The sequence below is a fragment of the Sorex araneus genome, chromosome 2 (assembly GCF_027595985.1).
Source record: "Sorex araneus isolate mSorAra2 chromosome 2, mSorAra2.pri, whole genome shotgun sequence".
NCBI lineage: Eukaryota > Metazoa > Chordata > Mammalia > Eulipotyphla > Soricidae > Sorex > Sorex araneus.
Window position 1 is genome coordinate 209,439,211 of NC_073303.1, and position 144,179 is coordinate 209,583,389.

Sequence of the window (144,179 nt, forward strand, 5' to 3'; positions counted from 1 at the left end):
ATTTCCAAAGAGTTGTTTCTGAAAGGCACACTTACTTCAGCTGTTGTCTGCATTTCACAGACCTCATGATCAATTTCCTGTTGACTTGGTTTGCCTCACGCATGTGCCATTAGCTCTGATGACTAACGCACACATGCCCCACCTTGTGAGTAGAACTTAAATAGCCTACCTGCAATTCTCGTTCTTTGGTAATAGACTCACATCTGTTTTCTCTTCCTGCTCTAGTTCAGACAGGTGTTACCGAGAAAATGTTCTCTCTCCTTCCCCATAGCAGAGGGGTGGAGCTAGCTGCCCAGTTCCGCACTGCCAATCTGTGCCAGAATACAAGAAAGACAGTATTCAAAGTGTTGACGGGGAAGAGGATAAAAGAGCATGTACCTAGCACAGCTCTTAGAGTCCAATTCTCCAACGTGTGCAAATCTGCACATTTCTACTTCTAAGGCAAATGAGTCTAAGTGTCGCATCTCCTCTTTCTCGTCCCCAGAGAGTACTGGAACCTTTGTGTAAGTCAACACCGAAGTTAAAAATACCTCTATGTGAACTGGACAGGGGTGAAGAGGGCGTGACCTTAGAGAGCAGTAGGAGAATACGGTAGTGCCTGACTTAAACCTTCTTTGCCGGAGGGCCAGCCCGGTGCATTCAGAGTGCCAAGTAAAAGCCTTACAGTTTCAGAGGAGTTCCAAAGGGGCTTCTCCTGAGTAAAAGAGCTATCCCGCACTGATGGCCAGTCGCCTGAAATTCTCTAACAGGCATATTTAGCTAAAAACATGGGAGAATGAAAACTTCTAAAAATGAAAATGTTATAGAACAATGATGCTGGAGCGATAGCACAGCGGGTAGGGCATTTGCCTTGCACGCGGCCGACCCGGGTTCGATTCCTCTCCCCCCCGGAGAGCCCGGCAAGCTACCAGGAGTATCCCGCCCACACGGCAGAGCCTGGCAAGCTCCCTGTGGCATATTCAATATGCCAAAAACAGTAACAACAAGTCTCAATGGAGACGTTACTGGTGCCCGCTGGAGCAAATCGATGAGCAACGGGATGACAGTGCTACAGTGATACAGTGATAGATCAATGCAGTTGACAATAGTGGTTGCCAGAAAACATTTGCACATGATCTAAAAGGATACAAAAAAACATACACTAAAATTATTTTTCTGACCCCTCCTACACTTTTCTTTCCCCACTGCCCCACTCCCTGAAATTGTAGCCATCCAGCTCTTCTCTGTCCTTCTAGAAATATCTCGTATGTATGCAGACATATTTAAAAGTTTTTTTTTTTTTTTGCAATTTCTACCTTTGATTTTCACCTAGAGCTGGTCATTCTGAGCATGTCTTAAGCGTGTTCAGCTAGCAGCTGCCCGGTGTTCTCTGACTTTCATTTCCTTCCGTCGAAGCCAATCATGAAATGATTGCAGTGATTTCTGGTGAGGAGGTTGGGGCTCAGTGCTGAGACTGAGGAGGTGGTGGCATGGGGGCGTGGTCTCCCTGGGCAACGGTGGGAGCACTGACTGTCCATTCTGGGAGCACAAGAGCTGGTGGGTGATTCCCCCTACCACCTCCAGCTTGCACAGCTCCATCAGGCTGTTGTCCACCCAGTGTGGCGAGTTGGAGATCGGCTCTACCGCCTTGGAGTCGCCTTCTGCAGGGATGACGGCCACCTTCTCCCACTTCGAGGCCTTTTCCGCCATAAGCTGATCAGCTCTCTCTGGGTGATCTGTTCTCTGGCATCAAAGGGAGCCACCACGGGCTTGAGTATCTCTGGGGTGATGGACAGCAGCACATGCTCATCGTGGTCCTTACTGATGCTGGTGAAGATGCTGGCGAAGATGCGCCAGCATGAGGCTGCCCAGCGTGATGCTGACATACTGTAAGTCTTTGTTGCCAGTAATGGACCGCAGGCATATCATGAGGCCAAAAGTAGCAATCAGAGACGATTGCTTTCTGCACCCAAAGGATGAGGAAGCTGAGTTCCTTCCCCCATCACAACGTCCTGCATGCCGTGAAACTGGTCAACAATGACAACTTGGGCCCGGCACCCACATTATGCAAGGCTGAGTTCACCACATCTTCTGTAACAGTTAAAGCCAGGAGGAAGTTGCCCTCAGACTCAAACACGTTGGTAGCCACGTCTCCTCCGACTGAACCCACTCACACCTGCATGTAAATCTCTCAACCACACTCACTGAGGCATGCTTACCTTGGGAGGGCTGAGGCTGCACATTTCCTTGAAGGGGAGAAGGGTCAAGGTCACTTGAAAGTGACGAGTTTGAATGAGGCATAAGCTCATGCAACAAATTATCCCACAAAATATGGTAAAATGATTCAAATGGGAGATTAGATTTTGAAGCTAGAAGGGCTCGCACATTGAGAGAACAAGGTAGAAGTTTTCACTTTTAACCCACTTTTAACTTCCAATCTTACTCTGTTTGGATTTGTTGTCAGTTGTGAGGTTGGCGCCAAGGTCGGGACATGGCAGAGCAAGTGTGACAGATGGGTCTGCTTGGGACCGAGGCCGGAAGTGGGGTCAGGGCAGGGCTGAGCCAAAAAGTAGAAGCACAACCTCACGTCCCAAGAGAGAGCAGGCTGTTTCCTGTACAAGGTTTAAATAAGCTGATCTTCTGCATCCATTTTTACACTTTTGAGATAGTGTAATTATTCGTGATTCTTGAAATCCTATAGTTCCACTACTAGATTCCTTTCCGTAGGATGAGCAAGTTACTAGGTTTTGTTTTTCACAGGCTTGAGATAAGTCGAGCAGAGTGAGTTACTACATGCATGACTATGTGATTTCATTTATGTTTGCATTCATTCATTTATTTTTTTATTCTTCATGGGCCACAATCAGTGGTGCTCAAGGCCTGTTTCTGTGCTCAAGGATCACTCCAGCCACACTGTTCGGAACAGATGTGGAATGAACCTGGGTGGGCCAGGTGCAAGGCAAGGTCGAACCCACTATGTGATCTCTCTGCCCCTCTGTGGTTTGAGGTCACACACAGTGGCATACTGGATCTATTCCCAGGGTACCACATGGTGCCTGGGAATGAAACTGGGACTTACACATACAAAGCATATACTTCAGCCCCCCTGTTCTATCTCCCTGATCCTCGTAATTGTCGGCTCTGAAATTCAATCTTTAATTTGGATGCCGTCTTCATCAATGAAATATACTTAGAATCCTGGCACTTAAAAAATATTGAACGTAATCTCAAGTTTTTCCATCTTCTGGGTGATCAGAACTTCAAAGTCTAGAAAAACAAGTTAAACATGCCCAGAAATCATCAGGTCCATAAAGGTCAACTGTCCTCTCTTCTTCCTTAGATCACAGAAAAGGGGCCGTTCTGAAACTCAGTGAGAGAGTGATTGGTACAGTACTGTTACTACCAAACAATCACTTCAGTATTGTTGTAAACAACAATCCTTCCATTTAATTTTTTAAAAGAATAAATGAAAATGCTATTATCTTTTTGAAAGAGACGATAGGGGAACATACGAAACAAGTAGAATCTATGTTTCTGTTATTGACTCTAGCTTAGGCAACCAAAAAAAGTGTCTAAAGGACCCTTACATAAAACCATTTGGAAAATTTTAACTGGGAGGTAACTAGGAAGGAAAGTAAGGATAAGGATATCATTTTAGCTAGGTTCATTGGAGAAATGTCATTTAGACTAAAGACATGTTTTAATTTTAAAAGATATGCCCTAGGTTTTCAGAGCATACTTCCTACACCTACCGCTGAAACTTGAGGTTTTTCAGAGGAAGGTTGCCAGAGTCGGTGCACGAACCTGTGCTTCACTTTCATTTTCCTCTGCTTAATTAAAAACAAGTGTCGGGGCTGGAGCGATAGCACAGCGGGGAGGGCATTTGCCTTGCATGCGGCCGACCCAGGTTCGATTCTCAGCATCCCATCCCATATGGTCCCCTGAGCACTGCCAGGAGTAATTCCTGGGTGCATAAGCCAGGAGTAACCCCTGTGCATCTCCAAGTGTGAACTCCCCCTCCCCCCGCCAAAACAAAAAAGCAAGTGTCATCATTGACAGCTGGGGGTGAGGATGTGGGAAAGAAACTATAGAAAATCACTATGTCTGTGACCAGGGTTTGCCTTGAATTTCCTCCTTGTGGGTCCTGAATTCTTAGATTAAGTTTTGCGGCATCAGCATAGCGGGCACGTGCTCTGTAAAGCTTGGATTCTTCGACCACAGTGTACCCTTGACCCACATCCTGGAGCTTTTAAGGACAGATACGGCAAGAAATTCCAAAGCCGCACAAAGCCCCCTGCCCTGGGCTTCAGCCTATGTTCCGAAACTCAGCACCCGACCAGGGCTGGGTCCCTCACAGGGGAAGTTGGCTCCCGCCACGGGGCTGGGAAAAGGCTCCCGGAGAGTCCAGGCATGGGACCCCCGTACACGGGGTGTCAAAGAGACTATCCGGACAGTATCAGGTTGAGTGACGTCAGCCAGGAGGAGGAGGACGACACTGATTAAACTGAAAGGTTTCTAAACAGAATATTGATCTTACAGAGAAATTGAAATTCTCAGTCTAATTTTCTTTTTTTTTTTTTAGTTTTCTTTTTTTTTTGGTCACACCTGGCGATTCTCAGGGGTTACTCCTGGCTCATGCACTCAGGAATTACTCCTGGCGGTGCTCAGGGGACCCTATGGGATGCTGGGAATCAAACCTGGGTGGGCCGCATGCAAAGCAAACGCCCTCCCTGTTGTGCTATTGCTCCAGCCCCTGTAGGAGATTTTCTTTACTAAACTCTTAGGTACCAGCACAAGGAAACATTCCATTTTAATTTAAGAAGTTTAAGAAAATATTCTGTTTTAATTTAAGAAATTTAATTTAATAAAAGTCAATTTTATGGAACAGGAGAAAACTTTCTTTGACTTCATTTTGATAGTTCTTGTATTCTAGCTACTTGTGATGCAGCCTAATTTCTCATTAAAATTGGCTATGGCACTTAAAGACCTGCAGTCTCACAGAACTCTTATTTCGCTTTAGTCTCTGGCTCTAGTTCCACCGCCCCTTCTAGACAGGATAGGTTCTGAAGCTCAAGAGAATTTCAGGTATTAGGAACCATTCAATGTTCTCCAATGAGAAAATTAGACTGAGGGGGCTGGAGCAATAGCACAGCGGGGAGGGCATTTGCCTTGCACGCGGCCGACCCAGGTTTGATTCCCAGCATCCCATATGGTCCCCTGAGCACCACCAGGAGTAATTCCTGAGTGCATGAGTCAGGAGTGACCCCTGTGCATCACTGGGTGTGACTCAAAAAGAAAAAAAAAAGAAAAAAAGAAAATTAGACTGAGAATTTCAATTTCTCTGTAAGATCAATATTCTGTTTAGAAACCTTTCAGTTTAATCCTGGTCTAACAAGGTACAAAAGAACCTAAACTTCTAATTTAATTTTTTCATTTTTATTTTATTCATTTATTTATTTTAAACCTTGATTTTATTTTATTGCTTTATGGGTCACACCTGGTGATGCACAAGGGTTCCTCCTGGCTCTGCACTCAGAAATTACTCCTGGCGGTGCTCGGGGGACCGTATGGGATGCTGGGAATCGAACCCGGGTCGGCCGCATGCAAGGCAAACGCCCTCCCCGCTGTGCTATCTATCCCTCTAGCCCCAAGAACCTAAACTTTTTAAATTGTCAGGTTGCCAATCACTCTGACCTGTGATGATGCAACTTGCCCAGGTGTAAGGAGTTCCGCTTCTGATTTCAACCTGGCTCTAACATTTCAGTTCCCCCCGCCCTCCCCTCCCCCCCCCCCCCGCCACACACAGACAAAGTGACCAGATGTAGAGGGTTGGCCACCACACACACACACACACACACACACACACACACACACACACACACACACACACACACACACATACACACACGCACACGTAGCCGAGTGGTCGATTCACCGCTTCTCTCACCCTCTAAGGAAGACGGGAGGGCAGCTGAGGTTAGTCAAGAGAGACCAGCTGTCTCCAGGGGTGCCGGGCTCTGTCCGCCAATTGGGGAGACGGCCCAGGTCTCCTGAGTCTCAGACTGCCCCCAGCCTGTTCCTCAGGGAAGGAGATAAAGGGCTTTTCTGGTACCCAGCCGGCAAATTCAATCACGGTCAAGTCACTGTAAACCTTGAGACAGCGGGCCTTGTTCTGAGGCAGACAATCGACATTTTCTTACCGCCATGGGGAGAGGCTGCTGATGGATTTGAGACGTCGCCCTGGGGGGGGAGGGTGGTGACTGGGATGAAGGTTCCCACCCATCAGGGTGGGTGCCACCTAAAAGGGGGAGCTACGGGTGGGGGCTCACTCCGTCTCCAGGGAAAACAACGCGCAGGGCACAGCAGACTGTGAGCAGGCCCTGAGCGAGGCCTCTGGAGCTATACCCCGTTACCTCAGCACGAGGCGGGGGGTGCTACCGGATCAAGACCCCCGAGGGACCTCAGAGCAAGGGGTGGGGGTGGGTGGGGGTCAGCAACCAAGCAGCTGCCTGGCACCAGGCAGAGACAACGCAGGCTGCTGCACCTCTGTGAGGCTCCACAGTGAGTGCAGTTCCCAAGGCAACTTTCCGTGGGGGATTTCTCACCATTTTCTCAGGTGCGGGCAAAATAGGTAGAAAATTAACACTTCCCTGTTCCTGTCACTTATCACGAGGGGACTAAGGATCCAGAGGAGACGAAGGCCTTGCGGGGGAGGAAAAAAAACTGTCTGTCCTTGAGAGCCTCAGGATCAAATGTTTGTTTTTCACAAACGCACTCTGAAAGAGTGACTCTGAGGAGACTCCCCATCTGTAGCAGTAAGGAGATTCCGGCGGTCCCCAGCATCCCGGTGAGGGAGAGGGAAGCGTCTCGCTCTCGCATCTGGGCATGAGCCTTGCAGCACGGCTGGTCAGACTTCGTTGTCCCTTACCGGCTTTCTCCATCAGCGCCTTGGCACCAGGAAAAATGTCACTGTGTTTCCTGCCGGTGGGGCGCCTCGCCAGGAGAGAAGAACCACTGCACTGAGCTCTGAGGTGTCAAGCCCCGCTTCAGGGCCTGAGGAAAACCAACCCTGGCCGGCCAAAGGAGCTCGGGTGCCAGAAACCCCAGCCCTGGGCTGATGTCAGCAGACACGGGAGGTGGCGGTGGTTTGCGGGTCGGCGCTGGGAGGTTTCAGTCACCTCTTGCTACCGAAAAGCTCAGAACAAAAAACCTGCAGATTGCCCCGGGGAGAAGGAAGGAGATTAGGTAGGCTGAAGGAAAATGATCCAGAGCTGGGGGTGAGACTGAGGTTGCATTTCTATCTCCTGGGCCCCAAAGGCAGCAGGTTGCACACCACCCACAACCTGGCTGGCCTCCGCGGCCTTCACCCTACCCCCCTCACTGCCTGTGACCCGAGGAGCCGCCAGCCAGGGGGAGCGCCGGCTCTGCTGCCACGGGGCTCAGGAGCACTGGCCGCTGAGCCATCTCTCAGGAAAACAAGCTTTCTCAGGGTCGGTTCTAAGGAAAACACCACCGGATCCCACAGAGAGGAGGAGCCGCAGGGATTCGGAGCCCTCGCGTCTGACTGGAAGACGGAGACCAAGAGATCTCTGTCTCTGGGGGCGGGCTGGAGGCCGGGTGAGAGCCTCTAGCCGGGTGAGGCTCTTTGCAGGCTGCTCACGCTGCAGTTAGGGCTCGCGCTGCTCTCAGGCCGCCCAGGCAGAAGGAAGAGCAGAGGACCTTTGGGGTCGCCAGGAAGGAACCCGCCTGCCCAAACGGAGACATTCCCATCTGCAGTGGGGACAGCGGGGACCACACGGAGAAGGGACGCTAGACGGACCTTTCACCCGCCTCGAGAATGGGGACGGAGCGCTTGTCACCTTCTAGCTGGCGGGTGGATGCCTATCCCCCCACACAGACACACAGACACACAGACACACAGACACTCAGACACACAGACACACAGACACACAGACACTCAGACACACAGACACACAGACACACACACACCCCTCCCCTCCCAAGGGCTGCGGGACTCGGCATCCAAAGGCAAAGAAACAGGTAACAGAGACCCCAAGTCTGGCCGTGCTTAGCCCTCTTCCGCGGTGACTGTGATCCCGCGCCAGCCCCCCAAACGGTGCCGGTGACGCTCAGTGGTGGTGGGTCTCTGTCCACTCTCGATCCCCAGGTTCTTTGACATTTTCGCAGTGAAAGCGCTGAGCAATAAAGATGCTCAGAGTTAGAATTGAAAAAGTAGAAAAGATTATTGGAAAGTAGAAGAGAAAGGAAAAGGAACTCCCCATGTTGGGAGGAACTCAGTACAGGACTAATGAACTATGGCTCTATTTGGGGCGGGGCGGGGAGGGGAGTTGTTTTGGGGCTACACAGGGTAGTGCTCAGGTTTCTGGATTTTTTACAGGAAAGCTGGGTCTTTGTGTTACAGAGAATGCAAGGAAGTTAAAGATAAGGGTTTGTTGTGCACTCCCCTTTAGAAGAAAACTGGGCTCCAGGCAAGAGCTACAGTACTGGGGCAGAGTGCTTGCCTTGCACAAGGCCCACAGGAGTTTGACTCCCAGCATCTTATGTTGTCCCCTGAACCCTGCCAGGAGTAATTCCCAAGTGCTGAGTCAGGAGTAACACCTGAGCATTGCCAGGTATGGCCCCAGACCAATAAATTCATCATCATCATCATCATCATCATCATCATCATCATCATCATCACCACCACCACCACCATCATCATCATCATCATCATCATCATCCCCTTGATTGTCGAATTTCTTGAGCGGTCTCAGTAATGTCTCCATTCATCCTAGCCCTGAGATTTCGGAAGCCTCTCCTTACTCGTCCTTCCCAATGATGTAGCATTGGAGGCTCTTTCAGGGTCAGGGGAATGAGACCCAGCATTGTTACTGGTTTTGACATATGAATACACCATGGGGAGTTTGCAAGGCTCTCCCATTTGGGCAGGAAACTCTCAGTAGCTTGCCAGGTTCTCCCAGAGGGAGTAGTAGGCTATAAGATATTGGGAGCTTGGTTTTAAGTCTCTGGGTATTGGCTGTTGGTGGGATTACACAGCGCCGGGGGCAATCTCTGGGTGTGACCGCCTAGCTACTGGGAAATGGGGGATCTGGGCGGAAGAGGCCCAGTTCTGATCCAAGCAGCCTTGGAGATCTCAGCCCCGGGTCCCACACACCTGGGTTCCTCTGCCGGTACCTTCATGCGTGAAGCTCGTCTGAATGTGTGGAGAGGGGCCTTGAGCATGGCTGTGGCTGGGCTCTGGAGGTCTTCAGCCTCAGGAGCTCTACTCGGGGCAGGGAGGGAAGCTGGAGTCCATCCCCTCTGAGGGGCTGAGGGGAAGACAGCCAGGTGCACAGGCAAGAGACTCTCTTCGTCGCTCTCTTCCGGGAGCTTGGTTTTAAGTCTCTGGGTGTTGGCTGTTAAATTAAAAAAAAATGAAAATTGGGCTGTTTGCATTTCTTACCCATTGACAAGAACGTTAGAGAGAACGCAAGGATTATACAGAGTGTTCTGGCCATTTGCCTCAGGTATTGCCATTATTCTAGCCACCAGGTGAGTTTAAGCTCTGGGATGCAATTTTATGATGTCAAAAAATTGTTAAATTCCAGTTTCTCAGAGAGAACCCAGGAATTCGCAGGGAGTAAATAATGTAGGCTGGAGGCAGTCAAAAATGAGACTGTTCACGGCAGCTGGCAAGGGGAACCCGGGCTCCCTCTTTCAAGGAGCTGGATTTCCCCGGCAGTTCTGGGACTTGAGAAAGAAGACAAGAAGAGAAAGTGGAGTGGAATTCCTTTTAAGCACACATTTTAAGCACACATTTTCTAAGAAAAAATAGTGAAGATTTAGAAAGAATCTTCTACAAAAACATGAAATCTTGCTATGAATAGAGACTGAGAGGTTCTTTGTAAATCTTTCTAGGAAAATCTTTAGTGTTGCAATTCGCTCCCTGTAATTCTTTCCTGCACTGGAGCGATTGCACAGCGGGTAGGGTGTTTGTCTTGCATGGGGCCCACCCAGTTCGATTCCTCCGCCGCCCCTCTTGGAGAGCCCGGCAAGCTACCGAGAGTATCCCGCCCACACGAAAACAGGAACAAGTCTCACAATGGAGACGTTACTGGTGCCCGCTTGAGCAAATTGATGACCACTGGACGACAGTGCTACAGTGGGGTGCAGTTCTTTCCTGCATGGGGAGCTGCCTCAAGAGGCCCTGGCTGGTAGAAGTGGGACAGATAATTTCATCCAAGCCTTACATCACATTTACACGTCTTTCCCCTCCTGAGATGCCCATAAAAGTGGCATCTCCCTTTAGAGACCGGACACTGTATAATGACACTGGCACCCTCCGCTTCTGGGTCCTTGAGCTTTTCTTGTTTTATTTTCCTCTCTAGACTTGTCTTTCCTCCAGGTTGGTGGATGAAAATTGATGAAAATTGATCGAGTGCTGCCATCTACTGGCTGTAACAATACGTATGCGCTGAGCCATCAAAAATTGCTTCCCTTTGGTTTCCAAAACACGGTGCTACAGTTAGAAGTCACTAGGGGGCTGCTTCTCACGTTATTCTCTTGGTAATCTTATTCCTAAACACAAAGGAAGGGACCACAACTGTTCTTTCGGGAGGAAATCACTGGCATGGTTTTTAAAAAAGTTTTCTCAATTGTTTTTTTTTTTGGGGGGGGAAAGGAGTTGAACTGGTGATTCTGGGGGTGTCCCTACATTACTCAGGGGGATTCTGGGTGTCAGGATAGAACCCAAAGCAAGAGCTCTGGCCTCCTGAGCTAGTTTTTTTCAGCCCTGGCAAAGCTGCTTAAATCAGTTTTGAAAATTTCCACGTTGAAATAACTTTGCACTTAAAAGTTGTACAAGTAAGACAAGGAGTTTCATTGTCCTTTATACAACGTTTCCTGATAGCAACATCCGTGATAGCCATCTTTAATGATTGAAACCATAAATTATCTGTACAAAACTTTTGTCTACTCTACAGGCAACCTGGATCTTCTTTTATTTTATTGCATCACCGTGAGATACAGTTACAAGCTTTCATGTTTGAGTTTCAGTCATACAATGATCGAACACCCATCCCTCCACCAGTGCTCATTCCCCACCACCAATATCCCCAGTATACCCCCCCCCTTTCCAGCCCTCCCCTGTCTCCAGGGCAGACAGTTTCCCCCATACTCTCTCTCTCTACTTTTGGGAATTATGATTTGTGATACAGATATGAAAGATTATCGTGTTTGGTCCTTTATCTACTTTTAGCACACATCTCCCATCCAAAATAATACCTCCAACCATCAATGACTTAGTGATCCCTTCTCTACTCCAGCTGCCTTCTCTCCCAGCTCATGAGGCAGGCTTCCAGCTATGGAGCAATCTTCCTGGCCCTTGTGTCTACTGTCCTTGGGTGTCCGTCTCTTGTTAGGTTATTTTAAATTCCACAAATGAGTGCAGTCTTCTATGTCTGTCCCTCTCTTTCTGATTCATTTCACTTAGCATGATACTCTCCATGACCATCCAGTTGTAAGCAAATTTCATGACTTCATCTCTCCTAACAGCTGCATAGTATTCCATTGTGTAGATGTACCAAAGTTTCTTTAACCAGTCATCTGTTCTTGGGCACTTGGGTTGTTTCCAGATTCTGGCTATTGTGAACAGTGCTGCAATGAACACAGGTGCAGATGTCATTTCTACTGTGCTTTTTTGCACCCTTGGGATATATTCCCAGAAGTGGTATTGCTGGGTCATATGGAAGCTCAATTTCTAGTTTTTGGAGGAATGTCCATATTGTTTACCATATTGCTTTGTGGGATCGGTGCTGGAACATTATATACCTAAAGCTCAACTATGTGGAGGTAGGTGCCTCCAGCAGGTCAACCTGTACCTGTGAGGTGAGTGCCTCAGCAGCCTCATGGTGCCTTCAGGCCTCCTGATACCCGATACCCCAAAATTGGCACTGTGCCTTTGACAGGACCTCAACAACTTGGGACCAAATTTCCTGAGAAATTGAACGGCCAAAAGTTAGGTATGTTCCTGGGTCCCCTTCCATATCATCTCTCCCCTCGCCCCCAACCCCCAGCCAGCCCTCTTGGCAAGCACCTTTTTAAGCTCAGTTGTTAAAGTTTGGGCCTTGTGATTTCAGTGTTGTTGACTTGTCATTTGGGTATTTGCCTTTATCATTCCTTAACATCACTGATGTACCTGAATCCCCTTGACCTGTCCCCTGTTGCTTATCTGTGTCTTCTCCCCCTCCCTTCCACTCTTCCTGCTTTCCTTCTCCCCCTTTTACTCTGGGGCCAAGGCTATACCCTCCCCATTCAAATACGCTGTATTCTTTCATCCAGTTATTCTAAATGCCACATGCAAGTGATACTACTCTATGTTTATCTTTGTTCTTCTGGTTTACTTCATTTAACATAATATCTTCCAGTTCCATTCATGTTGCCCACACATTGCATAATTCAACCATTCCTGAAAGCTGTGCAGTAATAATGGAATACTATGCAGCTGTTAGAAAAGATGAAATTATGAAATTTGCGTATACGTGGATGAACATGGAGAGTATCATGCTAAGTGGAATGAGTCAGAGAGAGAGGGACAGACAGAGGATGACTGCACTCATTTGTGGAATATAAAGTAACATTATAGGAGACTAATACATACAGACAGTAGAGATAAGGGTCAGGAGGATGGCTCCACGACTTGGAAGCCGGCCTCACATGCTGGGGGAAAAGGCAGCTGGGATATAGAAGGGAACACTAAGTAAATGATGATTGGAAGGATCACTTGGGATGGAAGATGTGTGCTGAAAGTAGACTGTGGACCAAACATGATGGCCATTTAGTGCCTGTATTGCAAACCATAACACCCAAAAGGAGAGAGAGAGAAAGAGGAAATGTGCCTGCCACAGAGGCAGGAAGTGGGAAGGGGTAGGGTGGAGGGAGGGATACTGGGAACATTGGTGGTGGAGAAGGGGCCCTGGTGGAGGGATGGTTGCTCGATCATTGTGTGACTGAAATGTAATCATGGAAGTTTGTAAGTCTGTAACTGTATCTCATGGTGATTCAATAAAAAAAAAAGCTCTGTAGTATTCCATTGTGTATATGTATCACATCTTCATAGTGCACTCCTCTGCCATTGACCATTTAGGCTTATTCTAGATTTTTGCAATTATACTGAGTGTGGCAATGAATAAGGGTGTGTATATGTCCTTTTGAATGAAGGTTTTTCTGTCTTGGGAATAAATACCCCAAAGTGGAATTTCTGGGTTACATGACAGTTCAATTCTGAATTTACTGAGAACTCTTCATACTGTTTTCCATAGAGGTTGGACCAAATGACATTCAGTGGCTCTTTTATATTATATTCTTGTTAAAATTCTAATCTCGCTCATAGTTTGTGTTCCTGCTTTTATTAAATTTATTTCTGTGCTTTTTTTATAGTTCACTGAGTTTCTTCAAAATACTTATTTTGGGGGCTGGAGCGATAGCACAGTGGGTAGGGCGTTTGCCTTGCATGCAGCCAACCTGGGTTCGATTCCCAGCATCCCATGTGGTCCCCTGAGCACCGCCAGGAGTTAATTCCTGAGTGCAGAGCCAGGAGTAACCCCTGTGCATCGCCAGGTGTGACCCAAAAAGCCAAAAATATATATATGCTTATTTTGACTTTTTTTGCATATAGAGTGCAGCAATCAATGTCTTTGGGATTGGTTATAGTCAATCATGGTGATTCTTTGATGGTGTCAAGTTTTCTGATTCTTTTTTGTGTATGTTCCTTTAACTTTTATTTCTGTCTTCACATTTAAAGTTACAAGCCACAGTAATAGAACAGGGGTTAAGGCACATGACTTGAATGAGGCTGATCCCAGTTCAATCTCCAGCACTTGCACATACCTTACCCCGACGTGATCAAAATGGATATCTAACCCCTCTGAGAAAAGTGGGTCCTCTTCAAATCTGTTTCCACACAAATGGCTGAAGTGTTTGTGGAGTGTGTGGCGGAGGTGGCTGGGAAATCTGCCTGTGGTGTGTCCTGTCTGGAGGGACAGAATGGCCCTGCTCTGAGTCCTGTAGCCAGCATGCTGTTTGCTGTGTAGGTGCCTCCGTTCCCCCAAGTCACAGGGTGTGCACATATGCGGTTGCCGTGACTGATCATCGATGCTGTAATTTGTCTGACAAAAATCTCTAAAAAATTATTTTTTTTTAGGGCCACACCTAAAAATGCTCAGGAGTCACTCCTGGTGATGCTCAAGGAACCGTATGGGACGCCAGGGATCGAACCCGGGGTACCCACGTGCAAGGCAAGCACCCTATTCACCATACCTGCTCTGACCTGCAAAGTCTACCTGCTCTGGCCCCAAAAATCTACCTGCTCGCCCCCAAAATCTATTTTTTAAGCTATAAAAAACCTGACATGGCAACTGAACAGACATGGAGGTGGTGCTGCACTATAGCCCCTCCAATAGTCCCAAATCACCCCTAAACCCCATTCCCTGCAGTCTTTATGTCTCACCTTCACCTGCAAGATACAAGGTCAAACTTCGAGAGATCTCTGTTGTTTTCCCAAGAGTGTTAGGAAAACTTAAATCTGTGGTCTCTCCTGGGACGGTGGTTTTTCCAGGATGGATTTCACAGGTGTTTTCCAAAGCTTCCTCACTGCTCTCGGGGGCACACACAGGTGAGGCTGGAGGGGATTTTGAGTCCGTACAGCTTGGGGGGATGCAGAAGGGAGGTGTTCCCTGCGGATTATGAGCTTTGTTTTTAGTAGCGGGGAGTTGGGCCAAGCCCAGTGGTGCTCAGGGTTTACTTCTGACTCTGAGCTCAGAGATCACTTCTGACGGTGCCTGGGCCACTCAGTGTGGTTTGAGATCAAAGCAGGGTCAGTCACACGCAAGGCGAATGTCTTAACCCCTGTACTACCTCCCTGGCTTGACCCTGAACCGCTGAATCGAGTCCCTGGCTCAGCTAGTCTGACCTGCAGGCATGTCTTTGATGCCTTTTGAGAATCCTGTTTCCATCCTAGCCCCTACGTGCTCCCACTCTCCAACCTACTGATCACTCAGGACTCTGGAAACGGTCAGAAAGAAACGGGACTCTTCAGCAGCGACTCTCACGAGAAGGCGGGGGTGGGGGGGAGCTGAGAGTTCCCTCACATGGGGGAGAAACCACGGGCTAGGGAGATCTTTCATGGCTCTGAGCTGTGCCTCCTTGGCAGAGCGGCAATGTGGGCAAGTTCCTCCTACCTTCGCCAGTGAATCCAATGTGTGTGTGTGTGTGTGTGTGTGTGTGTTTGTATTCTTCAGTGGTGCGCTAGAACTTCTCTCTCTCTCTCTCTCTCTCTCTCTCTCTCTCTCTGTTGCTCGCTCGCTCGCTCCTGAGCTTCCATCAAGGCTCTCTTGCTCAAAAATATTTGTCCAAGAGGATGTTTGACAGAGGCCTGTGGCCAAGGCCAATGGACCGGAGTCACTCATAGTCCGTTGCAGGGCCACACGGAGCCCACAGCCGACAATCTGCACACTCCTTGCCCGTGCAGGGGTGAATGAGACCACTCCTAGGTCCCACTGGGAAAGGTACTGGCCCCTGAACACCTAAGTAGTAGCACTCTGAATGGATTCCACATTGTTGCTACTGAAATGGAAATATGCATGAGGGACTGGCTCTCTCTGAACCTGCGGATGTGACCCCCGGGGGGTGAGGGGCAGGGGGGGTCGGTCAGTATCCACAGCCGTGTTCTGAGGCTGCTGGTAAAGATGACGTGTTTGATGACTGAAATTCTTCATGCTCTAGAGAGATAACTTTTGAGATCTTTCAAGTTCTTTCTTTGTAAAACCAAAAACCTTCGAGATGAAGCCAGAGGTGGCAGCCCCCTGCTTGGTATCCCCCTCATCAACGCTAGATTGTTCGCACCCTGGCAATGCAACCAACTCCAGTGTGGAGGCAATCCAGTCACCTGGTTGTGGACACTTTTCGTGGGCTGTAGCCGAGAGCCACACCTGAGAGGGGGAACTCTCCCATCTCCAGGCTATAAATGCAGCTGCTGCAAGCCCGAGAGTAGAAATCGGAAAAAAAAAAAAAGTTGAAAGGACAGAGAGATAATTCAGTGAGTAGAGCACTTGCCTTGCACACGTTGATCTGAGTTTGATCCTCCTGTACCACGTGTGGTCCCCTGAGCCCACCAGGACTGATTCCTGAGCATTGGGCCAGGACTAAGTCCTGGGCACCGCCAGTGTGGCCCCCAAACCAAAAAATCAAAACAAACAACAACAAAACCACCAGTTTTGGAACCAAAATATTTTACATTTATGTAAACTCTACCATTATTATTATTATGGACAGCATTTTCAATACTTGAATGAAAGAGAAGAACAGCTGGTCGGGGAAGGTATCTCTGCGCCTAACCTCCTCGGGTACTCCTTTTAAGTGCCCCTCGGTTTCCCTTGCGAAGTTTCCCAAGTCAACCGAAATTTGCACTAGCACTGACCTCTTCGAAAGACCCCAGGAACGGAAGCCGTCAGGGAATAGTCTGACACACAGCCTCTTTCCCTTGTCAGGTTCAAAGCTCACCTGCCAATCAAAAACTTCTTGCAGGGCTGGGGCTGGAGTGATAGCATAGCAGGGAGGGCGCTTGCCTTGCACGCGGCCAACCCAGGTTTCGAATCCCAGCATCCCATATGGTCCCCCGAGCACCGCCAGGGGTGATTCCTGAGTGCAGAGCTATGAGTAATCCCTGAGCATCGCCGGATGTGACCCCCCCAAAAAGCAAAAAACAAACAAACAACCAAAAAAACCAGCTTCTTCCAGCGCTGCAGCGAACAGTACAGTGTGGAGGACACTTGCCTTGCACGAGGCTGACCCGGCATCCCATACGGTTCCTGAGCACTGCCAGGAGTGATTCCTGAGCGCCAAGCCAGGAGTAACCCACCAGCATCACCGGGTGTGGCTCCCCCAACAAGAGCCAATCAAACCCAAAGAAACAAACGAACAAAAACCTTCTTCCAGGCAGACCCATGCTTGTGCTTCTGGCATCCTGCTACTTCATCACGGAGCTGTCGATTTTGGCAAGGTCAGTTCAGGGCCCACGTGTGGGGTACCCACTCCGGTGTTGTTCCACAAATTCTCCCTCCATCTTCTAGAGAATATGATGTCCCTACTGGGATCGTTTCAAGAGGGCAGTGCTGCTCTGACCATGACAAAGAGGACATTTCTGATTTAAAAATTAGTGATTGCACTTAGAGATAAACAGAAAAGGTCCACATTTTAACATATTTGGGGGTCTTACAAGATAGCTTGAAGGTGGGAGTCATACTTTGCATCCTGGAGGCCTTGAATTTGACCCCGGCACCCCTGGGTTCGGGGAATGGCCCCCCCCCCAACTCCGTAAGCACTGCCTGAGTCTCTCCAGAGGTTAATGTTTTATCAAGGATTTGTCCTATGCTAGACACTGTGCTAAACTTTACTGAGGTCTCATTTCTATTCCTTACAACACTTCTGTGATACAGATAGTCCCATTTTACAGGAATGAAACAGGTCTGGGAGAGTTAAGTAATGAAAGGCATTTGCCTAAAGTCGCACAGTCAGTGGACACAGAAGCAACTCAAGACAGTTTCCTCCTCTGGATTGGTCACTGCACAATCAACAAGGAAGAGAAAGAAATGGCTTTCCTGGCTCTCCCCCAGCTCCACAGACAGAGGGCAGACAGACACTCCTACTACTATACCAGTACTTGCTACTCTACTGGACAGGACTTTTCATGCCGTCCCTGTGGGCCAGAGCACAAGGGGTAAGGCACTTGTCTTGCACTTGCTGACCAGGGTTCAATACCCAGAGCTCCCCATGGTCCCCCTCACCTCAGGAATGATCCCTGAGCACAGGGCCAGGAGTAAGCCCTAAGCACCACCAGGTGTGGCCCCAAAACCAAAAAAATAAAGGCTTATTTTTTTCTTTTTGGGTCACACCCAACGATGCACAGGGGTTACTCCTGGCTCTTCACTCAGGAATTACTCCTGGCGGTGCTCAGGGGACCATATGGGATGCTGGGCATCGAACCCGGGTCGGCCATGTGCAAGGCAAATGCTCTACCCACTGTGTTATCGCTCCAGCACCCGATAAAGGCTTTCTTATTAATATTTTAAAAAATTTCTTCTATGAGTTAGTAAAATTAGTATCAAATGGCTGAAATCTACAAGTAGAATATCCCAAACACCTCCTTCTTTCTTTTTTTTCTTAATCCTTCTTTAAAAATAATTTTTTTTCTTTTGTGGTTCCAGGGAGTAAATCCAGCTCTCACACATGCAAGGCATGTGCTTTCCCACCGAACCACACTCTCAGTCTTAGTTCATCTCTCTTGAAAGCATGATTTTGATTTCAATGTTCAGCTCCTAGCTTGCTTCAAAGAAAATCCATTAGCTATTGTTTGTTTGTTTATTTGTTTGTTTGCTTTTTGGGTTACACCCAGCATTGCACAGGGGTTACTACTGGCTCATGCACTCAGGAATTACTCCTGGCGGTGCTCAGGGGACCATATGGGATGCTGGGATTCGAACCCGGGTTGGCTGTGTGCAAGGCAAACGCCCTACCCGCTGTGCTATCACTCCAGTTCCCCCACCCCCCCTTAGCTATTCTTAGTATTGTAGAGAATAAAAACAAAACAAGGCAAGAGTGGTCTAAATGTAAAGTGCTGGAAAATCCAACATTTTATTTACTACATTTTGGTGACTACATAAATGCTGAAAACATTTTAACACTGGAAAGCATGATGGCGTCATCACTTGATTTTTTTTTCTTCTTTTTTGCTTAGCAAACAGCAGATGATATTGCACGGCATAAAATGAGAACAGTAGTAAAGCTTAAAAAAAATGGAAAGAAATCTTAATGTAGTACAGTGTAGTACAGGGGATACTCATAAACAAACCAGAATAATGCCTAATGCATTACACTTTTTGTTCTACACACAGGAATACAAAAAAAGCATTGGACAGAGAGAGAGAGAGAAAGAGAGAGAGAGAGAGAGAGAGAGAGAGAGAAAATATTAGCAACCAACCATAACTGGGTACAATAATTATTTAGTCTGAAATGTAGATGCAACATATAAACTACCACTGCTTTCTAACTCACAAGAAAAATGACAGCAACATTGTCTTTTTATCAAAAATCTTCTAAGCCCCCATGGTTAGGTTTTTAAAATTAATTATGTATTTACCTTCCCTCCCTCCCATCCCCAACGCTAAAGAAGAAACTCCCTCTGCTCTTGGAAGATTTTCTACTCTATGAACTTTTTTTTTAATTTAATTTTTATTTATTTACCTGATGATTGTCTTAGGCACCCTCCTTACATAATAAACCATCAAGCTAAGTGGATCAGAGAGTTGAGTCGCACTGAAACAAAAGCTCAGGTCAGAGGTACACTGACCTTAGCAGGGCAGGGCAAGGGACAGTCTACGTGAGTGGCAGATGGGCTGACTCGGAAGGGACAAGAAACACAGGGAGATATGAAGCGAGTGGAAGACAATGTTTCAAAGTTTATTTAACAAAAAATAGTTGTCACTTGATTCAGACGGCAAATCTAAAATGACCCCACAGTGATTATGTAATTAATGCAGAACATACTGTCCCTCCAAATCAAGACCAACACAGAAACAGAAGTTAGGAATGACCTCATGATACAACCTTGTTCAGCTTTTCATTGTTGATGGTAAAAGTCTACTCCCTCAGCCATTTTTTTTCTGGGCGTTCCAAAACTCTGCATAACATTTATATGCAAAACAAATAGTCGACAGTCTCCCAACAGAGCACTGGATGGTTCTGCAACTCAGAGCAGATTTATTGCCCTTAATACTTAATTGCCCTTAATACTTAACGAGTATAAAAATGTTTCTAAGAAAACTGTAACATTTGACTCAAAGTCTAAGCTCCCCTTTCCTTCCCCACCCAAACACCCCTGTAAAAGAAAATACGGTAAAATTCTTGTCTTGAAAAGGAAAAGTATTTACATCTATGGGTTGATGCTGTATAGTTCAGTAAAAACAAAACAGAGGTCACCAGTTCTTCAGAGCAGGCCACAAATCAGAGTGAGTGAGTGAGTGAGTGTGTGTGTGTGTGTGTGTGTGTGTGTGTGTGTGTGTGTATGTGTGTGCACGCGCGCACCTGTTCTGAGCAGCCTCCACAAGAGGGTACAAGGAAAGATAAGGAGTGGGAAGGGGTAGGATTAGAAGAATCCAATCCAAAAAGATCTGGAGCACATACACTACGGAGACTTCTTGATACTTACAGATAATCTAATCTGGGCAGGGAAGAGTGTGGCATGGAGTGGGAGTCATTGTGAGCAGGATATCTGAGGAACATCCTACTCTCCCGAGATCGAGAAGGATATGTAACTTGGAGGCATTTCCCTTAAACTGGGGGCCGAGCAATCAGATCTTGGGTTGCTTAGACAAACAGGGACCAGGCCAGCTCCTCTCTGTCTCCAAGTCTGTAAAACGCACATGACACCCCTTGACTGCCTTGTCAGTTCTGCAAAAGGACCTGCCTTCATGCTCTGCCCTCGCTTGGAGCAGTTCAGAAACTTGGGAAAGGATTTTCCAACCTAAGCCAGCTCGTTTCTTTTGAGATTCTGAACACACTTTACTTCTCAGACCTGCGTGAATGCTTAAACGAACAAACGAACAAAAAGCAGTGAAGTAGTTCACAAATGCCCATGCCTTCACACACATTAAACAAGTCTCCAACTCTTTGGAATTTCAGGTCTAACCTGCAACACAATCTTTTCTAAGAAAATTAATAAGTTAAAGGAAGAACAAAAGCAATGCCTTTTCTCCTAAATAACAAAAAGGACTACCTCGAGACACTCAGTTTGGCATGTACAAATTTTTGGATGGGGACCTGGCAGTGTTTACAACACACATTGAAGTGCTTTTAAGAAAAATCGAAAAGATACACCCTGCAGTTAGAGAGAAGCTCTTGTTTTCCGCTTGTCTCAGCATCAAAGAACAGATTGCGACAGAAAACTTGGGCCACTTAAGTTCTACTATATACATTAAAAAGAAGAAACCCACACAGTCATAAATTAAAGTGGTGATTAAATAAGTTCATATAAAATAGAATTAAATTAAAAAGAATCACAGCACATGATAGAGAAAAACAGGAACCAGTTTTCACAGAACCAAAAACAAAAGAGATTACACAGATATTTATATTTATATTTATATTTACCCTGTGGAAACAAATTTACTAGGAAACTCAAAAACTTTATAAGGAATCATCAAAACAAAACTCATTTCTTATTCAATTCTTTCATTTTTACACAACCTTTAAACCCACGTGGGGGAGGGGGAATACTTCCAGAAATTAAGTCTTCCTTGAGCAACAGAGCAGTTCTGTTAAGAAAATAAAGCCCAAACAAAGTGGAGGAGAGGGGGCACGTTGGGTGGGGGGGGGGAAGACGGGACACCTCAAACATACAATCTACAAAATAAATAATAAGAATTATAAAGTTTCTTTTCAAAGTAACCTTAACAGTTATCAAACTAGTAAGTTCTGCCTTATCACATAGACTCTCTATACAACATAAGCCTAAAACTTTATTACTATGAGGTATTTGGAGGAATTGGTACAAGTGGTGCACGGCCTGCCTGCGGGTGGGGGTCGGTGAAGTTGGGGACACCTCGACAGGAGAGAGGAGGAGCTTTGGTTTATCAGCAAGAAATTAGGGGAGGGGGGGACACGTCATCCTTTGGTATCAAAGAAAGTTTCATTGCATGGTTGCACGGAAAAAGCACCACGGTGAATAATTATTCCTTTTTTTTTTTTTCATTAGTGGCCTTTCGAAGAGGCTGAGGTATTCAGAGTATAAGGAGAGAGAGGTCAACAGCGGTTTAACACTTTGGTTCAAGCAAGGCACTCATCCTAGGAGTTTATAAAGTTTGCGACATGTTTGCCTAGAGATTGACAAGAACTAGCGGAGCGTCGTTCCTAACGTTGTCGTTATTGTACCATTATTATTAAGAATGAAGACAAGTTTACACACGGAGTGAACAGTGAGAGGGGACAGGAGGAGGGGAGGGGAGAGGAAGGGGGGCTCCCTCCGAGACAGGCCGTGCACGAGAATATCTTTGGTATTCTTTGGTATCATCAATGTGATTAAAATCACCAATGGAATCGAGTGAGGTAGCGTCTTTGGTTCACACTATAAATAGTAGATCTTTACACTTTTTTTTTCCTTTTTTCTTTTTTTTTTCCTTTTTTTTCTTCTTTTTCTTTTTTTTTTTTTTAAACACATGGAAGTTGCTATTTCTTTACCTTTGCTTCTCTGTCTTAACTATTTAGGAAAGAGTTACAAATTGTACTGTAAAGCTAACCACACCACAGGAATATTCCAGAAGGCCAATCTGTTTCAAAATGGCCCCCCACCCCCACCCCAGCCCCCTGGGGTCTGAATGCACCCTAATCTACTAGATAGGAAATGGAGTAGTGCTTTCTCTTTGTTTGCTAAATGCATAGTTTTCATCCTTTATGTACAAGGAAGGGAGGCCCTTTCTCAGGGAAAATGCCTTTATAGCTCCTGTGAAAATGTCCTAGGACTCTTTGGTATAGCAAAGTTTACATTTAACCTGCAGAGACAGGTGGTTTACCTGGGTAGCACAGGGAGTGACGCGAGCCCAAAAGTAGCAGAGTGCTTTTATTAATTTCTTCCTAGAAACTTAATTATGATTTGGGGGGGTCCAGGGAAATAAGTGACATATTCGGTTAGAGCTTCCAAATCTACCCACACATTAGTTTTGAGTGTGGGATTTGTTCGAGGTACATCCAGGGACTGGGGCCCACAGTTCCTTACATCCAGAATTCTTTTACCTGAACATCAAATAGCATCTGGACTTTTGAAAGCTCTCCAGACACTGTCTCTCCCACTGTCTCCTTTGGCCACTTTTCAGGGAAGCTTCTGGACATGAGAGAACCTGATTGAGTTAGGGCCAAAACAATCTTAACTTCCATTCCAAAAAAAAAAAAAAAAAAGCTCATTTGAAGTGCAGTTTTGGCATAAAAAATAAAAGACATGAGTAAAAGAGTATGATACACGTTTAGGTGAATTTTCCTCAAGATTTGAGAACTGAGAGGTGAACAAAGGTATATGATACGCCCCATTTAATGTGCCAAGTGAAGAAAACTGAGGTGTAAATGAATGGGATACTAAATGGGATTGGAAGTATTTTTCTCCTTAGGTGCCAACTCAGAAGCAAAAAGGAATGTTTTTAGATGACGTAATAAACATATTGCTTGTTGAGAAGTGGAGCTTGTCTATAAGAATTTTAAAAAAGCAAAGGTTGTAAGTATGTTGAAAACAGGCAAGTAAAAAAATTCCTTTTCAGGCTCTATTTTGTGCATCTGTCTGTGAGAAAATATATCTCTAGGCCCTGAAGTTGCACAATGGTACAAATTCAATGCTGGTATAAAAATTATCTTTGGTGTTAGCTAATAGGGTCACTGGTTATTTTCCCAAAAGCCGCTATGGTTGGGGATATTTAGAATGGGTAACGTTCTTTGCGATGATGTCAACCCAGTACCAAAACAACTAGCTGAAAATATAAAATACAGCTGGATAAATTTGAGGGATAACATAGAGAATAAAAACAAAAGCGAATAGAAACAAACCATGGTTGTCTGAATTCAACTTTTGCTTTTCTTCGGGTATAGAATCTGGTACAACTGTGTGTAGACACAACTTGAATTTCCCTGCATTTAAAATTATCACGCTTTAAATAAATAAGGTTCACATGCCCCTGAACTAGAAATACATTATGTAGCTGTAGGCATAACCCTCTCCAGTCCTGGAGAGAAGAGTTAATAATTTTAAACTTCTTTTTGTTTGTATCAAGATCATATTTTTATAAAATCTCCCAGGACAGCCATTTAAATGGTCTTCTTTTAACAGCTCAACGATAATTGTGCTGTATTTAGAAGGGAAAATTTTAAGCTAGAATCTGGGGTGAAATAAAAAATATTAATATCAAATATGCCAAGACTATTTCATCAAAGGAGAAGTAGGGATTTGGCTTCCTTTTATTATTTACAGCAGCTATGAAGGAGATGCAAGTGGTTGGTTTGCTCTTTAGTTTTCTCTTTAAGTGTTCAGTTTCTTATTGTTTAGCTTCCTTTTTCATGTTTTGTCTTTTCTAGACTGATATAAGATGCTGAGATTTGGTCCTAAAAAACTTGTTTTTTATATCAAACAGGTTTAATTGTTTTCTTTAATGTGTTAGTGAATCTCAGCAGACAACTTACTGTTGTGATGGCATTTAATGTTACGTTTCTAGTTACATGTGGTATTTAACCAAGGGAGCCCAATTCTTTACTCAATTAGTACAAAAGGCATGAGTTCAGTTTAACTGTATTCTGAGAGAAATTTTCTGGGAATCAAGTGATTCACTTGGGTATCACTAGTACAACTGTGTGTTCTGAATTTCATCTCTAAAGCTGTGATTGAATGAGTAGAGAAACAGAAATGCAAATTTTTGTTTGGAAGCGCTAGTCTAGTTTTTCATCTGTTCTGGTTGGGAAGTAGACTCCATCATAAAACTTCCAGCTTAATGCTGCAGCAAGAAAGAATGCAGTATGCTAAGGAGGCTCCATAGAGTGATACAAAGAGCTTAATCCTCGTAGTACCTCTGTCTTCCATTAGAACTCTGACTTCCTATTCTCTTCCACCAATCCTGTCATTTCTGAATTGCACTTGCTATTTTGATTGATGTCCAAATTGTACAAATGTCTGGGATCGGCAACAAAGTAAATTTGATGGCTTTTTCAGGATGATGACAAATTTTGGATAGTTAACTTAATAATAATAATGTTGATCTGCTCAACTTTGTGTGTTTGTAACGAATTTTAAAGATGTAATTGGTGCCAAATGCATACAGCAAACTTTACATCCAATTAACCTAGTGGCATTTTAATTCTAAAACAGTACTTCCAGCAAATTTTCTAATTGAGTCAACTTCCCAGATGAATTCATTTCTCTGGTTTACAAACAGGATCCAATTTTGGAAGAATACCCGGGTCTTCTCAGCTATGAACAGGTTATGGAACCGTGTCTCATCTGTCTTCTTAAGTGACATTTATGCATCCTGAAAGAGAGTATGCCGTCTGGATGTACAAGCATACTGCATCGACCTCTCTGTTTCGATATTAATTGCTTCCCTGAAGCTACATTCTTTCTTGCCAGCTCTGAAAACTAATATTTCAAAATGCTTCAAGAGTCATAAATACGAGTCAGGATTCTACGTGGCATGTGTATTATTAGCGAGATAAGTTCATATGTATAACTTTATATAGTATCTTGTGTAAAAATAGCTTTGGTTATTAAAATCATTGCAATAAAATACCTGCACTATAACACTGTGTTCTTTGGTACCTAGGTAACTTATTATTATTTTTTTTCTGAACGGATGGACTCTTGTTTAATTTCTTAAAAAATATCTGAACATTTCTTAACAAACAAAGAGAATGCACTGGTTTGGGTGTCATTCAAATTTTCTTTGCTGGGTTTGAATCTGCGTTTAGGTTGTGGTTCCGGCAGGTTCAAACACTAGGCTACACTGCGCAAAACCGCACTCCTAATCCAAGAAACTCAGACAACCCCATACTATGTTGGTTGCACTCTTACAGCACAACTCTTCCTGAAGACCAGCCCTGCCCGAGTCCCTAACCACTGGTGGTGGTGATGGTGGTGGTGGGGTAATCTGTGTGGGGTGTGCAGACCTGCGTCTACACACAGGTGCACACACACATCCACACACAGTACTGAGACTACACCTTCACGGTGCAGCAGAACTTTGTGATTCAAGAATCACTGTGCTCCACGCCGGCCAACAGCCGAGCACAGAGAGAATGATCACGGATGGGAGGTGGGAGATCCAGTGGTGTCTTCCTGCTCCTAAGTTTTCTTGCTCGGTCCTCACACTGCTGAGGTGTGTGTCTCCAAACAAAGTCAGAATGCAGGTTAGCTAAGTCTTTGGTTTCTTTGAACTATAAATAACACTTTTTCTTCTTCTTCTTCTTCAAATATTTCTAAGAATAAACCTGCTATCTTGAGGTCCTGGTCATTAAAAAAAACATTTTTTTTTTTTAAATTTAAAGCTTTTCCACCGAGGTTTGAGTTTGTGGTGATTCCTTCATGCTTTGGTACAAGTGCTCGATGAGGAAGATGAGTTGCCTGAATTGGAGTTGCCCTCGTCCTGCCACTTGTCTAGACTCCGCCTCCGCGCGTTCATGAAGAAGTTGCTGACGGTGCTCAGCTCCAGCCCCAGCTGCTGAGAGATGGTGATCTGCAATTCTTTGGACGGGCGCTTGTTCTCCTTGAATATTGCATGTAGAGTTCGACGCTGCACATCGGTGAACACCAGCCGGGGCTTCTTGGGGGTGTTGCCTCTGTCCTTCCCGTGTTCTTGCTCTTTTCTTTTGCAAGCTACAAAGAAACAGAGAGGGTATTAGAGCGGGTGGTCAAGGAGAGGCGACGCGTGTCAGGAGACGGAGAAGAGAGCCAGGAACACAGAGAGGGAACAGTCAAGAGCTGTCGGTGCGAACTTCTCTGGGAGTGGGGAAGTCAAGCTACCTCAGGGTTCCCGGGGAATGGCAGGAGTCGGGGTTCTAGGGAACAAAGATGGGGGATGTCTCTATGAGTGCAGTCGTCTCGTCTCTGCATTTGAGCTGCTGGGTACGTCTGGAATTCAGCAGGATATATATGGCCTGGAGCTCAGGAGACAAAGGTCTGGAAGGTTAGGGAGGCTTTAGGGACCAAGACAGTAGATTGCACAGAATATACTGTTGTCCCACTGTTCATTGATTTGCTCGAGCGGGCACCAGTAATGTCTCCATTGTGAGACTTGTTACTGTTTTTGGCATATCCAATACGCCACGGGGAGCTTGCCAGGCTCTGCTATGCGGGCAGGATACTCTTGGTAGCTTGCTGGGCTCTCTGAGAGGAATGGAGGAATCGAACCCGGGTTGGCCGTGTGCAAGGCAAACACCCTACCCGCTGTGCTATTGTTCCAGCCCAATTCAACATTAGCAATAGTAAATAATTGCTTCCAATTGTGTCTGGAAGGTTAGGAAGGCTGTAGGGCCCTAGACAGCAAATTGCACAGAATATACACCTATCAGAAAGCCCTTACAGCATTGGGTACAAACACAGCTGATTTCTTCTTCAAAAGGCTAAGGGAAATCAAAGAGATTTTCCATTTCCCACATAAACAGGATGAATAACGTCACTGTGTCCTTTGGTTTTTGGAAAGAGGGTGGATTCAGTTATCCTGGAACCAGCATTTCCCATATTGTGTAAAAAGAATGACACTATCTCTAACAGGGATTCCTTGAAAAGCTTGCGGGTCATTTAGAAAACACACACACACACACACACACACACATACACACCCCATTCAAAATTGATGTAGGGCAGGAGCCATACAGTACAGTGGGTATGGATTGCCTTGCATCAGCCAGGTTAGATCCCTGGCCCCCATACGATCCCCTGAGGATCGTCAGGAGTGATTCCTGCATGCAGACCCACGAGTAACTCCTAAGCACCTCCGGTTATGACCCCCAAAACAAAAGCAAAATTAATACATTAGTTTTATCATCATCATCATCATCATCATCATCATCATCATCATCATCATCATCCCATTGATCATTGATTTTCTTGAGCGGTCTCAGTAACGTCTCCATTCGTCCTAGCCCTGAGATTTCAGAAGCCTCTCTTTACTCGTCCTTCCCGACGGTGCCGCATTAAGTTTATTAAACCATAAGCTTCAGATGGGGACAGGCTATTAATGTATCATACAGTATTAATATGGGGGAAGCAGTTTGAGAGTTCTTGCCCCAATCACTCAAGTATTATAGACGCTAAAGACCAGAACCTGTGATGTGAGATTCTCCTAGAGTGAGCAACCTAGCCGAGGCTGTGTGTTGCCGGGGCACTCTGTCAGCGTGTGTGAATATAGGCTGAGGCTGCCCCGTACACCGTTTCTCAGCATCTGAACACTGGGTTGGGGTTGTGTAACTAGATGTATGTTGCCACATCTGGAGAGAAGTTGGCAGAAGTTTTAGTTGCTGAGTGATATATAGCAGAGAAGCCAGGAGAATGGAGAATGCACTAAGTCGTGGGAGGTGAGGGAGGGGGGATTATGGGTGAGCTCAGTAAGGAGAATGGGAGCAGCAGCCTCCAGAAATAAAATCAGAGTTGTGGAACTTTGGACAGAACCACACTTACGAGCATTGTTAAAGACTGAATGAGTGGCGGGAGCTATAGCACAGCGGGTAGGGCATTTGCCTTGCACATGGCCAACTCAGATGCAATCCCTGGCATCCCATATGGTCCCCTGGGCCATCACCACGAGTAATTCCTGAGTATACAGGCAAGAGTGGGCTGGAGCGATAGCACAGCAGGCAGGGCGTTTGCCTTGCACTCAGCCGACCCAGGTTCGATTCCTCTGTCCCTCTCGGAGAGCCCGGCAAGCTACCAAGAGGATCCTGCCCGCACGGCAGAGCCTGGCAAGCTCCCCGTGGCGTATTCAATATGCCAAGAACAGTCACAACAAGTCTCACCATGGAGATGTTACTGGTGCCCGCTCAAGCAAATGGATGAACACCGGGAGGACAGGGCTACAGTGCTACAGACTAGGGGTGAGAGACAGATTGATTGGAAATAACACAGGAACTTGAGTGAGAGTATCCAGCATAAGGTGATGCCAAGGGAGGTAAGAGTGGACCCAAACCCATAAGAGCCAATCAACAAATAACGGGGCTGAGGGGGAGGGGAGGAAAGGAAGGTTGGATTGGAGGTGATGAAGGGGCAGGTGTGGGAAAGCTGTAGGCCATGTAGTGGCAGGGATATTCAGTAACTTTGCATATCATACCATAAACAAACACAATAGCAACCCTATTACCTCAACCTATGGCGAAAAAAGAAAATAGGTTTCACCTAGGTCCAGTGGTCAGGGGCCTTGGGCACACCAGCGATGTCAGGCAGGTGTTTGTGAATCTCTAAATGACTAGAGCGGACAAAACTGTTACGCATGGGAGCAAACTACAGCAATTAAACCAAAAAAATGTCTCTGTGAAGAGGTAAGCTGGGGACTGGGGAAGGGAAGAGGGAATGTGGGGATTGAAATTAGAATAGTTTAAGCCTAAAGCTCTATTACTGACAGCTATATCAAGCACAGTGCCTAAATAATTTTTTTTAATAATCAGAGAAGCTACTAAGGAAGTCAAGAAAGTCCCTATAGGTTTGTGAAAGTAAAGAAAGAGGCAGGGGGCAGGGTTGGAGCAATAGTTCAGTGGGTAGAGCACTGGCTTTGCACACATTCACCCCAGATTCTATCCCCAGCACCCCACAGGCCCCTGAGGCCCCCAGGAGAGATTCCTCAGCACAGAACCAGGAGTAAGTTCTGAGCACAGCCAGCTGTGGTCCAATGCCCCTGCCCCATGATGCCCCTTCAAAAAGAGGCAAAGAACAGGAGTGGAGAATGCCAAGAGGTACCACTACACAGAGAGCAACAATACAGATCTGTTCTCCTTCTCATCTTCTCTCTGATTGTTTCACTGTTTTGCAATATTACATAATTTCATGAGTATAGTTTAGTATTTCTCTATAGGTTGTAGAACTCACCATTCCTACCACCAACACGGCCTCTTTCTTTACTCATTCGCCCACCTTCTCCCTCTGGGAATTATCGTAGTTTTCATGGATTTCAGGAGTTAGTCTTGTTGTTTCTTGCTAATTTGTTAGATTTGTTTATATTTCCCATCTGAGTGAGATCACCTGGTGAACTGTATTTCACTTCCTTATTTCACTTAGCCTCATCACCTCCCCTTCCATCCATTTAGAGTGGGAGTTGGGAGAGAGGGTTCAAATAAGTGTTCAGGGATCCCAGGGATGATTTTTAGCCAACTGGGCAAGTGGATCAGTGTCAGGGCATAAGGATGAGGGGATACGTGGGACCTTTGGTACTGGGGGTGTCAGGGGCCACTCCAGTGACCAGAGGTTTCCAGAGCTGCACCTGGAAACATGCAGGGACCCCAGGAAATGAAGAGGGGTCAGCTGCAAGCCAGAAATGCCAGACATTCACCTAACCTCATCTCAGGGAATGTCACTGTCACTGTCATCCCGTTGCTCATCGATTTGTTTGAGCGGGCACCAGTAATGTCTCTCATTGTGAGACTTATTATTACTGTTTTTGGTATATCCAATATGCCACAGGTAGCTGGCCAGGCTCTGCCGTGCGGGCTCGATACTCTTGGTAGCTTGTCGGGCTCTCTGAGAGGGGTGGAGGAATCGAACACGGGTCGGCCTCGTGAAAGGCGAACACCCTACCGCTGTGGAGCAATAGCACAGAGGGTAGGGCGTTTGCCTTACATGCGGCCGACCCAGTTTCAATTCCCAGCGTCCCTTATGGTCCCCTGAGCACCACCAGGAGTAATTCCTGAGTGCAGAGCCAGGAGTAACCCCTGTGCATCGCCGGGTGTGACCCAAAAAGCCATAAAAAAAAAAAAGATTGGCTGCTTCAGGAAATGTGAAGCAGAGAAAGAGAGCGTGCTGACTGTTCAGGGCTTCAGATGCTTCCGGGCACACAGCCAGCCCAGAGTCCATCTCTAGGACCACAGGAGGGCCCCTAAGCCGTGTGCAGAGTGATTCCTGAGCAAAGAGCCAGGAGGCAGCCCTCTGCTCCACTGGGTGTGGCCCCCACATCCCAAACAAACAAACAAACAAACAAAAAACCCATTGAATTAAATTTGAAAAGTGAGAAAACACCGTGCCTTCGAGCGCACCGTGAAACTGCGTTGCCATGGAGAGAGAGAGAGACTATGAAAGTATGAAAGGGAGGCCCCGTATCTTTATCTGAAGGCCAATGCTGGTACTTGTAGCTGCAATCCACAGACCAGCTAAGCCTGTAATGTCCCCAGTGAGTCGGCGGGGGTCTGGCCAGGCCCTGAGAGATGAAGGTCTAGGTAATGGCTAAGTCCCTTAGCTTCCTGCTGCTCTGGTGCCCCAGGGACAGATTGGGTACCCTGGCAAGGCACACCCTGAACCTAGGTGCCTGGTGACTGGGCAGGCTTGTCCCTGCGCACTCTTATAAGGAAAGCTTAAAGCTCTGAGCCAAAGAAACAGGACAGCAGGTAGGACACTTGCCTTGCATGCTGCTGCTCTGGGTTCGAGTCTGGGTACCCCATAGGGCCCGCTGAGCCCTCCCAAGAGTGATCCCTCAGTGCAGAGCCAGGAGAAAGCCCTAAGCACGGTAGAGTGTGCTCCAAAACACATTTCACTGGGGATGGGAGAGACTGCGGGCAGCATGAAGTTCTTGGGAGTGGGATGGGGAGAGGGTGATGAAAGTGCTATAAAAGTGATTTCAGCTCTTTGTTTATACTAAAAGCCACTGAACTTCATACTTCAAATGAATAACTAGCAAAGTATGTAAATTCTGCCTCAATAAAACTGTAGAGAAAGAAGTGGCGGGATGAGCTACTGTGTGAGCTCATCTGAGAGGGACCAGCAGGGAACAGTGCCATCTCCCAAGTGTCTTCTGATCTGGGGGAATTTCTTTTTCCCCATTCCTGCTTGTGACTCAAAATCTCAAAGGCTCAGAGCTCCTGAATAAAAGATCTTGATTGCCCTTTTTTTAATAGATTTTTTAAAAATTGAATCTCTGTGAGATAGGCCCTTAGAAAGCTGTTCATGATTAGGTTTCAATTATACAGTGCTCCAACACCCATCTCTCCACCGATATACATTTCCCAGCACCAGTACCAACATATATATTTTATAAAAGCTGTAAATTTCACTTCTCATTAAGTCAGTTTCTACAATTAATGGCAGAGAGTCTCTTGCCCGTACACCTGGCAGTCTTCCCCTGGGCCCCTCGGAGGGGATGGGCTCCAGCTTCCCTCCCCAGCTTCCCTCCCCACCCCGAGCAGAGCCCCCGGTGGCTGAAGATCACCGGAACTTAGCCACAGCCATGCTCAAGGCCCCTCTCCACACATTCGGACGGGCCTCATGCATGAAGGTACCGGCAGAGGAACCCAGGTGTGTGTAATTCAATCAACGGCCAACATCCAGAGAGAGACTTAAAAGCAAGCTCTCAGAAGCGCGCAGACGCAAAGCGATGTCTTAGAACCTACTTCTCCCTCTGGGAGAAACTGGCAATCTTCTGAGAGTTTCCTGCCCACATGGGACAGCCTCGCAAGCTTCCCATGGTGTATACATACGCTAAAGCCAGTAACAAGCTAGTTCTCATTCCCCTGACCCTGAAAGAACCTCCAATGCAGCACTGTTAGGAAGGCCGAATGGAGAGAGCTTCTAAAATCTCAGGGATAGGAAGAATGGAGAAGTTACTGAGCCCGCTCGAGAAATCGACGAACAACAGGATTTCGTGATCGTGATCGTGATCGTGATCTACAATTAATTTCAAATTAGTGGTTCCCTTGGAATTCCTCAAATTACTCTGCAGAATGGACTTACAAATTTCACTGTTCTCCCAACAAGACCTCAAATGAACTTCAAAGGGACAATGAACCTCGAAAGGAATCCTGAAATCTGGTGAGAAGGCTTCTGATGGCAAATCGGACTGTTACTATTAGGACCCTGGCCATCTGACCCCAAGCACATTTCCCATGTTTCCCACCACCCTTCCCACTCCTTCTCACGGCAATCTTTTCCAGAAGCACGCTTGCCATGCTTTTTAGAAGTCACTCCTCTATGCATGACAAACTTTCCTGCTTACTCCTCCTTGGCTCTGCTGTCCGTTGCTCAGAACGCCCTTCTTTTCATAAAAATAGCATTTTTATATAATCAAGGCTCAGCTCAAACATCTCATTTCTTGCTGGGCCTTCCTCATCCCTGAGCCTCTTCAAGGCTAACAGTTCTCTCCTAGGTCCATATCACCCGTGGATAATTATTTACCTACTCATCTCTTTCACTGACGTATTCTATAAGACAATGTATTCTATAAGAGTACACAATTGGGGGCTGGAGCGATAGCACAGCGGGTAGGGCGTTTGCCTTGTACATGGCCGACCTGAGTTCAATTCCCAGCATCCCCTATGGTCCCCCGAGCACCACCGGGGGTAATTCCTGAGTGCATGAGCCAGGATTAATTCCTGAGTGCAGAGCCAGGAGATACCTCTGTGTGACCCAAAAAGCCAAAAAAAAAAAAGAAAAAAGAGTACACAATGGATTATTTCTTTGTCATACTAAGTATTTTATTTTTGGGGATGTGGGGGTCACACCCAGCTGTGCTCAGGGATCACTCCTGGCAGAGCTCCAAGGATCATTCAGGGTGCTGGTGATCGAAGCTGGGTGGGCCACGTGCAAGGCATCACCCTACCCTCCGTACTATCTCTCCAGCCCCACACTTAGCATGCTAGTTAGACAGATAGTTTGTGGCCCCAGAGAAAATGGAGACAGCCAAGACAGGAATCCTTCTCTTTTGAAAATGTACACAGGGAGAAGTTGATGAGACCTCTTTCATCTTGTTGGGCAATTATTTTGAAGTTATTTATGGTACTGTGGGAATATATCTGAGAAATGAGGTAAGGGACTGAGTCTCTGGTGACAGATGCTGGGTTGGACTGGGGGGTTTTGAAATGATCCTTGAACAGGGCCCCCAGTCCCATCCACATTAGGCGTCCAGGTGAGTGGGGACACTGGGGATCAGATGGAAGAGGGGTACTAGGTCCATCCTTGCTAAACATGGATGGACACAGTATCCGTCTATTGGATCATCAGTGCTTTAGTCAAATACTGAGTCAACAGGATTCCAGTTATAGGAAACACCAGCAAAAAAACCCCACAGAGCGGGGTGGGGGGAATGTGGAAACCCTAGCAATCACGGAATGAGATTACCTCCACAATGAGATTACCTCCAAAATCTGGGGATGTTCCCAGCTGCAGCCCTTCTCCCCAGTGTGGGGTTTCAGAGCTCCAGTCAGTAGATTTACTGCAACCAGTAATGGCAGGGGGTACCGCCTTGGACATTCCCTGCCTGACACAGTTACCATCTCTCCTCCACAGAGTCCCTATAGATTATTCACTCAGTCATTTCAAAAAGGCCTGTGCCTCCTGTTTACAATAGCCAAAATCTGGAAAAAAAAACAACAGAGTTTTTGGAGTGCCCAAGAACAGATGACTAGTTAAAGAAACTTGGGTATATCTACACAATGGAATACTACACAGCTGTTAGGAGAGATGAACACTGTGCACAATCTTTCCAGTCCAAAGAATAATTATGGACTATTCTTATTGTTTATTTTTTTTAGTGTATCATATTTTTATGCCCCCCATGCCTGGCTGTCTTCACTGGGGCCCCTCAGAGAGGATGGGTTGCCTTTCCCTCGCTGCCCTAAGCAGAGCCTTGACAGTTGAAGACCTCCAGAACCCAGCCACAGCCATGCTCAAGGCCCCTCTCCACATATTCAGACAAGCCTCACACATGAAGGGGCCAGTAGAGGAACCCAGGTGTGCGGGACCCGGGGCTGAGATCTCCAAGCCTGCTCGAATTGGGACTGGGCCTCCTCCACCCTGACCCCCCATTTTCCAGTAGCTTGGCAGCCACACCCACAAGCTTCCCCTGGCGCCATGTAATCCCACCAACGGCCAACATCCAGAGACTGTAAGATCAAGCTCCCGGAAGACATCTAATAGCCTTGTTCTCCCTCTTGGAGAACCTGACAAGCTACCAAGAGTCTATTGCCCACACGGGAGAGCCCTGCAAGCTCCCCATGGTGTATTCATATCCCAAATACAGTAAAAGATATATACATACCTCTCAGAGAGCCCGGCAAGCTACTGAGAATATCCCCCCACACGGCAGAGCCTGGCAAGCTACCTGTGGCGTATTCGATATGCCAAAAACAGTAACAATCGGTCTCATTCCCCTGACCCTGAAAGAGCCTCCAATTGTTTGGAAAGACGAGTAAGGAGAGGCTGCTAAAATCTCAGGGCTGGGTGTAATAGAGACGTTAGTGGTGCCCGCTTGAGTAAACTGACGAACAATGGCATGACAGTGATACAGTGATACATATTTTTATAAGAAGTGGTACTTTTTAAGGCATCAAATTAAAAATACAAAGGGAAAAAATAGGGTATAAGGTGTTTGGACGTGGTTATGCAACAAAAGTAAAAAGTGTTTACAAGGGGAAGTGCCATACCATGTGGTCCACAGGTTGGTTCGCTGAAACAAAAGTGCCCTCTGCTGCCAACCACACAGAAAGACAGACCCAGATCTGAAGCATCAGCCCTGTGCTCATGTGGTGTGTGCCCACATGATGGAGACAATCCACTGCTTTTAGGTTTCAAGTAGCGTCAGGGGCTACAGATCCTACCTTCCTTCCTCATAGCCCTCAGTGGGCCTGTCAAGGACCAGGCAGGGGGCCGGGGAGAACCTGGGGATAGTGGTGGAGGAAGCTGACCATGGCTGGTGTTAGAACTTTGTCTTCCTGAAATGATACTAGGAATAATTTGATAAATCATGGTAGCACTGTAGCACTGTCGTCCCGTTGTTCATTGATTTGCTCGAGCGGGCACCAGTAATGTCTCCATTGTGAGACTTGTTGTTACTGTTTTTGGCATATCGAATATGCCACAGGGAGCTTGCCAGGCTCTGTCGTGCGGGCGGGATACTCTCGGTAGCTTGCTGGGCTCTCCGAGAAGGACAGAGGAATCGAACCTGTGTCGGTCACATGCAAGGCAAATGCCTTATCCGTGGTGCTATCGCTCTACTCTGTAGCTCTAGAAATTTTAGTTACCAAAAGTCTCAGAGATCAAATAAAACACCCGTAGGATATGTTTTGCAACTAATTTTATAACTACAGAAACTCATGTTTTAAACTAAGCCATTACTCTTTGAACCTGTTTTCATGTACCACAATCATTTCAACTCACAAGATTCATTAGGTCAGATATTCTCACAATCCAATGCAGACACAAACAAATATCCACATTTAGACAATAGCTCTTGTGCCTTAGTTATTTCAAAGAATGAGCGTTTACACCAGATACTTTTAACAATTCCACAAGAATACAAACATGCTTTCAGGCACAGGAACAGGCACTTACCAAACTTTGGCATTAGCGTAAGAAAATACTTGAACTGCACTGTTTATGAAAACACGAGGGAACTTAATTTTAATGGCTCCTGTACCTCCACTGTTTGTAAACATGGCCTAATGTTTCATTAAAATGGACTCGGGCTTGTGAGAGAGAGCCTTGCATTCTCTGAACTCTGATTTCACTTTAGTCAGGCTCAAGTTTCGCAGCCCTTCCTAGATAGTACAGGTCCTGAAGTTCAAAAGAATTACAACTATATGGTATCTTAATTAAAAATAAAATGAAAAATAAACCTGCCTGGACCTGAGAGAGGGTACAGGGGTTAAGGCACCTGATTTGATCCTGGAGCACAGAGCTAAGAGTCAGCCCTAAGCACCACTGGGTGTGGCCATCACCCCTCCCCACCCCACCACCACCAAAAAAAAAAAAACACCAAACTTTCTTTTCGACATTGTACAGTAGGACAAATGGTTCAAAAGGCATGTCACTTTCTAAAAAAGAAAAATAAATCAAAACGGAATAGTGTGCTGGGGGCCAGGCATGTGGCTTGGCAGTACAACCCATGCCTCGTGATTGGGAGGCCCTGGGTGCAAGTCTTGACACTGTAAAGAAAGGAAAAGAGACGCACAGCACCGAAATGTTTCAGCATTCCTTTCCTAAGTTACGGTTACTTTCGTACGGAACCACCATAAATTCCACCCAAATAAATAGCACTCATTTAGTAATGGCTGACCCGGGTTCGATTACTCCATCCCTCCCAGAGAGCCCGGCAAGCGACCGAGAGTCTCCTGCCCGCATGGCAGAGCCTGGCAAACTACCCATGGTATATTGAATATGCCCAAAACGGTCACAACAAGTCTCACCATGGAGACGTTACTGGTGCCCGCTCGAGCAAATCGATGAGCAACGGGAGGACAGTGCGACAGTGCGGGATACTCAGGTTTGAGTCCAGCACTTCATTATTCCCCAGACCCTCAGAGCAATGCAGGAGAGCACCCCTGCTGGTGTGCTGACCCAGGAGTAGCACCCAAGCCATCGCCACGTGTGACTCCGCCCCCAGTTGTCAAAATGTTTGAGATTCATCGATACTGAGGCTTACAGCTGTGTGACTCACTCATCTTCATAAGGTACACGATTGTATCAAAGTAGAGAGAGAGAAAGAAGAAAGTGCCTGCCGTCGAGACAGATGGGTGTTGGGGTCTCAGCAGCCGGCCTGAGACCCTGGCCAAATCCCCTGCCCTTAGGAGCAGGAGCAGACTCTCTTCAAACAGGGCCCTAAGGCCCTGGGCCAGCCCTCCACCCAGAAAGGCGCCCTGGTGGAGGAGAAAATGGGATGAAACTTGAAAGTCACCACTTGTCTGAGCCAGCATGCCCGGCCTTGAGAGGAGGGGAACATAAATCATTAGTTAACATCTGTAAAGGGCCCAGCAAAATGTTTACTCAAGAGTTGATAACCAGGTGTCCATAATGTCCACTCCTCCCTAAAAATTCACAATCACACAAAATATCCCGTTAATCACCGATTTCTCAGGCAGGCTCAGTAACATCTCATTTCGTCCTTTCCCTGAGATCTCAGAAATCTGTCTCAACTTGGCCCTCCTAATGATGTTGCACTGGGGGCTCTTCAGGGTCAGGGGAATGAGATCCAGTTTATTACTGGATTTAGCACATGAATACACTATGGGAAGCTTGCAAGGCTGTCCCATGTGGGCAGGAAACTCTCAGAAGCTTGCCAGTTTCTCCCAGAGGGAGAAGTAGGCTACAAGATATCTTTTGGGATCTTGCTTTTAAGTCTCTGGATGTTGGCCGTTGATGGGATTACACACACCTGGGTTCCTCTGCCGGTACCTTCATGCGTGAGGCCTCTCCCAACGTGTGGAGAGGGGCCTCCAGGATGACAGTAGCTAAGTTCCGGTGGTCTTCGGCCGCCGGGAGCTCTGCTCGGGGTGGGGAGGGAAGCTGGAGCCCATCCCCTCCGAGGGGCCCCGGGGAAGACAGCCAGATGTGCAGGCAAGAGACTCTCTCCCCTAAAAATTTGCCTTTAAATATGTAAGTGCTATTAAAATGAGAGTTGCTTGACTTCCAACTCTACCCCCTCTGTGTGGTTCTTTCTTGGTGGTGGCGGTGGGGTGGCCGCGGTGCCCTGAGGGGCAGGGCAGAGGCTTCTCCCCCTCCCCCTCCCTCTCCTATAGGGAGTCAGTCCGGTGGCTGGGGGGTCATACTCCAGTTTGCCGGGGTCTACTGGCCAGAACCTGACAGATGGGGTGTGGTGCAGGAGGCACCCGGGGTACACTGGTGATGGGAAACGTACACTGGGGGAAGGATGAATGATGGAATCTTGTAAGATCATGAAAGCTGATCACGAAAGCTTTGCAACTGCCTAACTCATGGTGCTTCAACTTTTTTTTTTTTTAAAAGTACATTACTGTATCCTATGACTACATCACCATTCATTTATGTGCACTTTTCTGCTATTTCTGTTTTTCTCCCCCCTCCTATTTCTGGTTTTGCAAGAATGAAACATTTTGCCAATGTGTCCAGGCACGTCTGTGAGCTCATGTCCGGTGTGGATCCAAGATTAGAGCTGCCCTACAAGGTGCTGGTTCAAGTTCACAGGATGACGCCAGATCACCAAATAACCTGTTTGAAGTTCAACGATGCTGATTTCTCAGGACTGTGTGAGTTCCTGCTGCTGCAGGCCCTCACCCACAGCTCGCCTGTGAGGATGGCTACCAGATGTGTGATCTCTCTATTTTGTTTGCTTGTTTGTTTTGCAGGCCACATCCAGGGATGCTCAGGGCTGACTCCTGGCTCTGTGCTCAGGAATCATTCCTGGCAGTGCTGAGGGGACTATATGTGATGCCCGGGATTGAACCTGGTTTAGCATGTGCTACGCAAACCCCTTACCCGCTGTATTATCGCTCTGGCCTCAGGATGTGGCATATTAACGGTGGTATTTTTTTTCACATCATTAAATTTTTTAACTAATTAACTATTTTTTGGTTTTTAATTATTTAATGATTTTCGATCAAGCTGGTCATGATTAGGTTTCAGTCCTACAGTGTTCCAACACCATCTTTCCACCAGTGTTTATTTCACAGAACTAGCGTTCCCAGGTTCCCTCTCACCATGCCAGCCCTGCCTCTATGGCAGGCACTTTTCTCTCTCTCTCTCTCTCTCTCTCTCTCTCTCTCTCTCTCTCTCTCTCTCCCTCTCTCTTTCTTTCTCTCTGTCCCCCTCTCTCTCTGTCCCCCCTCTCCCTCTCTCTGTCCTTCTCTCTTTCTATGTCCCTCTCTCTCTCCTTCCTCTCTGTCCCTCTCTCCTTCTCTGTCCCTCTCTCTCCCTCTCTCTGTCCCTCTCTCTTTCTCTGTCCCTCTCTCTCTCTCCCTCTCCTTCTCTCTGTCCCTCTCTCTCTCTGTCCCCCCTCTCCCTCTCTCTGTCCCTCTCTCTCTGTCCCTCTCTCTCTCTGTCCCCCCTTCCTCTCTCTGTCCCCCCTCTCTCTGTCCCTCTCTCTCTCTCTCCTTCCTCTCTGTCCCTCTCTCTTTCTCTGTCCCTCTCTCTCTCTCCCTGTGGTATTTTTCTGTGTCAGAAGGCTGTGGCACTGACTACCTAGACCATTTCCTCCTGGCCCCCCGACAGGACGCCCCCGCTGAGGCTCTGTTTAAGGGAGCCCAGGCCTGGCACTCTGGTGACTCCTGACTCTGGGCTAAATCACTGAGGGGAGAGGAGAGAGTTTGTTTCGGTGGTGCTGGGAATCGAACACGGGGCCTCCCGCATGCAAAGCAATGCTCCACGCTTGGGCCCCAGCCCCAGCCGTACATTGAGGCAAGAAAGGCTTTTCTGCTGTGGAGACAGATCGTTGACAGATGGCAGTAAGCTGAAGTGTGGGACCCGGCAGGCCCTGAAGGTCAAATCTTTCACTCTACATTTAAGGCAATTGAGGCACAGAAAGGTTAAATGACTAGACAAGTTCTCAGAGTTAATTACTACACCCTGCCTCGAGGCCTCTTGATTCTTAGTCCAGTTTCATTTTCTCCAGTAAATTAAGATGGTGTAATATGATCTAGTGGGGCTGGAGCAATAGCACAGCGGGTAGGGCGTTTGCCTTGCACACGGCCGACCAGGGTTCGACTTCTCCATCCCTCTCAGAGAGCCCAGCAAGCTACCGAGAGTATCCCGCCCACAAACCAGAGCCTGGCAAGCTCCCCGTGGCGTATTCGATATGCCAAAAACAGTCACAACAAGTCTCACAATGGAGACGTTACTGGTGCCCGCTCGAGCAAACCGATGAACAATGGGATGACAGTGCAGTACTATAATACGATCTAGTAAGTTAATAATTTATCCGAAAGTATTCAAATAATTGTAAATTTATTTTTTAAAATACGGTTAAGTGACTAATTGCCTAACTTTAGCTTCCTTGTTTGTAAATTTGACAGGTATAATATTGGATTTCAGAGGGACAAAGAAATTATTACAGCCTTCAGTATGCAAATAGAGTAGTATTAAAACACACCAACTTTCTGGAGAAAATAAGCCTCAGTTTTCTTGGGACCATCCTGGTCTTGATCATACCCGTCAGTCCCCTGGCCTCCGGCCCGGCAAACACTAAACACTGCTTTGAAATCTGTGCTTCCAGCCGCAGGGATGGAACCTGGGAGGCTGTTTGTCACCTCCTCAATACAGTGTTTGTGTGAAGCAAAGTGGCCCCTGTGTTGGTCACGGAGACTTTCGACTGTTTCAAACGCTTTATTTCCCACCACTGGACACCTGTCTCTTTCCCTGAAACCCACGACTCAAGTTTAAAATATCGCCGAGGGACCAGAGAGAAAGGACAGGGGTTAAGGCACATGCCTTGCGCATGGCCGACCCTGGTTTGATCCCCCGTATCACATCTGGTCACCCAAGAATCACCAGGAGTATTTGCGGAGCACAGGGCCAGGAGTAAGCCTTGAGCACCACAGGGTCTGAACCCAAACAAACAAACGTCATCAAGGGGCTGGAGTGGTAGTACAGGGGTTAAGGCACTTGCATGGGGCTGACCCCTGTTGGCTCCTTCGCACCATGTGTTTGCTAGACCATCGTCAGGAACAGGAGTGACGACCCTGAACCCAGAGCCAGGAACAGTGCCTGAGGGCCTTTGGGTGCGGCCTAACCATCCTACCACCAAATATATATATGTATGTATACATATATATTTGTTTTAATAATGTCCTTGGACTGGAGCGATAGCATAGTGGGTAGGGCATCTGTCTTGCATGTGGCCGACCCAGGTTTGATTCCTCTGTCCCTCTCGGAGAGCCCGGCAAGCTACCGAGAGTATCTCACTGCATGGCAGAGCCTGGCAAGCTCCCCGTGGTGTATTCGATATGCCAAAAACAGTAACAACAAGTCTCACAATGGAGATGTTACTGGTGCCCGCTCGAGCAAATTGATGAGCAACGGGAGGACAGTGCTACAGTGCTAATAATGTCCTTAAATTGGCAATGGAAGTTTCCTAGAATTAAGTGGAGGAAGAAAAAGCTCTTCAACAAAAGATGATGGGAAAATAAGTTAGGCACAACAAAGAAATTAAATGGAGCCTTTATCTCATATAATAGACAAGAGTTAATTCTTTAAATGGATAAAGAGATCCTCCCTATTACATAGAATTTATAAAGTAAATTAAGGAAAACATAGGCAGAACTCTCCATGATATCAACTTCTAGAGGATCTTCTATGATTAGACTCTATGGGCAAAGAAAACAAAAGCAAAATTAAACACGTAAGATTTTTTTTTTGCTTTTTGGGTCACACCCAGCGGTGCACAAGGGTCACTCCTGGCTCTCTGCACTCAGGAATTACCCCTGGCGGTGCTCAGGGGACCATAAGGGATGCTGGGAATCTAACCCTGGTCGGCTGCATGCAAGGCAAATGCCCTACCCGCTGTGCTATCGCTCCAGCCTCACACACATGATTCTATGAGGCAAAAAAGTTTCTGCACTGTGAAAAACAATGACTGAAAACAATGACTTTGTAACTTTGTACACAAAAAGTACAAACATCATTACTACTGTAACCATGTTTCTCCAATAACAGTATTTGAAAAGAAAACAACCTTTGAGGGCCAGAGAAATTGCACAGCCGGTAGAGGAACTAACTTACACGTGATCCAGGTTTGATCTCTGTTAGCACTTGGTCCCCCGATCCCCACCAGGACTGATCCCTGAGCACAGAGCCAGGAGTAAGCCCTGAGCTCCTCTGGGAGTGGCCAATGCCTCCTCCCCCAACTTCCTTTTTATTTCCTGCTTTTTGTGTCACACCCAGTGATGCACGGGTGTTACTGTACTCAGGAGTGACTCCTAGCGGTGCTGGGGTGGCCATATGGGATGCTGGGGATTGAATCCGGGTCGGCCGTGTGCAAGGCAAATGCCCTACCTGCTGTGCTATTGCTCTGGCCTCTTCCCCCAACTTTTTAGAGCCATCCCTCTTTTAATTCCAAGTGAACACTAAGGGTCCATTTACTGCTTTGGGTTGGAGGGCCTGGAGGGAAGGGACACCCAGAGCTTCTGCTGACGTCTAGCAAATGCTACAGATAATCTTGGTGAAGGACTTCCTCCCAGGAACCATTGTAATCAGCACTTCCTCTATTTAATGAGCTTGTCGTGCCATTACATGATCACCCAGCTCACCGGATTAATGATGAAAAGAGGAACTGATTTTTCTAGTTGCATTATTTGAAGTAAATGTTAACTTTCTTCTTCTGAGTCCTTAGTTAACCACATTAGTGTGACAAATATGTCTTTGTCTAGCATTAGTAATTAGAATTTAATCACTTTAACTGCATCTTAATTACCCCAAATGAATTAAAAGGACATCTAATAGCAAAGATTAAATTGCCTTAATGAACGATTTTTGTGACTCCATCAATACGGAAATTGTTTTAGCCACTTTACCTGCGATGAGCGTAAGGGCCACTAGGTGGCAGGCTTCACACATTTATTTATTTAATTTGCTTCCAGTACTCTTTCAGAAGACAAGGAAAAAAAGTGAAAAGCGCATAGTTGATTGCATTCCTTTGATAACCTCTCTTCGGGACTCTGAGGTCATCACCGGCATGACAAATAAAGCAGTAATTTCAGAAACTTGATTCTGAGCACCCTCCGACATATGCAAAGGAAGATATAGAGGCACACGGGTAACGGGAAACCAGTGTTAGACAGAAATTAGAAGTTGCCCTCTGGAAAATTGTCAACGTATATCTTAAAGATGCTCCTTTAGAGGCAATTTCTTTCTTTGATCTTGCTGCTTTCAGGATAAACATGGAGAGTATCATGCTAAGTGAAATGAGTCAGAAAGAGAGGGACAGACTTAGAGGGACTACAGTCATTTGTGGAGTATAGGATAACATAACATAGGCTGACACCCAAGGACAGTAGATACAAGGGCCAGGGGGACTGCCCCATAGCTGGAAGCCTGCTTCATGAGCGGAGGGGAGAAGGCAGATGGAATAGAGAAGGGATCACTAGGAAAATGACGGCTGGAGGAACCAGTTGGGACGGGAGATGCATGCCGAAAGTAGATAACGGACCAAACATGATGACCTCTCAGTGTCTGTGTTGCAAGCCATAATGCTCAAAAGTAGAGAGAGAGAGTATGGGGAATATTGTCTGCCATGGAGGCAGGGGGAGGGTGGGAAAGGGGGGTATACCCGGGATATTGGTGGTGGGGAATGTGCACTGGTGGAGGGATGGGTGTTTGATCATTGTGAGGTTGTAACCCAAACATGAAAGCTTATAACTATCTCATGGTGATTCAATAAAATTTAAAAAATTTAAAAAAATAATAAATGGTCAATGTATAAACAGATTTTTAGTAAATTTATTATTTTTGTAGTGCAGAGTCCTAAGATATAAGTAACAGGCGAGCTCTGGAATGATAAGATAGGCAGTGATGTGAAGCCAAGAGCTCTAATTAGAGGGTGCAGCTCAGAGCACCAACGCCTGGAAGTATCGCAGGTTTGGGCTTCTGCATTATTTGACGTTGTCGCAGGCACAGCTCCCAGAGGGCCATGCAGCCCGCAGAGCACAACTGACGAGATGGGTCTCGCTCACCGATAATTGTTTGAGTGAACCAATGGACAAGACCCCGGCTCGATTCCTAGACCTGCTACTGCATGATATTCCCTCTGGTTGGTTCTTTCAAAGAGAGCAATGAAAACATTTCTCTTTGGGCCTGGAACTCAGTGGCCTCAGAGTCTGGCTTGCAAGCGACGGGTCACAGGTTCCAGTCCTGGTGCTATCGCGAGAACCAGGCGTGCTCTGGACGCCTGGCGCTCTGTGGCCCTGGGAACCACATCAGGTCGGGCGTGGGCGAGCACCGTGGCGGAGACGGGAAGCCTCAGGCGAGCACTGCCTCTCAGGAGGGCATGCAGAGCCCCGGGTCGGAGGGCTGAGCCGGGACAAGTGGACGAGTCGCCACCCGCTGCGGGAGCAACCGGGACACGTGTGCCCTGGCCCGAGTGCGAGCCCAGGCGAGCATGTGTGCCGGCACCACACTAAGGAGCGTAAGCCTCCGCGAGCTGGGCGGGCGTTCCTCTGGGACACTGGGAAAGCCATTCCCTGTGGCTGCAGCTAGGGGAGGGGAGTTTCCAAAGTCAATAGCACAGTGGTAGGGCGTTTGCCTTGCACGCAGCTAACCCAGGTTCGATTCCTCTGTCCCTCTCAGAGAGCCTGGCAAGCTACCGAGAGTATCCCGCCTGCACGGCAGAGCCTGGCAAGCTCCCAGTGGCGTATTCGATATGCCAAAAACAGTAACAACAAGTCTCACAAGGGAGACGTTACTGGTGCCCGCTCGAGCACATCGATGACCAACGGGATGACAGTGATATAGTGATACAGTGAAGCACCTCCAGGAGTAATTCTCGAGTGAAGAGTCAGGATAAACCCCCCCCCCAGCACCACTGGGTGTGGCCCCCCAATCAAGAAACGAAAACAAACGAAGAGTCTCCCGTACATAAGTCTTGAGGGAAAAGAACTCTCTTCCTAAGTAACTCTCTGACGGTCCCTCCCAGGAATACCCGCCAGTTCCTGCCCAAACACTTTCTATACACGCAGTTTCTGACCATTTACCCCAACAATTCCCTCTCTGGGTCCGTGGCCAGGTGGATTAGTACTGGCAGCAATGGAACGGGTGGACGCAGGCTCTGCGCTTTGATCTGGTATAACCGAACTCAGTGCCCCCATCAGCTTCCAGCCTTGTGACCACCACTGAGTTAACTTAACCTCTTTAAACAGGGAAATGGGGAATAACGACAACTCCCAAGTAACTCTGCCAGGAAATCCCAAATTTTGTGACACATTAAAATTGATTCTGAGTCTAAAACACATAAAAATTGGGAGCTGGAGCAATAGCACATCGGGGAGGGCGTTTGCCTTGCACGCGGCCAACCCAGGTTTGATTCCCAGCATCCCATATGGTCCCGAGAGCACGGCCAGGGGTAATTCCTGAGTGCAGAGCCAGGAGTAACCCCTGATCATCGCCGGGTGTGACCCAAAAAGAAAAAAAATAAAATATAAAGAGACTAGTCAAACTGCTTATTTAAAAAAATAAATAAAATGAAAATAAAACAAATAAAAATCACCCGAGGCCTAGGTCATTCCCTATACCAATCAGAGCAGAAGATCTGGCATATTTTGAGGGGGAGACGGGGCTTGGGCCACACCCACCGGTGCTCAGGGATTGCTCCTGGTAGGGTCTTGGCTACCATTATGTGGCACCAGGCACTGAGCCTAGGCTAGCCACATACAAGGCATGCCCCCTTCCTACTACACTGTCTCTCCAGTGCAAGGCAGAATGTTTTTAAGGACATGAAGTGATCCCAATACACAGCAAAATTTCGGAGTCTCTGACATGACCGTGAAGATAAAACAATGAAAGTCGGGGCTGAATAGATGGCACCGTGGGTGGGGGCCCTGTCTTCCATGAACCCACCCCAGGCTCAATCCCTGGCATCACATACGGCCCCCTGAGCACTGTCGCCAGGAGTGATTCCAGAGCAAAGAGTGATGAGTTGAGGGAAACATACTACAGAGGGGTCTTAGCAAAAGTGTCATAAAACATAAATTCTTCTGTTTGTATTAAAGTATTCGGACTGGACTGGAGACAGTCCAGTGGGTTGGGGCTTGCCTGGCATGCAGCCAGGTCGATTTCGATCCCTGGCACCACATATGCTCTGTCAAGGGATCCCTGCCAGGAGAGATCCCTTAGCACAGACCCCGGAATAAGCCCTGAGTCCCACCGGGTATGATCTCCAAACAAATAATCTAGATATTCAGGTTATCTTGTGGTTGGTCTAGTTCTCTAACCAAGTCCTACAACTTCAGAAGGAATTTAAGCTTTATTAGTATGTAAAACTTACGTTAAGATAAAAGACCATAAAACTTATTGATAGGGAATGGGAATTTGATTTGCAATAAACTCATTCACATTAGAGATTTTTTTTCCTTTTACCAAATTCTACAAAATTGACACTTTTTTTTTCTTTCTGGGTCATACCTGGCAATGCACAGGGGTTACTCCTGGCTCTGCACTCAGGAATTAACTCCTGGCGGTGCTCAGGGGACCATATGGGATGCTGGGAATCGAACCCAGGTTGGCCGAGTGCAAGACAAACACCCTACCCGCTGTGCTATCGCTCCAGCCCCAAAATTGACACTTTTTGCATGGAAATAATATGGCCTTCTTCTCCTGAAAGAACTTATTCATTTTATTTAGAAACACGAAGAAAATAGTATTTATGGTGAGTGCTTTTGGTGAGTGCTTTTATCCAGAATTATAAATTATAAGTTATAAGAACACTAGCCTCTAGCTATAGAACTTCAACAAGACTTTTCTACTGTTGCTGCTTTATCCTGGGGCCCACTGAATCTTACCCAAGTGTAGGAATTCTGCTCTTTGGGGGCCACTGATGGGGGTTTTCATGAAACCAGTCATGTTTAATCCAGCCCATAAAATCCCCCGAGTTGACTGAAGACACGAAGCTGATGTTCACTCTAATGCGTGAGGCAACTACAGGTAAACCCTGAGCACAGTGGTTGACAGCTGAGACCTTTAGCTATGGGTTCTGAGGAACAAAACACCCAGGGACCAGCTTCTGAATTATCCACCTCTGTCAGACCACAAGATCTTTTTTTTTTTTCTTGCAGGGAAATCTAGAGCTCCCTTTGCCAAAGACACACTGGAGATGGGTCTCTCCTGGGAACTCAAGCGAGCACTGTCTTTGGGAGGAGCTGGGTTTGCTCTGACTGTGGGGATGATGACATAAAAACAGCCCTTTTTTTGTTTTTTTTTTTTTTTGCTTTTTTCCCTTTTGGGTCACACTGGCAATGCATAGGGGTTACTCCTGGCTCTGCACTCAGGAATTACTCCTGGCGGTGCTCAGGGGACCATATGGGATGCTGGGAATCCAACCAGGTTGGCCGCGTGCAAGGCAAATGCCCTACCCGCTGTGCTATCGCTCCAGCCCCAAAACAGCCTTCTTAAAAGCTGGAGATCAGAGATGACTATAGGTTTCCCCCAGCATGGATCAAAGGGACCCAACTGAACTGAACGTTTCAGCTTAATGATGCGACCCCTGTCACTCCCAGAGAGATGGGAGTTTGGACTCGGAAGCAGGTATAAATGGGTATGGAGCAAGCACCTGGGTAAGTGTCGGGGCAGGAGGGACAGCTAATCCTCCCCCTGGCCCAACTGTGCCCGGGGACACTCCAGGTGGGACCTCACAGTGCGGGACGGGTGGGGTGTCACCGACTCGGGAGTATCAGCTCTTCGCCTGTGACTTTTCTCTTCCTGGAACTCTTCAAAAGCAGCCGAACCCCACCGCCCCTTCCCCCCACCCGCGTGGCCGGGGCTGAAGGGAGAGAGACAGGCTCTGGGAGGACTCGGGGGTTCTGTCCAGGGTCCTGACCGGCCTCTCAGGTGGGAACCAAGAACCCAGCCCTCAAAGTTCCAGATCTCCCCTCTGCCTCTTGGGTCCAGGCAGTGGCTGGGAGAGGAAGCCAAGGACTGGACTCAGCACCCTGCCCTGGCCCCTCACCTCCGACCCACTTCACCAGGGTCACTTTCTCGACGCCGAGCCTGCTTTTCTGGAAAATAGAAGAAACTCCAGGATGGGAAATCCAAGCACTGGGTCGGAGCCATAATCCAGCGGGTAGGGCCTTTGCCTTGCACATCGCTCACCCACGATCAATCCCTGACACCCCAGTTGGGCCCCTGAGCACCACCAGGAGTGATCCCTGAGCACAGAGCCAGGAGTAAGTCCTGAGCACAGCTAGGTGCGGCCCGACAACCTGCTCCACCCAATCCAAACACTCATCTCTTTAGGACAGGTTAGACTTGGGGGGGGGTGGCAGCAGTGCAGCAGCCGGGGGATACCCAGACACTGGCAGGATCCTGGATCCAGCCAACACCCTTCCTTGCTCCCCGGGACCCTCTCCCCAATCATGACATTGGTCACTTTGAAGGTCTTCAGGCAAAGCACGGTCTACAAACAAAGTCAAGTACGTTGCCTCTCTGAAGCGGGGTTGAAGCAGGAGGGGTGCTGTGTGCCCTGCCCCCGGTGGCCCCCAGAGGGCGCACGCCATCATGAAACACAGCCTGTCCCCCACTCCGCCCCTCCCCCGCAGACCAGATGAGCGGGCCCAGCTCTCTACTGAGAGGGCCTGCGGCTAAAGACAGCGGAGTTCCAGCTTTGGAGTTGCGTTGCTGCTACTACCCGTTGTTGGGCTTTTGGTCCCAAAGTCCACTTGCCAAACAGCACGGGCGGAGTCGGGACCCAGGTGGCCACAGGCGTGGGGACGGCCGCTTCAGCCTGTCCTATCCTGCGTGCTCACACGGGGTCTGTGTCTGCAACCAGAGTCATCACGGGGCCGTGACCCAGGAGTCACTCCCGGGGCGTGTCCACTGCAGACTTCCCACCAGCCACTTGCTGGCCGCTTCCTGGGCTTTGTGCTCCCGCGTGGGGGTGGTCAGGGGATGTGGTCCTGTGCTCTGCAGAGGTCAGGCTGTGAGAAGGGAGTGCCCAGGTGGCACCTTCTGAGGTTTGTCTCCTCCCCTGAGAACTCTTGGGTTCTCATTCTGCAGGTCTGTGGGGGCTCCTGAGTCTTCCCATAGTATTGCCTGGCAGGTGGCCTTTCTGCACGGGGCAGAGGCCTTCCCAGATGCTCCCTGCACACAGAAACCTGCTGGCCACTTGCTCCTGAGCTGTCGCCGAGCCCTGCAGAGTCAAGCTCGGAAGGAGCCTGGCCCTCGGTGCCTGCCTCCCTACTCCAGGGCCCGGCTCCTCTGTTCACACACCCAACCACCCTCGCAAGCTCCTCCCCACCTCATCTTCAAAAGGGCGACAGGGAAGTTGGGTTCCTGGGGCCTCACACACGGCTGTCCCTCTGCCTGGCTCCCATGCCCCAGGGGGAAGTAAAGGGACCATCAAAATGTCACCCACGGGGGTAAATATTAACAAAAAGCAAATGGACTTGCGCAGGGCCCAGTTATCAATCAACCAGGACACAAGGCCACGGAGGGCAAACACGGCCCAGGTTGGCGCGGAGAGACTTTCTCATGGCCTGGACTTGCCCCCAGAGCAGCGCAGGGCCGAACCCCGGAGGGAGAGGGGTGATGTCTGAGTGCGGGCACTGCCCCCGAGGCGCACGCTGGCCTCTAGGCCCCAGCAGATCAGAACCTCTGGACCTGCCCGGCCTGAAGCCTGGGCCGGGTGCGTGCGGGTGCCCGGGGCTGGGCGGGCACCGTCCGAGCTGCAAACTGTGGGCTGCCCTGCAATATGGCTGAAGTGTTCCAGAACCTAACAGGGAGCTAATCTTGCACTTAGGGGAGGCAGCTTTGAGACACCCCAGTAGTGCTCAGGATTCACTCCCGGCAGCGAGCAACACATGGTGCCACGTATGGACCCGAAACCAGGTCTGACACATAAAAGCCAAGTGCCTTCACCCCCACACGTCCTCTCTGGCTCTTCTTAACGGGCTTGACTCCAGAGGTGGTCACCTGCCTCCCCGAGCAGCCCGGGCACCTACCCCCTGGGGACCAAGAGCAGCTTGAGAATAGTTGTGCTGCACTCCAGTGGGGGGGGGGGGGAGAAAGCATTGCAATGAGGTGACATGTATTGATTTTGTTACGATTCGGTGAGAATCACCTCCTGGGTCCTGCCTTCCACGGGCTGCTGTGACTTGCTAAGGGAAGGCGCGTCCCCAAACAAGCTGTGTCTGGGCAGGGCTTTGCTTTACACAGACGCGGCCAGAGTCTGGAGTCCAGTGGACGGCGCACGGAGAGGCCACTCTCCCAGCCCACCCGACCCTCGGTTCCCGGAAAGTCTCTAATACAACAGCACACGGCCACCAGGCGCCCCTCGCCAGACTGTGAAGTCCACTACAGTCAGGTCTGCGGGCCACGCAGAGAAGATTCGGGACACGAGCTCCCTGCTGAATCCTACTCCCAAGTGAAAACTTACAAAGGGAGAAGTCGATGCTCTCCAGACCTAGAAACAGGTCACAGGTCTTCTGGGTGGAGGAAGACAGAACGGGGGCTTCGCTTTGCCATTTCATCCCCATCACCCACATCCTCCCCCGAACACAGAGCCAGGAGCAGGCTCTGAGCACTGAGCCAGGAGTTCCCCGATCACCACCGTATGCCCCCCCCAACATATATAAAAGCTTGTGGCTTGATAACCTCAGCACTGGCCTCTTGCCTATCTCCTTCTCTCTCTAATTAAGCCGAAGAAAGGAAACAGCGAGGGTCTAAGGAGGCAACGTTTGGAGCCAAACCCTCCACCTGCCAGATGTCAATGTTCCGTCTCCCCCCGCCCCCCAGCTGAGGGGAAGGCCACGTGCCCTTGGCAAGCAGGGCCCCTGAGACTAGGCGCCACGGACCCAGGCGGGCGCCACTAGGATCGCTTCTGGGACGGGCATGCCGGGCCACCCACTGCCACTTCTCCATGGTAGGCAGTGCTCTCTCCTGAAGGTCAGGGGCACCCGGCAAGGCAGGGCGGGTGCCCAGGTGGTGAGGAAGTGGCTTTTGGACAAACTCTGCCTGTCCTCCGAGAGGGCTTGAGGAGAGAGTGGGGGAGGGTGGAAGGGTGGGGACGGGTTATTTAAGTCCGAGCAAGGGCTTGGCCAGTGGGGGTGGGGACGTGCACCCGGGGGGCACCCCTTGGCAGGGTCTGCTGGGGCTGTGCTGGCTGCCTGTGCCAGGCCTTGGTGCGGGTGTGCAGCCCAGGGCACAACTCGAGTACAGGAGCCAAGGGCAGTGACACTCAGGACTAGAGTGCAATCTCAGGGACCTCCAGCACACGGTCACCCTTCCTGGCAGCAAGGGCTCCACTGCATGAGCAAAGGAAGCCGAGGAGGGGGGCAGGGGTGCGTGCGAGCCCCTTGCCGGGCACCTACCTGCCTGCTCGTGGCTCTCTGGCCACAGCGAGCCGGGAGCCAGGAACGGGGCTCCCGCCGGCTTTGATTTTAGCCAGTGAACCGGCTCAGTGCCCCCGGCTCGGTGAGGATTGACTGTCTCTTGTTCTCCCGGGACGAATTAATGGAGAATGACCAGTTAATTAACACCCTCGTTTGGTTTGGCCTCTCCCATGGTTTTCGCTGCCACTGAGCTCGGGGCACCAGCTGAAATTCTGGTGGGGATGGGATGGGCCGGGGGCGGCGGGACCCAGGAGTCCGGGGCCTGGGCCCCTGGCTCCCCTCCCCCTAGCCCAGCGGGCTCCTGCAAGCCCCAGGGCGGACCCTGCTGGTGCCGGGCATGTTGGAGATGCCCGGCTCTGGTTTTGTCTGCTGCCCGCGGGGGCAGAGACCTGCCCGTTCAAACCAGGAGAACCACGTCCCGGGCTTCAGGCCTGAACGCTCAGCTTCATGATTTAAGGCCCATTTCCACACACACACACACACACACACCCCTGCCCGCTGCACCGGGATTCAGACGAAAAATCAGGTCGGAGTTGAATCAAATCAAAGCAAGTGTGATATCCCTGAGCGAGCCGCAGGGCCAGCGGCGGAAGGCGCTGTCCTGGCCCGCCTGCCTGTCCACTGCCCGTTACTCCGCAGCAAAGAGACTCGGGAGCCGCTGGTCCACACCGCAGCGGGCTGTGCGTGCGCCGTGGGCGTGAGCAAATCTCTGCACCGTCCCAGTCCGGCACCGCGGCCCCTGCTCTCCACCCGGTCTGGTCGGGGTCGGATCTGGGTCTGGGTCCGTCCGTCCCAGCCCGCCAGAGCTGGAAGCGAGCGCGGGAGGGAGCGGGCAGGGCGAACAGAGCGCTCCGAGTGCGGGCCAGCCAGAGTAGGTGGCAGCTCCGGGAGCTGGCCGGCGCCAGCTGCGCGCAGTTCCGCGCAGTTCTTGGGAACGTGTCCCTTTGCCTCGCTCGCTGGGCTCCCACGGAGTGTCCCTCTGAGAAGCGAGACCCAGACCTCACCCGGCTTGGTGTGGCTTCTCCCTACCCCTGACCAAGGGAGCGAGCGCCCGCCCGTTTTTCCACACCTGAACGCACCCGGCTAGAGCCCACACAGCACCGTTGCGCGCTGGACGCGGAGCCTGGCGCAGCGGCGGCACGACTCACCGCGTGTGCCAACACCGCGCGCTCGCAGCTCTCCCAGGCCCAGGGCAGCCTGTGGTCCGACAGAACGACAGAACGGGGCAGCCCCGCGCGCGCTCTCCTTCCCCCCAGTCCCGGCTCCCGCGGGCGCCCTGGCTCCGCTCCAGGGGGGCCCTATTACCTGCTAAGCGGAGCGCAGACATGCGCTGGAACTCAGGCTCCTGCAGCCACTTCCACATCCTCCGGAAGGTCTCCCGGCCCGACTTGAGTTTGCTCCAGGGCTTGGGGTTCCGCAGCAGGTCCGAGAGGGTGCCCTGCGAGCGGCAGAGCACCCGCTGCGCGAAAATGGCCTGCGGGATGCTGTAGCGCTTGAGCTCGGTGGTGATCCGCTGAGCTACCTCTTTGGTGTTGATCTCCTCCATCTGCCCCGAGCTGCTCCCGTTGCTGACCGGCGCGCCCGTCACCGAGGCGTTGGGCTCCCGCGCCGTGCCCAGGAGCTGCCCGTGGCCCTGGGCGTTGAGGTGGGCGTGCGGGTGGTGCGGCGGGAGGCCGTTGAGGGGCACCATGCCGGCCGAGGTGGGCGTGAGGTGCTGCTCCCCGGGCCGCCCGAAGTGATGCGCCTCGAAGCCGTTGGGGGTGAGCATCTTTTCGGCGGGCATGGGCGCGCCCGGGTGGGCGTAGTGGGGCAGCCCCTGCTGGGAGTTGTGGATGCCGCCCAGCCCCGAGCCCGACAGCGGGGAGAGGCTCTGGCCCATGCCCGCCACGTCCTTGTGGTAGGGGGTATAGAGGTTGTTCATGGAGGCCAGCCCGCGCTCGTCCCGCATGAGCGTGAAGCTGCCGCTCACGTTGCCCGCCAGGCGCTGGTGGTGGTGCGGGGGGTGGTGGTGGTGGTGGTGGTGGTGGTGGTGGTGGTGCGGGAACTTGTCGGAGACGGTGGAGATGGGCGGCAGCGGCTGCAGCGGGGTGAGGGTGGTGTAGGTGGTGGGCATGCTCATGCCCGGCGGGGTGTCGCAGGCCATGGTCATGGTGGGGTGCAGCGGGCCGGCCAGGCTGTGCTCAGGGGCGCGGTGGTGGTGGTGGTAGTCGCCGCCGCCGCCGTCCAGCAGGGTGGCCATGCCCATGGCGCGCGGGTGCGCGGGCGCCAGGTGGCCGCCGCGGTGCGCCACGGAGCCCCGCGCGTGGGGGCTGCCCGCCAGCAGCTCGGCAGGCGCGGGCACCGGCTCATGGCCCACCGCGTGCAGCTCGCCGATCGCCTCCATGCCCAGCTGCGCGTTCATCGTGCTGCGGCCGCGCGGGCGGCGGACCCCACATCGATGAGGCCGGGCCACGCGGCGAGGGGCGCGCGGGCGGCTCCGCTCGCTGCCCCGCGGGCCGCCGGCCGCGCGCGCCCGCCCTGCCCTGCCCTCCGCCGCCGGCCGCCGCGACAGACGCGAGTGTCCCCAAAGGCGCCTCGCCGCGGGGCGAGCCCGGGGCCGCCAGCCTGCTCCGCCCCGCTGCCCCCCGCGCCCGGCCCGCCGCCGCCGCCGCCGCCGCCGCTCAGACTCGGGAGGCGCCCCGCTCCCCGCACGCAGCCCGCGCGCCCCCCGCGGCGGCCGCCTGCCCGCGCCGCTGGCCAGCTCGAGCCATGGCCCGGCTACTGTTGCAGAGTCGGGGACCGCCGCGCCGCCGCCGCGCCGCCGCCGCCGCCGCCGCCGCCGCCGCCGCCGCCGCCGCGCCCGCCCCGCGCCCGCCCCGCGCCCGCCGCGCGCACTGCGCAGGCGCGCCGCTGGCCCCGCCCCCCGGCCCGGCCCGTGACGTCCGCGCGCGCGGGGGGCAGCCGGGGGTCCTGCGGGGCGGCCGCCGGGTGGGGGGACGCGGAGGCGGGGGGAGGCGCCCCACGTGCGGGAGCTCGGGATCGAGCCGGCCCCGGGGCCGCCGCCAGCCCCCCGCGGACGGTTCGCTCCCTTCGGCTCGGCGCTCGCGGCGATCGCATCCCGGGGGTCGCGCTCCAGCCGCGGCCGCCCGGCGCGCGTCGCCCGGGGTCACCGTCCTCAGCCCCTTCACCCCGGCCCCGACGCTTTATTCCTCCAGCCCCAGCCGGGGCTGCCCTCGGGAGTCCGCGCGGCGCCCACCCTCGGGTGCTGGACCTTATTTGGGCAATGATCTTTAAGGTCCTGGGCTGCCTGGGGTCTGCAGACCCGGCACCCCCGGGCCCCCAGGTCCTCCTCCCTGTTCCTCCTCCGCCCACCGTTACCTCTTCCAGTCCCCGGCGAGGAGCGCCCGGCACCTGGGGCCCCGCCCGGCCGTACCTCGCGGTCCCCTACCGCTGTCCAGCTGAGAACTAAGGCGGCGGCCGCTTGGCCCAGGGCCGGCCGCCGAGTGTGTGCGTATGTCTGTCTGCGAGAGCGTCCCCGCGGGTCCCCGCCAGGGCCGGGCCATTTCTTCAGGGTCTCCCCGGTCCCCTCGCTAGAGCCCCCCCAGGGCCGGCTGCTCGCGGCCAGGCTGCGCCAGGCGCGCGCGCGACGACTCGTCCCGGCGCCCCCCGAGAAGCCTCCAGATCGGAAAAATCAATTCCGCTCCGGGAGTCATTGTCCGCGTCCTGCGCTCGCGCTCCAATCCGGAATCGAACCTGTTCCTTGGGCCTGGCGGGGTAGCGTGAGGCCCTCCAGCGGGCTGCCACGCCGGGCGGGCGACTTTCTCCTTTACAAAGGAAAGGAGGGAGTGGGGGTGGGCGCGGGGCGGGGGGCTGCTGGTGGTGGTTCGGAACAAAAGGCAGAACCCTGGCGTTTAGGTGCTTTCAGCCCTCGGAGAAAGGACAGATGTGCCCATTGTCTGCCCGTGGCAGTTACGACCCGATCAGCGCCGAGCCTCAGCCCTGGGCGCACGGCGGTCTCCATGGGGAACAGCCCCTCGGAGCTTGGACACCCAGACCCCGGAGCCCCCCTCCCCCCCGGCCCGGGACAGAGCGTGCGTGGCCATCTCTGGGCGCTCCAGTGCTGGGATCTGGGCCAGGAGCCCAACCTTGGTGTCTTTGCTAGAAATCCCCCAGGCAAGTTGAGAAGTCAAGGTAGGGTGATGGTGAAAGTGCTGTTGGCTTCCCTAGACAAAAGCTTAGGCTGTTGGGGGGCACTTCGCGCCAGCTGCGGCTGGACACCACCGGCGTGCCAAGATCCAGGGGGGCGGAGCCAGTGCTGACCTGACTTCCTTGAGATTGGCTGGGCAGAGGCGAGCTTCTCTTGCTCGAGCATCGCCCGTGCAGCTCTTAGTAAACCGGTGTCTGTCTCGAGGGATTTAACATCTAGGAGCCCGATGAACATTTCGGCATTTAAAGCTTGCAGAGATGAAAAGCTCTTTGGGGGCAAGTACATGGGCAGAACTAAACTCCAAGGAATCCAGAAAGCAACGTTACTCTCTTGAAACTTAACTCTCCATCTTGCCGCCCGCCCGTCCACCCAGAAATGTAGAGCATCTGTTTTCTACCTGGTAGATCACAATATGCCGGTGGGAAGTCTCATCCTTGGTACCTTATTATGTCTGTTCTCTTTTCTTCCAGCACAGAGCCTGTGTGCTTACGGGACACGGAACAATGGGTGAAGGCAGTAGGGAACCTTTCAGCTAAACTCCTCGCTACCATAGTTCAGTTACCCCCAAATGATTAATTTGCCCTTTATGACAAGTCTCATCCCCGAAGGCAGTTTGTTAGAGAAAGTGTAAATGCCACCAGGAGTGCACACATTGTCCATGGTTTTCTCTTTGTGTGCGTAACTGGGAACTTGATCTGGAAAGCCTTTTCTTTCAAGTGTGGTTTGGGCTGAGTCCCTGGGCGCTCCTTGAAGTTGACTGGGGTCTGGTGAGCTCCAACTGCACCCTCTCCCCTTTTTTCTGAAAAGGGGGCCGCTTTCATTGTTGGTTTCACTACAGAGGGGCTAACGGAAAGATCTGGCTAAATGTGCCAGGGATTTACTATGTGTGCAGCTCTTGCTTTGGTTTACAAATCTCCCTTATCGTCTTCACATCTTTTATTCAACCCTTATGATCAACTGCACTTGGTAAAATTGAAGAGATCCCCTGTTATTCAACTTCTCAGGACATTCTCCCCTTACTCATGCCCCGAGTGGGTGAGAAGGAGGCTAGAGGCCTGGTTCCGCTGAATGCATCATGTGTGTCTGTGTGTGAGCAATAAGATGAATCGCCAGCTGCTAGAGAGCTAGGGTTTTGTTGTCCCTGTCATCATATTTCGTCCCTTTCCTTCTCTCTCCTTCCACCCCAAGACCCAGCACTGTGTTTGGCACCCATCAGGGGTACTGTAAGGAATGAACAAAGTAGATTCCAAGGTCTCTTAAAAATTGGCTGACCTGTGTTATATGATGACATGATGTGGTGCAAACTCTTTACAGCAACCCAAATCTTTGAGGAGTGGGTTTTATTGCCTGAAACCTAGGTTTTGTGCAGCTGTAGGGAACGTGGCAAGGAAAATACAGTCAGGCACCAGCACAGTATTACACCCATGTGCATATTTTGGGAGAAGAGAAATAAGATCATTGATTGGATGTTTATTATTGCTGGCATATTTCCAGTGTGGAGACAGAATTTCAGGCAGCTTATTTGGAAAATTTGGGGGTAGTAGTGATGGTGGTGGTTGGTCGAGTACAATCCTTCCTATGGCAGGTGACCCTTTGAAACCTAGAAAGGAAAGTGAGAATAGGTCATTCCTCCAAATACGGGTCACATGGAACTCTCAGAGAATTTCCATTAGTTTTTGAGTTACTGCTTTATTTCTCATTTTGAGTAATAGAGATATAACATAGGGCCCAATTTTCAGGTCAGAACCATTTCCCAAAAATGTCCGTCACTCTGGTGGGTCATCAGATAAGTTGTTGATGCACAAGCAGCAGACCTGGGTGTCAGGGGCCCAGGCCCACCCTAGGGCCCCAGGCAGAGGGTAACTTCTTGGCATGGGTCTCAAGAAGAATGTAACACACCAGCATTTCTGTTGCCCATAGTTCATCTACTGGTGTGGAAGTAGTTCTTTGGTGTCTGGGTCTGGAACTGGTATAGGGAACTTAGGTATTCCCTGCCAGACTCTCCTGTCTTTCTCTGCAGAAACTTTATCTAAAAAAAAATCACTCTTGGTTTGGAATAGAATACCAAGACACTCTAAAGGGGAGTGATCTGAAAATTCAGTCTGCAAACCACTTTTTTTTTTAAAAAGAAAAGAAGTCAAAGTATTCTTGCCGTTTCTGGGGCTGAGGGATGGTGACCTGTTTGTCAGCTGTCTGCTTAGCGTACAGTTTTCATTAATCCACTTGCTTAATATTTCCTGTCTACCCCCTTTTACTTTTAAACCTCAAACCATGTTTGCCCAGACCATGATTTTTTTTTATGCTATATTTTTGCACTCTCCTTTGTTGAGTCCCCTACCTTCTCCTTCCAGATCCCAAAGAGATACTCTGCTGAAGGCACTTTTCATATTAGCATAAATAAGCCCAGCTGACCTTCCTATATAGGGGATGGAAGGCTGAGGGTGCCAGGGTGACAGGCAGTGGCCCGAGATGGTGAACCACTTTTCAAGCATCTCCAGTGACTTCCTCTCCTGGGCCTGCCAGTAAACTAGAGGCATCTCCACCTGCCTTTCCCTCCCTTTACGTGGTTGCCAGGAGCTTTCCAAAGCTTCAGGTCCCAGCAGCAGAGCGACGCCACCTCGCTCCCATAAAACCTCCCCACTCAGCCCTTTCTGAGTTTTGTTTCTTGGCCTGATCTGAAATAGATGACAAAAGAGACAATTGTGGCCGGGTCTCTCTCTCTGTGTGTCTCTCTCTGTCTCTCTGTCTCTGTCTCTCTCTGTGTCTCTGTCTCTGTCTCTGTCTCTCTCTGTCTCTCTGTCTCTCTGTCTCTCTCTCTCTGTCTCTCTCTCTCTGTCTCTCTCTCTCTGTCTCTCTCTCTCTCTGTCTCTCTCTCTGTCTCTCTCTCTCTCTGTCTCTGTCTCTGTCTCTCTGTCTCTCTCTGTCTCTCTCTCTCTCTCTCTCTCTCTCTCTCTCTCTCTCTCTCGGGCTGGGGAGAAGGTGGGGAACCCACCTTTCAGCTTTGGGCCTGAGTTCCCACCTCAGACGTGGCACAGTTAGCAGTGAGTGGCAGGGACTGAGAGAGGCGGCATTGGTGGCTGGTCAGGACAGGGATAAGGGGCACGGTCCCTCCAACTGTTGAAGTTCAGAGCGACCTAAAATGAGGAAACCTCAAAGGTGCGAGGTTCAGTGCATGGTGCATCCTCTCCTCTCTAGGGCCTGAAGGAAGAAGGGCTCAGCCCTGCAGGGGTGGGTGTGGGTGTGTGTGTGTCTCAGGCCCACGGGATAGGCCAGGACCAGCTGCAAGGACCCCAGGCACAGGCGGGAGAAGCCGGGTAAGCTGCCACAGTCTGAGAGCAGCTGCCGCACTTGGGAAGAAAAACTCCTTAAACAAATCATTTTGGTGTCTAATCAATTAGCGTTTGCGTAGTCAAGTGCCATAGATTTAACAGAATAATCGTTACCGCCCTTGTCTTTATTTGACCCGAAGACACCTAGAAGATTTAAAAATGAAACGGTGCTGTGCAGGGCTCTCCAGGTGGAGTCTCTCAGCCTCCAGCCAGGCCTATTTGGCCTTTGTCTCCCCTGCAGTCTCTTCCCGCACCCCCCCTCCATCCCCTCCACACCTTTCCTTCTTTTCTACCCCTTCCGGTCCAGTTCACCTTTCCAGACTTGTCCTTCTGCCATGGGGAGTTTTCATCATCAATGCAGTAACCCTGGGGGGCTTGGCACAGAGATGGGCTTGAGAAGAAAAGCAGAGTTGAGCCCCCAGGCCAGAGCACTGTGGGGGAGGGAGTCACCCTTGGGAGTCACCCTCCCCAGGATCAAAGTGTTTGTAAAGGCTGCAGGTCCAATGCTGGCTTCTCTGAGCTGGGCCAGCACCCAGGGTCCAGGTGGCCTCTGTGACGAGCAGATCCTGACTCTTGCATCCTTACCTTGTGCCTGTCGAGAAAGACCCAGAAGCGTGAGTGTTTGTGGGGAGAAGTAGGCAAATGTTAGGGTAAGCCCCTGGGCGCTTTCCTGAGCCCTCAGGCTATTACCCTCAAACTGAAGGGGACCCAAGAACATGATAGGGCCAGTCACCATGGCCAAGAAAGGAGTCTAAAGGAATTAATGTGCTGTGGGGACAGGGATGGGGAGGAATTTGGGTCCATTGGTGGCTAAGCAGCTTCCTCTACGGAAGCCTGACCTGAGGTGAGAGTGCTTTCCTGGACAAACAGCACCAGTAGCCGGCATCTAAATCTGAACCCGGACCGGAGCTCCAGCCCTTGAAATGCCTGTGGTTTGAAGTCTCCAGCACTCTCCCCGCCCCAAGGAACTTCGTCCTCAACAATAGAGGATTATAATGTACTTGATTAGTGCCCGTGTTTTCATGTTTCACATACATTACTCCAAGTAACAAAAAAAAAATCAATATTGCTAACAATATTGCAAACAAATCCGGATCTCTCACGCAAAAACCAAGTCTCATAGTCTTGTCTCCAGTGAGCACTATGCGGTTGAACTTTTTATTTTTCCCAGCCCACTGGTAGCTTTTGGCCGGCCTGGAACCCCGTTCTTGTTTGGAACCGCCTTCCTTCCAACCGCCCCCTCACCACCCACCCAAACCCTGACTCCGCCCCGCCCCTCCCGGGTTCAGCATCAGAAAATGTCTAAAGTCACCATCCTAAGACTTTGGTTTTTGTTGTTCTTCCTCCCTAACTAAAGCCTGGGACCCGTCCCCCTCAATTAGCCCCTCCCGGTCATTCCAGGGCCATGTGGCCACCTTCACCTCACTGAATCTCAGTGGCCAGTTCTTGTTGAGAGTTTAATATACTCTTTACTTGAAAAAAATCTGTGTCCTCCCGCCCCAAAAGAAACAAAAAGGAGGGGTTGGCTAATGAAGAAACTTCGGTTTGCAAAAAACGCTGTAAATAATTTAGTATTGTATTTCAAGGGGAAAAAAATAGCTTTCTTAAATCATCCCCACAATATAAATTGCAGACTTACAGTATGGTCCTGGTAAGTCTAAATTTTTAAAGGAGCAATATTCAAAGAGACATAGATGTCTGTATTAATTATTTATTCGCCGGTGCCTTCCTTCGTTTCTAACTTATTATTAATTAGGCGCCTCTAGTCTTTCACAGAGCGCTCCACCGAGCCGGTTGCAGCTTTAAATATGAATTAAAAGCAAATCCAAGCTACTGTAATGCGAAAATTATTCCGTGTCTTGCATGGCAGAGATGAATAGCCCCGCGGATCAATATCGTGAAACTAGGCTCCAAACGACAGGGTTATTGATAGCTTATATTAATGATGTTAATGATGGAAAAAAGGAAAACAACGGCCCCACCCGGCTTAGAAACTTTTTAGCCGCTGAAACACCCCCATGCAATAAAAAAAAAAAGGAGAAAGGGGGCAGGAATTAAGTGTAATAAGAAAATTATTTATGAAACCGGATAAATGACTTCAGAGCCTTTGATTTGAACCTCACGCTCTCTCTCGGCTCCTGGCGGCCCCGGCTCCAGCTGGGGAGACCGCGAAAACCCCAACCTCGGGAAGCTGGGGCGGGGGGCTGGGGCGCTCTGCCGGCCTGGGCCGCCGCCGCCGCCGCGCCTGCAGCCACCCCCGGCCCCGCGGGGACAGCCCCGTGGGCGCCGGTGGCTGGCGCGGATCGAAGGCCGCGGGAAGGGGCAGGCGCGGGGCTGGTCCCTGCTGTCCGGCCGGGCTTGATGCTGCGGCGCGCCTGGACGTGGACCCCAATTCTCTGCTCGTCCCGGGCGGTCCTGCCTCCTGACGCTCCTTGGCAAGGACCCCCCACGCGTCGGGGCCGACCGGTCCCGGCGTCCGGCCGTCCGTCCGGCCGGCCTATCCCGGACCCCTGCCTCGCCGGGTCTCTGGAGCTGCCCATGCAAACCAGAGCTCGGATGGGAAGAGAAACGGTTTAAAACCGAGCCTGGAAGCTGGGAAGACGCTCCCCCTCGCCGGCCGGCCCCCTCGGGCTTTCCCAGGCGCGGGGGTCCGACTGGACCCTCGCGTCCAGGATGCTCCAAGCGAGCTGGGTTTTCTTCGACCCCGGGAAGGGGATTCACGCGCTAAATCCAGACCCGGCCTCGCTCCCTTCCCGCCGCGGGTCCCACCCGGCGGGGAGCAAAAGGTTAAATACCGAGCCCGGAGGACAGAGGGAAAGGTCCAAGCCCGAGGGTCACAGGCGTTACCATCCTCCTTCCCCCTTGCCCTGCCTGCAGGTCACCCAGCGGCTAGGACGCACCCCCCCCCACCCCCCAGCCGGGTCGCGGGCCCTCGGGTGCAGAGAGCACCTCTCGCCAAACACTAGCGGGTCAGGGGCGGCAGCTCGGCCCGGGCTAGGGGGCCCTCGGCATCCTAGCCTATTGCGCGCTGGCATGCCCGAGTTTAGGGTGTTTTGGGTGGGAGGGTGGTGGTAGTTCAATTGCCGCTCCAGGCTATTGTTTCTTCCGTCATCCCAGAGGCAGGTAAAACCCCAATCACCTAGCTGGGCTTCTTTTTCCTTTTTTCCTAATTAGGACTTAAATCTGTTTTCCCTCTTCTCTCTCTCTCTCTCTCTCTCTCTCTCTCTCTCTCTCTCTCTCTCTCTCTCTCTCTTTCGTTCACTTTCTCTTTTATTTCTGTCTTTCTTCATTTCATTCTCTCCTCTTGAGCTATTTTTCTCTTCCTCCCTTTTCTAGTTCCCTCCTCTACCCCCTCCCTTCCCTTCTCTTCCTCCCTTTAGGCAGAGGCCTACCCTCCCTCTTTTAGTTCTAGGCTTCCTCATTAAAGCAGCCAACTCCACTTAGCATGGGCTCAGAATTCTATTTGGGAGAGGGTGAGGGTTAGGGCCACAGTGGTGGTGCTGGGGGCTACTCCTAGCTCCGTGCTCAGGAGTGACTCCTGGTGGTGCTCGGGAGATCATATGCGGTGCCCGGATTCTAATCGGGCTGGTTGGTTGCAGGGAAAGTGCCTTGCAGGCTCTCTCAGCCCTACCCTGGAACATATTCCTGATTTTAGGAAAGGGAAGGAGTTGAGTGAGCATCAGGTTACAGAGGGAACACCAAACCCTGGTGTTAGTTAGTTGCTCTAACCCCTGGCATTCCCAAGGGGCCTTTGCATCAGAGTGTGTGTGTGTGTGTGTGTGTGTGTGTGTGTGTGTGTGTGTGTGTGCATGAGTGAGTGCCCCTACTCAGGGTTGGGCCTTTCTCTGGAGCTGGGCATCAGAGTAGTTTGCTCCCCCGATTAATAACCCCAGTGAGCCCCTGACAACACCAGCAAGTGGTGCTAACAATGGGGGGAAGGAAAATAAGAGGCCGCAGCTCCTTACAGCACAGGCCAATCCTTTAGTTCTAGGACACCAGGCTGCCTTGTTGAAACTCTTCTCTGTCCAAGGGAGTAGGGGACCCTCCCTCTCAGCTACCATGTGAGCGTCCACAAGGAACGACATCTCACACTGCGGCTGTGTGGAGGCGGCCTCCCCGTCCCAGATTCTACCAGCCACAAGGCTCTTTCTCCGTCTGGAAACACAGGTGAACACTGCACAAAATCACTTGACGCTGGGAAAAAAAATCAATATTAAAATTAGGTTTATTGTGTTGCTTATAAGATTAAAAATGACAAAGTGTTGCCTCTGATTTTCACAAAAAGACAGAAGTCCGAGGAAAGTAATTTACAATGGAGCTCTGCTGCTTTCATTTGCTTGGCAAAACGTGGAAGCAGCTAAAAGGGGAAGAGAAGGGAGGAGCCAGGAGGCCCAGCCCGGGCTGGAACTGTGTGTGTGCTGAGGTGGTCGTGGGCCTGTGTTCGTAGTCAATTCCTGAAGTATCGTCTGCAGCAGTGCTGGCCCGGCCCTGCCTTCTTCCCAAGAACTCTTGGGCTACCTGCCTTTTGCCCCTCGCTGCTTCGTTAGCTCAAGATCTTGCTCCCCCAGGTGACTGCCAGGGCGGTGTGCGTTAGCAGGGAGCCACTCAAGCAGCTACAAGCGGAGCGCGGATTCTGAGTCAAAATCTCCTGGATACAGCTCCACAGTTTGGACCCTCACCACCTCAAAGCTCTGCTTTTGTCCCTGTGCACGTGCGGTCGCCTTCGTGTGTGTGTGTGTGTGTGTGTGTGTGTGTGTGTGTGTGTGTCTCCGACAGGCTCTTTAGCAGGGTTCAAGCTCACTTCTCTGGGGGCTCGGGGTCCCAAGTCTAGGGTGCAATCAGGTAATTTTGCAGAACCTCAGTGGGGCCGGTATTCTCCAAGTGAGGTGAGTGCTGGGAGTAATCTGACTGCGTTGGACGTGCGCAGGTTATACCAACCCTGCAGCGGGTTTTATTAAAATCTGCATTAAAAACACAAAGAAGAACCAAAAACATCCATTTTGTGATGCCATTACAAAGTCCTCTCGGTGGAACTCCATACCCTCACAAGCCCAGTTTAGCCCCATCCCACTTCTGCCCAACGGCCACACAGCCCCCTGATACCACCTTCTAGAACACGGTTATTCTCCAGGACTCCAGGGTCGGGGCAGCATGCAGCCCGAGAAGGAGCGAATCTAAGCAGCACTGTGCACATCTAAAATGCACCATGAGGAAACGAGCAAATCAGTCTTCAAATGCACCTGTTTGGCGTTTTTCCTGGGCTGTGCCAGCCTCAGCTTCAACGGTTCAAAGCCAGTCCTGGCTCCTGCTTTTCCTCCAGAACCAAGTGGGTTTATGTCCGGGATGAAGGATGAAGAGCCCGACTGAGCTGTCTCCTCCATGGAGGCCCCTGGGCGCTGCTCCTTGGCTGCTTCCTGGGCTCTTGGCTTAAGGAGAAGCAGACACTGAACTTTGTCATCCCGGACGGTCAGGCTTGATGTCTGTCTCTTGGCCTGGGTCTTGCTGAGCCTCCAGAGAGAACAGGGACCTCACCAGCACAGTGGCCACGGAGCATGCTGACCAGGGTGCAGGTCAGGTGAGGTGAGTATCCTGCTTCTTCCGTGGGAAGGCAGGTTCTTCATTGACTTCTAAGGGAATCATACCGGCTTCTTCTCCTGGTTTCCCACTCCGTCATCTTTCCATATTTGGTCTCTGTCTACAGCTGCCAGAGCCCCAGCTGCTGGCCTGAGGGTCAAAGGTCAAGCTTTCAGTTGGTAGAGCATGTGTGTGTATGTGTATGTGGGTGTGTGTGTGTGGGGGGTTGTCTTCGAGACTAGCAGGAGGTGCATGTGTGTGTGTTTGTGTGTGTGTGTGTGTGTGTGTGTGTGTGTGTATACACGCAGGTGGGTGTTGGCCAGCCTATCATTCTAAGTTACATGCCCACTGCCAGTTAAAGAGAAAGCCACTGATCGGAGTTCCTGCCTTCCCTCTGTAGCCCTCTGATGGCAAAGAAACGGAGGTGGGGGCCCTTTAATAAAAGGAATTATGCCAGTTAATTATGTCCCTCACTATCTGGGTATTTTAGATTTCCATTGGGGGTGGGGTGAAAAGAACTAATGGTTTACTGCAGGTATCCAAAGGTATCCTGTCAGGACAGGATGCACCACTGGACCAGGTATTCAGTTGCGTGTTTTCTGTTGACCCAACCTGGCCTGTGCTGGAAAAGGTTGCCAGAAGGCATCCAGGGAACACCAAGGAGAGCCCAGCCATGTAAGCAGGCAGCTCTGTTCCAAAGGGGCGACCTTTCCCTGAGTGGGGGCAAGGATGACCGAGTAAAAAGCAAATTTCTATGCATGTTCACGTGGCCCCGTATAATGAACACATCTCCATCAATTCCTGGAGGCAGAGGGCTCAATTTTCTCTGGTTTTCGTGGAGGAAACCCCCCCAGCCTTTGCTCCGTCTGACTACTGAGCAGCCGAGTAGTTAGAATTCTCTCTCCAACGAAAAACATGGTCAATAGAATTCTTGGTATCAAATGAGCAATAATTTGCTGTGGCTACATGCTGGATAATGAAAGATGTTAGCAGGATCAATAAAAAATGAAAACACTTTTACTTACATCTTGAGTTACTGTTTTAAGAGAGCAAGAGGGATGCTGCAAACCCAAAGCTAGCATCAGAGCTTTCCCACACACCCCTTAGACCCACAAAGCCATTCCCATGCAGGGACTCACTGGCCGATTAAGGTTCCTTGCCCTGGACCACTTATTCCCCCCCTCACGCCCCCTGCCTTCAATGAGCATAGGTGAGATGGTTATTTGCTATGAGGTTACTCTTGGAAGCCAGGAATAATTTAATTGTTAGGGTTTTTAACATTTTATTTTTTTCTACAGCAAGATATACATTTCAAATTGTTTCCCATCAAAACGAAAGGTCACCTAAATGGTTGGCATTCATTGAAAATGTAAGAGGAAAAAGCAGAACGGTCCATGGACATGCCTGAAATGATGCACTTCGCCATCTGAGGTACCCAGGAGGGCTGCGTTCTTTGTGAACACACGAGCAGTGGAATAAATTTAATTCCTTTTGAATTGTTTTGTGTGGTCACTGCATTTGGAACATTCAGACCTTACAGTCAAATTTCCTAGGTTACTTAGTCCCTTTGTCTTTTCCCCCTAATTATTTTGTCTTTTCAGGTGGTATAAGGTTTATTTGTTCCTTCCGAGCCTGCTTTTTTCACCACTCAATTCCAGTACCCCCCCCCACACACATATCTGGTCCTTTGCAAACCTATTTTGAAAGGATCAGAAATGCATTCTAAATTAAACATACAGACAGACACAAACAAACCAAGACTTTTAAGAATAAGAAATCAAAACCACCGTGAGTGCTTTGCATAAAAAAGGCACAACAAAAAAAACCTCACAGCTTATAGCACCCTGGCCAAAAATCAACGAAGGACGTTAGGACATATGTAAGACTGCATCTGTGGATGTAAGAAATCCATAGTCCCTCATCACTTAGGGAAAAAAAAAGAGAAAACGACGAGAATTTGGTTTCCCCTGTATGCTTTCCAAGCAGGGGAGTTGACTCGGCCACGGAGATAACGGTTTATCATGACTGAGGGCCGTGAGCACTTTCTGTCGGGTTTGGATTAGATTCGGCGGCACAGATCTAAATGTGCGTCTCAACCCAAGCGGCTGGAGAAAAGAGAAGCAGCCAACAGGGAAGGGTGGACAAGCTCCGCTCTGGGGTCTCCTGGCGGGAGGGCGCGGGTTGCACTTGGACCACGCGCTGGCGGACAGATAGATGCACGCGGTTCCACCCTAGCGCGCTCAGAGAACCGCGCGCAGAGCGCACAAGCGCGCTAGCGATCGTGCCATCCAGCCGGCCACGCGGCGTTTCCACGCCGGGCCCGGGGCCTCCTGCACGTCCTCCCTAAGGCCACCGCGAACTCGCCCGCGTTAACCGCTGCAGCCGGGAGGGCAGGCATCGAGGGGACGACCCGCTGGGCTCGGCCGCTGTGACACGGCTGGCGCCCTTCCGTCCTTGTCCTTGGCCACGTTGGCGTGGCCAGAGTGGCCCGGCCCCCGGAGCGCGGCCCGGACTGCCCCCTCCCCTCGCATGCGTCCGCCTTACCCGGGTGGGTGAGTCGTGGCGCTCTACAGATTTCATGGCAAGTTGCCCCCGTGACAAGCCACTAGGTTTTGCCTGTGAAGGTTTGGTCCCCCTAAGAAGGAGGGAAACGAGAGTCAATCTGCATAATTTCAAATGAAACGGGGAAACGGAAACGGGTGGCAGTGAGCCCAATTCCACCCCCTCCCCCCCCCCTCCCCCAGGACATACCACCCCCCCTACGCCCCCACCCCCCCAGACACCGTTAGAAGAAATAATCCGAACGGGTCGCAGGTGATACCTCTTATTGCACTCATTTAACGCCCGGGACTGGACGGAGCCCTCGGTGGAGCCTTTCCTGGCGACCAGGCCTCGGGCAGGTGGGTCAGGCCGGGCCGCTCCCGGGCCCGCGGGGTCCTGCAGGCTCGCCAGGTGCGGGGTGCGGGGTTAGAGAGACCCCGGGCTCCGTGCCCGGCGGTTCCCCTTCGGCTCCCAGCGTCGGGCCGGCCTCGCCAACCCACATTCCCCGCAGCGCTTTCGACTCCATCTCTCCGTCCCGGCAAGGATCAATGTCTCTGGCGAGCGCACACATTCGCAGCCGCAAACAAACAGCTCCCAGCCCCACCAGGAGCGCGGAGGAGAGGAAGGAGGAGAGGAAGGAGAAGGAGAAGGAGAGGACTGACGGCGGGGCGCGGAGCGGCGGTCCCGAGGGTTCCCGCAGCCGCCCGGGGGCTTAGGCGCCCTCGCCTTTGGGGTTGCAACTTGCATGTGAATAGCTTCCCGGGCTGCTTACGGACGGGCTGGGTGGGGGTGGGGGGCGTGGGGGTGGGTGTGGGGGGGACGCTCGGGACGGGAATCACTATGCAAATCGCCCCAGTTACAATCGAAAGGTTCGATCTCCCCGAGCCGCCTGACGGAAGTTGATGTCAGCGCCCGGTGCATTAGGCTTGCATTAGCGCCGTCGCCGGCCTCGCCGCGCCTCACGCCTGCCGGGAGCCCGCTGCTTGCCCCCCTCCCTCCCCCCGCCCCTTCCCTTCTTTTTATGTGTATATTTTCTCTCAGTAATTAAAAACAAGGAGGGGGGAGCGGAGGGCTGAAGGTGGCTGCGTGGCCCGCTGCGGCCGGCGAGGCCCAGCGACAGAGAGGAGGCGGCGGCGCGCCGACATCAGCACCCCGGGAGGGTGCGGGTAGGGGTGAGGCTGGGGGTGTCACTGCAGGCACTGCAGCAGGTGTGGACGGTGCATCTGAAACCAAACATTTAGAATCCTTCCTTTCCTTTCTTTCTTTCTTTCTTTCTTTCTTTCTTTCTTTCTTTCTTTCTTTCTTTCTTTCTTTCTTTCTTTCTTTCTTTCTTTCTTTCCTCCGCCTCCTTCCCTTCCCCTTCCTTCCTTCCTTCCTTCCTTCCTTCCTTCCTTCCTTCCTTCCTTCCTTCCTTCCTTCCTTCCTTCCTTCCTTCCTTCCTTCCTTCCTTCCTCCCTTCCTCCCTCCCTCCCTTTCTCCCTTCCTCCCTCCCTTCCTTCCTTCCTTCCTTCCTTCCTTCCTTCCTTCTTTCCTTCCTTCCTTCCTTCCTTCCTTCCTTCCTTCCTTCCTTCCTTCCTTCCTTCCTTCCTTCCTTCCTTCCTCCCTCCCTCCCTTCCCCTTCCTTCCTTCCTTCCTTCCTTCCTTCCTTCCTTCCTTCCTTCCTTCCCTCCCTCCCTCCCTCCCTCCCTCCCTCCCTCCCTCCCTCCCTCCCTCCCTCCCTCCCTTCCTTCCTTCCTTCCTTCCTTCCTTCCTTCCTTCCTTCCTTCCTTCCTTCCTTCCTTCCTTCCTTCCTTCCTTCCTTCCTTCCTTCCTTCTCTTTCCCTCTTTCTTTCTCTCTCTCTTCCTTTGCAGGCCCGGGCGGCGCGGGCGGGGCGGTGGTGCCCGCCTCCCCCGGCGCTGCGGGTCCCTGGGTGCCGGCTCGGATCAATACCCGTGCGTCGTAATCCCCGTAATTGCAGGGCTCGCGGCTTTTATTTTCAAGCCATAGGCCGCTCCAGGGCGGGCGGGCGCCCCATGCCGCATCCCTGGGCCCGGGACTCCCAGGGCCACCCGGGCCTTCCCGGCGGCTGGGGACCGGGGCGCGTGGCCCGGGGCGCGGCTGCCGCTGTCCCCCCACCCCGAGCCGGGCCGCGCGCGGCGTCGCCGCTGCCGTCAGGCCCGGCGGGCGAGGCGCGGCCGGGGCGCGTGGTCGGGGCCCTCGCCGGCCGCTGTCGGTGGGTGCGGTGGTCTCGCCCCGGCGGGCCGGGGTGGGGGGGGGGGGCCGCGGGCGCCGAGGACCCACCCGAGATGCCCCCCGGGTCGCGGCCGCGCACCCGGCCGAGCCCCGCGGGCCGCCGGGGCAGCCCCCCGAGCGCGGCCCGCAGCCCCGCGGCTTCTGGCGGCCCCGAAGATGACCATCTGTCATTCAATTAAGGTTTCAGGGCAGCTGATGGGAGAGCCAGGGTCAGCGACCCCAGGACAAAACGGCCTGCTGCCTCGGAGAGAAGTTCAAATGTTAAATGCAGGACATTGTGCCCGCGCCCGGCCCGGCCGCACCCGCCGCGGGCCGCGGGCCCCGAGCCCGGGGTGAAGGGCCGCGGTCATTAGCACTTAGATTTCAGCCCGGCCCGGACTCCTTCTGTTGGGTCATTTTGTCCGGAGAACCTTTAACCCTTTCCCGCCGGCCTCTGCGGGATAAAAGCCCCCCCGCCCCACCCCCGTCCAGAGAGTCCAGCTGTTCGAACCCGCCAGCGCGCAGAGCAGAAGGACACCCAGCAGACAGAGTACCAGGTGCTCAGGGTCCAAACAAAGCAAACGCCTGCGTCCAGTGTTCACTTTGACATGTTCGGTGCGGGAGGAGCCTGGTTTCATTAAATCCGGGGCCAGCGAGAAGAGAATGAATGAATGGGTTTGTGGAAAGGGTGGAGGGGAGGAACAATCCCAACTCACCCCCTGGCGACCCCATGACTGTGCTTATGCAGACGCGGGAGAGTGCTAAGGAGCTTCTGACGCTCTTGAACGCCTTGGCGATGAGGGCTCCTTTTGCAGCCAGCCTCAACTCTGGTTGAAAATAGACGGGACAGGGCCAGAGAGATCTTTCTAAGTCGGGAAGCATTCGCCTGGGCATGTGCTGGGTGCGGCCGGGTGTGGCTCAAAAAAAAAAAAAACCAGAAAAAAAGAAAAAAGAAAAAAAAAAAGAAAGATTGGTTGGGCAGTTGGCCTTTCCCTTTTGGAAACTTTGCCAAGATGAGGCAAAAATGAACTCGAACCAGTTGAAGTCATAAATACATTATTCAACTCCTGAAGGTGGTGCAGGTGTTAATATTTTTGGCTTCTTCACACTCAGTGGAGGGAGAAGCAGCCACACACCACCATTTTCAGTGGAAGAGGCAACTTCCTCTCAATTATTAACCGTGAAGCCAGAAACACGTCTCTAAACGGGGTGACTTTTCAAGGTTTGGAGCTCCAGGTCTTCCAGCAAGCTATTTAGCAACAGAGGAAGAACCTAAGGCTTTGGGCTCCCCTGCTGCAGGTCTGAACATTCAACCGATTCCCTATTTTTTAAAAAAACAACTATGAAGCAGTTTGTCAGACGTTCAGCATTAAAGCACCTTAGCAAAATTTTCATGGCTAACAATGAATAATGCACGGCCCTTTAGTATATTGACTGTGGTAAACAGTCTTTAAGGTGAGGTGCTGCAACAAGTGCCTTTAAGTAAAATCAAAAATAAAAAGTACACCACAGTCCTAATAAATTGTTCAGTCATCTTCCTATTGACTCACATAGCATCTTTCTTCAGGGGCATTTGGAGTTATTTTTTCTCCCTTGCAAACAGACCAGAACAAATTGATGAATTGAGCTTTCACTATGCTAATTTAGACATTATAAATATTTAATTAACATCTCTAATAGCCAGTCATAGAGAGCCCCCGCTCTACTTTACACTGTTCTTAATCTAAAGTAAATGCTTTCCCCATTAATAGCCTAATGCCATATTACCAGCTTCCTCTGTAAAAGGGCCCCATTTAGTTCAAAAGGAGGGGGGTTGCTACGGAGTCATCTGCATAAGACAGGGACTTATCTCTGTGAAGAATCCTGGGAACATCATCAAACCCTACTGTCCTGGCTCTTGCTTAAAGGACACTATTAAGAATAGGGATAATAGGGATGGAGTAATCTTTCCATTTCAGTTTCTAGACATCTTTGGAAGTTGCGCCAGAATAAAAGGACATTTGTTTATAGTAAGGTCTCTATTAAAAAAGTGAATCACGGACAATGAACGCAAATTTCTGATCTTAGCATGTACCAACAGAGCTGAACAGTTGGGCAGTAAAAGGAATTCTGAACCAGGAGGGGAAGGACCTAAGGTCAATTCCTCTGGCTCTCATAGTGTGACACTTGGGCAAAGGATTTAACCCTTTCAAGCCTTAGTTTTCTCATTTATTTATTTATTTATTCTTTTATTTTGATTTTTGGGCCACACCTCGAGATGTCCTAGCTCTGCACTTAGGAATCACGCCTGGCAGTGTTCAGGGGTCCATACGAGATGCTGGGCATCGAACCTGGGTCTGCTGCATGCAAGGAAGGTGCCTTACCCATTGTACTATCGCCCCAGCCCCTTATTTTTCTCATTTACTGTGGACACAATATCTGTGCCACAGAATTGCATTAAAGAATAGATATGAAAATTGATGTCCAATTGCTTGACATGTAGTAATTACTCAGCCAACAGTGAATTAATTTCTAAAGAACTGCCAAGAATTTATATAAAATCTCTTTTTGCATTTATTCCTGCATTCTCTAAAATTTGTTGGTAATCTAACAATTTTCTTGCAAGCAGATTTGTCTTACCAAATCTTGATTTAGTTTCTATTTTGTGAAGTCATGAGATACCGGGGTGCCTAAACTCTGAAGAGACAAGTGTGAGATACTAGAATTTAGACCTCATGAGGGAACCCTGGTTCTGTGTGTCCAGACTGGCAGCTGTGAAAGGGCGTACACTGGTCCCAGGATTGTTCTTGCAAGGTTTAGTGGGTAGGAGATATGAACAAACAGTGGAGTCTGGCATTGGATAACTCTTTTTTTCTTTTCTTTTTGGGTTACACCCGATGATGCTCAGGGGTTACTCCTGGCTTTGTACTCAGGAATCATTCCTGGTGGTGCTCGGGAGACCCTATGGGATGTTAGGAATCGAACCCAGGTCAGCCGCGTGCAAGGCAAACGCCCTCCCCGCTGTGCTATAGCTCCACACCCTCTTTTTTTTTTATTGTTGTGTTCTTCTTCTTTCACTTTCTTCTCTGTGATGCTCCTTGACATAGAGTGAATAGTTTTTTTTTTTTCTCCCCAACTCTTTGTTTTGAGATTCCCTTGGGACCATATTTGGCCAGTGGATCCTGAGGGTGTTTCCCAGAGTAATCTCTGAGGGCACTACTTGTTTTACAGGAATGTGCTTAGTATGAACTTAGAAAATCTACTTCTTGGGTCTCCTGAGTGAGGACAAATGGACTTCTGAAAATTTAGCTCTAGGGTATTACTCCCAAGGCTCTTGGAGGTAGGGTAGCAAGAGACTTGCAGTGTGGGCATCTTTGCACAAGCATTAACTAACAGTGATTAGTCTTCCACTGTATGCCAGGTGCATTGTGGGGTTATGATAAACAGGACGTAATCCCTGTTCATAATCTGAGCAAAGTGTGAGCAGTTTAGGTTCTAATAGATTTGAAAAAGGACTGGAGCAATAGCACAATGGGTAGGGCGTTTGCCTTGCATGAGGCCGACCCGGGTTTGATTTCCCCCTCCCTCTTGAAGAGCCCGACAAGCTACCGAGAGGATCCCGCCTGCACACCAGAGCCTGGCAAGCTACCTGTGGCATATTCGATATGCCAAAAACAGCAACAACACATCTCACAATGGAGACATTACTGCTGCTCACTTGAGCAAATCGATGAACAACGGGACGACAGTGTTTACAGTGCTACAGATTTGAAAAAAATATGTAAGAGTAGAGAGAAGGCAAAACTGTCTGAGGTAGGGAGGGTGTGTCTGCAGGCTTTATTCAAGGAAACAGATGGAGTTGGATAGATGGAGTGAGGATAGGGACTGACAGAAAGGCAGAGAAAGTGTATGGTGCACGCAAACGCACTATGTTCTGTGTGTTCAGCCTGGCAGGTGTGTAATGGTGTACTAATCAAGGGGAGAATTAGCTAAGGCCTGTGAAAGTCAGGCTGCCAAGTTGGATTTGGTTTTTTTTTTTTTTTTTTTTTTGGTTTTTGGGTCACACCTGGCGATGCACAGGGGTTACTCCTGGCTCTGCACTCAGGAATTACTCCTGGCGGTGCTCAGGGGACCATATGGGATGCTGGGATTTGAACCCGGGTCGGCCGCGTGCAAGGCAAACGCCCTACCCGCTATGCTATCACTCCAGCCCCTGGATTTGGTTTTTTAACTTTATCATTTCCTTGACAGATGTTTGTAAGCAGGTAAATGGTATGGTCAGATATATCTTTGAAAATGAACTGGTGGCAGAACGAGCGGATTAAGGATAGGAATGCCAGTATGGGAAGAAAAATAAAGAGCAAAGTATTGTGTAAATATCCTTTCCCATTCTGTAGATAGTCTTTGTATTTTGGTCATTGTATCTTTTGCGGTGCAGAAGCTTTTTAGTTTAATGTAGTCCCATTTGTTGATCTCTGTTTCTACTAGATTGCTTAGTTCCGTGTCATCTTTGAAGATACCTTTATCTTCAATATCGTGGAGGGTTTTGCCGACCTTTTCTTCAATGTACCTTATGGTTTGTGGTCTGATGTTGAGGTCCTTAATCCATTTTGATCTGACTTTTGTGCATGGTGTCAGGTCAAGGTCTATGCCCATTCTTTTGCATGAAAGGATATTTACACAATACCCATCAGATAAGGGGTTGATATCAAGGGTATATAAAGCACTGGTTGAACTCTACAAGAAGAAAACATCCAACCCCATCAGAAAATGGGGCGAAGAAATGAACAGAAACTTTCCCAAGGAAGAGATACGAATGGCCAAAAGGCACATGAAAAAGTGCTCTACATCACTAATCATCAGAGAGATGCAGATCAAAACAACCATGAGATACCACCTCACACCACAGAGACTTGCACACATCCAGAAGAACAAAAGCAACCACTGTTGGAGAGGATGTGGGGAGAAAGGGACCCTTCTACACTGCTGGTGGGAATGCCGACTAGTTCAGCCCTTTTGGAAAACAATATGGACGATACTCAAAAAACTAGAGGTTGAGCTTCCATTTGACCCAGCAATACCACTGCTGGGAATATATCCCAGAGGAGCAAAAAAGTATAGTCGAAATGACATCTGCACTTATATGTTCATCGCAGCACTGTTTACAATAGCCAGAATCTGGAAAAAACCTGAGTGCCCTAGAATAGATGACAGGCTGAAGAAACTTTGGTACATCTATACAATGGAATACTATGCAGCTGTTAGAAAAAATGAGGTCATGAAGTTTGCATATAAGTGGATCAGCATGGAAAGTATCATGCTAAGTGAAATGAGTCAGAGAGAGAGACAGACATAGAAAGATTGCACTCATCTGTGGAATATAAAATAATAGAATAGGAGTCTAACACCCAAGAATAGTAGAAATAAGTACGAGGAGGCTGTCTCCATGGCTTGGAGGCTGGTCTCCCATTCTGGGCAACTCAGAGAAGGGAACACCAAGTAAAATGTGGTCGGAGGTCATACAGGGGAAGGGTGACGTGTGCCGAATGTAGATGAGAGACTGAACACAATGGCCACTCAACACCTTTATTGCAAACCACAACACCTAATCAGAGAGAGAGAACAAAAGGGAATACCCTGCCATAGTGGCAGTATGGGGTGGGGGGAGATGGGACTGGGGAGGGGGGGAGGGATGCTGGGTTTGCTGGTGGTGGAGAATGGGCACTGGTGAAGGGATGGGTTCTCGAACTTTGTATGGGGAAAACATGAGCACAAAAATGTATAAATATGTAACTGTACCCTCACAGTGATTCACTAATAAAAAATAAATAAAAAATAAGAAAATAAAAAAAAGAAAGCCATGGCAGAGGTAATAAAATATGTACAATCTCAAAAAAAGAAAAAAAAAGAAAAATAAACAGCAAAGTAAAGTATAATTGGCAATAATACTATTTATTGGTATGTGAAGGCTTAGTTCCTTAGATGATCTTTCAAATCTCCATTTTTATTATTTACCCTATAGATATATTGTAGTAGAAGATCTTTCTGAGGAGAAGAGAATGCTATTTTCTGTTTACTGTTTCGTCTGGTCATACCTGGCTGTGTTCAGGCTTACTCTTGGCTCTGCACTCAGGGGTCACCCCTGGCCCGCCTTGGGGTTCTTAGGGGATGCTGACGATTGAAGCTAGGTAAGCCAATGGCAAGGCAAGTGCCTTACTCTCTCTATGGTCTCTCTGGTTCTCGATTATCCTTTTTGAGGGGGCTGAGGCACACTAGGCTGTGCTCAAGGCTCACTCTTGGTGGGGCTTGGCAGACCATGTTGATGCTGGGGATAGAACCGGGGCTGGCTGTGTGCAAGGCAAGCACCTTACCCAATGCTCTATTTCTTTTTTTTTTTAAATTAATTTATTTTTTAATTAGTGAGTCACTATGAGGGTACAGTTACAGATTTGCACGCTTCCGTGCTTGTGTTTCCCTCATACAATGTTCCAGAGCCCATCCCTCCACCAGTGCCCATTCTCCACCACCAATGAACTCAGTATCCCTCCCACCCCCCAATCCCATCCCCCCACCCCACCCTGCCTCTGTGGCAGGGCATTCCCTTTTGTTCTCTCTCTCCTTTTGGATGTTGTGGTTTCCACTGCTCTATTTCTCCAACTCCTTCCTCTTCCTTTCTTAAACAGTACTCCCTGCATTAAATTTTATAAAGTTCATCTTTCACATATCTCTTATTTCTTCGGAGTCTAGCCCAGGCTTCGTCCTTAACATAACTCTTATATTGTTGAGTGTAGCACTGTGTTTAGATATGCAAGACTCTGTGAACATCTTTTGCAGTAAAAGTCCATGAGAGGTGTTTTTTGGTGAGATTAACTGAAAAGTACTTTGAGGAAAACAAACTAAGATATGATACCTTTAGTCCTTGATCTTTTCTTTTTTCCTGATGCCTGAATCATAGACTTGATGGTTGGACCGGCCGTGATCATTTTGCAACTATGAGGCAATTTTGAGACTAAAGCTACATGTTAAAGATAGAGCAGAAAGACAGAAGAAAATTGATTTCTGATGTCAATGGAGCCATTATTCCAGTCCTTAATTCTGTACTTTATATGTATTTTTTCATGAGAGAAAAATAGTTTTTTAAAAAATCATTTTAAGTAAAGATAATTTCAAATGTATTACTAGCAGTTGAATGTATTTCTAAATGTTACAACCTCCACAGACTCTGAAAGTAGATTTTTTGATGGCTGGAGGAATCAGTCGGGATGGGAGATGCATGCCGAAAGTAGATAATGGACCAAACATGATGATCTCTCAGTGTCTGTGTTGCAAGCCATAATGCCCCAAAGTAGAGAGAGAGTATGGGGAATATTGTCTGCCATGGAGGCAGGGGCAGGGTGGGAAAGGAGGGCATACCTGGGATATCGGTGGTGGGGAATGTGCACTGGTGGAGGGATGGGTGTTTGATCATTGTGAGATTGTAACCCAAACATGAAAGCTTGTAACTATTTCACGGTGATTCAATAAAATTAAAAAAAAAGACAGATTTTTAAAAAATCTGGCAATTCTGGTAGGTTTGTATTGGCATCAAGAGAATGTCAGTTTTCAATTTGGACGACTCTCAAAAAATTAGATATTGAATTCCCTTTTGACCCAGCAATACCACTGCTGGGAATATATCCCAGAGAGGCAAAAAAGTACAATCGAAACAACATCTGCACATGTATGTTCATCGCAGCACTGTTTACAATAGCCAGAATCTGGAAAAAACCCGAATGCCCCAGAACGGATGACTGGTTGAGGAAACTTTGGTACATCTATACAATGGAATACTATGCAGCTGTTAGAAAAAAGGAGGTCAAGAATTTTGTAGTCAAGTGGATGGGCATGAAAAGTTTCATGCTGAGTGAAATGAGTCAGAAAGAGAGAGACAGACATAGAAAGACTGCACTCATCTATGGTATATAGAATATCAGAGTGGGAGACTAACACCCAAGAACTGTAGAAATAAGTACCAGGAGGTTGACTCCATGGCTTCGAGGCTGGCCTCACGTTCCGGGGAAAGGTCAACTCAGAGAAGCGATCACCAACTACATTGTAGTCGAAGGCCATGTGGGGGAAGGGAGTTGCGGGCTGAATGAGGGCTAGAGACTGAGCACAGCGGCCACTCAACACCTTTATTGCAAACCACAACAGCTAATTAGAGAGAGAAAACAGAAGGGAATGCCTTGCCACAGTGGCAGGGTGGGGTGGGGGGGAGATGGGATTGGGGAGGGTGGGAGGGACACTGGGTTTACGGGTGGTGGAGAATGGGCACTGGTGAAGGGATGGGTTCCAAACTTTGTATGAGGGAAGTATAAGCACAAAAGTGTATAAATCTGTAACTGTACCCTCACGGTGATTCTCTAATTAAAAATAAATAAATTAAAAAAAAAAAAAAAAAAAAGAAAATTATCATGAGTTTAGTCTAGACATTAAGGATGCCTGCTGATTGGTTATGCAAAATATCTCAACTTCTTTCTGCTCTTAATGTACCCATTAAACTTTGATATGCTTACTAAAAAAAAAAAAAAAAAAAAGAGAATGTCAGTTTTCTTCATTCTCTAATTGACAGTCTGCAACTTGTCACGGCATATTGGTTTTTTTTTTTGTCTCATTGCAGACAGATACATACATTTTGGCTTATTATTACTTATCCTAACACTATTTTTTAATTTTTTGCTTTCCCACTCATATGTCCTATTTTATTGACTTGTTTCTCATGAAATTAATGTATTATTAGCACTGTAGCACTGTCGTCCCATTGTTCATCGATTTGCTCATGTGAGCACCAGTAACATCTCCATTGTGAGACTTGTTGTTACTGTTTTTGGCATATTGAATATACCACAGGTAACTTGCTAGGCTCTGCCGTAAGGCGGGATACTTTCGGTAGCTTGCCAGGCTCTCTGAGAGGGACAGAATAATTGAACCCAGGCTGGTCAAATGCAAAGCAAATGCCCTACCCACTGTGCTATTGCTCCAGTCCAATGTATTATTAATGAGTTTTAACTGAAAATAGTAAAGGAGACATAATAAGTTATTTGTTTAGTAAAGCGAATTCTGAGTCTGTTTGGGCTGAATAGCACTCTTCACGGACTAAACAAAATATCAGTCTACCTAGGCTGATCCCTAAGCCAGGCCTATACCCTAGTTGGGTATAAAGTGATGAAGGCTCCTATGCACTTACTGCTCTTACTGACTTGGTCCTCATTGGATGCAATCAACTGTTTTTCTCATGCATGAGTGCTATGTATCTACTTTTTCCTCACTGGAACTTATAGCATTATCTATTTTGTTGTTGTTGTTTTGTTATACCATTAATTTAGATGTATTGATGCTTATAGGAACCCCCTCCCTGGCCCCCAATTTATAGAAATCTCTCCACATTCTCTTTACTGATGTAATTTTTTCTTTTTGCTTCAACACCAGACCACTGGACCTTTGTGGGTGTTTTGGAGTGTTAAACCTGGTTTTACATTATATAATGTACAGTGGTTTGTGCCTGACTGAAGGTATAAAAAATGGTATAAAAACAAAACATTGAATTTGCAGAAATGCTGAATCTATTTTTAAAATATATACTTCTTTGCTTTTAGAAATTCAAAATTTATAGTTGCTGAAATCTAGTGTCTGGAAACAGAATTAAAACAGAATGAACTAGGCGCTGGATTGATAGCACAGCGGGTAGGGCATTTGCCTTGCACGCGGCCAACCTGGGTTTATTTCACATGGTCCTCTGAGCACCGCCAGGGGTGATTCCTGAGTGCAGAGCCAAGAATAACTCCTGTGCATCACCGGGTATGACCCAAAAAGCAAACAAAACCCCCCAAAAACAAACAAACAAAAACCCAGAATAAACTAGAGAACAACATAAAGAGTTAGAGAAAATAGGCATTTTGAAATAGGATTAGAACTAGAAACAAGACATTAACATGAAGCATATGATGCTTCTTAAATTTGTATTTTAAAATCCATTGTTTTCAGTAGTTAAAAGGTACGTTTGAACAACTGTGCATTATGAAACAGGACTCTTATAAACCCTAGTTTCCTAGGAAATCTATGGTAAAAATGTGGCTCTGTGAGTGGGGTTCTGGAGCTTGTCTCCCGTGCCAAGCCATCATAGCTTTGCTTTATAAAATAATTTGCATGTGAAATCATGTGGAGAAGCAAGTTATATTCAAAAGCAATGGGAAAGCACTGTTTAATACTCTTTTTTTGTTGTTGATCTCAATAGAAATTAAATTGTCGGAATTTTCAGCACATCTGGCTAAATCCATTCTCATTATGAAAATTTGTGATTACTAATAAATAAAAAAATACAACAAAAACATTTTATAAAATCGATTTTAACATTAAAATACAAGTAAATCTTGAGTCATGTTGATAAAAATATCCTATCTGTTTTTCTGAGCCTTCACTTTTCTTTTGAAATGTCAAAGATCCTTAACTAGATTTCTGACATTAGAAAATTAATGATAGTTTCCTATTAATAAGGGTAGTTTGTGTATTTCAAGACCCCCCTTTATCATGATGACAATACAAATGCAATTTTGTTTCCTAGAGATGATCTGAATTAGAATAATATAGCAATTTTTAGAGAGAAATAATGATGTTAGATGTAACATTATAGTTCTTAAGACTTATTTTTTATTTTTTTTTTTAGGGCGGAATTTTAGCTCACAGCTGTGGGGCTCAGAGGCTATTTCTAGCTCTATGTTCAGGCGTTGTTCCTCGTGGTGCACAGGATGCTCGGTGCCAGAGATTGAACCAGGTTTAGCCAAATGTAAGGAAAGTACCTTAATCCCTATACTTTATCTCTAGCCTCCAGGCATTTTTTCAATATAGTACATGCATATATGGGCCAGACATGTAGTGCGATTCAGAGACGACCTCTGGACTAGAGCTGTTACCAACTGAATTCCACGGGATGTCAAAAGACTGTGTGGCCGCCCACCAACGAGATGGTCAGACTTCTTCGTCAAAACCCTGAATGAATGGTTTGAGGCTCTTCCTGTTCCTGGAGCAAGCAGATATCATTGGGCTACACTAGCACGTGACAGGGACAAATGGAGACGCGACTGGTGCCCGCTCGAGCAAATTGAAGATCAACAGGAAGACAAGTGGTACAAGTGAAGTGTTACATGCATATAATGCTGACATCAAATTACTCAGGATAAATGGTATCTGAATTACCATTAATCTTTAATATACATGTGAAGTGGAGGAAGATATGTCTATTTCATGTGTTTATTATCTCTTGTTTCAGATTTTTAACTGTCATAGAAGAACAGTGATATATGACTACTTGTTTCTATATTTTAGACATAAATTGGCAATGGAAATATTAGATTAAAAAAGACAGATATGGAGGTATAAGTATAAACACATGGAGGTATAAGTATAAACACTTATTTTGGTTGGTGATGGGATGGTATGCCACTTTACTTTTGCTGACTGCATCAAAGTTGAAACACATTTGCTCAGATCAGTAAGTTTGTCAGTTAAGGTGGCTGATTTGATAGTTAAAGAGTTGCCGTTGAAAGCTAGAGTGGCATAAAGCAATATTGGAGACTTGGGTAGGATTGGATTATAGAGAGCCTTGTAGGCCATGATAAATACTGATTATATCAAAAGGCAATGGGAGGCCATTGGAAACATTTGGATAAAGTTGATATGATCTAGCTATTGTTTTAAAAGATTCTTTGGCTACTCTATGGAGAATGAATAGAGAAGTTTGGGAGAAGAATTGGGAATCATTTTGGGGAAAATTATAATTTCAGGCTAGACATGATGGTTTGGACTAAGATGGTATCTGGGAAACCAGGGAAAATTGGGACTTGTGTTTTTTTAAATTAAATTAAATTAAATTTTTTTAATTGATTCACCATGAGATACACAGTTACAAAGCTGTTTGTGATCAGTTTTTAGTCATACAATGATCCAACCCCCATCCCTTCACCAGAGTCCATTTCCCACCATTCCCCTTTCCCAGCCAGCCTCTCTTGTTGGCAGGCACTCTCCTTCTCTCTCTCTCTCTCTCTCTCTCTCTCTCTCTCTCCATTTGTGCATTGTAGTTTGCAATATGGATACTGAGAAGTTATCATGTCATTCCTTTCAGCACATAGTTCTTATCCAGAGTGATAATTTCCAACAATGAAACTTGTGCTTTTTAAAAAAAAAATTACCATAAAAATTTTAGGCACTATGATTTGCAATACTATTGATAATAGGGTTTTACACATACAACATCACGCTTTTCACCAAAGTGTCTCCTTCTACTGTCTCAATGTCCCCCGTCCCCCACCCCTTACTTCTATCCTCATGCCTTGGTAAGATGTAGACCAGTCCTCTAGACCAGTACTCAGGTTCTGCTTTGGCCAATTTTAATTCCCTTACTAGGTTTATTTATAATCTCACGTGTGTGAGAGATCACTCAGTATCTGTCCTTCTCCTTCTGACTGACCACTCAACATGATACTCTTCAGATTCATCAACATAATAGAAAATTACATGATTTTGTTTTTTCCTATAGACACAGCATATTCCATTATGTATCCTTCCCTCCCTCCCTTATTTCCTTCCCCCCCCTCTCTCTCTCTCTTCCTTCCTTCCTTCCTTCCTTCCTTCCTTCCTTCCTTCCTTCCTTCCTTCCTTCCTTCCTTCCTTCCTTCCTTCCTTCCTTCCTTCCTTCCTTCCTTCCTTCCTAGGTTCACAATACTGTTACTGATAGGGCATCATGCATATCACTTTACCTCCTTTCAGCACTCCATCCTTCTCCACCGTTGTTGTAGTTTCCCCTTCTCTGATCTATTTTCAGCCTCCACCTCTCCATGCCCAAGCGGCAAGTTTCCTGATGACTTCTTTTCATGCTCCATTTCTATTGCCTTTGGGTATTTAAAATTCCCTTACTATGTTTCCCTATCCTCTCCATATGACCGTATGAGATATATATGGTCATGTCTCTCACATGTATGTCCTTCTGACTGACTATACTCAGTATGATACTCTCCAGATACATCCACATAGCAGTAGATTTTATGACTTCCTCCTTTCTTACACCGGACAGTATTCCATGGTGTATATATACCATGTTTTCTTTATCCAGTCATCTATTGTTGGACTTGAGTTGTTCCCAGATTTTGGGTATTGTGAATATTGCTGCAATAAACATAGGAGTGCAGATATCTTTTCTGCATTATGTTTTTTGGGCCCTTAGGACATATCCCAAGGAGTGAAATTGCTGGTTTGTATAGAAGCTCAATTCCTAGATTTTTGAAGAATGTCCATAGTGCTTTCTAAAATGATTGGACCAGTTAACATTCCCACCAGCAATGAATGAAGGTCCCTTTTCCTCCATATTCTCCACCAACATTAGTTTTTTTTTTTTTAATTGAGTCATCTACAGTTTTTTTCCCAATACTTAGTGTTATGAAACTTTAATGATGCCTATCTGGTGATGTGAAATAGTATCTTATTGTAACCTGTATAGCATTTCCTTGAATAAAACTGTCTCTGATTTTTATGCAAGCACATGTATAGTTAACATCATTCTAATGCACACATATTTCGGTATGCATTTCAAGATTTAATTAAAACATAAGTACATAGTACGTGGTCTTCTTTTTTTTCTTTTTGGGTCACACTGGGAAATGCTCAGGGGTTACTCCTGGCTCTGCACTCAGGAATTACTCCTGGTGATGCTTGGGGGAACATATGGGATGCTGGGGATTGAACCCAGGTTGGCCGCATACAAGTCAAATGCCCTACCCACTGTACTATCACTCTGGCCCCAGTACATGGTCTTCTATTTTTTTCTAAAATATGATATTTGAATGAGCAAAGCAAAGCATTCTGCCCTTACTAGAAATTGAAGCTGCATTCAGATATTAACTGCTATTTATGAGATCTTGATTTATTAGAAAACCTTTTACGTATTTTGGATAATTTCCTGAAGTTGGCTTTCCAAAGGCAAATTGCTAGGCTAAATATTATGCACTATTCTAGGGCTTTTGCTATGTACAATGCTGCAAAAGCTTGACTATTGACCAATGACATCCACTAGTGAAGAATTAAATCTGAAACTTGAAGGCATCACTGATGTTTTTTTTTTCCCTCTCCAAAGTGTGCAGTGTTTTGGAACACTGTCTATACACAAGAAATGTAGAGAAGGGATGGGCACTAAAGAGATGGGTTAAGAGGCTTACATCTTGCAGGCTCCTAGTTCAAGGAGAGGACCGTTCCTCAGGCCTTTCCAAGGAGAGTGGACTGTAGACGGAAGGGGCAGAAGGGCTTGTGGCTAATCCTAATTGTCCGGGACGCCTCCTTCTCATCTTCTTTCTTCTGGTATAGCCCATCTCCAACTTCCTGTCTTCTTTATTTTTGATTTTCAAGTAAATGATGATAACTGAAGATTGAAACATAAAACTCAGAAATCACTTTCAAGATATTAAGTATTTTTTAGACATTATGTCACTGCACTGCACTGTAGCACTGTCATCCCATTGTCCATCAATTTTGCTCAAGCAGGCACCAGGAATGTCTCCAATGTGAGACTTGTTGTTACTGTTTTTGGCATATTGAATAGGCCACATATAGCTTGCCAGGCTCTGCCGTGCGGGTGGGTAGCTTGCCGGGCTCTCCGAGGGTCAGAGGAATGGAACCCGGGTCAGCCGCGTGCAAGGCAAACGCCCAACCCATTGTGCTATCGCTCCAGCCCAATATTTTGTCATATTGTATATAACTGAACTGGAGCGATAGCACAGCGGGTAAGGCATTTGCCTTACACGTGGCTTACCTGGGTTTGATTCCTCCATCCCTCTTGGAGAGCCCAGCAAGCTACTGAAAGTATCCCACCCACATAGCAAAACCTGGCAAGCTCCCCGTGGCGTATTCGATATGCCAAACACAGTAACAAGTCTCACAATGGAGACTTACTGGTGCCCGCTTGAGCAAATCAATGAACAATGGGACGACGGTGCTACAGTGCATTGTATATAATTATATTGAACAAATATTAGGTACCTGCCTCCTTCCAGGATAGTCACTGGGTATGCAATGGCAAACAGAAGATATTATGATAGTTTATTATTTTTAAGAAAAATCCTATGGTATCTATTTTATAGCAACAATGCTAGTAATAACAGTTCTATTATTAATATTATTTAGATGACTATAGTGACTAACAGTTCCTGAAAATTTGTTGTCATGAAAATGTTTTTTTTCCAGGAGCTACTGGAAGTAAGTTGCTATAGTATAGGCATAAAAATTTCTTTGAGTTTCAAGCTCTTTCGTAGTTGAATAGGTATGCCAGATTGGATGCTTATGGAGACTGGCATGGTGCCTTGAGGGGCTAATGTGTTGGTAATAAGTAGTGCTCCTCCAGGCACTGTCCTTGTCCCTCAGTATCCCCCAGGACCTGCTACTGTCAAGTGGGTCTCTATTCTGCCCCCTACATTCAGTTTGAGAGCTTCCAGGAGGGGTTTCTGTGCTGCTCATACATCATAGGTGACTCTTTAAAGAGTGATCTTAGAGATGGCAGGATAATTTAATGGCTTCATGTAACATCTGCAGCTCCAGAGGCTAAGATAATGATGGAAGAATAAAACCTTGAGGTCCCGAGTGGGGTCTTTTCACCAGACAGGGTGAAGAAGGATCCTGGCTGTCCCGAAAAGCTGTGGTTTCTTCTTTTTTTGATCGCTTGTTGAATGTGCACGTGGTTACTAACAGGTCGTGAGGGAGGGCAGAATATAGAGATAGCAAAAGGGGAAGTGTGGCATTTTGATTTGGTATGATCAAGTGGAGGTACATAAGAAACAAGAAGAGGATTTTTTTTCTTAAACCTGCTTAAACATGGCTATATAGGCCTGTTGGGGACCACTTATCTATAGATTCCTTGTTCTAGTTCTTCCTGGATAGGAATTTCTTTACTGTACTTCCATTCTGAACTTTTAAGGACAGTTTTTATTCATTTTATTGTACATATTTTATTCTAAGGGGAGTTTTTTATTGCACATATATTTTTTAAATTTTTTTATTAGCAAATCACTGTGTGGTACAGTTACAAACTTATGAACTTTCATGTTTGTATTTAGTTTACATCCCTTCACCAGTTCCCATTCTCCTCCACCAATGTTCCCAGTATCCCTCCCACCACCCCCACCCCAACCCCCACCACCCCACCCTGCCTCTGCGGCAGGGCATTCCCTTTTGTTCTCTCTCCTGTTGGATGTTGTAGTTTGCAATAGAGGTATTGAGTGGCTATCATGTTAGGTCTATAGTCTACTTTTGGTACGCGGGTTTCAACCCGAGTGGGTCCTCCCAATATTCTCTACTTGTTGTTCCCTTCTCTGTCTCTGCTGCCTTTTCCCCCAGCATGTGAGGCCAGTTTTCAAGCTGTGGGGCAGACCTCCTGGTTCTAATCTCTACTACTCTTGGGTGTTAGTGTCTCATTCTGCTACTTTATATTCCACATATGAGTGCAATCTTTCTATGTCTGTCTCTTTCTTTCTGACTCATTTCACTTAATAGGACATCAATAGGACACTCTCCATGTTGATCCACTTATAGGCAAATTTCATGGCTTCATCTTTTCTAACAGCTGCATAGTATTCCATTGTGTAGATGTACCAAACTTTCTTTAACCAGTCATCTGTTTTTGGGCACTCCAGTTTTTTTTCCAGATTTTGGCTATTGTAAATAGTATTGCACATATTCTTATAATGTTACACTGATGTAATTTATGCAATTGTACTGGAGCGATAGCACAGCGGGTAGAACATTTGCCTTGCATGAGGCCGACCCGGGTTCAATTCCTCTGTCCCTCTTGGAGAGCCCGGAAAGCTACCAAGAGTATCCCACTCGCACAGCAAAGCCTGGCAAGCTCCCCGTGGTATATTTGATGTGCCAAAATGGTAACAACAAGTTTCAAAACATTACTGGTGCCCGCTTGAGCAAATCGATGAACAACGGGATGATAGTACTACAGTGACAGAAGATTTTTGCAAAGTTATTTATACTTATTTTTGGACCTCCCTAGCAGTGCTGGAAGGCACCAGGGTCATGCCTGGGGGCACCAGGGTCATGCGGGGGGAGGGATATGATGTTAAGGTTAAACGTGGGACCTCATGAATGCCAGGTGTGCCTTTCAAGTTACCTCCTGACCCCGTATGCTCATTAAAAAAAAATGTATTTCCTTCCCTCCTCTCCTCTTTGTTATGGTGGCTAGAGACTGAACATGTTCCATTGAGGGGTTTGTCAGGGCCACATGATTTGTTTGTGCTGCATCTCACACACAGCCTGAATGGTGCACCGGAGGTCAAACTGTTGTGGCATGGAAGGTACCAAATAATAGGGTCCATGGGTTCGATTCCCAGCATCCCATATGGTCCCCTGAGCACCACCAGGGGTAATTCCTGAGTGCAGAGCCAGGAGTAACCCCAAGCACATCACTGGGTGTGACCCAAAAAGCAAAAAAAACCCCAAACAAACAAAAAAACAAAAAACAAACCCCACACCCCCAAAAACCAAATAACAGGGTCCAATTAGTGTGTGTGGAAACATGCAGATTAAACCTGAGGTCTCCTGCTTGCAAAGTAGAAGCTTTTGCCATTGAGCTCTCTTGGGTTCTGTGATTGGAATATTTAATTCTATATTTATTGCATTGTCTCAGCTTTTGCTCTTTGGCAACACTTTAAAAAATAAAAAAGTTGGGGCTGGAGCAATAGAACAGCGGGTAGGGCGTTTGCCTTGCACGCGGCTGACCCAGGTTCGATTCCCAGCATCCCATATGGTCCCCTGAGCACCGCCAGGGGTAATTCCTGAGTGCAGAGCCAGGAGTAACCCCTGTTCATCGCCGGGAGTGACCCAAAAACCAAAACCAAAAACAAAATAAGTAAATAAAATAAAAAAATTTAATTGAGGAACGATGATTCATGAAGTTATTGATAACTGAGTTTTAGGTGTGCAGAACTCAACACCAATCCCACCGCCAGTGTCCACTTCCCTCTACTAGTGTCCCATATTCTGCACCCCCAACCGATCACATTCCTGCCTGCCACTTTCATAGACACATCACTGAATTCCTGTGGTTGCAGCATAGGTCTCCTGTTTTCAGTGTTGTTGAAACTGTGTTTGGACATATGGCTCTACCACATCTGTTTCAAAGCTTTCGTTGACCACATGCTATTCCTTCATAGGCTTTATAAAAAAAAAAGCATATACTGGAGCTGGAGCAATAGCACAGCAGGTAGGGCGTTTGCCTTGCACATGGCCGACCCGGGTTCTATTCCCAACATCCCATATGGTCCTCTGAGCATCGCCAGGGGTAATTCCTGAGTGCAGAGCCAGGAGTAACCCCTGTGCATCATCGGGTGTGACCCAAAAAGAAAAAATTGAAAAGGCTTCTTCTAAAACAAACAAACAAACAAACAAACAAAAAAACCTGGTTTTATCAAGGAATCCTTTGTGATTATGCATCTTCGGGTCTGGATTTGGTGTGGTATTAAATAAAGCTCTATTGTTTCTCACCGGTGGTCCTTTAAATATTTGAAGATAGCTGTTTCTCTCCCCAACTTCTCTTTGTTGGGTGGCTGCCCCCACACTTCCTAGTTTACCTATGTGCACCAGTGTAAAAAATCTCCCAGGATGGCCCCAGAGGCTCTTCCCATCGGTGGTACCCGGGTTTAGCGGGTGGTCCCAAGCCGCTTCCTAGCAGGAGCGGCCCAGGCCGTGGGGCAGATTGAAGAGGAAACGAGGGCCAAGATGGTTGATTGATCAGTTGCCGTTTATTCCATTCTCTCCACACACCTGTCCCAGTCTCTCTGAGCCCCCCTTCTAGCCTCACACTGCCCCTCAGTCCCGCCTCCTCCTGTCTCTCCCGCTCATCTCTCCGTGCTCCATCTTGCGGCCTGGGCTTGCTCTCTCTCCTCTGGATTCTGACTCTGACTCTGACCTCTGGATTCTGATCTGACTGCTTCTCTCTCAAGGACTCCCCCACTCCCTTCCAGCCTTTCCCCACTCTTCTCTCCACCCCTAGTCCTCTGGGCCCACTACAGCCCATCTGGTAACAAAATCAACATAAGAAAGCCCTTCCTGACTGCCCTTCAGGCTCAGGGGCGGAAACACCACCTGTGGGTATGCCTCTCCTCCTAGCATCTTTATTAACATCTTAATATTGGTTATTTTTGTATGGGCTTGTAAAGCAGCTCTCCTGGGAACATCTTGCCACAGACTCAGACCACAGTTCTCAGGTCAGATTAATCATTCCTAACCCTAGCAGGGTTCAAATCTAGTTATTACTTTTTGGATCATGGCAGCATCTGTCCATGGCCAAGCTCTTAAGTTATAGTTAAGCATTAGGCACTTTGGCAGGCACATCTCGATGCCAGGGTATCAGATAGCTCACCACTTGCCCTGGGTCCATCTAGTCTGTCATCAGGACCCTGTTTTTGGGGGTGTTAGGAAGTAAGGGCAGCTGAGGCTTAGGTCAGAGAACAGATGCCCAGGAGGAAATATCATTTAGAGCCAATTAACTCCCCAAAATATAGCATTTACTATCTTCCTGTGCCCATACAAAAAAGACATTGCTCTGAATAAACTATGCAAAGGACTTAAGGAGAAGAGAAAAACAATATTTACAAGTCAACAGAGCACAAAGAAAGAAGTTACAAATCAACACAGAGGAATGGGAGCACTGTGATGGGAGTAACCCAAATAAACCTAAGCTACCTGTGGCAATGTTATCCTACACCCCAGCATCGTCTATTTCCTCTTTGCTTTGGATATTCTGTGGTTAGTCGGGGGACTCAAATAGCTGTGGCTCATCTCTGCTATGATACAGTGACTCTCCGGAAGACTGACAAGCGTCACAACTACTTGGTGTTCATTTGGCCCAGAAAGTGAAGGAAATCTCAATGGCCCAAATAAAATTTTGAGCACTCCCTCTGGGGTTTTCTGTGCTCTTCTGTAGGGCGTGCATCGCCTTTCCATCTTGGCCTTTCTCCTCTCTTATTCTCTGGAGATGTTCACACTGTCCTTCGACTTAGTATCCATCATCGATAAAATGATTTCACTTAAAAAATGAGTTTTTAATCACTGTATTTTAATCACTGTATCACTGTATCACTGTCATACCATTGCTCATTGATTTGCTTGAGTGGGCGCCAGTAACGTCTCCATTGTGAGACCTGTTACTGTTTTTGGCATATTGAATACGCCACAAGGAGCTTGCCAGGCTCTGCTGTGTGGGCGGGATACTCTCAGTAGCTTGCCGGGCTCTCCAAGAGGGCAGAGGAATCGAACCCGGTTCTGCCGCGTGCAAGGCAAACACCCTACCTGCTGTGCTATAGTTTTTGATATCTTAAGATTATGCTCTTTTCAGAGCTGTCCTTAGTAACTTTTGCTGCTGCTCTGTGGTTAACCTTTATTTATTTATTTAACACCAAAAGGACTGCATTTGTGCATGGAACAAGCCCTCAGTATGATTTGATTTATTGCTGCCATGGAAAGACCCGACTCCCTTTCATTTTCTGCTTCCTTCCTTGTTCCTTTGCAGCCCCAATGCCATCTCCTTTCTCCTTCATGTTTAGCAAGAAAGGGCTGATATTTGTTTGTTGCAAAACTTCTAACCTTCAGAGACATCTGCCTGCTGAGAGTTTATCTGAGCTTAACCACTTGAGCCTTTACTTTATTTCTTGACAGAGTATTTTTAAATTCACAGGTTGCAGTGCTTGGAGGCATTTGAGGCAGGTGGGTAGCAAGAGATATCTAATGTAAATGGAAGAAGAAGACCTGAAGGCTTATCTTGGCTGTCCCTGATCTTTGGTAGATCAGTAATTTATGTTTTACCTTTTTTTAAAAGCATACCCAAGTGGTTTTCTAGAAATCATCACACAAACAGGTGCATGAGAGATGCATACAAGATGCTCTCTTTTGTGAAGACAGAGTTTTCATAAAAAAATGGGAAATCTTGCTCATGAACTCTATGGAATAATGCTTATAAATTACAATTAGTGTAGTATATGAATATAAAATAAAAATAATCTATAAAAATATATTTATATTTATGTAATTGATTCTTACCATTCTTGGAAAAATGTTTGCAGTTTTTTTTTCCCCAACTCAGCAGCGTCTGAAACGTATTTCTTTTATCAATCCCAAATATGCTCTTTGTACTGAAGAGAAGTCTAGTGTGGCAGAAACTCAGTCTGCTTCTTGAACCTTGACTCCCAGTTATTGTGCAGGGCTTTTGATCTTGCTACATTTCTTATCCAATCACTAAAAAGATAGATCCATAAAATTTCAGAGTGATAATGATCAGGTACAATATATAGATAACTTATCCTAAATTTAGGATGTCTACAGAATATTGTCTACAGAGTACATATGATATATATATATACATATAAGGATATATGATAATCTGTCTACTTAATGTCTGTGATTATATATAAACTCATAAATCTATAATAATTTTGTATAATCACTGAGAAATATGATTAAAATAAAATTTAAGTAATTCTGAGGTGTTTTAGAAATGCCTGTGTTGTTTTCCAGGAAGGCTGGACCAGTCGATATACCCATCACAGTGAATGAAGGTCCTTCTATTTACCCATCCATGGCAGCAGGTTGTTCTTCTTCATTTTGATGTGTGTCAATCTCTGTTCTGTGAGATGATGTATCATTGTTTTTATTTGCATCTCCCTGATGATTAGTGATGCAGAGAATTTTTTCATGTGCATTTTGGCCATTTTATTTCTTCTTTGAGGAAGTTTATGTTCACTTTTTTCTCCTCAATTTTTTTTTTTTTGCTTTTTGGGTCACACCCGGTGATGCACAGGGGTTACTCTTGGCTCTGCACTCAGGAATTACTCCTGGCGGTGCTCAGGGAACCATATGGGATGCTGGGAATCGAACCCAGGTTGGCCGCGTGCAAGGCAAATGCCCTACCCGTTGTGCTATCACTCCTGCCCCTCTTCTCAATTTTTGATGGAGTTGGGTGTCTTATTCTTGTGAAGTTCTATCAGTGTCTTATATCTTTGATTACTTTTTATATGTATATGCTTATCAGATGAGTTTGGGTAAATAATTACTCCCATTCTGTGGACTGTCTTTGTATTCTTTTCATCATTGCCTTAAAGGCGCAGAAGTTCTTAGCTCAATGTAGTCCCATTTGTTTATCTTTGCTTCCATTAGTTTGGTCAGTAGTGTTTCCTCCTTGAGATCCCTTTAGCTTTAATATCATGGAGAATTCTGTCTACATTTCCCTCTACCTTATGGATTCAGGTCTGATATCAAGGTTTTTAAACCATTTTGATTTGACTTCTGTGCATGGCATTAGAATAAGGTCTGAATTCATATTATTTTGCATATAACTGACAAGTTTTCCCAACACCAATTGTTGAAGAGGCTTTTCTTGCTAGCAATTGAGCTTCCATGTGACCCAGCAACTCCACTTTTTGGAATATGCTCCAAAGGCCCTAAAACAAAATAGAGCAAAGACATTTGAAACCCTACGCTCTTTGCAGTAATATGCACAATAATCAAAATCTGGAACCAACTCAAGTGTTCAAGAACAGATGACTGGATGAAGAAACTATGGCATAGTACATATACTGAAAGACAAACCACAATGCCCAAGAGAGAGAGAGAGGTTGAGAAGGAGAGGGTGAGAGAAAGAGGATGAGAGAGAGGGATAGAGGGAGAGATAGAGAGAGAGGAAAGAGATAGAAAGAAAAGCACCTGCCATAGAGGCAGGCTGGGGGTTGGGGGGTGACGGGAGGGAACCTGGGGACACTGGTGCTGGGAAATGTGCATGGTGGAGGGGTGGGTGTTGGAACACTGACTGAAATCTAATCATGAACAGCTTTGTAAGGGTCTGTCTCACAGTGATTCAATAAAAAATTCCAAAAAGAAACATATGCACAATGGCATAGACTGGGCTGCAGAAAAGATGAAGTCATGAAATTAGCTTTCACATGAAGGGACCTGGATAGTAGCCTGTTGAGTGAAGTAACAACACAAAGCCATCACTCTCATGTACAGGATACAAAGAAGAATGATGGAATAATGAACAGCCAAAGTCAATGGAAACAAAGAACATGAAAACTAGCATTCAGTAGGAAACATGCCACTTGAGGGGGCTAGGAGATAAGACAGGGAGGGGGCCGTGTCTATTGTGGAGGGAAGGGTTCAAGTGGCGGGAGAGGGTGGTTCGGAAAGGTTGTATTGTTATATATGAAAGCCAGAGCAATAGCACAGCGGGTAGGGCATTTGCCTTGCCCGCGGCCAACTTAAGTTCGATTCCTTCGCCCCTCTCGGAGAGCCCGGCAAGCTACCGAGAGGATCCCTCCTGCACGGCAGAGCCTGGCAAGCTGCCTGTGGCGTATTTGATATGCCAAAAACAGTAACAAGTCTCACCATGGAGACGTTACTGGTGCCCACTCGAGCAAATCGATGAGCAACGGGATGACAGTGACAGTGACCAGCAACAGGACTATAAGCCACAGCACAAAAACCAAAGAATAAAAGAGCTTCTCAAGGAAGCAGACTGGTGAGTGGGAGGCCAGTGGTGTTTGGAGGGTAGCCTTGGTAGAGGGAAGTGGACACTGGTGTTGGATTGGTGTTGAAAGATTGAGACTTTTTACTCAAAGTTGGTTTAGATTTAGCAAATGTTTCCAGCTCTTGTTTGTCTGAGAGTGTTTGCTTGTTTGTTTTGGTACAGTACAGTACCGTTATTTACACAGTTATTCACCATACAGTTGTTCCAGATGTTCTGTGTGTAAGCACCAGCTCCACCACCAATATGCCCTTCTCTCCACTAATATCCCCAGTTTCCACCAACCCACAAGCTGTAGACTTAGACTCCCTTAGCAGTCACAAAATAATATACTTTATATTGCTTGTTACAATATATCTATCTCGTCCTGGTGTTGCTGAAGTCATTGCCTGAGGATTGACTGAGCTGTGAGGTCCTAGCCCAGCCTTCTCTGTTATTGTTTTCACTTATTGAGCTCCGCGGGATTCTAGCAACTTTCCCATCTAATTTTCTGTCTTCTACTAGACTCAGCTCTGTGAAGTCTAGAGGTACTGTGTGACGGCACCCGGAGCTGTGGTGCTGGGACATTCGGCGGCTGACATCTCTCCAAGATCAGTCTTGAAGCGGGGCCATTTCTCTGGCTGTGGCAGGAGCTGTATGCGGGTGGGGAAGCCCTGGACTTTTGGTAGAAAAAGGATTGGTCTCCCCCTCCCACCCGCAAAGGCTCCAGAGCCCAGCCTACCTGAATAACTCAGCTGCCGGACTCCTTCCAAGGAAGGTGCTCCGGGAAGGCTTTTATCCCTACCTAATCTGAGCGAAAGCCTAGCCAAGTAAAAAAACGAGTTTAGGTTTTCTTCATTCAATACTTTGGGTATGTCACTGGAGCACATTCCTTTCTGCCTCTAGAATTCCATGTAGGAGACGTGTTGTGAATTTTATGTTCTTTTTTCTGTTCTTTCCCTTGGATTTGAGGTTTTATTTCTCTCTTGCCAGTTTTTTCCTCTTTGGCCTGGAGAAGGGGCAGGGCACACCAGGCGGTTCTCCGGGCTTACTTCTCTCTCTTCAGTGGACACTCCTGGTGCACTTGGGAGATCACTGAACCCTGGTGGGCGTGTGCAAGGCAAGTGCCTTACTCCCTGCACTATTGCTCTAGCCGCTCTCTCTGCCACCTTAAGTAAACTCTCTCTTCTGGCTCTTGCCGTTTTCAGTACAGTACATCTTGGTATTCGGTTTGTGTTTATTTTGTTTGACACTTGTTGGACTTTCTGAATCTGTGCACAGATCTTTGTTCTCAGACTGGGGAAATTCATGGCTATTATCGCTCCTACAAGCCATTCATTTTCTTTTTTTTGGCTTTTTTGGGTCATTTCTGGTAATGTTCAGGGATTACCCTTGAGCAGACAAACCTAGTTGTCTGCATTCAAGGCAAACACCTTACCCGCTGTATTTTCTCTCTGGCTCCCTAGACCATGTAACTCTTTATTTTCATTTATTTATTTATTTTTTTGCTTTTTGGGTCACACCCAGCGATGCTCAGGGATTACTCCTGGCTTTGCACTCAGGAATTACTCCTGGCAGTGCTTGGGGGAACATATGGGATGCCGGGGATCGAACCCCGGGTCGGCCGCATGCAAGGCAAACGCCCTACCCGCTGTGCTATCGCTCCGGCCCCTCATGTAACTCTTTTTTTTTTCTTTAGCTAGATACCCAGCAGTGGGTTTTCTTTTTATTTTTTTTAAATTAATAGTTTATTTTTAATTAGTGAGTCAACGTGAGGGTACAGTTACATATTTATACATTTTTGTGCTCATGTTTCTCCCTTACAAAGTTCTATAACCCATCTCTTCACCAGTGCCCATTCTCCACCACCAGTAAACTCAACATCCCTCCCCCCCCTCCCCAGTCCTGTCTCCCCCCACCCCACACTGCCACTATGGCAGGGTATTCCCTTTTGTTCTCTCTCTCTGATTAGGTGTTGTGGTCTGCAATAAAGGTGTTGAGTGGCCATTGTGTTCAGTCTCTAGTCTATATTTGGCCCGCATCATCTTTCCCCCACATGACCTCCAACCACATTTTACTTGGTGTTCCCTTCTCCCCTCATGTAACTCTTTAAAACAACTTCTGGGACCACTCCCCCAGTGCTCTGAAATCACTCCCAGAAATACTCTGCACTCGGGGATTACTCCAAAACCATTGTTTTTACCTTTCTCTTTTTTCTCCTTCTTCTAGCTTTCCTATGATGTGGAGATTATTCCTCTTGCTACTTACCACTAAATATCATTATTTTTATAAATCTCTTTTCTATTGTCTTTGTTGATGACATCTTCTGTCTTCTGTTTTGTCTCCAAACACACTGATCCTGTTTTCCATCTCCTTAGTTGTGCTGCAGTTTCTTAGTTGTTTTAATTCCAGTTGAATGAAATTAAAAAAAATTTTTTTTTTACTTTAATGAATCACTTTGAGGTACAGTTACAGACTTACAAACTGGCATGATTGTGTTCACTAGTACAATTCACTCATACAATGTTCGAGTACCCATCCCTCCACCAGTGCCCATTTTCCACTGTCAATGTTCCCTGTATCCTTCCCGCCATCCCCACCCCTTCCCACCTCCTGCCTCTGTGGCAGGAACATCCCCTCTTAATCTCTCTCTCCCTTTGGGTGTTATGGTTTGCAATACAGGTACTAAGTGGCCATCATGTTTGGTCCATGGTCTACTTTCAGCACGCATCCACCATCCTGAGCGAGCTCTCCAACCATCATTTCCTTAGTGGTCCCTTCTCTATCCCAGCTGCCTTTCCCCCGAAACATATGAGATTGGCTTCCAAGCCATGGAGTGATCCTTCTGGCCCTTATGTCTACTATCCTTAGGTGTTAGTCTCCTACTATGTTACTTTATATTTCACAAATGAGTGTAGTCATTCTGCATCTGCCCACTCCATCTGACTTATTTCTCTTAGCATACTCTCCACGTCCATCCACTTGTATGCAAATATCATGATTTCACCTTTTCTAACAGCTGCATAGTATTCCATTGTGTCAGTATACCAACGTTTCTTTAACCAGTCATCTGTTCTCAAGCACTTGGATTTTTTTCCCCCAGATTCTGGCTATTGTAAATAGTGAGTAACTGCCATTCTCATATTCCTAGTTTCCATCATAACAGCTCAATAAGTCATACATACAGTCAATAGAGAAGGAAAGGTGCAGAATATTTGCTTTTGAATGAAATTTTCAATGTTGCATCAGGTTTTCTTTGAGCTGAGTGTTCTCTCAGCCAGTGATTTCTTAACTTCATTTATCGTTGGGGAGAATGTCATTCTGAGAACATCCTGAGACAGTGTCAAGAGTTTTGATCTACTTGAGGACTTACTTGGGCTTCTGTCTCATTCTGTTAAAGTTGCTGACTTTCTTTGTTTTCTCATTATTCCTAATGTTTTGTGGTGCTAATGTTTGCATATAAGTGGATCAACATGGAAAGTATCATGTTAAGTGAAATGAGTCAGAAAGAGAGAGACAGACATAGAAAGATTGCATTCATCTGTGGAATAAAACAAAAAAAACTTCTTTGAATTTTTTTCTTTTTGGGTCACACCTGGCAATGCACAGGGGTTACTCCTGGCTCTGCACTCAGGAATCACCCCTGGCGGTGCTTAGAGGACCCTATGGGATGCTGAGAATCAAACCAGGGTCTACCGCATGCAAGGCAAACGCCCTACCCGCTCTACTATTGCTCTAGCCCTTCTTTGAATTATTAAAGTCATGAGATTTGCCACTCAGCCTCCTCCTATCACAGAAAGGGCTGAGGAGGATTTGAAAGCAGAGCAGGGCTCTCGACTTTCCTCCTAGGTCTACTAAACAGACCCTCGTAGCTGGCTTGTCCACCTCTGTCCCGGGAACCTGAAGCGTTAGCCCAGGGGAGGTAAGAAAACCCTTCTGGTCTGGATGAAAGCTAGAGGGAGGTGCAGAGCAGGTACCAGCAGGCTGATTCAGAATCGCCGTCACATCTGCCACATCTCCACATCTCAGCATCCCGGACCCTGCATTCTCCGGGCAGCGCCTACACAGATACGCTCAGCGTGTCCGCGTAAGTGGCTCGATCACTCTTGCAAGTCCTTTTACCTACTGCGTTTCCCATCAGGTGGGGAGCTCGGTCACTCAGCACAGCCCCAGAACCGCTCCTCTAATATCACTTTACACACAGTTAATGAACACGGGTCCCCAACAAGTGGCTGCACCAGTCAATCAAGGACAGTTGCAATCTTACCTGCCCCACTGCGGCCGCCGCCTCCGGAGCCAATTAGCTTCCTCCTTCCTGGGCGCTGTGGGAGTACGTTTCTTAAAGTGATTCCCCTGCTAGCCCTGCAGTTGCTTTTTTTTTCTCTTCTCCTTCTTTCCAGAGGGCATAGGAAAGAGGGCGGCAGTTCGAGTGACAGAATAGACGGATCAGCTGAGGGAGCTGGGGACATGATTTAAATTCACCATCTAGCTCCGTCGTTTGGTTCTTTGAGGCTGTGTGGGGGGCTATGAGTACACCCACCAGGTCTGCTGAGCTGAAAAAATAAGGAAGATCGTCAGAGACCCGGCTGCTGTATATTTTGGTGTCTCCCCTAGTCTCAGTTTGCGCCATTACCTGATAGCTACAAATAGGGGAAGAGATAGGACTATGCGTCCCAGTCTGCACCGAGCATCCCTCCTGTTTCTCTGCCCTGGGAGACTGCAGAGGCGAGAGTAGTCCCTGTGCTGGCTGTCAGGCTGCATGGGAACACCTGGTTGGGTGACCGTCGGCGGGGAACTTGCTGAAATCTTGGTTTGCTTCCTGGTGGGTGTTTTGGACTGCCTCTCTCACAGGCTACGGGAGAACCAAATGATAAAGTGTCTGTGAAGGTACTTTGTAAAAGTAAAGGTCTGCACAGATAAGTAGTGTTGAGTGATGGGGTGGGGAAATGGAAACAGCCATGGCTAGAAGTCAGAAGATTAGAGTCCTGAGTTATTTTCCGCTCAGATCTGTCACTTCCTAGCTCTGGGGCTTGAAACATATTACCTCAACCTGCAGGGGACTTGTTCTACTCATGGAGGCATTGGAGAATATAAAGCTCATTTTATATAGGCCATTTGAAAATGAAGAGAGGTAATGAATGTGTGTATTTATAAAACGGAAGTATTCCACAGTTGGAAGCAATGATTTACTATTGCTAATGTTGAATTATTTAAATTATTCTTAATTATTATTTAAGTTATTTACTGTTACTTACATTATTTACATCATGCTTATGCTGTGGCCTTAGTACAGTGCTTCCCATTTCTTTGACACTTAATTTAGGTTAGATTATTTGCACTATTCCTCCCAGCCCCCCCACCCCCACCCAAGGAGAGACTGCTAAAATCTCAGGGCTGGGAGGAATAGAGACGTTACTGGTGCCCGCTTGAGTAAATCAATGAACAACGAGATAACAGTGATACAGTGATATTTGCACTAATTTTACGCTTTCTTTCGTTAATAATGCTGCTTATATTTTAGTCTTTTTCAATTAGACAGTAACCCTTTCAGTGAGCCCGCATGGACCAGGTCTGCAATGGGTTCTTCAGTCACCTCCCTTTTGTTCAAGGATTATCGTGCAGCCAGTGCTTCCTGAGTGCCACACTGTCACTGCAGTGACTGTGGCATCCCAGCTCACTATGTGTCACATACTGCCTCGCAAAGTTTTAATAAAGATATTAGTGTTCCGGCTCAAACAAAGAAAGTGAGCCCAGAAAGCCTTTGATACCGTTGTCTTCCTGTGGTTCCCTTTTATTGGACTCAGTCTGGACGGAGTCTGGTTCCTAAACAAAATGTGCAAGTTGGTCACTCATCATAAGCCCCTCCCTGTGAGGAAGTAACGTTTTAGTAATGAGGTCTCGTTGTAGCTCACAGAATAAGGCTAGAAGAAATGTGTCTCGGACTGGAGCAGTCATACAGCGAGTCGAACACTTGCCTTGCACTCGGTTGACTTGGATGAAATCCCTGGCACCACATGGGGTCTCCTGAGTACTGCCAGGAGTTATCTGTGAGCACAGAGCCTGGAGTAAGTCCTAACATCACCAGATGCTGCCCCCAAAACAAACAAAAAAAAACCTCAAATTCAGTTGTAATCTCCATTCCAGTTCAATATACTATCTTAAACTTAAATTGAAGCAGGGGTTAAAATCAGTTTCCTTATATTGGAAACAACAAAACTGTACTTGTGTTGGAGGTATGGTATCGCCAACAGGTCAACCTGTATCTGTGGGGCGAGTGCATCAGCAGCCTGATGGTGCCTTCTGGCTTCCTGATACCCCAAAATTGCTGCTGTGCCTTTGGCCAGACCCCAACAACTTGGGGCCAAGTTTATCAAGAAATTAAATGGCCAAAAGTTAGGTATGTGGGAGACACACCTACAAATCACATATAGCTCAGCTATATAAGCTCAAAGCTTCTGTCCCTCTCGGAGAGTCTGGCAAGCTGGGATATCCCGCCCATTTGGCAGAGCCTGGCAAGCTACCCGTGACGTATTCGATATGCCAAAAACAGTAACAACAATGTTCTCTTCATGTTCCTGGAGTGAGCAGATGCCATTGGACTACACTAGCATGTGACAGGGAAGAATAGAGATGTTACTGGGGCTCGCTCAAGCCATCAACGAGCAACACAATGACAGTGACAGTGACAGTACTTGTGTTAGCTCACCGACATAGCTTTTACATTATGGAGGAAGAAATGGACATGTGTTTTTTTGCAGTTATTAATGAATATTTTAGCTTGTGGGGGTAAGAATCAAAACTCATTACAACTCCATGTTTGATTTCCAGGAATCCGAGTCTTGTTGTAGACAGTAGTACAATTCTTGTGTCCTTTACTACAACATTTGGTGCAGTAATATTTGGTAAATTCTGACCTGTCAAGGGAATCTTTCAATGGCTGACAACATCATTGACACAAAATCATGGACTAGAGAAATAACAGCAGTACAAGAATGCAAGTAAGCTTAGGGTAAAGAGGCAAGCAAGCACGGTAGAATCAAGGAAAATATTTTCTGTTGCTTATGGAAATTTATATAATACTAATAATTTAAGGACATTTCCCAAGACTCTGTTATAGTTTTCTTTATCTTTATTCCCCTCCATTTCTGATCTATTTCATCATGTTACTGCATAGAGGCTATAAATGATGCTGGCTGTATTATAACTGTTATTAAATGAAGATACTAAAGGTAAATGTATTTAAGTCCAAAGTTCTTTCAAATGTTTTCACAGACAAACAATATTTTCAAATTTTGAAAGTTCATTCTAAAATCTTTGAGAGAGGGTTTGGAGCAAGTAGGCGGGTAGGGCGTTTGCCTTGCATGTGGCCGACCAGGGTTCGATTCCCAGCATCCCATATGGTCCCCCGAGCACCACCAGGAATAATCTTGAGTGTAAAGCCAGGAATAACCCCTGTGCATCACCGGGTGTGACATGAAAAAACAAAAAAATAAAATCTTTGAGAAAATTAATGGGGGATAAGACACAGATCAAAGCCAAACCACATTTGTCTCACTGTTGCAGGGATGTTTTTGTTAGGATGCAGAAGTGGCCTTTCCTTTTACCTTGTGATTGGTGTGCAAAAACACTGGCTCCTCCGCAGCCAGGTCAGTGATTCATGCCGTGTGTGTGAGTGTAGAAAAGGGACCAAGAAAAAAGGGAAGATGAGAACTGCAGTCACGAGTAAGCTTTTCAGGAACCTGTCACTGTGCCCAGTGTAATGGGCTATTTTTCATGAAATGAGTCGAAAGGTGAAATTTTTTATTTTAAAAAATTCAGGAAAACATTAGAATTTAAAAATAGACACTAGGCCTGTTTCTTTAGGAAGTTTCATTTTCATAGCATGGGTGGCTGGGATGTCGCTCAGTGATAGAACACTTGTGTTGCATGTGTGAGGCCCTGGGTCCGGTCCCTGGGATGGAAAACCACCCCCTCACCCCCGCCCAAACCAAACACAACACCCCCCAACAACTACCCACAAACAAAAAGAAAACAACATATACATGAATATGTATAAAGCACAGTGTTTTCTTTTTCCTTTTTTTAAAAAATTTTTTGTGTCGCACCCAGTGATGCTCAGGGGTTACTCCTGGCTCTGCACTCAGGAATCACTCCTGTAGTGCTGGGGGACCATATGGGATGCCGGGGATTGAACCTGGGTCGACCGTGTGCAAGGCAAATGCCCTCCCTGCTGTGCTATCACTCCGGCCCCAAGCACAGTGTTTTCTTTTTTTTTTTTAAATTTATTTATTTTTAATTAGTGAATCACTGTGAGGGTACAGTTACAGATTTATATACTTTTGTGCTCATGCTTCCCTCATACAAAGTTCGGGAACCCATCCCTTCACCAGTGCCCATTCTCCACCACCAGTAAACCCAGCATCCCTCCCACCCTCTCCAATCCCATCTCCCCCCACCGGACCCTGCCACTGTGGCAGGGCATCCCCTTCTGTTCTCTCTCTCTAATTAGCTGTTGTGGTTTGCAATAAAGGTGTTGAGTGGCCACTGTGCTCAGTCTCTAGCCCTCATTCAGCCCGCAACTCCCTTCTCCCACATGGCCTTCGACTACATTATAGTTGGTGATCCCTTCTCTGAGTTGCCCTTTCCCCAGAATGTGAGGCCAGCCTCCTAGCCATGGAGTCAACCTCCTGGTACTTATTTCTACAGTTCTTGGGTGTTAGTCTCTCACTCTGTTATTCTATATACCACAGATGACAAGCACAGTGTTTTCTGCTCTGTGCTCCCCCCTGCATCCCCCCTGAGAGGGTTGGAGCTGCTGATGGACTTGGGAAAGAGTCAGTGAAGCTTCCCCAAGGTCCACTGGGTTCCCTTGGTGTCCTTTCAGTCCTAGAGATGCTAGACTAGAGATGGGAATAATCATACTTTCAACCTGCTCAACCTTAAGTCTGGGCTAGTATTTTTTCTTTTAAGCTTTATGAAATGGCATTTACTGTAATATACAAAAGTAAACTGGTTTGATAAACCCCCATGTATCCATTGCTAAATTCAACTATTACTGATGTTTATCAATCTGATTTTATTCATCACAACCTCTCCTTATCTTTCAGGAAGATTTGAAAGTAAATAAAATATCTAGATTTAGTACTTGTCAATACTTCAATGTACATTAAGCCTGATCGACTTAAAGATGTCATTATGACATGATAGTAAAACTGTAGCACTGTAGCACTGTCGTCCTGTTGTTCATTGATTTGTTTGAGTGGACTGGAGCGATAGCACAACAGGTAGGGCGTTTGCCTTGCACGTAGTCGACTCGGGTTTAATTCCTCTGTCCCTCTCGGAGAGCCCGGAAAGCTACTGAGAGTATCCCGCCCGCATGGCGGAGCCTGGCAAGCTACTGTGGCATATTCAATATGCCAAAAACAGTAACAACAAGTCTCACAATGGAGACGTTACTGGTACCTGCTTGAGCAAAATAGTATGATTATTCAGCAAATATTACCTAACACTTGGCTTGTATATACTTTGGCTAATTGTCCTCAACATACCCTACCCCAGGTTTTTTGAAATAAAAATTCAAGTTCCAAACAGTTTATCCAGATGATTATTTTAATATCTCTTAGCTTGTTCATTTTTTCATGTGTCTAATAATCTGTTGGTAAAGCTGGTATCCTTGGTGGGTAAAATGATCTTTGGTAGAAGAAAGATTACTGGGTATGGGAGCAGGAAACCTGTGCTCAGAAACTCTCACTATGGCAACTGTTAATATGGCCTCAGTGACTTTTCTGGGTCTCAGTTTCCTTATTAAAAAAGTGAAGGGGGGACTGGAGCGATAGCACAGTGGGTAGGGCATTTGCCTTGCACACGGCCGACCCGGGTTCAAATCCCAGCATCCCATATGGTCCCCAAGCACCGTTAGGAGTAATTCCTGAGTGCATGAGCCAGGAGCAACCCCTGTGCATTGCCAGGTGTGACCCAAAAAGCCAAAAAAAAAAAGTGAAGGGGTTTGACTGGATAGTCTAGACAAGATTCCTTCCTAAGGAGCAGAATAAACAGAATAGAAATGGCTGCTGTACTCTCTATGTGTTAGATCTTCAAACCCTCAGGTTTCCTCTAAGTCGTAATTGTTTCTATATTTGATCCTGTAAAAATCAGTCAATGGGAACAACAATCACCAGATGCTCTTATTTGTTTCTGGCATATGCAGAAACAAAACAGGCACATAGACAATGTCGAATGATGGCAAGCTGTTGGTTTTTGATTGCAAAACTGAGATTACCAAGCGGTGGGAAGAACTGGACTACAAGTGACATAAAAGACCATGGTGAAGAAACACTTTGGTGGTGGTGAAGGTTCAGTAACATCAGAACAATAAATCAGAATCGTAAACTTTGTATACCAAATCCACAAGTATTAACCATAAACATTGTACATCAAAACCATAAATGTGGGGCTGGAGCGATAGCACAGCAGGGAGGGCATTTGCCTTGCACTCGGCTAACCCGGGTTCGATTCCCAGCATCCCATATGGTCCCCTGAGCACTGCCAGGAGTAATTCCTGAGTGCAGAGCCAGGAGGAACCCCTGTGCATCGCCAGGTGTGACCCAAAAAGCAAAAAACAAAAAGAGAAACCCCCCCCCCCCCATAAATGTAACAGTATTGTGGGCATACTGAGATAGTATAGTGCACAATGCCTGACCCAGTTTCAGTCTCTGGCATATCATGTGATCCCCTGAGCACCACCAGGACCAATTACTGAATTCAGAGCCAGGAGAAACCCCTGAACATTGTCAGGCATAGCCCTCCCACTGACGCCCCCCAAAAAGAAGTTAACGCTATTATAGCTGTGCCATCTAACTAGTAGCACTGTAGCACATTGTCCTGTTCATCGATTTGCTCGAGGGTTACCAGTAATGTCTCCATTGTGAGACTTGCTATTACTGTTTTTGGCATATCAAATACGCTCCAGGTAGCTTGCCAGGCTCTGTCGTGCGGGAGGGATACTCTCGGTAGCTTGCCAGGCTCTCCGAGAGGGACAGAGGATTCGAACCCAGGAGAAAAAAAAATCATACAGTCAATCAACCAGGTCCAGATTCGGAAGAGGTGGACCTTCCTCACAAGCAGTGTCTTTTGACTTGAAGTCAATTTCAAACTACAGAGAGAAAACCTTGGAGCCTGGGAGGCATCAAGCACACAGTTTGGTTATTCACTTGTATCACTTGTATCATCCTGTTGATCCTCTATTTGCTCGAGCGGGCACCAGTAACGTCTCCATTCGTCCCTGTTGCGTGCTAGTGTAGCCCAATAATATCTGCTCACACCAGGAACAGGAAGAGCCTCAAACCGTTCATTCAGGGTTTTGATGAAGAAGTCTGACCATATCATTGGTGGGCGGCCACGCGGTCTTCTTACGACCGTGGAATCCAGTCGGTAACAGCTCTAGTCCAGTGGTCGTCTCTGAATTACATTATGTGTCCGGCCCATCTGATTCTCGACGCCTTGGCAAATGAGACAGTTTGGTTATTAGAGAAAGTTTTCATGTTCCAAGTACACGGTTAATGGCCTCTTTCCATCAGGTGAGTCCCTGGAGACATATACCCTACTCAGGGTTTTCCTTCCATAAACTCCCCCTGTTAAGGCATTGCTGTCTCCCCTTACCTCTCACCCCCACCTTAGAAGTGATTTTTCTCCCAACCTTATTTCCCTTTACTGTTTGAAAAAATGTGGAAAGATAACTTAAGACCACTCAGTTGTTGTTTGTAAAAGTCAGAGCAGTGAGAGCTGCACTGTTGGGTGGTGACTCTTCACTGCCCCGACTTTTTGCCGTGGCACCCTCCTAGAAAGTACGTTTCCATAACTGGACAACATGCTCCACGGAGGTAGCTCAGGACCCTTTTCTGTCGCTTAGATTTAGGGATAGGGCACAGTGTCTCACCAGGAGCTCTCAGAAGCTTCTGTAAAGATATCTGTGGAAGGAAGTGGTTTTAGAGAGCAGAAGTCAAGAGGTACAGCACTTCTAACTTATTAGTGCCAGGATCTTTCAACTGGAGAAATAAGTCAGCATGAAATACGGTTGGCAGTCACTAAAGCAACAATGTCTTATGTTCTTTTATCACAGGAAGCACCCTTACCATGGAAGAGCTCAATATCTTTATGGTAAAAATGAAAACACACCTGTGGTTTCAGAAGTCTCCCAGGTAAGACTCGTAAGAGTGCTCTTACTTCTGAATTCATCGCTCCTAAACCTTTCGATTAGAAAGTCATCCTAAGGATGTCATTCGAAAACATTTAGTTATGCCAGACCTTCCCTGTCAATGCCTTGGATTAACTTCTGTATTTTATTTTGGCTTTTTGGGTCACACCTGGTGATGCACAGGGGTTACTCCTGGCTTTGCACTCAGAAATTACTCCTGGCGGTGCTCAGGGGACCATATGGGATGCTGGGAATCGAATCCGGGTTGGCCATGTACAAGGCAAATGCCCTACCTACTGTGCTATCGCTCCAGCCCCTAACTTCTGTATTTTCTCATTAGAACCACCAGCCTACCTCCCTTTACCACCAAAAATTTTACTTATTTTATATGATGATTTTTAATTGGTCACTGACATTGAGAAAATATTTAAGAATATATATATATATTCCATCTACAATGGAAAAGAACATGGGTAGAAGTTGGAGCATTGGATAAGTGTAGAACCAGAAGTGGTACTCAGAGAGTGGTTGAAACCATGGAATAAAACTAGGGTCAAGTCAGATAATGAAAACAAAAGCCACAATTCCAACAGTCTATGAAAACATAAGGAATATCATGTCATGAACAGACTCTGGCCAGTTTGAGAGGTAGGGCAGCTGTTAAGCATTGTAGTCTGCTTTTAGTTCTTAAAGGAATAAACATGATAATCTCTAAGTGTCTGTATTGCAAACCATAATGACCAAAAGGGAGGGGAAAAAAGAGAGAGAAAGAGAGAGAAAGAGAGGTGGGGGACGGGGCGGGGGAGAGATCCTGCTGTAGGCTGTAGAGACCCACTGGGGAGAGGGTGTCAGGAGGGAAACTGGGGGTATTGGTGGTGGAAAATGTACACTGGTGAAGGGATAGGTGTTGGAATTCTGTATGACTGAAACCCAACTATAATCATCATTGTAACTCTGTATCTCAGGGTGATTGGATAAAAACAAACAAACAAACATTTTTTGCTCTACTGCTTCCTCTTTGGCCTACTCTAATTTTAATTTCTATCTTGGACAATTCACCTAAATTTGGAGTCATGTTTTTTCATAGCTATAATTATTTTTTCTATCAACAAATCTTTTTTTTTTAATGTAGGAGTACTGCTATTTATTCAGCCATTGAGTAAGCCGATTGAATTGGACATGAACTCCACATTACTTTCTTAAATTCAGAATGTTAATTTAATTTTATTATTTTGTTATTATTATTATTCCCCCTTTTTATTGATTCACCTTGAGATACAGTTACAAAACTTTTATGTTTGAGTTTCAGTCATGAAATCATCCCTTCACCAGTGCACATTTTCCACCACCACAATCCCCAGTATTCCCCCACCCTCCACCATTCCAACCCTTCCCCTGCCTGTGTGGCAGACAATTTCCCCCATACTCTCTCTCTACTTTGGTTACATTCGATATTTTGACACCAGTCTCACCACCACTCAAACCTGCTGAAAGGGCAATTCTAGACGATCTGTTTTGTGTTGCTTGTTATGGATAGAATATAATGTCCAGGAAATTCTGTGTCGTTCTCTTTTGGGAGCTTTAGTTTATAGTCCCGGGGTCTTGGCTATTGATGAGATTACATGGCGTGAGGGGAGTTCGGGGGCAGTTTGTGAGTGTGTGTAGGATAACGTTGGTTTGCCCTTCCTTCTTGGCCGCTGTGTACTTGTTGATTGCTCCCCAACCTGTCAATTACTTTTGTGTCCTGATCAGATTCTGACTTGTAAATATTGTTTTTCTCTTCTCCTTACTGTCCTTTGCATGGTTAGTTACTTCAGAGCAATTGCTTTTTGTATGGATACAGGAAGACAGTTAAAAAGACAAGCTTGTGGCTTGGGAGTTGATTGACTCCAGATAATATACCTCCTGGAACATCTGCTCTCTCGACTTAAGCCTCAATTGCCCTTACTTCCTAGATCCCCAAAAGCAGGAGAAGCAGCTCGAGAGCTCCAAATATGGGCGGCGAGAAATAACCACCCGGAGAGCCCGAGAACATCCTTTCATGTATGATCCCCGTGCAAGCGTGTGGGGATTTTCACAGGTGTGACTGCCAGGCTACTAGAAAACTGGGGACCTGGGGGGAGGAGGCCCAGTCCCAATCTGAGCGGGCTTGGAGATCTCTCAGTCACGGGCTCCTGCATACCTCCACACCACTGGCCCTAACTGCCTCTTTTGATCTCTTTGGAGATTTATGGGTGTCTAAAATAAGGCCAATAAGTGGGCTTATATAGCTGAGCCGGAGGTGGTTTGTGGCTGTGTCTCCCACATACCTAACTTTTGGTTGTTTAATTTCTTGGTAACCTTGGCCCCAAGTTGTTGGGGTCTGGCCTAAGGCATAGCAGCAAGTTGGGAGTATCTGGAAGTCTGAAGGCATCATCAGGCTGCTGATGCTCTCGCCCTGCAGGTACAGGTTGACCTGCTGGCAGCACCATACTCCCTTCTATCAGCAATTCTAACCCTCTCTCCACCAGTTTTCATTACCAACTCCCCATCTATGGACAATTCTGAAGGGCATACTCTAGGAGTTGGTGATATTGTTGCCTTCCTATAGTTTCTAGGGTGTTGGGCTGGGACATCCACTTATGCCAGTGCCCAAGTGGACAGGATGAAAGAGAGATTTTAACTAAATTGTCTTGTATAGAAGTCAAGCTTTCCTTAGGCAATGTGGAACTTCCAGACCCTTCCTGATCTGACCCCATGCCTTCTTATCCTCCCCAAAGTGGTATGTGGTAGGCAAATGATGTAGGCTACAAGCATTATTTCTCTGTTCTCTAGAGAAAGGGTAGGTAACTAAGGAAGGTTGAAGTATCCTTGGATACACTACCAGAGTCTACCCATTCCACAAAGTCTGGAACTAGAAGAAGGAAACTTGGACTTCTTGGGTGATGGAGGACAAAGCAATGTATGAAGTGTTCTTTATTGAGGGAATGTGGTGGTCTCACCAGGCTGTTGTGGGGAGGGAGAGTGCCTCTATGCACTTAGCAGCTTCTAATTCAAACAAGCTAATCCTTCAATGCTTCATTTTAATCCAACAGTCATTGTATAACATTTTTTTATTATACTATACCAGATGGAGTGATAGACAGCACGTAGAGCATTTGCCTTGCATGGGGCCGGCCTGGGTTCGATTCCTCCATCCCTCTCAGAGAGCCCTGCAAGCTATCGAGAGTATCCTGCCCACACAGCAGAGCCTGGCAAGCTACCCCTGGCATATTCAATATGCCAGAAACAGTCACAATAAGTCTCACAATGGAGATGTTACTGGTGCCCGCTCAAGCAAATCGATGAACAACGGGATAACAGTGCTACAATGCAGTGCCACTACACCAACAATGCTTAGAAGTGACGTCTGGTGGTGCTGAAGGGGCCTATATATGGAACCCAGGGTCGGCCACATGCAAGGCAAGGGCTTTCCTCTTGTGCCGTCTCTTCAATCCAGAGCCATCAAATTCCTAACTGAAATTGTCTAAGAAGAGTTTTAGAAGTACCCGCTGAAATGAGTTCCTTTCCTCCCTACTTCCTTCCCCTGTCCCTCTGCATACTCCATTGCTCAGCCAGGGATTCCTGCTGAAAGCAGGCAAGCTCTCTTCCACTCAACAAAGAAATTTAGCTGTCTCTCAGGCTGTGTCACCTTGCCAGCAGAAACACTGACTGGCAATAGCGCCAAGAGTCAACACTAATAGCTGACACCAAATTAAACTGCCAGATTCAGTGTGATGTAATTCTGTCGCCTTTTGACACTTCTGATGTGAGTACAGGGGCTTCTGCAGAAAATTCACCAGCTGCAGTTCATGACTCATCATCTTTACATATCTGTCCATCTACATTTGTCAGCAGCAACAAGCCTCGAATGACTTCAGTGATTGGATATAGATTGCACTATCTCCAGACGTAGTAAACAGGGTTTTAACTCTTAGGGGTATAAGAGTTCAGCTCTGCCTTCCTTTCTGACAAGACCTGGTTCCTGGTGTTACCGTGCTTCTTGATTTTCAATGGTGATTGACAAAGTCTGATTAACGTCTCCGTTCTTTCTTTCTTTCTTTCTTTCTTTCTTTCTTTCTTTCTTTCTTTCTTTCTTTCTTTCTTTCTTTCTTTCTTTCTTTCTTTCTTTCTTTCTTTCTTTCTTTCTTTCTTTCTTTCTTTCTTTCTTCCTTCCTTCCTTCCTTCCTTCCTTCCTTCCTTCCTTCCTTCCTTCCTTCCTTCCTTCCTTCCTTCCTTCCTTCCTTCCTTCTTTCTTTCCTTCTTTCTTTCTTTCTTTCTTTCTTTCTTTCTTTCTTTCTTTCTTTCTTTCTTTCTTTCTTTCTTTCTTTCTTTCTTTCTTTCTTTCTTTCTTTCTTTCTTTCTTTCTTTCTTCTGACTAGGATCTCAAATGCAGTTCATCTTCCTAAGTTAACTATTCTCTTGGAGCACACACTCTCTAACGTATGTTTTTTATAAATGCATATCCTCATCAATGGCTTGATTTACTCTTGCATTGCACTTATGGGGAAGATTAAAAGTTTAGTACAGGTTCATCTTGCTCTTCAAACCTGTTTGCTCTCTAGTGAGAATGTATTTGATTTTCCATACCTTCAGTGAAGATGTGAAGATCATTTTTAGTACAATAACAGTATAAATCTGCCAATGTGTCAAGATCAGGGCCTTGCAGATTTAAAGAATATTCTTCAGACCTTAAAATTATCATTGAGATTATTGTTATCTGAGATTTTTTTTCACATTTTCTAACATCGTTAGGCTCCTATGTACTCTGATTTGTAAATTAAATAGTTCTCCAGGGGGTGAGAATGTGAATTTTTTTTTCCCAATGTGATTCTAAAAGGAATAGAGAAATAGCTTAGGCTATATACATAGTTATGAGGACACGGGCATATACAGTTTTTAAAATAATTTATAAGCTTCATTTTAATTTTGATTGAGGGGTTCATTGCAATGACACCATTTTCCATATGTATTTCTGTAGAATAAGACCATACTTGCTCACAAAGCACAATCACTGTCACTGTCACTGTCATCCCGTTGCTCATCGATTTGTTCAAGCGGGCACCAGTAATGTCTCTCATTGAGAGACTTATTGTTACTGTTTTTGGCATATCCAATACGCACGGGTAGCTTGCCAGGCTCTGCCTCGTGGGCTTGATACTCTCGGTAGCTTGCCGGGCTCTCTGAGAGGGGCGGAGGAATCGAACACAGGTCGGCTGCGTGAAAGGCAAATGCCCTACCTGCTGTGCTATCGCTCCAGCCCCACAAAGCACAATGTGCTTATTAATTTATTTTAAAAATGATTTAGAGAATGTAATGCATGCCTCTCCAATAAAAATAAATTGGGGGCTGGGGAGATAGCTCAAAGGCCTGAGCACATGCTATGCATGTGAGAGTCCTGGTCTTCACCCCTGGCAATGCGTGATTTCTGGAGCACTGCTTGGTGTGGACCCCAAACAAGAAAAATCTTAAAGATTTAAAAAAGTATAAGAAGGTGACTGAATCTCTCTATAAGGGTGGTGCTTTCTGTTTTTATTTTGGATAATAGAACACTCAATATTTTTGCCACAGAGGGAGCACTGTCACATGCGGGCTCATGGGAGTCTTTCTGAGACCCCCTCCTGTATTCCCCCTTGGGTCATAAGACTCATCCAGAGAATCTCCTGCTCATACTTCTTCATATTATGCGTCGCTAAAAGATTTATAGTTTGAAGATGACTTCCAGGAACAATCAGTTATGAGACCTTCTTCAGGGAGGGGGGTGTAGCTGAGGTGGATTCAGTGCAACCCATTCTATAAAGGACCCTCCAGGCCAGGTGAAATACCCACCAAACTTTCTTGGTTTATCTGACTTTATTATTATTACTTTTTTGCTTTTTAGGGCCACACCCGGTGATGCACAGGGGTTACTCCTGGCTCTGCACTCAGGAATTACCCCTGGTGGTGCTCAGGGGACCATATGGGATGCTGGGAATAGAACCTAGGTCGGCCGTGTGCAAGGCAAATGCCCTACCTGCTGTGTTATTGCTCCAGCTCCAGTATATGCTTTTTTTTTATAAAAGCCTATGAAGGAATAGCATGTGGTCAAGGAAAGCTTTGAAACAGATGTGGTGTGCCACATATCCTTAATAAGGAGCTAGCCTTAGTAAGATGCTTCAGTCACGTGTAGCTGCCAGCATCTGTGTGTCTTCACCAAGAATGTGAGTACTGGGGCGATTAGTCCCACCCAGAAACTGGCAACCAGTGAGTCTAGCTCCTTGGCCCTTGGATGGCATCACACGTAGGCTCTTGTTTTACGGAATGTGCTCTAGTTCCTCCATGGATGAGGACCCTGTTATTCACAGTGGTAACTGTCTTGGCCCCAGAGGCTTTATTGCTTCTTCCCTTCCCGGTTCCACTTCCTCACTCACCACCTGGTGTTTCCTTCACACCCTGAACTCATGACCCTGTGCATCATCTCAGGTCGGCCTCACGTGGGCACTGCACTATGGTCACTTAATTTCCAGGGTGCTCACACTTATTGTTAATAATTGTTAATTATTGTTAATTGTTAATTAGAACCATCATTGATAGTGGTGAATGCGGAGAGGGGGCCTTAGCTACCAGAGCGGCTTGCATTGAAGAATTCTCACTTGCTCACTGTGAGGTTTGCTTGAAAGGGGGAAGCTGCTGGCTGCAAGGGCCCCAAAGTCTCCTGACTTGGCCACTAAACCCTCCCATATTCTCCTTATTGGCCCCGGTCATGTAGGATATCACTCCTGGGACTGACCTCGTACATGGATTTTTGTTAATATACTTTATAAAGTTTCAACAGCACAGTTTGGAGAGCTATAGAAAATGACATATTTCTCCCCCCTCCCAACTCCCTAAATCTTGACTCATATCTCTCGGTTTGGCCTTCTTTTGCTCCTTTCAAAGTGAAAGAAGACAAAAGTGTGTGTGTGTGTGTGTGTGTGTGTGTGTGTGAGAGAGAGAGAGAGAGAGAGAGAGAGAGGAGAGAGAGAGAGAGGAGAGAGAAAATTTTTGAGCCATACAGTCTCTCTAGCACCTGAGTAGATTCTTTAACATAAGGAGGTAATTTCTACTTTGCTCTCTAAGAAGAAAGAAAGCAATCACCTTTCTGTCAATTTTCTAGCTTGGAGTTCTTTTTAAGAGATTTTCTTTCCAGCAGTGCAGCTGTCGACAGAAACTTAACTGGACTGCACTACCTGCAAAGCTTCCAAAGTACCCCCTCAGGAGTGCCGGTGAGAACTCCTTTTCTGTGGGAACCTGCTGCTCTAGATAGACCTACTATTGTATTTATAAAGATCAGAAAATCCTGTAAGTAGTTTTTGAACAGGGAATGGAACAGAATCTCAGGACTTCTTCAAAGCTCGCTTTCATAAGAGCGCTTTGAAACCCTTTTCAGCAGGTGTTCGCTTCCCAAGGACCCCACGCCACTGGCCCCATCACCCCTCCCTGTGAATGTGGCCTTCCGCAGGTCTGCCCTTTGCTTTTCTACATACAAAAATCAAATGCTCCTCCTGAAACTCCTTTCTCGGAAACCACTTGACCTGCAAGCTCCACAAACACTCTGCTCCACAAACACTCTGTTTTCAAGTCGGGGGTGAGGGGTGTGTGTATATGGAGGCAACGGAAGAGAGAAGTAACATCTTGACGGTTATTCAAGGTGTGAAGAGAAGGACAGTTGCCTCCTCAAACACTCCCTTAAGAATTAGACAGGAGGGCTTTTATAGCACTTAGTTCTTGAAAAGAACCAGGAGAAGGGGCCAGTCTGAAGGGCACTTGAGGACAAACCCAACAAACAGCACAGTGTGTCAGGTTTTGTTTTGTCTTCCCCTTCAAAGTATCCCTAGAAAACAAGGAGTTCTCATAAAACCATTTAATCAATACTTATTTTATTCTTTGGTTGGGTGCCTACTATGTGCTAGGCAATATTCTAGACCAGAACTTTCTAACTAGGGGTAAATAATTCCCTGGATATTATGAGGGGTCCTTAAGTGAAAAATCACATAAATGAGGGTAGGTGTCATATCAGGAGACTAGGGGCCAAGGTTGGAAAAGGGCTTAGAAACAATATTCTAGACTAAATGTCCTGATACAAAACATTCCAAGATTTTTTTTTTTGGGGGGGGGGTAATATATCATTTGCCACAGCTCTCCAAACTCTGCTATTGTAAGATAGTTCTCCCGCTTTTGAGGACCATTTAGAAGCATTATTTTAACATCTTAATCTGTACCAATGGGTACTAGTGGCTTGGAATAAACATTCAAGCACAGCATTGTATGTGGATCAGAAGTAGGTCTAGACAGAAGTGAAAATTATACGCCCTGGAAATCTGTGTGCAGTGACCAAACAAAGTCTAAAAAAGTGACTAAAAAGTCTAAAAAGTCACTGATGCCAATCATGAGTTCAAGTAAGATTACTTCATGTGGGGCTGGAGTGATAGCACAGCGGGGAGGGCGTTTGCCTTGCACGCGGCCGACCCGGGTTCGATTCCCAGCATCCCATATGGTTCCCTGAGCATGGCCAGGGGTAATTCCTGAGTGCAGAGCCAGGAGTGACCCCTGTGCATCACCGGGTGTGACCAAAAAAAAAAAAGATTACTTCATGTAATGTGAAACTGTCAGAAAGAAATATTTATAATTTGATATTTATGGGTTGTTATGTAGACGTAATTCAATATGTGTGTGAATGAAATGAAAATATTCATGGTCTTAGTAAAAATTCAACACATTCACATTGTGAGAATCATATATCGAAGTTGGCTAAATTACTTTATGTAATTTTTTGGCCACACTCAGTGGTATTCAAGGCTTACTCTTTTCTCTGCATGCAGAGATCACTCCTGGCAGTGCTCAGGGGACCATAGGGGATGCCAGGGCATGAACCTGGGGATGACCAGGGGATGACCATATGGGGTGCCAGGGGATAAAGCTGAGTCGGCCACATACAAGGCAAGCACCCTGCCAGCTGTATTCTCTCCCCAACCCCTAAAATACTTAATTTTCTGGTAATTTTGATAATATTTCACATCATTTCTAAATTATCATCCTTTCCCAATTCCTTGATCTATGTTTTCCTCGTTTCTGCTCTTGATCTTCATTCCCCCAGTAAACTCTTTACAAACCTGAGTGACTATCTTAAAATGGAAATCAGATTCCAAGGGTCTCCTGTGTATGCCTCTGACGACTTCACCCATATTTGGACTATTATTCAAAGTCCTTTCCATGACCCACAAAAAGCAGCCCCATGTAGACCCTCCCCAGCTTGATCTCCCACCCCCGCTTTATTCCTTTACTCTGATCCAGTCGCAGTATTCTAAGTCTTGTATTATAGGACCGGAGTGTTTGGTATAATCCTTCCTGTTTTCCAAGGCTATCTAGAGGCATCTTCAGTGACACAGTGGCATCTGCCAAGCAAGTGGAAGCAAAGAGAGAGAAATAGAAGGGCTGTATCAAACTAAGAAGATTCTATACTGCAAGAGAAATGAAGACTAGAACAAAAAGGGCACCTCACTCTTTGTTTACCACTCAATCTGACAAAGGGTTAACATCCAAGATGTATGAAACACTTGTGAATCTTAACACGGTAATCACAAAAACATCCAGAATAAAAGAATTGAGAGAAGGGATGAATAGACACTTCCTTAAAGAAGACATACAGGGATGGGCCGGAGGATAGTACAGCTGGTAGGGTGTTTACCTTGCATGTGGCCAACCCAGAGAGATTCCTGAATGCAGAGTCAAGGGTAAAGCCCTAAGTACCGTTGGGTGTGGCCACAAATATCAGAAAAAATAAAAAAAGAAGACATACAGATGGCAAAGAGATACAAAAAAGTGTTCTACATCACTTATCATCCGGATAATGCACATCAAAACAAAAATGAGATACAATATAAATACTTATTAAAGAACTCAGAATTGACCTTCCATATCACTTAGCAATTCAATTCTTGGCATCTACTTCAAGAGCCCCCAAAACTATGTCCTGAAAGGATATTTGTGCTTATGTTTATTGCAGTGCTGTTCCTATTCACAATTTCCTAAACTGGGAGATAACATGTATTCAAAAGCCAATGACTGGATAAAGAAGCTAGGGTATATATCCATAGAATGGGATAGGATTCAGCTATAAGAAAAGATGAAACCATGCAATTTGCCACTATCTGGGGATTGTTATGCTGAATGAAGTTTTTCAGAAGGAGAGGGGGGAGGGAAAGAGGGAGGGAGATACAGAGAAATCCAGAGCAATCTCTCTCATGGGATATAAACATAGTAAGGGAATAACCAGTGGCCCAAGGCAACATACCTGAGAGTTAGTCTATAGAGCTGAGCTTACCATGGTGGCAGGGACATGGGTGGGGGCCTTGGGGGAGCACTGAGACAATGGTGAAGGGGAGTTGACATTCTGTTGCATTCTGGCGGAGGGTGTGGTGTTGGAAGGCTGTGTGCATGAATCCCAACCATTAGCAGTATTGTAAATTCAACACTTCAGGAAAAAATAACATCAAAACAAAGCTTTTTCTGACTAGAGGTTGTTCTCTCGGATGGGGCAGATGCAGTTTCCCTTTGGGTGAGGGCATCTTTCTCACTACAATTTGAATGGGAGCTCCTATACCTTTTCATATTTTTTTCCCTTTTTTAAATTAAATCACAGTGATATACACAGTTACAAAATTGTTCATGATTGGGTGGCAATCATATAATATTCTAAAACCTGTCCATTCACCGGTGTACATTTCCCACCACCAATGTCCCCAGTTTCCTTTCTGTCCATCCCCACCCCACCCCGCCTCTCTGGCAGATATTTTTATTCATCTTCTCTCTCTCTCTACCTCTCTCTTTCTCTCTTTCATGGATATTTAAGGCAAGTTTCCATGATTAATTCATATTTGGGTGTATTTTGGGAGGGATTTTAGGAGGAGGCAAGAACATGTTCTTATTGGACCACCCATCTTCAAACTCCCCAAAGCTCTTAATATAATGATCATTTTAAAATTCAATAAAATCAAGTAAGTCTACATTTCACTCTTCCATTTCTTTTTAGGTGCTATAATACCTAAGTATTAGGTATTTGTAGTTTTTATAAATTGTATTGCTTGTAGTATTTGGAGTTTGTGGACCTTGTGTTGACTCTTGCACACACTTGGTTGCAGTACTTCCTGGAGGCCACATACTGGTCGTGGCATTTGCACATAGTTGGTGGTGTACCAGCAGTCACAGTTGCAGTGCCCTGGGCAGAATCATACTCTGTAGTGTGGGATCGTGCCAGGATTGAATTCACATTCTCACTCAGGTGCTGTAACACTGGCTGCGATGTGGGTACGAGAAGATCATGTGTATGCACCCTCTGGCTTTCCGGTCTTGGCTAGAATAAGAAATATCACAGTGAAAGTGGGAGTGTGTATGTTTTTTGAATTAGTGTCTTCACATTATCTGGACAATCATGAAGAATTGAATAATAGATTGTACTGTAGCTGGTGGGCACGTGGGAAACAATGGACCGGGAAGGGAGCCACCAGTGAGGGTGAGGATACGACAGCTGCAGAGTTGGTGACCCACAGTGACCTCACCAACGAAGTTCTCTGGGAAGTCCCAGGACCTTTCAAACCCTGCATAGACTTACACCCACGGGGGCATAAAGTACTAACCTCCACCGAGAGTCCCAGGCTTGGTCTATTCTCCCAGAAAAGAATTTCTGAAGAAGACAGACATCGATATTCTGTTACTGAAACCTAGTTGGGGTATTTCTCACTTTAAAGCTACATGGGGTGATGTAAAAAAAAGAAACAGGGGCTGGAGCAATAGCACAGTGGGTAGGGCATTTGCCTTGCACGCGGCCGACCCGAGTTCAATTCCCAGCATCCCATATGGCTCCCCGAGCACCGCCAGGAGTAATTCCTGAGTGCAGAGCCAGGAGTGACCCTGTGCATCGCTGGGTGTGACCCCAAAAGCAAAAAAAAAAAAAAAAAACAAGAAAGAAAAGAAACAAAACAAACTCAGGTGTGCTAGTGACATGAGACTATCACAGATTTCTTGCCGTCCCAAGACCAGCACGACTCTCAGATTGATACGGGACTGGTTGAGCCTAAGTTAGAAACTTCTGAAGTTTCTATGTTAAAATTGATGAAGAGTGGGTTCAAGGGAGAGAGGAGTCCTGTCTCCAAGTACTTTGGACTGGTTACTGAATCTTGGGTGATGGTTATCTCTTTCTTTTGAAGCTTATAGGCCAAAGAGATAGTACAATGGTTAGGGCAAGTTCTTTGAACGCAGCCTATCAGGGTTCAATCCCTGGCATCTCATATGGTTCCCCACACCCTCCAGAAGTGATTTATGAGTGCAGAGGTAGGACTATTCCCTACTCATGCCCAGAACCAGTAAATAAAATAAAAACATAACTTAGAGATAACTTGGCTAAGCAACATTCATCTCTGACATCTACATGGTAGCCTTTAAGAATTATTCCAAAGAGCCTACTATTTGTTCTTCTTCTCTTCATCCACAAGTGTATACCTAGTTTAACATTAAACACAAAGTACATGTGAGCATCTCTTAGGAGCACAAAGGCCAAGGGCAATAAGAGGAAACCTGCTTCATGAGCGGAGGGGAGAAGGCAGCTGGAATAGAGAAGGGATCATTAAGAAAATGATGGCTGGAGGAATCAGTTGGAATGGGAGATGTGTGCCAAAAGTAGATAATGGACCAAACATGATAAACTCTCATTATTTGTATTGCAAACCATAATTCCCAAATGTATATATAGAGAGGATGGGGAATATTGTCTGCCATGGAGGCAGGGGGAGGGCGGGAAAGGGGAGTATACTGGGGATATTGGTGGTAGGGAATGTGCACTGGTGGAGGGATGGGTGTTTGATCATTGTGAGATTGTAACCCAAACATGAAAGCTTGTAGCTATCTCATGGTGATTCAATAAAATAATAATAAAAAAGAAGTAAGTATGTGAGTATCTATGTAAGAAACAAGTTTCTAATACTTGCTCAGAGTTCTAGAGAGAACACAAACTTCTCCAGAGAAAGGAAAAACCCAGAAGACAGAACCTCAGAGAGGGAAGAAATTATATACTCTAAGGTGGGATGCAGGAGAACCCACCAAATAGAGTTTGCCCTATAAAGTAAAGAAGTTGTACCCCCAGAGTAGATGGTACTACTGGGTCACTTCAAAAATGGAGTGCAAAAAAAAAAGAAAAGATAAGAAAAGAAAAGAAATGGAGTGTAGCCTCCTTGACTTTGCAGTTTGTTTGTACAGGGCTTTACAAGCTGCATCATCTTGGGTCTATTGATGCACTCAAATAACATCAAAAGGGCCCACCCTTAGGGTTTTATCTGACACTCTCAGTCTGGGCTGGGGTTAGTGACAGGAACTCCTTTCCAGATCACATTTTAGTTTGACTTTTTGATATTCACATGGGAAATTCACTTCCAATTCTCACACCATCCTGCCTTTTTCAATGTAGTATTTCTACTCCCAATGTTTTGAGAAACATCCATTCTGGTTTCCACATTAGCTGCACTCGTTAGCATTCTCAACAGCTGTTTATGAGGGTTTCATTCTCTAATTCCTGTCAACATGTCTTAGACTTCTGGATAATCATTTAACTCGTGTGAGGTATCTATTTTGAAAAAAATGTTGAATTCTCAGGGCTTAAAACAGTTGTATATAGCAGTCAATAAATAGTCAATCAATTTAAATGAATAAATAAGTGAATCTGTGAATACCGCTTATAGACATCATCCCTCCTCCATGTGTGTTACTTTGTTACTTCTTTTGTACATGCTAGTTCATGTGTGATACAAAATGAATAGATTCCACTTGTGTACAAATATATTTCAAATGCCACTTGATTGCATGAAATCAATTCAATGAACTTTTATTTGCCCACTGAATCTCTATTTTGTTGTCATTCATTTCTTGTTTTATCTTTGGGCCTCTCTCTATCCCAGGACTCGGCAGCCTCTGGTTCTTTTCCCGGAGGATGGGAAGACAGTGTATGATTTATTTTGCTTCCAACCTTCCATTTTCAGTGCTTTTGCAGTTCTTGCATTAGAATCAGAGTCTCTTACTTACACTTTCCAGGAATTTTTCATTGGTTTGGATGCTCAGGTCAAGGAAATTCCCCAGTGATCTTGAAGCCCCAGCGTGACCCCTTCCTGACCCAAAGAACACTTTGAACTTCAAATCTGTGTTTCCAAGATAATATTTCCTTGAACATTTGCTACTTCATTTTTTTTTTAAGACTCAGACATCTGGGATCTCACTTTTTATTTTAAAATTTCTTGAAATGTGCTGATCTGGAACACACAGTTAAAAAAAAGAGAACCTTAGTTATGAATGATCTCAGTTATGGAGCTCAAAATTGTCGGATTCCTTCTCTATCCTGAAGCATTGTTGGTTGGAGGGCTTGGGCCCCTTCAGGAAGTTGAAGTTGCACATGTGACAGTGACCTTTTCACTAGAAGTTCCCTTTCTTCTGCCTTTGTGCTCACTTCGTCCTTCACCCAGCTATTCCCACCGACAGCTCTGCCCAGCTGAACACTGACCTTTACCTTATTCATGTTATGACTTCTCTCTGTTTTATAGGAACCAACCCCCTTGTGTGTCTTGGAGGTGGGGGCGGGTGGGGGTGAGGCACTTTAGTGATTCTCAGCCTCACAGTTTGGTCCCAGAGACTCAGTGCTGCTTAGGTACTGGTGGTAGGAGGCTTTAAGGGATGCACATAATGGTGTACTGGAGCAATAGCACAGTGGGTAGGGCATTTGCTTTGTACGCAGCCAACCCAGGTTCGATTCCTTCACCCCTCTCGAGAGTCCGGCAAGCTACCGAGAGTATCCCGCCCTCATGGCAGGGCCTGGCAAGTTCCCCGTGGTGTATTCAATATGCCAAAAACAGTAACAAGTCTCACAATGGAGACGTTACTGGTGCCCGCTCAAGAAAATCGATAAACAATGGGATGACAGTGCTACAGTGCTACACAATGGTGGTCCAGGGGGAGGAGGGCATGGGATATGGAGAATTAACCTGGTGTTTGTACAAGGTCAGCAAGCACTCCACTTATATCTCCACTCTCCACACATTTACTTTTTTTTTTTCACACATTTACTTTGAATGGCAGCTTTTGCTGTTCATTATCTTCTCATTTCTGGCATTATTTTTAATTGCCTTTTACCTTGCTCCAGTATTTTATTTACTTCATTTTAAAATTTTCATGTTTCAAAGCATGCCTGACAAGTCCCTGTCTGTCAGCATTAATTTTGGTGATGCTTCCCAATCCGTGAAGAAATTTTTTTCACCCCAGAGCTTGATTCTAACTCCATGGTCTCCTTTTGCGTAAGCTCTTTGAAAGTCTCTCTGATAAACACATCATTTTAACTTGTTTATTCTTCCTCTAGTGTGAATTTCAATTATTTATCTCCTTTCTCTTTCTCCTCCCTCCCTCCCTCCCTCCCTCCCTCCCTCCCTCCCTCCCTTCCTTCCTTCCTTCCTTCCTTCCTTCCTTCCTTCCTTCCTTCCTTCCTTCCTTCCTTCCTTCCTTCCTTGCTCCCTCCCTCCCTCCCTCCCTCTCTCCCTCCCTCCCTCCCTCCCTCCCTCCCTCCCTCCTTCCTTCCTTCCTTCCTTCCTTCCTTCCTTCCTTCCTTCCTTCCTTCCTTCCTTCCTTCCTTCCTTCCTTCCTTCCTTCCTTCCATCTAGGTTCAAGAATAATGTGTATCTAGGATAAAGTTGAACACTTCGTGCCAACATGCTTAATTCTCTCACAGAAAAAGGAAGACAAAACAGCAGATTCTGAAGGCAACTGTCACAGAAGTTTAAGAATGTTGAAATATTGAAGTGAGATAACTGTGTACACCAAGACCATAAATGTTAACACCTTGTAAACATATCACGTTAATTATAATAAGCTAAAAATATCAAATTGCATTATACATGCAACTATATAAAACAAAATAAAATACAAATGTGGTGCTCAGTCCTGTTCCCTATCACATATCATCAACAAATAATTAATGGGATGAAATGAACTATTTCAGTTACCCCCCCTTGAAATTTGGACTTTTGCCCAATGAGAGATGTCAGTAGACCATTGAGTTCCCTTTTCTTCTCTTAGCCTGAGTTAATTGAAAACAGATTAAAATTAGAGAGAGAGAGAGAGAGAGAGAGAGAGAGAGAGTAAGAAGGAATGTACCTGCCACAGAGGCAGGGAGTGGGATGGGGTAGGGGTAACAGGAGGGACACTGGGGATAATGGTGGTGGAAAATGTGCACTGGTGGAGGGATGGGTGCTTGACTATTGTATGACCGAAATGTAATCATGAAAGTTTGTAACTATCTCACAGTGATCCAATAAAATCTATTAAAAAAACAAAACAAATTAAAGACTTGAATTTTAGATCTTAAACGATAAAATACATTGAAACCATAAAATATATTGGAGAAGACAGACAAACCCAATATTAGTGTCAAGAATTTACTCAAAGACAAGAGAGTAAAAGCAGAGAGGAGAGAAAAGGAAGAGAGAGAGAAGAGACGCACAGGCACTTTAATGAAGTGTATTTAATGTATGGCAAATAAGCCTCTGAAAAAGTGCTCGTTCTCACTTAGTGTCAGGAAAACACAAATCAAATGAGAATGAGGTATCATCTCACACCAGTGAGAATGGCATATTGGAGAAAAACAAAGAAACCAACAAATGTTGGCAGGATGTAGTGAAAAAGGAACCCATATTTAGTGCCGGTGGGAATGTCACCAGCAACAGATTCTATGGCAATGAACCATTAGGGGGATTTCTCAAAGAAGTAGGAATGGAGCTCCCATCTGAGCCAGATATCTGACTTCTATGTATTCCCCCAACAAACAACAACAACAACAACAACAAACAAATAACAGAAAAAGCCTTCAAAAACATTTAGTAGGAGAGATATATGCACACTTATGTTCATTGTACATACATATCCGGGATAGAGAAGCCACCAAAATATTCAAATATGGATGAATGGGTAAATGAATTGTGGTAACATATACATGGAGTATTATATTGCTACTGGAAAAAGTCATGCAATTTGCAACAAGTCCAATAAAATTGGAGGTATCATGCTGAGTTAAGTAAGCCAGAGCCAGCGGCAGAAGAACACATACAGGATGATCTCATCTGTGCCATATAAGGAAACAGATACAGAGCATGAAAATTATTAACCAAAAACAAGCCCCAGTTGCTAGAATACAGACACACTGGGAGAGGGGAGAAGAAGAATAGACTTCTAGGGAGTAATATAAGGAAACAAGTGGAAAGTCTTGAGTACATGGGTGGTACGAAGGGAGGGTACCCTGATTTACAATATAAATCAGAACCAAAACTGCCAGTTAACAATGAGGCAGAGGTATGTGTGTGGGAAAAACATTGGACCAAGAGTGGACACTGGGGAATGGGGTGTGTGTGGGTTATGGGCATTTTACAGGTGGGGATGTATAGTATCTTTGCACATCAATTCCAGAACCTTGAACACTGTTGTAACCATATCACCTAGAGTAAAATATATTAACCAGGAAAGGATTTTTATTTAAGCACCATGCTTTACAATACTGCTAATAGTGACATTCCAGGTATACACTCTTGGAGAGTAGGAATACTGCAGATAGCATTTACAGGATTCAGAGAGTGAGAATTTAAATTTTCCTGTAAGTTTTGTGACCTTAGTGTCTTGTGCACTTCACTGTAGTTCTAGTCTTATGAAGAATGTATAAATCCCAGAAATGAGCTTCAGAAAGGGCACACACGTTCTCGAGATATGGAGAAAGTCCTCAACACTTTACCCTTGGACAAAGATGGCCTTTTTCTCTTGACACTGGCCTGGAAAATAAATTGTAATCTGCTGTCTTGGGTCTGGGTTGAGTATATTAGTTCCCCGCAGGGATATGTCAGCAGAGACAACCTCCATGCCAGGGACCTGGTAGATAGCATCAATGATACTAATTTGAAAATACTTCTGTGACACTTAGCAGGGTGTGATTTTAATTCATTTTTTGTCCCTTGATAATCATAAAGTGCTTTCAGCCTGTGAATATCCATTTTTGACCAGCACATTCATTTCTCATCTGGAGACCACATTTAATGGCTGTGGTGACGGGGGTCCACAGGGGAATTGTAAGGTACAGATAGTTGCTTTGTGGAGAGAAACATGCCACTGATATAATTCAAAAGGCTCTTTCTGTACAAAAAACGGTAGGTTGGAACACTAGTCTTTATACCAAGTCTTTGTGTAGACACAACGTAAAGTTTATATTTGCAGAGAATTTTTGACAAATATTTTTATTATTTTTATCATTTAATTCTTGAATCAAATTCTCTAAAGCTTACCAAAATTGTATAAGTTTAATATTATAGATTGCTACCAACTCCCTCAATATTCTTTTTTTTTTTTTTTTTTTTGCTTTTTGGGTCACACCTGGCGATGCACAGGGGTTACTCCTGGCTTTCCACTCAGGAATTACCCCTGGTCGTGCTCAGGGGACCATATGGGATGCTGGGATTTGAACCCGGGTCGGCCGCGTGCAAGGCAAACGCCCTACCCGCTGTGCTATCTCTCCAGCCCCCTCCCTCAATATTCTTATGCCTAGATGGTGACTTCCTGCCCACGCAGTCCTGCCTACCAACCTTATTTGTTCTCAACAGTTCTTTGGAGCACCCGCTATATCCCTCAGGAATATGAACATCCAACCACAGACCTGGGTGTGCTCCTGACCTTTGTTAGTCCCTCTCTGAGCTAAGGCTCATTCATGCTGGGTGCTGGTCACGGGATACTGCCCTGGGGATTTCAATGTGGCATTCTATTGTGTTTTCAGGAATTCTACAGAAGGTTGAAGAATATTGGGGTTTGGGGCGCCAGGAGATACTGTTTGCAGAAACTGCCAAGAGAGATGTTAAAGATAGTGAAAATAGCACTGTGAGTAGATTTCATGTCTCTCGTTTCAGAAGCTTAGCTGTTGCCAGTGGAGAACTGTCACGTGAAGCTCTTATGAGTTTTTACTAATAACTTTGTCCAGTGATGTTCTAACAATGTATTCTCCAAAGAGGCAAAAATCCTGGCTTTTATGGTCAGGATTAGGAAAGGGTTCTTCTCTCCTTCATGCCTTCAGTTTATGATACTTTCTCTAACCATATTTTCCCATTTAATCCCAACCACTCCCCCTCCCCTGTGCCCCGCCTAATAATAGCAGCTGTTTATGACACCTCTGGGGAGAACGTGGAGAATGGTCTTGCTGGTTGACTTCCTCTGGGTCATTTATTACTTCAGAAGATAGCTTGTGCAGGACATCACAACAGAAATCACAGAAATTCACAGGGTAATCAGAGATTACTTTGAGAATCTTTATGCCACAAAACAAGAGAAACTTGAGGAAATGGATAAATTCCTGGACTGCTATAGTCTTCCAAAGATGACCCAAGAAAATTTGTAATACATGAATAGACCTAGAACTATCAAGGAAATTGAAACAGTAATCATAAGTCTGAAGAAAAAAAAAGCCCTGGCCCTAATAGATGCACTAGTGAATTTTTCCAAATCTTTAAAGATGACCTTCTTCCAATCTTGTTCAAGCTTGTCCAGGAAACTGAAGAAACAGAAACACTTCAAAACAGCTTCCATGAGGCAAATATCACCTCAATGCCAAAAGCAGACAGAGACACCACAAAAAAGAGAATTATAGGCCGATATCCCTGATGAAAACAGACTCAAAGATCTTAAAAAAATACTAGCAAATAGAATCCAATGACTCATCAAAAAGATTATACACCACAATCAAGTAGGATTCATTCTGGGGATGCAAGGATGGTTTAAAATTTGCAAGTTAATCAACATAACACACCATATCAATTAAAGGAAAGATAAAAACCATATGATTGTATGAATAGATGCAGTGAAGTCATTTAACAAGATCCAGCATTCATTTATGATAAAAACCTCAAGAAAATGGGAATCGAAGGAACTTTCTTCAGTATGGTAAAAATCTTCTACCACAAGCCCACAGCAAGCATTATTCTCAATGTGGAAAAAACGAAGTGCCTTCCCATAAGATCAAGGATAAGACAAGCTTGTCCACTCTTATCACTTCTATTCAGTATAGTACTAGAATTAATTGCCAAAGCAGTTAGGCAAGAAAAAGATATCAAAGGCATCCAGATAGGAAAGGAAGAGGTCAAACTCTCACTGCTTACAGATGACATGATACTATACTTAAAAATTCTTAAAGACCCTACAGAAAAGCTCCTTGAAACAATAGGTTTGTATTGTAAAGTGGCAGCTTACAAAATCAATACCCCAAAGTCCATGGCTTTCCTATAAACAAACAATGAAAGAGAACAAAGAGATATTTAAAAAACAATCCCATTCACAATAGTGCTTCAGAAAATCAAATACCTTGGATTCAGCTTAATTAAAGAGGTGAAGGACCTATACAAAGAAAACTATAAAACACTACTTTAAGATATAAAAGAGGTCACAAGGAAATGGAGACATAACCCCTGCTCATGGATAGGAGGATTGACATTGTCAAAATGGCGTTACTCTCCAAAGCATTCTACAGATTCAATGCAGTCCCTATATGGATATCCCTGACATTTTTTCAAAGAAATAGACAAAACATTCCTGAAATTCATATGGAACAATAAAACCTCACTAATAGTTAAAGCAATCCTTGGGAAAAAGAATAGAGGTGGCATCACCTTCCCCAACTTCAAACGGTGCTACAAAGAAACAGTAATTTAAACAGCATGGTATTGGGCTAGAAACAGACCCGCAGACCAAAGAAGTAGAGTTGAAGATTCTGACACAGACTCTCAAATATATTATCACTAAATATTTGATAAAGGAGCAAGAAATGTGAAGTGGAGTAAGGAAAGCCTCTTCAACAAGTGATACTGGGAAAACTGGACAGCTACATGCAAAATAATGAACTCAGATCTCTGTTTAATGCCAGGCACAAAAGTCAGATCAAAATGGATTAAAGACCTCAACATCATATCTGAATTCATAAGGTACATGGAGGGTTCTGCCTACATTTTCTTCCATGTATCTTATGACATTGAAGTTCAAGGCATTTTCAAAGATGCAACACCACTGACCAAGCAAGTGGAAACAAATATAAACAAATGGAACTGCATGAAACTAAGAAGCTTCTGTACCTCAAAAGAAACAATGACTAAAATACAGAGAGCCCACTGAATGGGAAAAATTATTTACCCAATACCCATCAGATAAAGAGTTAATACCCAGGACACTGATAGAACTTTACAAGAAAAGAACCTCAAACCCCATCAAAAGATGGGGAGAAGAAATGAACAGAAACTCCTCAAAGAAGGAATACAAATGGCACATGAAAAAATGCTCTATGTCACTAATCATCACTGTCACTGTCACTGTCATTCCATTGCTCATTGATTTGCTGGAGTGGGTACCAGTAATGTCTGCATTGTGAGACTTGTTACTGTTTTGGGCATATCGAATATGCCACGGGGAGCTTGCCAGGCTCTGCCGTGCAGGAGAGATACTCTCTGTAGATTGCTGGGCTCTCAGAGAGGGGCGGAGGAATCGAACCCGGCCAACCGTGTGCAAAGCTTGCTATTGCTCTAGCCCCGCTAATAATAAGGGAGATGCAAATCAAACAGGAATGAGATATCATCTTGCACCATAGAGACTGGCATACATCAAAAAGAACAAGAACGATTAGTGCTTGGTGTGGATTTGGGTATAAAGGGACTCTCACTCTTGTTTGCGGGAATGGACATGGTCCAGTCTTTTTGGAAAACAATATGGACATTCCTCAAAAAACTAGAAATCGAGCCTCCATTTGACCCAGCAATATTACTTCTGGGAATATATCCTGGGGGTGCAAAAAAGCACAGTAGAAATGACATCTGCACCTATATGTTCATTGCAGCACTGTTCACAATAGCCAGAATCTGGAAACAACCCGAGTGCCCAAGAACAGATGACTGGTTAAAGAAACTATGATACATCTACACAATGTTTACTATTCAGGTGTTAGAAAAGATGAGTTCATGAAATTTGTTTATAAGTGGATGGACATGGAGAGTGTAATGCTAAGTGAAATGTGCCAGAAAGAGAGGGACACACATAGAATGACTACCCTTCCTCCCTTCCTTCCTCCCTTCCTTCCTTCCTTCCTTCCTTCCTTCCTTCCTTCCTTCCTTCCTTCCTTCCTTCCTTCCTTCCTTCCTTCCTTCCTTCCTTCCTTCCTTCCTTCCTTCCTTCCTTCCTTCCTTCCTTCCTCTTTCTTCTCCTTTTCTTTATTTCAGATTTCCCACTCTCTTTCTCCCCTTCTATTTCTTACACTAGACATCTCCTAAACATTGGGGAAAAATATTTTTGGAAAAATATTAATGAAGAGCAAAAGCCTATATGACTTCTATCTCTGTGATCATGATGACTTAATTAATAGCATTTTTATGGACTCACTGTGAACTGCAAAGTTACAAAGATACTTATGAGTGTTTCATGTACACAGTGTTCCAATACTAATCCCTTCACAGTGTCCGCTACTCTCCACCAGTGTCCCCAGTTTTCCACCCACTCCCCAGTCTCTCTCTGTGGCAGGCACTTTCCCTCTCCCACTGTCCTAATATTCCCATTTGTAACTTATCCTCCTCCCCAGTGGTCTTCTTATTGAAGCTCCTTATTGAAGACCAATTTCCCTCTTTTCATTTCTATTGCCTCTGGACACCTTGTTTCTTTATATCTCACATGAGAGAGAGAAATTTCTGAGTCTATTCCTCTCTGACTGACTTTACTCACCGTGATACTTTGTAGATCCACCTATGTAGCAGCTAATTGCATGACTTCATCTTTTCTTATGTTTAAGTAATATTCCATTGTGTATTGTCAGACATCTGTTCTTTGGCAATTGTGTTGTCTCTAGAATTTAGCTAGTAATAGCTTAAAAGATAAAATCACAAGAAAGTATGTTTGTCTATTATATGACATTTTACTATTGTTGTTTTGTCAGTATAATTTGTTGTCTCAGTAATGCGCGTACCCTGGCCATCTACTTTCACAGAGTAGAGCTGTTTCTTCCGCTGCTGCTTGGTTTTCAGAACCCTCTCATGCTTGATGAGTTTGTGGCACATGGCCAGAGTTTTGGGTTGCAGGATTAGGGACTTGTACTTCTCTTTATTCTCTTATTCAAAAAAATTTCGGCACCATAATGATTTATAATCTTGTTAATAACCAGTGGGACTGGCACACATAACAAGGAAGAAAACCACCAGTATTGGTATGAATATGGGCAAAGTGAACTCTCCTCCATTGCTGGTGGAGATGCTGACGGGTCCAGTCTCTTTGGAAAACAGCATGGACATATCTCCAAAACTTCAGAACTTCCACATGGCCCAGCAATTCCACTTTTTGGGTTCTACCCCATTGGCACAGAAACTCTTCCAAAGAGACATTTGTACTCCTATGCTCATGGCAGCACTATTCATAATAGCCAAAATCTGGAAACAACCTGAATATACATGGTCAGATGAGTGGACAAAAACTGATCTACAGATCTGATCTCTCTCTCTCTCTCTCTCTCTCTCTCTCTCTCTCTATTTATCTATCATCATCATCATCATCATCATTATCTATCTATCTATCTATCTATCTATCATCATCATCATCATCATCATCTATCTATCATCTGTTATATTCATATATGCATACACATATATGTATGTATGCTATATACACACAGTGGAATACTGCTTGGCTATAAGAAAAGATGAAACCGTGCAATTTATTGCTACACGGATAGATCTAGAGTATCAAGCTGAATGAAGTTTGTCAGAGGCTGAGGGACAGATGCAGAATGATCTCACTCAGATGTGGGATATAAAGAAACATATGAAGGGAATAGCCAATCACCAAAGGCAACATCACCTGAGGACTGGTCCAGAGAAACCGAACTTACTGAGAGTAGGGGAGGGCTGGCAGACATGGAGACAATGGCGGAGGGAAGCACACATTCTGGTGGAGGGTGTGGTATTGGAGCAACGCGCATGAAACCCTATCATCAGCAGATTGTAAATCACGGCGCCTCACATAAAATAAAAAGGAAATAGAAGCCTGGTCATTTCCCTCCAGCCATGTTAGCAGGGCTTGTCCTTAGAGAATCGTCTGAGGCTCTTTATTTTTTAAAACTGTTATTTATTATTTATTATTATTATTTTTAATAATTTTATTGAATTACCGTGAGATTAGTTACATGCTTTCAGGTTTGGGTTACAATCTCACAATGATCAAACACCCATCCCTCCACCAGTGCACATTCCCCACCACCAATATCCTAGGTATAGCCCCCCTCTTTCCCACCCTCCCTCTGCCTCCATAGCAGACAATATTCCCCATACTCTCGCTCTCCTTTTGGGCATCATGCCTTGCAACACAGACCCTGATTGCTCTTTAACAGCTGGGGTCTGAGAGAGCCTGTGCCGCATGCTGCCCTTCTCTGCGATGTGCAGCCCGAACAGCGCCACCTTCAGGTCATCTCGCTGTTTCAGCTGTTCCTCCTTGCCACAAGGGTCTCAGGGTCATACCCTTGATCATGTTTGCATAAGCCACTGCCACTGCTACCTATCCATGGGAAAGTAGAAGGGGTGGGCTATGGTATTAAAATTGAAATGAGACTCAAAAAACTACTAGAATATTTTGGGCACTCCTATATTTCCTTCACTGTGTATTAAGTGTGTCTTCAAAAATTGAGAAGTTATGAATGATGCTTAAGAATGAAGAATGTTAGAATTATCTTTATTATTCGGTCTAGGGCTCACTAGCATGGTCAAAGCAGGGAAGAAATCACTGGTGCCTCCCAGGGGACAGTTTCTAAACCCCCTTGACCTCATTGAGATTTCCATGGCTGCTCTGTGCTTTTAATGACTGGTCATCTAGGGAGGAGTCAATCAAGACTCGTGCTATTGTCGGGGAGAGGACAAGCTGGGAGCTATTTGTATCATTTTACAGAGAAAAGGGTTAAAGATATTATAAGTATGGGGGTTTCTTAAAGACAGCTTGGGGGGACATTAGGATCCCTGCTTAGCTAAACTGCCTGATGCCTTGAGACCTCATTCAGTACTACCCCTCTGCTTCTGACAAAGCCCTTTGCTATTAAACATTCCATTAAAAATAATAATTACAGAGCTTGTATTTTTTCTGCTTATCTTTGGGCCATCCTTAGCAGTACTCGGAGGCTGCTCCTTGCTCTGAGCTGGGAGTTGCTCCCAGTGTTGCTCTCAGGACCATAGCCAATGATTGAACCTGGACTTCGAGCTCTCTCGCTGGCCTAACTTTGTAGTTTTCATTCGTTCTCCTCTTTGCATTGCCCTGTTTAGAAATCTTTGTTGTTTGTTTTATGCAGTGCTAGGATTCGTTCAGACCAGGGGGATCCCTGATTTTGACCTTTGGTACTGCTAGGACTGGTTTGTTCTCTGGATTGGACCCAAACTGGTTGTGATCACCAGTAGACTCAAAGTTTCTTAACATTAGTGCAACCTTCTCTGTTATTTTTACTGGGCAGGCAAGATAGTTATAGTTTCAGTGAAAATAATTACTTTTTTTCCCCTCTGTAGTGACTAGCTCTTGGTAACACCCATAAGGAACTTCAATAATGAGAAATATAGAGCAATATATTTGATTTTTTCTATTTCTTTATTTATTTATCTATTTTTGTATCTATTAAGTAGAGAAAGTAAAATTTAGAGCTTTAAAAATTCTAATTCTTCTAGCATCACTTTGCCTGACAATAGCTACCAGACCAGAGGGAACCAGTAAGATCTCAGATTCAACACAAACATAATTTCCCTGATTGTGCCTTGCTGTTACTGTTTTGACAGGAAACTCCTAATGAGAAAGCGAGGTGTTTGTAAAACCGACTTCTCTCATTGCAGATATCACAAGCCATAATTCATAATAAGGAAACTACTGTTTTTTTTCACTTGTCTTGGCCTGGAGTGAAGGGACACTGATGTGATTTATTATTTCATGGCAAAATCTGTGATAACTGGCCACCACAAGGCTCGTCTTCCTCAAAACTCCTCCAGGTATTTAAATGAAAGTTCTTCTGAAACTTCGCCTAAGTCCGTTGAATTCTGGAGGACTTTCTTGCTAAATTATTTTGGCATAAAAATATCATAAATGAGGGAGAAGGAAATCTTGTTTGCTAGAGGGCTGCTGGGTGGTGTGCCTCTTGGCCTTTTGATAGCATCTTTGAAATGGAAATGGCCAGCTGCCTGACCTTCTGTTCAGTGACCCTTTTTGTACAAAGTCAAATTGCAGCCGCCTCACAGCAGCAATTCACCTATGGACACCAACAGGATTTCCATTTTTTTTTTTCCCTAACCTTTTTTTCCCCCTGCTGCATTTGTGACTGTGAACATTTTTTTACTATTCACATAAAAGTCATTAGGGTTGAAAAATGTCTCTCGCACCAAAAGGATTGTAACTCATAATGATTTCAAAATACAAGAGGAATGCCTAGCCTTAATTTTGCTCCCTGTCTGACCCTTGAAATGTAATATTAAAAAAAACATATAAAATTGTTAATACTCCACTTTTCTTGCATTTGAAGGAACAAAATAATCTTGATCATGATAAGAATAGGAGATATTGTCCCCACATTACTGTGAACAGAAGGAGAAAAGGAAAGGGAAGTTCTGTTTTGTGATTTTTTTTTTTGCAAATCTAAGAAAATAAGTACCATTTATATAAGTACCAAAATAAGTACCATTCTATACTATCCCCGTAGCAATGCAGATTTAGGATAAGGAGTCTGTTTGAAAGCGAGTCGAGGCTTCCTTGCCCAGGCCCCCAAAGCTGCTGCTAAGCGGTGTCCTGCCATGCCATACCTGGTCCCCTTCCAGAGGTCCTCGCGCCATCCACCTGTGCCATCTTGGCACGCCCTTTTGTGTAGGTCCACGGTGCATACTAAAGACCGGCATCCTACCCCACAGGGCATACACTTGCATCTCTGACAGTGAACCCCCAAACTCAGGTATAGTCCTTGTGGCTCGCAGAACCGTTGTGCTAATAGTAGCTCATTCCTAGCTCTATCCACCTATCTCACAGAATCAAAGAAACTGACAAGACTTTGGTGGCATTAAGTCATAGAAATCTAAATTGTAGCAGAGGATAGGCAAGGCCAATCACATTTAAAGTAGCCCAGTAAGGGGAATAACAACTGGCCCCAAGCAACAGGATATATGAAGTTATCTATAATAATTGACCACTACATTGGGAGTCCTCCGTGGGAGTCACTGGGTGTCACCCCAAAGCCAAACACAAAACACCCAATGAACATGGACAAAAGTGACCTCAGACACCGGAATCGGGGTCTCCAACCACAGCCCCATCCCACATCTCCTTCCTGAAACAATTCCCAGACAGTCTATCCTGGAGGCCTGTGTGCTCCTGTCACTGTAGAGCCTCATCTCGTCACTCTCCTCCTACCTGGGGACAGCGTGTCAGAAGGCGCAACACCATCTTCTCCAGCCTGTTATTCTCGAGAATCCCCAACGAGGCTTAGACAAAGACCCGGAGAAGTGAGAGCCGTGAGCACCAGAGAGGAGCACAACCCGTGTGAGCCTGACTGGAAGTCCCTGCATTGGACCCCTGAACAGTCTGGCAGCTGCACCCCTGGGCACCAGCTCACAGGACCCCCCAGGGGAGACATTGTGAGATGCTCACTCCTCTCTAGGGGATGCAGAAGTGGGTTGGGATCCAGGCTGCCCATCACTCCCAGGGAAGGCAAGGCAAGCAGTGGACCTGTTGCCCTGTCTCTCAGACCCCTTGGGTCCACTCTAACAGGAAATCTTAGAACATCTTAACAGAAATCTAGCTGAGGGGCTGGAGTGATAGCACAGCGGGGAGGGCGTTTGCCTTGCACGCAGCCGACCCAGGTTCAATTCCCAGTATCCCATATGGTCCCCTGAGCACCGCCAGGGGTGATTCCTGAGGGCAGAGCCAGGAGTAACCCCTGAGCATCACTGGGTGTGACCCAAAAAGAAAAAAAAAAGAAATCTAGCTGAACAAATAAATATTAGTTTCTGGGGCCTGAGTGAAAACACATCAGATATGGCACTTGCTTTCACGAAGCTGACTTTGGTTTGATTCCTGCATCCCATAGGGTCCCCCAAGTCCACCATGAGTGATTCCTGAGCAGAGAGTCAGAAGAAAGCCCGGAGCACTGCTGGCTGAGACTCAAAAACAATACAAAACAAACAAACAAACAAAAAACAATTTAAAAAGTAATGTTACTCTGTACCAACAATGTAAAATAAATTGAATGAAAAAAAAAGTTGTGCAGCTAGGAGAACAAAGAACATCTAATTTCACAACTTTCTGGACTTTACCCAGTGCAAAACCTTTTTAACGATACCCACAGACACAGCGCAGAGCAGGGGATGCGTGCCTGGAACACGCCCGACCCAATTTCAATTGCCATCACCCTCCTCAAGCAGTGCATAGAGGGATCAATGAGCACAGAGCTTGGAGTAACCCCTGAGCATCGCTGGGCATGGCCTCTAACCAAAATTAAGTCACTAAATTTAGAGGCAGGACCTATTGTCTGCAAGGGTGTTTGCCTTGCAACAGCTGACCTGGGTTTTGTGCCTGGCATCCCACTAGGTACCGGAAGAAGGAAGGAGCATCTACAAGGTATGACCCAAAATACAACAGAAAAAAAAAGATAATTTATGTGTCAACTCCTCCCAGTCAGTTTTATAGGGCACAGATTTGGGTTTTGGAGCCACAAGTGGCAGAACTGTGGGCCTATTCCTGGTGGTTCTTGAGGACACTGCACGTGCCAGAGATTCTACCGTAGCAGGCTGCTTGCAAGGCCAGGACCTGCACTCCTGGACTATCGCTGACTCCAGAAATTTAAATTCTATATAAATTCTATAGGGCTGGAGCAATAGCACAGTGGTTGGGCTTTCGCCTCTCATGTGGCCGACCCGTGTTCGATTCCTCTGCCCCTCTCGAGACCCCGGCAAGCTATCGAGAGTATGGAGCCCACACAGCAGAGCCTGGCAAGCTCCCCGTGGCGTATTGGATATGCCAAAAACAGTAATAATAAGTCTCATAATGAGAGACGTTACTGGTGCCCACTCGAACAAATCAATGAGCAACGGGATGACAGTGATAAATTCTATATATAAAGCCTCATGATTAACCAAAACAATCCTAGGAAAAATGATGGGAGGATTTTCTTTTCCAACTTATAAATTATACTATAAAGCTATAGAAATCAAGTCAGTGTGGTATTGGAATAAGGACAGACTCTTAGGCCAAAAGAATAGTATTGAGGGGGATTGGAGTGATAGCACAGCGGGTAGGGCATTTGCCTTGCATGCGGCCGACCTGGGTTTCATTTCCAGCATCCCCTATGGTCCTCTGAACACTGCCAGGAGTAATTCCTGAATGCAAAAGCCAGGAGTAACCCCTGTGCATCGCCAGGTGTGACAAATAAAGAAAAAAAAAAGAATAGTATTGAGAATCCAGAGACAGATCCTCAGGTAATATTTGTTAAAGGAGCCAAGAGTATGAAGAAGCAAGAAAGTCTCTTCAAAATTAGTGTTGGGAAAACTGGTCAGTCACATGTTAAAAAATGCACTCAGGTACCTGACACACACCATGCACAAAAGTGAATTCAAAGTGAATCAAAGACAGCAATAACAGATAAGAATCCATAAATTATACTGAGGAAAACATAGGAAGAAGCTTTTACTTGACGTTGTCAATGTTTCATTGTTTTTGACCAAGCAAACAGAAGCAAAGATAAATAAATGAGGCTACATAAAATTAAGAAACTTTTGCATTATGAGAGAAATGATGATCAGAGGAAAAAAGCACAACTTAAACATAGAAATATTTGCATGTCATTCATCTGACAAATATCAATATCTCTGTATAAAGCACCTATAAAATGTAACAAGAAATACACAACCAACCCCATTAAAAATGTGGACATGAAATAAACAGAGATCTCCTTAAAGAAGAAATACACATGGCTAATAGATATGTGAAAAAATGCTCTGAATCACTTATCATCAGGGAAATTCAAATGCAAGAAATAATGATATATGACCTCATGCCAGTGAGACATCAAAAACAGCAAACCCAGCCAATGTTTCAGGGATGCAGGGAAAACTGAATCCTCATCCATTGCTGGTGGGAATGTGAACTGGTTCAGCTTCTGAAGAAAAGAATATGGACACTTCTCAAAAACATTAGAATTGAGATTCCATGTGACTCAGAATTCCCCTTCTGGGCATCTACCCAAGGATCCAAACACTCTCTGTAGAAAAGACATTTGCACTCCTGTGTTTGCAAATAATGGCAGCATTATTTACAATTTCCAACATTTTGGAGAACCCAAGTGTCCAAGGAAAGCTGAGGGGACAAAGAAACTATGTCATCTATACTTGGTGAAATACTGTGGGTATAAGAAAAGATGAAGTCATTGATTTTGCCACCATGTGAAAGGCACTGTAAAGTATCATCTTGAGTGAAGTCAACTAGAAGACAGGGTCAGATTGGAGAGTGAGCTTTTTCATGTGTGGTACATAAAGAAACATAGTAAAGGAATAACAAATGGCCAAAAGCAAAGAGCCTGAGAACTTGAATATAGCTTTATACTATATAATATTCACTGTAATTTTATTCTTCACAGTGTTTCTTCCACTTTATAGTTTCAAACCATCCATTTTGGTCCCAAAATCTAATCCAGCATAGTATAAATGTTAAAAGGATTTGAATTACATGCAGATTGTTAACTTAGTATGCCTTCAGTCAGCCCCCTAACTAATGGTACATAGCTAAGTAATGCAGTGTCTTACACAGTGGGTAAAAGGTGTTTGAAGTTTATGCAGAAACAAACTATAATGACAAGTTTAAGATTTGGAAATTTTTAGTCGATCTTTTCCTTTGCTCTTTTTTTTTTTTTAAAATTCAGCTTTCCCCCTTTCCCCCTATTTTAAAAACAAACAACTAGAGCTAGGCAGAATGGCATTAAAGATACCTGCCTACTGTGGTTCATCAGTAGAATCTAGTAGCGGAAGTTCTGTTTCTATCCTGATAACCAGGTATCAAAGGGACTGATAGAGATCTGAACTTGCAGAGGCCTCACTGAACTAAGTCTATGACCTGTGTGAGGCAGTCTATTGTTACCCATGGAACACAATCTTACAATTCCACAGAAGGAACATGTTCCTTGCAGAAGTGGGCGGGAGTTCTATCTTTTGTGCACTCTTGTCTGATGTTAAAATCAAATCCCTATGATTTCTTGACCTTCTATACCTCTGACTTCATGGAAAATTATTTAATGAAAAAAATTCTTGTGTGGCTCTTTGGAAACACCTTTAGAAAGTTAGAAAATGCTTTCAAATTTCTACAAGTAGGGCTGAATTGTCAAAAACTTGTATTTTCTTGGATAGCCAGAGCCTTTATCCAGTCTTTGGATGAATTCAAAATTGACTCCAAGACTTCTCTTTGGTCCTGTGGCTGACAGTTAATTGATATTCAGTGTATTTTTGTTGAACAAATGAAATCTGATCAAGGCCTAAATTTATAGATTTTTATAATACTCTGTTTTATGTGCCTATTATCATAATTATTGGATTCCACATGATGTCAAAAGAACACCTGGCCGCCCACCTACAAGATGGTCAGACTTCTTCGTCATGACCCTGAACGAACAGTTTGAGGCTCTTAGTCTTCCTGGAGTGAGCAGGCACCATTGGGCTACACTGTCACGCGACAGGGACAAATGGAGACATAACTGGTGCCCGCTCAAGCAAATCAATGAGCAATAGGATGACAAGTGATACAAGTGATTATCATAATTATAGGTTTAATTTGCAAAAATGGGAAATGCTGAAAAATTGAAGATCTTATGCCTTGGATAAATTTTACTTTCAAGTACATCAGTTTTCAAATCTGTCAAGTGTGGTCAGCAGATAGTTGCTTGGACAACTACCTAAGTATCTTTCCTCTGAGGCCAAGCCCTGTCTATCGATCTAACTCTGTACCTCTCCGAATGGCTATGCAGTAACACTGGGTAATCTTTAAGTGTTGCTAGCTTTGACCTATTACTGAGTCAGGATCAGTTATCCAACACTATGAGTGGTTGAAAGTAGCACGGCCAGTTACCTGTGCTGTAATAGGACTTGGATAACTGTTACCATTGTTGTGGGTGGGGTGTTCTATATCCAGGTTGTGCTGGAAAATCAATTGATTCACATTTCCTTTGGGAGGGGAAATGCTTGGGAGATCATGAGAGTTCATTCATGGATTACATCAGGATGGCTGATTTGGAACTCTATTAATTCACCTTCATTTATATTCTTAATATTTATATATGTAATGGATATCTATTTAAATATATATGTGTACATATATATCCATTAGCCAGTACAATGCTTTATTTAAACATGAAAATCTTTCCTGTATAAAATGCAAAATAAACCACCTAAAAACTCGCGCTTATTTATTTATTTTTTTTGCTTTTTGGGTCACACCCGGCAATACACAGGGGTTACTCTTGGCTCTGCACTCAGGAATTACCCCTGGCGGTGCTCAGGGGACCATATGGGATGCTGGAGACCGAACCCGGGTTGGCTGCGTGCAAGGCAAATGCCCTACCCGCTGTGCTATCACTTCAGCCCCTCACGCTTATTTTTTTTTTAAATTTTTATTAGTGAATCACCGTGAGTTATAGTTACAGACTTGCAAACTTTTGTGCTTGCGTTTCAGTCATACAATGCTCGAGTACCCATCCCTCCACCAGTGCCCATTCTCCATCACCAATGAACCCAGTATCCCTTCCGCCAACCCTACCCCATCACCCTCCAGCCCACCCCACCTCTGTGGCAGGGCATTCCCTTTTGCTCTTTCTCTCCTTTTGGGTGTTGTGGCTTGCAATAGAGGTACTGTGTGGCCATTGTGTTCGATCTATAGTCTACTTTCAGCACACATCTCTCATCCCCAGCGCGACCTCCAAACACCCTTTACTTGGCATTCCCTTCTCTGTCTAAGCTGTCTTTTCCTCCAGCATGTGAGGCCGGCTTCCAAGCCATGGAGCAAACCTCCTGGTACTTATTTCTACTATTCTTGGGTGTTAGTCTCCCATTCTGTTACTTTATATTCCACAGATGAGTGCAGTCTTTCTATGTCTGTCTCTCTCTCTTTCTGGTACATCTACACAATGGAATACTGAGCTTATTTTTTTAAAAAAAATTAAAATTATTATTGTTATTTTCATTTTTTATTGACTATCCCTGAGATAGACCTTTGCAAAACTGTTCATGATTGGGTTTCAGTCATGCAATGATCCGACACCCATCCCTCCACCAACCTATATTTCTCACCACCACTACATTTCCCACTACCGTTTCCCTCCCACCATCGTCCAACACCCTCACCCCTAAGCCTGCCTCTAGGGAAGGCACGTTTCTTCCTTATCTTGCTCCTTTTGTGCATTATGGTCTGCAATACAGGTGCTAAGATGTCACCGTGTTTATCCAGGATGTTCAGTATTTTGATCAGGAATAGCTCTTTTAACTGGGTGGCAGCCTTGCGGTGTGGACATGATTTTTCTAAAGCTTCCGGAAGTACAGGGATGTGGGGGGAGGTAGCCATCCTGACTCCAAGAAAGCCTGGAGATTTCAGTCACAAAACCTGCATACCCAAATCTTCTGCAGATTGTATCTTGGTGAGGTCTGTCCTGAGACGGTGGAAATCAGGCTGGGGTATGGCAACAATTTTGGATCGTGGAAGCAAGTGGCTGCTGGGGGCTCTGCTTGGGCAGGCACCAGGCTAACTTGCCCCCCTCCAATTTAGCCTGGTCTCTTCAGCCTTGCATGGGTCGGAGATTAACTGTGGCTTTTGATCATTATTTATGGGTGTCTGGAACAAGGCCAATGAATGAGGTTTTATAGCTGAGGTGGAGGTGGTTTGTGGGCGTGGCTCCCACATACTTTTTTTTTTACTTTCTTGGGAAAATTGGTCCCAAATTGTTGGGGTCTGGCTAGAGGCACAGAGGCACAGTGGGAATTTTAGGGTATCAGGGAGCCTGAAGTCATCATCAGGCTGCTGATGCACTCGCCCTGCAGGTAGAGATTGACCTGCTGCATGGCACCATACCTTGCATAAACCTAACTTTTGGCCATTTAGTTTCTTGAGAAACTTGGCCCTGACTTGCTGAGGTCCATCCAGAGGCACAGGGGCAGTGTTGGGGTATAAAAAAAGCCCGTGCGGATGCACTTACCTGCAGGTACAGGTTGACCTGCTGGCGGCACTACATCCCAATGCTTACACTTCTTCAATGTGAACTGGCTTAGTGAATTTCATCACCACCTACCTAGAAATCTAGGCCCAAACCATGGGCTTATAGAGATTTAATTCCTGTGTCCAAAGTGAAAAGGCTAATAAGCAGTGAAACTGGGACCCAAGTTACCAACGGCAATGATAACAGGACCAGGATTCAGACTGTGTGCATTCTAAATGTTCTGTATCTCACTTCGAAAAACAGATATTGCTTATCCTTTAACTTGGTAAGGGATGCCTTAGTTATTATTAAATTTTGGTATTATAAAAATCACTGCTATAAGTATATGAGTACAGATTTTTGTGTGGACATAAATTTTCAGCTCTTTAGGGTAAATACTCAGCAATGTTACACTTGCTGATTATATTATGAAACTGTGTGCATTTTTCTTCTCTTTTTCATTTTATTCTGTTTTTCGTTTTGTAAGAAACTGCCAAACTCTCTTACAGAGTGGTTGTACTATGTTACATTCTCACCAGAGGTGAATTCTTGCATCTCCGTGCAGTTTTATCTTTTCAAACAAGCAAAATATTGTTGCTCTTCTACTTAAGGTTCTGTTATTGTGTTCCTGTATCACTGAGATTATAAATTGTATATAAAATTTATCTTCTGCACCTGTGCCAGGCTGTCTTCACTGGGGCACCTCGGAGGGGGCTGGTTGAGTTTCCCTCCCCACCCCAAGCAGAGCCCTGGCAGCAGAAAAACCTCCCGAACCCAATTACTGCCATGCTCAAGGCCACTCTCCACATGCTTGGACGAGCCTCACCTATGAAGGAGCCCACAGAGGAACCCAGGTATGCGGGACCTGTGGCTGAGATCTCCAAGCCTGCTCGAATCTGGACCGGGCCTCCTACACTCAGATCCCCAGTTTATCAGTAGCTTGGCAGTCACCCACAAACTGTGCCCCCTCCTCCCTACCCCCCATGTAGTCTCATCAAAGGTCACGATCCAGAGACTATATAACAAAGCTTCTGGAAGAGAGTGATGCAGAATCTCGCACGGCAGAGCCTGGTAAGCTCACGTGGTGTATTCAATATGCCAAAAACAGTAACAATAATGGGCCTCATTCCCCTGACCCTGAATGTGACAGGGATGAATGAGACGTTACTGGCACCCGCTCGAGCAAATAAATGAGCAACAATGGGACTACAGTGATACAGTGACATATAATTTATTATGTAAATTATGTTACATATAATATTATAAATTATAAAATTTTGGGTATAACCCAGAGTCTATCATAACTCAAATCGTCATGAGAATGCATGTCTTCTTCCTATTTAATTTTTTACTCCGCATTTTTCATGATCCAATTGCATCCTTCTGTCAGTCCTTTAGAGCACCCTAAGTTCATTCTTGCCTCTGGACCTTTGCATTTTCTATTCCTTTTCTCTGACATAATATCAAAAGTAACATACCAATCCCATCATCTCTTTGCTCTCCTTTCCCCTTTATGGCACAGTACTCATTTCCATTTGAACTGCATATTTTCATGTCTACCCCTCTTTATCTGTGGTCTTGCTTCCTGCAGTTTCGGTTACCCATGGTCAACCTCAGTGTGAAAACAGAAGCACAGTAAGATGCCAGAGAGTAAACATTTATGCATCTTTATTATAGTATATGGTTATAATTGCTATATATTATTATTAGTTCATCTCTAGGCCTGATTTATAAAATGAACTTTAAGTATAGGAAAAAAAAACCAACATGGATAGTTCAGCACTGTTGGTGATTTCAGACATCCAGTGGAAATATGCAGACAAGACAGGACTGCTATACTTTATTGTTTTTTTCCCTCCCAGTGCGATGTAAACTTCAGGAGGGTAGGAACCCTGTCAAATTCCCCAGGGCCAATGATAGTGTCTACATGCATTAGATGTTCAATAAATATTTATTAAATAAATGAGTGGATGGATTTTCAATTCACAGATATATTTTTTCTTTTTGGATGGCAATTTGCTCATCTAAAAAATGAGAAGTTGAATTTGACGACTTCTGAGGATGGTTTGATTCAAATAGCAGAAGTATCCACAAAATTGGTAATTTGATAGTAAGTAAAAGGATAATGGAAATTTTGATAATGATACTTCCCCATTTGTAATGACTGTTTTGGTATTTACTTTTCATTGAGAAAATGTTGGCTTACATGACCATATGTTGTAGGGTTAATATTTCACACTTCTTCTCAATATGTTACCACACCATACCCACCACCCAAATTCCAATGGTCCTTCCTGTCTCTTTCTCCCCTTGGGAAGGCAATCTAGGCTGTACAGTCAAATCCAAGAGTTTAATTGCTTTGTTCCATCTATTTGTTTCTTTATGTTCCTCAAATGAGTGAAAACATCTGATTTTTTCTTTCTTTTGAGTTACTTTGCTTAACATGACCCACTTCAATTCTATTCATTTTGTATCAGATAGCAATATTCTGGGTCAGCTGCTGGTGCCAGAGGAAGATCTTATCAAGCTTTAATTCCTATGCTCACAAGGTAGGTCCTGAGAGCATTGGGGCTATTGGTTTTATATTATTATTTTTTGTTTTGTTTGATATATACAAAAATTTTTAATTATTTTTTTATTGAATCACTGTGAGATACAGTTACAAAACGTTCATGTTTGAGTTTCAGTCATACAATGTTTGAACTCCCAACCCTCCACCAGCGCACATTCTCCACCACCAATGTCACCAGTATATCTTACCCCCCCCTCCCCAATCTCAACCTTCCCCCTGCTTCTATGGCAGGCAATTTACCCCATACTCTCTCTCTACTTTTGGGAAATATGGCTTGCAATATAGATACTGAGAGGCTATCATGTTTGGTCCTTTATCTACTTTCAGCACACATCTCCTGTTCTGAACGGTTTCTCCGACCATCATTGTCTGTCTGCTTTTCTTATTAGGGCAATGTTGATTTTATAGAAGCTGTTAGAAAGGATATAAGTTTTTATCATATTTAAGAAGAGCTTGAGGAGTATGTGCAGTAAATCTTTGAAGTTTTGGTAGAGCTCACTAACGAATCTGTTTGAACCAGAACTTTTGATCTTAGGGGAGATTTTTTTTTATTTTTGGGTCACACCTGGCAATGCACAGGAGTTACTCCTAGCTGATGCACTCAAGAATTAACTCCTGGCGGTGCTCAGGGGACCATATGGGATGCTGGGAATCGAATCTGGGTTGGCCGAGTGCAAAGCAGACGCCCTCCCCACTGTGCTATCGCTCCAGCCCCTCTTAGGGGAGATTTTAAAGTTACTTCTCAATTAACTTACTCACAATTAGAAATGGTCAAGTTTTTTACTTCTTATTGATCCCATGTTGGAAAGCCATATGATTCTAAGAATTTATGTTTTTGTTTATGTTCCACAGATTAGTGGCACAGAATAATTTATAATGACTGTATCATCTTTTATATATATGTCATTGTAGTTTATCTCTTTTCACCTCTGACCCAATTTATTTGCTTTTCCTCTCTTCTTTGCGAGTCTAGCTAAGAGTTTTCCAATATTGTTTTTTCTTTTTAAATGAATGAACAGGTGTGTTTGGCCTGCTGGTCTAAGGCTGTGGGAACTCACCCTCCCTGCTGGGCTGGGTGGAACAGCCCTGGGCTTGTAGGTTTGTTTCTGACTCACTCCAGGCCTGTGGCCTCTGTTCGCAGTCAGATGGGGTCTGGGGTGAACTGGATCTGTTTGTCTAAGTTTCCGTAAGTGGCACTCAATCTCCAGTTAGATCAACTATTAGTCTGGGTGAGTTTGGAATTTCCACAATCATCTGCTCCCAAGAATAGAGTTCCAGATGGAGTCCTGAAGCCAGGCTGTGGAAGGTCATGAGATGATGTTGATTGGTGACCCTGATTATCGTTTATTTTTAATAGTTTCTTGCCTTCTAGTCTAGTGTTGTAATTATTGGTTTGAAGGATTGTAGTAGCAAGTCTTTGGCATGAAATCCTAGTTCTCAGGGAAGGGTTCTGTACCTTGGAAGTCTTTTCCTAATTGCCATTCATTACCAACCCCCCCCCCCACTGCCATAAGGCCCCCACCCCCACCCCATGGGCCCCACTGTTCCCAGGACAGTTCTGCATCCTAGAATTCTCTTCAGAATCCCAGCTACTTGAACTTATGGGTCTCTTTCTTTGGCATCTCTGCATCTCTGACTACAACCCATTTGGAAGCTCTACCTGTATTTTAACTTTTCAGAGTTTCAGGTAGGATTCTGAAATTAATCCAAGCTTTTCGCATAGATTTTGCTCTGATCACAGGTTACTGACTATAGACTCAGGTTCTCCCCATGCTGTCCCCCCCTGACCCAACCTTTAATTAAGTTTTCTTTATGATTATAATGGAGATGTTCTTGAGGTTGACTTGTGTGCTTAGCAAGAGGTAAGAAAAATCTGAGTCCTAAACCAGATTTTTAAGTATTGGTGCTGAAATTATTCAGAGTTAGAGAAAGATAGTCATAAATCAGAAAGTTTTACAAAGGAGTGAGATGATGTTCTGGGTGAGAAGGTAGGTGGGTTTTGTATTTATTTGAGAGTAGATAAGTAGTTCTTAAGAGAAGAGTGTATTTTTTGAAGAACTGTTCATATTTTCCAGAAAGGCCGGAGCAGTCGGCATTCCCACCAACAGTGAAAGAGCATCCCTTTTTCCCTCACATCCACACCAGCACTGGTTGCTTTTGTTCTTTTGA

General features: G+C 46.2%; 1 protein-coding gene, 1 long non-coding RNA gene and 1 pseudogene across 3 annotated transcripts; all 3 read right to left on the reverse strand.

The window, feature by feature from the left end:
- Positions 1–1,344: 1,344 nt before the first annotated feature.
- On the reverse strand, positions 1,345–14,990 carry LOC101541311 (prohibitin 1-like; annotated as a pseudogene).
- Positions 14,991–18,643: 3,653 nt separating this feature from the next.
- On the reverse strand, positions 18,644–53,953 carry ONECUT1 (one cut homeobox 1). 2 transcript variants are annotated; one of them, XR_008628709.1, is made up of 3 exons: positions 52,819–53,953; positions 25,774–26,425; positions 18,644–18,916 (listed from the first exon to the last, which is right to left on the reverse strand). XR_008628709.1 is itself a non-coding variant. In XM_004601666.3 (2 exons), exons 1-2 carry the CDS (start codon positions 53,912–53,914, stop codon positions 26,133–26,135), a joined length of 1,389 nt encoding a protein of 462 aa, XP_004601723.2. In that variant the 5' UTR covers positions 53,915–53,953; the 3' UTR covers positions 18,644–26,132. The 2 variants fall into 2 exon arrangements, 1 of the variants encoding a protein (XP_004601723.2); XM_004601666.3 differs by having other exon boundaries at positions 18,644–26,425.
- Positions 53,954–64,391: 10,438 nt separating this feature from the next.
- Positions 64,392–67,677, reverse strand: LOC129402544 (uncharacterized). The gene is made up of 3 exons (XR_008628690.1): positions 67,424–67,677; positions 67,147–67,237; positions 64,392–64,752 (listed from the first exon to the last, which is right to left on the reverse strand). It is a non-coding gene; the product is annotated as an uncharacterized LOC129402544 (long non-coding RNA).
- Between the last annotated feature and the right edge of the window lie 76,502 nt (positions 67,678–144,179).

Excerpts from the sequence above, each read along its gene's own strand:
- ONECUT1 (XM_004601666.3), bottom strand. The coding sequence starts at position 53,914 with ATGAACGCGCAGCTGGGCATGGAGGCGATCGGCGAGCTGCACGCGGTG. Across the intron at positions 26,426-52,818 it reads GTCTGCGCTCCGCTTAGCAG|CTTGCAAAAGAAAAGAGCAA; the intron begins GTAATAGGGCCC and ends GTTTCTTTGTAG.